Genomic DNA, 143335 nt, shown 5'->3' with positions numbered 1-143335 from the left:
ACCCGTATTTTCTATTAAAGGATCCCAAACTATTTATAGTCACTTGCGTTTTACTTTGAGGTGTGTTTGGGTGGATAAGTAGCAAGGACAAAGCCATACACCTAGGTCACCTTACTGTAAACAAAGATAACTCCAAATCGTATGCAGCACCGAGTGACTGAGGGGGTAGGTACCTGCACATACCTATTTTGTGTTCTGTCCCCATCGGGCAGCCTGGAGAACTGCCGCTTCACAGTGGATATTCCCCTGTGTTCTCACCCAAATGAAAACACACCCAAAGGCAAAACCCTGGGTCAAACAAAATGTTGCCTTCTACTCAGAACAAAACATTCTATTTCTTTGAGCGATTTCTTCATTTCACAAGAACTGAAAAAAACATTTTTTTTTTTTTTGTAAAAATTAAATGATCACTTTTAGAATAAATAAAAGATTTTTGGATTGGAAAGGCTGAAACCCGACCTTCCTGCAACTTTTCTTTCTTCCTGGACTAATTTCACAGATCTGCTAGACAGCCATTCTGATCAGAAGAAAGCAAAGCAGCATGCTCCCTGAAATTCCTCCTACCTGTCATCGTGGTCAGCGATTAGCAGCTAGGCGCTTTACCAACAACCCTGTTTGCTGATCCTAGGGCAGAATTTCCCCTGCAGAGTCTCCCCCTGTGAGATTATATGTTAATCAAAGGGGATGACTTGCAGTATTAAACTGTGTTTCTTTACCTCTAAAACAAACACACAAGCCTTCAGCTCACACCCATTGTTTCGCATACCTGAACCTGCTCACGTGAACTTTAGTATCTCCTGCAGCTGCATGTGTTAACAGCAGGGAGGTCACTCAGGGCCCTCGCTGCTAACCTGTGCGCGGCACACCACATCGGCCGTACTCGCTACAGGGCTCACTGCGGGCAGGTAAGGAAGACCAGCAAAGACCAGAGCAAAGCATCCCATTGACAGGGACGGTTGCCATTCTGCAAACTCCTAAAGAGAGCCCTCGCTCTGAGAAGTTGCCCCCGTCGAAGGGCAGAGGTCAATGAAAAAGCCATGGCAATACGACATACGGTTCATGCAGGTCAGAACAAGTTCCTGACCACGTGGTCTCAGTCAGGCTCGAGTTCCTCACTGCCCAGCCAGAACCTAAGTGCCACATCAGACTAAACTTCCTAATTCTGCTCCGTGTCCCACCAATTAGAAAAGGAGAGAAATCCCAAAGGGTACCTCTAATATCGTACAGCAAAGGGAAAACCAAACGAGAAGCCCCCAAGCCATTCCCTTTCCACCACAGGCTTTCCAAAGCGGTTCTCAACCACCTCTTAGATCCCTCTGCCTTCAACACCCGAACAGCTGCTCTGAAAGCAAAATCCATTCCGAAAGGTGCCCCGGATCTCAGACACGAGACCGTCTCATGAGTGGAGAGCGAGCTTTCATTTTGCTATTTCCACTGAAAGACTACGAAGAACCAGAAGGGCAAAGTCAGCTCCGTGCCTGTTAACTGAGTCCCAGTGACAGCCAGAGCAGCGAGCAGGTCAGATCTCCATGCGGGACACAGTAGGTCCCACAAATTATCAGCGTTTCCCTAGCTCGTTCCTCCTTTTCTGCTGGGAAATGGTGCCCAGGTAGAACGTGAGGCCTCTGGATATTTGCCCCGGATTTCTAGATGTCCTACAGATGAGTCAGGACGTTAGATCGCCAGAAATCACAGCCATGTCTGCAACACACGTACAGACCGCCAGCCAGGCTATCCATTTCTGAGTCACGGTGAGAGACAGCATCTTTTTTATCTATTTGGCTCTCATTTGGGTGCTATGCTCTTTAAAAAAGGCGGACTGCCCAGAGGACTGGCCTCACAGCTAGGCCCCAAAGATAAGAAAGAGAGGTTTTGCTTTTCCCGTGGGGCAGAAGGGACTGCGCAGTTCACTGCAATCCAGAGCCACTGAGCTGGCAGAAAGCAAGCCCCTGCAAGGACAGAAGGTGTCTGTGCGTAGGGGGGAAGTGTTATTGCCAATAACACCTCTTCTTTTCAACCTGCCCTTTGTACTTTTCATTCGACTCAAGAAGTTAATTATTCTAGTTTATGCTCTAATATAACCAGCTTTGGAGTTTTAAAGCCTTGTTGGTCTTCTCTGGAGAGCTGGTGATAGAGAGAAGGCCTAGGCAGAGCCACCTCAAAGCTCTGGTTAACGTGGGATCCTGCCACGGTTGCAGAAAGTCTACGTACGCCCACACAGAGCATTTGGAGACGTCTCGCTCTTGCTGCGCTGCGGAGACCCAGGGTATCCCAGAGGGACACGCAGAGGACGTCACTCCCCGTGCCTGTACGGTATGCGACAAACATGGGAGCTGGTCTCAAACCAGCAGCAATTTCGAGTATTCTGAAATCTCTGTTCCTCCCCTGAAGACGCATTTCAGGCAAATATGGGCTCCCGGGCTTTGGACCGTCTGCTCCAGCGCCGGGGAGGCAACGGAGGGAGCGGGAAGAAGGGCTGGGAATGCAAGGCACAGAGGGGCAGCAGGGGGAAGCGGAGCTTGCTGGAGTTGGCTTTTAACAGCTGTGTGGAGAACGGCTTGGGATGGGAACGGCTGTTGGACCCAAGTACCTCCGGCACAGCCCTGACTAATGGCACTGCACTTCAGCAACGCATGTGGTGGCATTCCTTTTCACGCAGACAGTATTTGCCTAGTGATAACAACTCAACAGCCTCAGTTGCGACTGTTGCTGGATCAATACAGGTAGCTGACCCCTTCCAGCCATCACCCGCAGGACACAGGATATGTCACAGCCCTTCCAAGGCAAACGTCTCCTCCCAGAGAAAGAAAGAAACTTTTGCAGCGCTCCTCTCGGTCTCTTTCCTGCCTCGAGTAAGCTGGGCCCTGCAAAGACTGCAGCTGTTATAACACAACACGCATGGGCGAACGCCCTCTCGCCCCTGCCAGAATTAGCCAACCTGTGAAACACCCTTGACACCCAAAGGACAATAATTTGCTTACAATGATCCAAGCATTGCAAATCATTTGATAGCAGCACCAGCCACTGTTCCTGCATGACTTAATTTTCTGAGGAGCTTGCGATGCAAAAGGAGTCAGGCACTATCTGCCCTGCAGTGCCAGCAACTCAGCGGGCATCGGGCGACTGAACCCTTCCGAGTGCCCGGCGCTGGGTGTGTTGGAAAATTTTACCGCAGTGCTTCCTCTCCATATTTAATTCACTGACGGAAACAAAAGATGGGATTTCTGTCCTTCTCTCTTTGGAGGCAAGCTAGGTACAACACAAGGTCACCCATCCACCTTTTGCATAGGTCTGCTGCCTGGTGTCTCGTCGTGCGTCTGCCTCCCCGGCCGGATGAAGAGGAGTCCCTGGCTGCGCAGCACTTCACTGGGTGCTGGCAGAGTGCAGGGACCAAAAGAAAAGTCCAGGATCCTGCCTCTAACGGTGCCCGAAAGAAAGGGGAGGGGGGCAGCGCAAGTACAGAGCGCTGGGCCACAGAGCCTGTACCGTTCGGTTTCTGCCGCTGTGTGTCTCGGGATCGTCTTCGGAGGGAGGCTGTACTTTTATCTTTGCAGTCAGGAGCTTTCACTGGAGCTCTCCTTTCACTGGCTCTTTGATTTTAAAGCCATTTATATTCCAAGCCAATCCGTACTAAAAATAGGATTCCTTACTAAGAATGGCGCTGGCATTACTCACTTTCTGCTACGTTCTCATCTCACGCTAAGTTGCCACACCTCCGGCTGGAGGAGTGTGCTGCAGTAATCATCCACAACTATGTGCTTCTGTGAGCAGGTTTTGAACCTTTGCCATCCTTTGGAAGCTCCCACTGTTTTGTCTTTCATGTGCTAATACAGTTCGGTGGCTTATCTCCTTTCACATCCTTGGGGCACACCTCTTCGCAGACTGTATACTGAGAACCCAACCAAGTGGGAAAAACACACCGGAGATACAGCCATCCCCCTTCTTCCCCCTTGCAATTCAGGCCAAACTGCAGTTCTCAGCTGAAGGGGATGCTGTTCTTACTTGCATTCAGGAAGAAACAATTTGCTCTCCCTGGAAGCTACTGCATCCTTTGGCTTTGACTGTCAGCTGCTCCACTGAAACTGCTCATCAATTACTAGCGAGGAGGCTTTCGGGCTTTCCTGGTGGGAGGTACACTTTTCCAGCTCACTTTTGCCAGATGCTAAGCATTTCTGCAGGGTATCGCTCCTCCGCAGCGTGTCTGGAAACCGAAGGGTGTGGGAGGCGGGACGTACCTCTGGCCAGGTCTTGCTGCCTAGTTAAATGAATCCCATAGGGGGTTTTGTCTTCTTTTTCAGTATCCTTTTGAGCGTTGCACACCACTTTCAAGTGCAGGAACGTGTTTCCTCCTGCCGTCCATGTCAGAGGAGCAGCCAGTGCCAGAGCTGACTGTCATTTATTTGCTCTGATAAGGGGTTAAATATGCACAGGTAAACCTGGGCGTATGTTCAGAATGCAGGTGGCAGTGATACTTTAAAGGAGGCACCTTTCTTTGTTCCCTTAATGATTCATTCATTGGGAGTGTGGGAATTAACCTATATAAATTTTTGCTACTAAGTAGATACACCTAGATCCTGAAATAGTGGATGGGTGAGAACCAGTTATAGAGACTCTACACATTGTCCTGGTAGCACAGAGAGAAACAAACCCACAACGGCAGGCTGGGAATAAATGACTGCATGGCATTTCTCACGGCAAATTCCCTTTACCTCCTGTTTTCCGGTGACTCACCAAAAATGAGGTGCTGCAGCAGACACCTCTGAGAAAGGCCTGGCTAGACTGAGACCTTCAACCGGGCCCTCTCTTCAGGGGGCTCGGCTCTGACAGCGGGAACATGTGTAACTGATAGGGCTTAGACTCAGCAGCGAGCACAGGCAGCCACGCTTTGGTTCACCAGCACTGGGAGGCAGGTGTGAGACTGCATCAGGAAGCCAACATGAAAAGGGAGGCTGGCTTGCCAAGCCTGGCTCAGTGCCCCCTTTGTAAGCTGCAGCTTACACCTCATCAGCTGGGAGGTGGAGAAGAAACAGATTTGTATTTAGGACACCTCACTAATGGAGAATTTGTCTCCCTCCCACCTCGCCAGAGGAGGAAAGAAACCTTTCTGGGAGGCTGCGCAGAGTGGGCTGAAATCTCCAGACTAACCCTCGTGCTCCCAGTATTTTCTGATTTTGTTGCAAGAACCTTTAAGGCTCAACGAACAAGAGCTGATCAGCCTAACATTCATTACGGAGGCCAGATCAATCCTGGTTTATCCGCTGGAAGTTATAAATCACATTAGCATCTGAGGAGCCGTGCGGGCTGACGGAAGCATGAGGCAATGATCAATGCCCTGCTGCTGGTTTCCTGCAGCTTCGAAAGGAGGTCACATAGCGCTATTGTTGCCAGCGTGATGAGGTCTTGGTTGCCTCATCTCTTCAAGGTAGGCTCCATAGGGTGAGGTAATACCCCAGACACTGCAAAACCTGCCTGCATCTTGCAGCCACCTCCAGCCAACAGCCTCACAGCAACAGCCAAGAGCACGCCGCTTCCGACAAAACGCGGGGAAGAGCTTAGAGAGCGCAAGCCTCAAGGAGACAGCAAAGAGGTCCAGGAGAGGCATCACCATCACGCTGCAGTTGGGCCCGGACATCAGAGCGGGTCTAATACGCTAACGGGGCCCATAATCGTCACAAGTGAATCACAAAAAGGTAGAAACGAGCACGCAGAGCCGAGTCTCACGGGAGATCCGCAACCGTTTGGTCTTTGCCCACGCTGGGGATGAATTCCCCACTTAGCTGTGCTGATTCTCTGAGAAGGCATAGTATATTTCACAGATCTGACAAAGGGTGGTGAGAAAAGGAAGCTTAAAGGTGTGAAGCACCACCAATCTCAGCTGCCTAAAGAAGGGAAAGCAGAGGATTGGGGTTCCTGGGGAAACACACTGCAACTCACAGCTCGGAAGGGCACGTGTATTGGGGGGAACAGCTATTCACAGGCACAGTGGTACCGCACTGCCTACAGGACAGAGACTACAGCAAGGAGGGACAAGAGGTACCAGGAGGCTACACTCCAGGCAGGATGAACCCTTCCTGGCAGGGCGGCGCAGAGAAAAAAACACCTCCAGTGGCTCTCTCCTGCCCAGTGCCCCGTCGTTGCGCTCGGTGGCCCCAATCACACCGGCCAGGCCTCTCAGCTGCAATTAGCCACGTGAGCTACAGCAGCGTATCTGTGGGCTGCGAGTGCGTGTCCTCTGGGAGGCCACGCAGACATGCCACACCAGGTCACGGCGGAAGGCGTGTGGGCACAGCAACCCAATGCAAAGCACTCTCTTGTGTGGCGTATCCTGTTTCTCCCCAAGACGTGTACAAGGTCGCCGGCTTAGCCGCGCTCGTGGGTGATACCATCTGTTTCATCAGTGTTCTCTGTGCTACGAAGTCATCCCAGATGCTTTGCATGGGAGACAGCTTTTCCAATAGTAATTAGCAAGGCAGGGGGGTGAAGAAGCAATTGTCAGGCTTCTTTTTGCATAGGTCGTGGCATTAGTCGCAAACTGCCTCCTCCCCTGGTAACTGTGAGCCTCCCTACATTCCACTTTGGGAGCTACTGCACAGGAATATTTCATAAACAGGCCTGAGGGTTTGTCTGCTGCCTGTCCTATTTCCTTCAGAGCACCTGAGATCAGCTGGGCTGGAATGCCTGCCCATATCACGCTCCCGTGCTGCCTGGACGGGAGATGGAAACTTACCTACTGAGGTCAAAGATGGCTTCTCACTCACGGTCTCGGGCCGGCAGCTTCAGCCGTGTTACAGTTGGCAGAGGGGCCTCCCAAGTCGTGACGCTGACTCTAAAAATCAGAAGAGGAAATAAACTAAGTCTTGCTATTTTCAAAAGTCTTTAGGGTAACATTTACTTCATACACTGAACTGCATCCCTTCTGGCCCTAGGGGCCATAAATGTCCTTGCCCAAAACAGGCATGTGGAACTTTAGGTTCTCAGGCCATGCCTCCACGCCAGGAGCCAGTTCTTTGTGCAATACACCATTTAGCATCTCCAGGGACGGGACCCTGGAAGGGACTGCCTCGTCTACTCCTCCACAGTACCAGGCAATTGTAGATACTTAGATCTGACGTGCGCGCATACGAATACGTGTACAAAATACTTTTAACTCCTCCGAAGCTTCATACTGAAACACTGTTAATATGAAAGACCAAAAACTACAACTGTTTCCTCCTTGAAGCACCACCGCCGACAAAAAGGTTCACAGTGAAGTCACGAGCGCCGATAACCCTGCACAAAGCAGTCGCTCCGAGACACCTCTTCTGAGAGGCTCGAGCGCCTTCCGTAAAGTTATCTGTACCATCAGCTGTTAATCAGCACAGACCAATTGATCTCATCTTCCACTAAACAAGGGCCTGGCTCATCCTTGTTTTGGTAGATGTTTGTCTGCGATAGCTCTGTAGCCGTGACGGTGAAAGATAGTACGGCTTGGTAGCATTTCTGGTGCTGTTCCACTTACCATTTCACTCTGTCACCGGGCTTGGAGCCCAGGGAAGGGTTAATCCCCTCCCGGCTTTTGCCAGGCAACAGCTGTTCTGCTTTCAGGATCCCTGGATCACCCAGGTTTTGGTGCTGCAAGTGGATGTCCTTGCAGGAGCTCCTGTGGGAGGAGCTTTGGGAAAACCAGTCCGGACTGGTCCCGCCAGCCCCAGGAGCATTCCTGCTCCCATGCTGATGCAACTGGATCCAATCTCCCGGCAGACCAGCTGGCTGCTTTCCAAAGAGCTCCCTCCAGACTGGCTTGCAGCTGAGCCGAGACCGGGGACAGCTGTGACGGAATTTGAGCAAGGGGACGAAAGGCCTTTGGCCTTCATCAAAGGTGGGAACGCTCGATGAAGATAATGCTTGTTATGCATTCGCTCCTCCCAAGAAAACACGAGCTGCCTTGTTTTGCTGGGAGTTTACCATGCTGTGGAGCATCTCCCCAGCACCAGCGAGACCGTGGATGTTGAATCACAGTGTTGAACCGTAGCGCAATCGCTTGGGATGTGTGAGTGGGATTCGTTTAGACGCTCTTGTGCAACATCGGTGTGAGACGGTAAAGCGCGGAGTTATTTCAGTGGCAACACTCATCCCACTCCCACTCGGGATTCAGCGTGTAACAGCTTTATGTGACACGCTCTGCAGCAGAGCGTGGACGTGAACGCATCCTGGAGATGCAATAGCTGAACGGTGAGCGTAGCTTAAGTACGCTCCAGAACCAGGTAAAACCAGAAACAGGGTTTTAACAGAGAGAAAGATGCAAATTCAAACCACGTGTTTAAACTATATTCCAGATGCACCAAGAAGGCCTCAGTTACCTACCGTCTTCTGAACGAAAGCAGCTATTAGCACAAGCCAAGATAATCTCGACAAAGAGAATTATGAAATGCTTTAATCATGTCTTAAAGCAGAATTTTTCAGACCCCAGCAAAAGGATGGGATCTTCTCCACACTGCTGTTTCCCTCGAGCTCCCGCTAAATCACTGACGAAACTCAGGCTGATGCTACTGCGACCGAGATTACGCAGCGCTGACGGCTAACGTGCTCCCTGCCCTCACCGTTCACCACTCCTTCCCAACTTTTCTTGCGATATTTTTGCTAACAGACACACGCCGTTGAGTCTTGCGCTGCTTGCTCATTAGCATTGCAGTAAATGATTTCTTATGTAAATCGTGCCAGCCCACAGCAAAACCAGTTCAATTCCAGTCTGCACTGCTGGGATGGACACAGCACAGAGGAGAAGAATTGCTAATGATCCTGTCTTTTTCCTTTTCTTAAAAAATAGAAAACCGAATTACCCTCGCATGCGCAGAGAGGCTACTCCAAATACAAAATTCCCCTGGCTACCTATTCGCAAGTGCCGTCACCAAGCTTGTATGTACAACAGCAGTTTCTGTGCACCTCATCAGAGGTTTGAAACTGGTGAGCGTTTTTGTCTGTGGACCTCATGTCTTCTTTCAAATCTTGACTTTATCTTTTAAAGGCACGGCTATGTAGCTAATGGCAACATATCTTTTCTACGTGGTGTCTCATAAACTTTAAGACTGTAAATGTGACTGAGAAAAATAAGTACGTAGCCATGCTAAGGGGATCTCAAAGGCCTGGAAACGGTTTCTGTTTTTATCCACGTCACAGCGCGCATCGCTGTGTCAGTATCCCATCGAGCCTGCAGACGGGGAAGGGGTGCTTGCTGCTGAGCCTTACAAAAGGCACCGAAACGCTGGCACTGTGGTACGCACTTTACTACACCTTTCCTTAATACCTGCAGCGGTACGAGATATTGGTTAATTTAGCACTTCAAGAGCTCCTTCACAGGTGGTAACAGAGCTCATGGGAATTATCCTAGGTAAGTCTTGAAAACTGAAAGGGAAGTTACTGTTTTTCCATGGCAGGGGTATTTGTTGGGGAGTCACAATGTAAAATCCTGTACTTATTCTGGCCCCTTTTGCTCTACTGTGCTACTCTATCCCTCCACCTCACTCCCCCTTCCAGCTGCAATCCCAGCTGCTACTGCCTGTTTCAGGCAATATGCCGGCACTTGCACAGAACATCTAAACAGGATTAAGACACACAGCTACTGTTCGTGTTCTTGAAAAGCTTCCATCAGAAACGAGAGGGACTAAGACCCGAGAGGACGTTTGTTGCCCTAAGCCCTGGTTTGGTTTTGTTCCATTCTGCTCCACCCAGGAGGTGTCTGCCTTTCATCCCCGACAGTAATCATCTCTGGGCATAAGACAGGAAAGCACCTCTTAACTGGAAGGAGCCAGATCCACAGGAGGCAGATAGGGTACGAAAGTGCTGCAGAGAGATATCAGCGGGAGCCACGCTAACTCTGGGCCTATGGAAATTACATTTGAAAGACTCATTTGCAACTCCTTCTGCCTGCATCTTCTGTGTGCGCCTTTAATCATTTCTGAACATAAATCACACTGCTTAGAAAGGTGAGGGCAAAGGATGCAAGAGGAAGGGAAGCCTTGTGGGTAAAACCTGGGACAGCTACCAGGTTCAGCTCTTGTTCGACCACCACCAATTCACCTTATCATCCCGGCAGTGAAATAAGGAGCGGAGTGCAGGTCTGACAGCACATCATACGGCCTGGATAGTTTCTGAGCTGCTCAGACCCTACACCGACGGGAGCTGCGGACGCTCTACTAGAGACATTTTTACACTCATTGCTTTAGACACCTACAAGTCATTTCTGTTTCCACTGTTTTTTAACTAGCTACCTGCAGGGCTAAAGAGATTTCCTTTCCTAAGCAAAAAAGGACATAACCGATGCTAAAACACATACTTTCTTATCTTCTGGAAAACTAGCACGTTCCAAGCACCACCCGTCAACTAATTCTGTCTGTAAGTGACTGCTGTCTGATACCCAAGTACAAACTCATTGCCAGCTGCGTAAGGAAAATCACACTCAAAGGAGGAAGCTATTTGCCAAGGTCTGGACCAAAGCGTCAGTAGGCGAGAATCCAAAGGCAGCGAGAAGTAATGCTGGTGTTATCTGGCTTAGCGTGCGTGGCGTCGGAATGAGGGTATGGCATCTAGGTTAAGACATATTCGAAATGCTGGATTAGACTCTCAGGCTGTTTACCTTTGCTTTTTGTCCCCGAACGCAAAGAGAACAGGCTGCATTATTCCAGTCAAAAAACGCTGAGCTGAAAAGTGGTTTTTTTTCTGAATTATATGCAAAAAAGATACGTCTTTGTGGCACAGAAAGCGCACGAACGGAAATCTGTTTTTTCTCAAGAAAAACCGCTACTCTCCTTACTAAGAAAATGTATTTTGAAAGCATTTCTTTACCTTGGACTTAAGATGTCCCACCTCACAGGTCTCCTTTGGTTGAAAAAGGCACAAATCCTGCTTCCTTGGCTTTGGGCCTAGACCCACAGCAAGAAAACAATAGCTGTTTCCCTCTGACACTCGCAGGCGCAGCTATCTCAACAAACTCACGAGTCATAGGCAAAGCCAGACCTGCAGCGCATGAGGATTACTCGCTCAGGGAAGGTGTAACCAGCAGAGGAACGATAGGTATGTACAGCTTTCTTCACAAAATGAGAAGCAATCATGGTTTGCTCATTAAAGGCTGTCTGACCCTTCTGTCCACTGATCCATCTCATGTGAACAGACTCCAACACTGACAACCGGCCCTTGCTCCTCCAGCACGCTCACTCACTGCATTCAGCTGTCACCGAGAACACCAAGCCATCGCTTCCTTTAATAGGAAGATCACGCCTCAAGCGCCAAGCGATGGCAGGATCGTTCACCGAAGCGAGACAAACCGTTAGCGCATCGAGAAAACCTCTTCAAAAAGAAGTTTGTCCCTTTTGTCCCAGTGAACAACCCTGCTTTCAGATATGTGCGCTCGGGTAGTTTACTCAAGTATTTGTGGCGCTAACAGGCTAGGTAAGTATATTGATACAAAAAACGCTCAAAGTTATTTTAAGAGCTCAAAACTTTATACCAGTTACTGGAAACGGGATGGAACAACTCAAAGGTGGATTTAGGCACACCACTGCACAACATCTACTGGCGGCCACTGCCAGTACAAACGCCTTCATAGATGTCCGTGTATATCTGGATTTACCGGGGAAAAGAAAACATCTTAAACTCGTACCTTTTCATTGCCGCAGAGTAGAACCGGCCTTCCTCTAATATCCAGCAGGCCAAGACTTAAAGTAACATGTGCTACTGCTCTGAGGGAAAAGCAGCATACTGGGAAGGAGGGACGCGAAGCCCAGAAGCAGACAGGAAGCTACTCTGGTCACAGACAACTGCAAACCACTCAAAAGCTCCATAAATACACAATAAAGAAAACCGCTGTGAGAAGCTATCTTTTTTTCCTACAAAATGCAATAATCATGGAGAACAAAAGATTTGGGAAAAAGGAAGGAATTGTGCTAGCAGACACGACCCTCACGTTACCAGAATTCCTGGATAACGATCTGGATATCGAAAATACCTTGCAAAATCAGCCATGCGTGCAGATAATTGTGCAAGAACATCAGGCTGCTCTTCCAGGTCTCAGCTGAGGCAGCTACCAGCGACAAGGACACAGGAGCTCTCCTGTCTAAGTGGCATCACCACTGAAAGGTCAAGAAAAATCTGGAGGCATAACTTACAAATAAAGATGTGGGACCATAAACCCAGGCACGCTTAGTGGAACTATAGGCAACTCCATGGCGAGGGGAGCAGGTTAAAAGCCAGATGATGTATATATCCTGAAAAGCAGACCTGGCTGTGTAGGATCAACAATAAAAATTATCTTTGGCCTTGCCCTGCAGCAGATCAGATTTGCCTGTCACACAAGCGTAGCACCCTTGGACAGCAAGAGACTTCCAGACATACAGTTCCACCTGTCAGTTGTGGTTTTTGTTTTTTAAGCAACCAACCCACTGGACGCTGTAGGTCTTGACGGTGCTTACGTATCAAATTTACACAAGGAAGCTGGTAGCTAGCTGTTATTAGTCAGGGCCATAGCTCAAGTAGAAAAAAACATTACTGCTTGCTAGCAAGCACTATAGAAATGCTGGATGTGACCGCACAGCAAAAGTCGTCTCTACAAGGGAGTTGCTGGCTGCCCTACCTCTCAGAAAACCCGACTGTAACCTAAATCCTTTGAAAGGAACGAGTCTTCCATGAAGCCTGCCCTCCCCTGCTTCCAAACTTTCCGCTAAGGAGACTCAGCAACAGTTTTCCTTCCAGAATATTGATACGAGTTCAAGACCGAGCCAGGGCAATGCCAGCTGACACACAAACTTTCAAGAGTCCACCATCCCAGAAACAGCTCAGCGGTGCCTCTCCAGTTCCTAACTGCCTATTTTTGGAAAATAAACTCCAGTCCCCTCAGCAATCAGAGTATAAAAAATACATAACAGATGGAATCTACAAGCTACGCTAGCAGCTTCGCTCCTGTTCTGCTTTCAAGCTGGGAAGGGAAGAGGAAGAACAGCTCAGTTTTCCACGCTACCATTGGTTTAGCCTATCAGTTAGAAAACCTGATATCTACTCCCAAAAGAAGACTAGAGATGGAAGAGTTTCTGGGAGAAGAGTCTCATAGCTTTCAAATAGGAGTTGTAATCCATTCCCAGGCTCACTAGGCTATGGCTCGGTTACCACCGAGATTGAGCTTGTTTACTCCAAAGCAAAAAGCTTGGCATGACTTACAGAAACACCTTCTCTTGCCAGAGCCCTAATAGCAAATGTCTGTGGAAAAGCCGCTTGGAGAAGTGCTGTTTACTTTGCTAACGAAGCAAGTTCCCTGGAATGAAGTCTTGCAATCTTCCCAAGAGATGTTGCAATACATTTACCTGTACCTCAGCTACACACCATACAGGCTGCTCTCAGTGTCTGAGAACTACTTGGCTAAGTCGGGAAGCCAAGGCAAAAGCATCTCAGCTACTCGGGACAGGACTACGCTCTACTCCCACACCAGGTACGCAACTTGGGTCCTAACTGAAACCGGCCGTTCTTTTTTTCTTTTGTCTCTGCTTCAAACTAAACGGCAGCCAGCAGCACCTCCGGAAGATGCTTTTGAAAAAAAAGCCTGGAAACAAAGGTCTTGATCATCTTCTTTGTAACTGTGGCTTTACAGCCAAACCCATCCACTTCACGCTAATTTTTTTAGGCAACTGAGAGCTTAGACCCCAGCTCACTGCTGGAAGTGCTTAGAGGGAACACCAGCATACAGTTGGACTCATCACCACCCGGAGAAGACAAGAAATTCAAGGCAGGCAGCGGAAGCCAAGGCTCCCTTTCTGTTTAGGGAGTGACCAGCCTGAGACTAGTCTGCTTTTCCTCCTTTATTTAAGACCAAGTTTCAAGCCGCTGTCCAAATTCTCTCTGAACACACAGAGATGAAAGGCTCTCCCCTCTCTCCTATGCCCAGCTCTCGAGTCCAGTGCAAAGGGCTACTCATCTGCTCTAACTTCAGCTTGAGATTTTGCTTCCAACAAGGTGGCTCACTTAGCCCCTCCCTACCCCAGTAACTAAGGGATTCCTCTGTAGTTGAATTAAATGGACTTCCTACTGAAAGAGGTACTTGCATTTGCACATTTTGTTTACAAACAAGTTGCACTCTTGTGAAAGCACCGAGCTCCTACTTCACACATGGCTGTAGTTCTCCACAGCCCTGCTTTGTGCTCTTAAATGTTGCGATTCCTGCTTTGAGCAGAAACCAAGCTCTAATTTCAAGTGTTTACATGTACTCCCAAGAGCAAAAAAAAAAAAAATCTTACCATGAGTAGGTTATGTAAAAAGTTTAATTATGAAATAAATAAGTTTGTTATGGAAACATTAAATATTAAATACAGTAATAAATATTTACACATTTACAGATATGACTTGACAATTAATGGTGTTTCTCTGCTACCAGAAGAATTCTGCTCTGTTTATACAGAACACATTCACTCTTCCAAGAAGAAACTGAACTCAAATAATACTCCGTGCTCAGGACTGCATGGACAGTTCAAGAAACCAAGGACACAGGGGTCAGAAAACTTTGAGGTAAGTTGAGTTCTTCACACCAGAAGGCAGAGCACAAGAGACAACTGCTTGCAGAGTGTCAGTGCATGAATCGAATTCTTCCAAGGAACAGGTTCTCTGTCAAGTTCAAGTGACGGGATTTCATGTGAAGCATTTTATACTTGACATGCTGCTTTAAGCAGCCTCGAGTATCTGGGTAACCGAAGTAGCTTTGCGTTCATAACAGATGGGTCCCGGCTCATCAGCTCGTTTGAGCATGGATCTTGTCCTTCAGACACAGAGCTTCTGATCTTGCATTTACTGTCTCAGCATCCTGAGGAGATTAATTTTAACTCGGGCTAGCACACACGCAAATGGATAGCTCCACTCACACAACGAGCCCTACTGAATTCAGAGGGATTACTTTCCACGCATACAGTAACAGAACCCAGGTGTGGCTGACAAAGATCTGTCACCAACGCCCTGCAAGTCACAACTAGAGATGAAGTTCTTTGAAGCTGATATCAACAGGGAGCACAGTGACAGCAGAATTAGGTTTTGCATCCACTGAGGTCTAGGGAGAGAAGCCATCCAGAGCTCTTCCCTTTTTAACTTTGGAAGAGGGAAAGGAATTTTCTTCCCTCCATCCATTCCCGAAAGCCACAACAAGCTCTCTCCCTTAGGGTTAGAGCTGCCAAAGGAGACTTGCTAACAGAAGAAAGTCCATCCACACAACAGCAGAGACTGGAGCTCCCGCACCGACACAGCGGGCTCGGTAGCAGTAGTCTCTAGCAGGTCTTGATAGCAGGCCCTCTACCCATAGCGGCAGCTCCTTTCACATCGTTGTGCCAAGATGTAGCGGTAACTGTCCTCCCCAGCAAGCGATTCAGCAGCAAGTGGCATGTTGACATCTCCTTGCAGCAGCCTCTGTCTTGATGAATCAGGGCTTAGTGGCAGCAGCTCCAGCCCACAGTGTCCAGGTGGATGTGTCAGGTAGCCAGAGGTAACCCGCAGCTTGGCAGTGGCCACATCAGAATTGTTCTGTAAGGGGCAGACCAGGCACGTTAATCACCACCCAAGACACGAGCACTCTGTGCTAGAACTGTGTCAAGCCTGCATCCGAGACAGGCAGGTTAAGTATGTGCACACACCTGAGGACACTCTGCTAGATACTCCTCAGCCTCAAGTAAGCTTTGAGCAAAACACTGCAATTGTCACTGGACAAAGCTTGGGCAAGGTCTGCAGCTGACATGTGGCAAAGCAAAACTTGTGAGTTCTGCCAGAACTTCTCAGGACTATCCTTTACAGTCTCCTCCTTGGGCTTGCAGTATAACTCATGTTCAATAAGGGCCCTTGAGTCTGCTGTGAGGTATGCTTTTGCTCCAAAGAGACCAACTTGCTGGCTCATTAAAATCCACTGGATTTCTCCCAGGAGTGATTCACCTAGGCCAGGGAGCTTTAGCACTCAGCTGCTAAGACAGCACGAAACTTGACTGGGAGGCTATCTGTGGCGCTCACAGAATTGGCAGCTTGGTCTTGGTCTACAGCCTCTAAGCACCAGAAACCTCCCGAAGCCTTGCAGAGCAGGCATGAAAACGCTCAGTACTTATCTTACGAGGGGTGACGATCAACTTGGCTGCTGCAGCATCTCCCATGATGGGAGTCTAGCGTGGCTTCTTGCACTAAACCTGCCTCTGCCCAGATATTAGGGTTGGTTTCTTTTTTTTTTTCCCTCCTTTGTAAGTCCACTTATCACAGCACATCGTCCTACCCTCCCTGGTCCTTTAAGACGGCAGCCAGAAAGCTAACAGTGCTGTTAAGGTACTCGCATAACTCGGGTGGTTTCAGGAAACCAGAGAACAGAGCCAGTCGCTCACATGTAACCTACGTGTTTCAAGGCACTTCTTGTGTTAGAAGGAAACACTAGCTTCGCAAAGCACGCGTGCAATTCTCATATGGTATCTCCAGCCTGCAAGGACCGGAAGGCTGACCTTTCCAAGTCAGCTTTCATACCTGCTTTCTCCTCATTTACACACCAACATGGCCATTTCTGTTTTCTTGTCGAAGTTTTTTCCTTTCTTCTTTCTCTTCGTACTGAGGACACTTTTTCCTGACCCTGTGGAATTACGGCATGTTAGAGGTCATTTTGAACCCTGATGTACATCCTGTTGTTACCGGCCCCCACAACTTCTGCAGCATTGAGACTCCTGTCCTTTGAATCCTCAAGCAACTCCTCAGTGCCAGGAAGTTTCAGCAAGACAGCTTTTAGGCCTTCGGCATCAAGCAGTATCTGACCACAACACCAAGAAGCCCCTGAGCTAGGCACTGCCGGTTCTGCCTCACAGCACCAGGGCTTCCTGGCTTAAGCCCAAAGAGGTAGCAAGATGAAGAAGGGTTATTGCGAGAACTGAGCAAAGCACCAGGAGACTTTCCTGGGGGACAGATTTCCCGGTGGCTTTAGCGAACAGCTGCAGAGACCAGGCTGCCTTCCTCCTCCCCACAGCAGAGCCCTGGGGACTTCAAATGCTTCAAGTCCCCTCGATGTGTCCCTTGAACACATGTTAAGCAAGCTGCGTATTCATTTTCTCCCAATTTCTCCAGTCTTTTCTAGTAACTGTTCCTAACAGGCCATCTAGCGTCTCTGGATGAAGGCACAGATTAATGAATGTCAGGCTTCCAGCCTGTGAGGGTTCAGAGCGTGAAACAAACACAATCCTATTCCACGGCTCGCTCCGGGAACTAACAACGATCATTTGCTCTTACAGCACTGCAGAACTGGTTCTCTCTCCTAGCAGCGAGGAATGAGGCAGTGCTCAGAGAACAAGTGTTCATCCCAGCATTCCTCAAGTTCAGATCTAAATATGAAGCAACTGTGACACGACAAATGCACACCTTGTTTCCTGAACTGCAGGAAAGGATACGGCATGTACCCAATTCAGTTCATGTACTTCTTCAAGATCTAAAATTAGACTGAACTTTTGAGTTTCACCTACAATATCCCAAGCCCTACTGTGGTAGAGCTGCAGCGTCAGAACTGGGGGACTGCTCCAATACTCGGGGAACACTGGAGTCAGGCTCCCCATGACGACTACCTAACCTCAGCACAAACTCCTGGCGAACACACTGGCAAGACGCAAAGGCACAGGCAGGCATAAGCTGCTGCGTGCTGCTTGTTAGCAGGTGCAAAGAAGAGTTTGATAGAAGGCCTGAACCATGCACCCAGAAAAGCTTTTTTAATTTACGCACAATAGGACCCCAGGTTCTGACTACCCACCGCACTGAACTGTCAGCAGTTGGTTAGGCTGGAAGGGTCGTTCCCTCCATCTCAACAGAAAGCAGTACGATATTTGGGACTGACAGCGCTTGTTCCCCCATTTGCTTTCCCCTCAGTGTAAGCGTTTTAGTCCAGCAACCTCCATTAATAAACGGACAGCTGGAGCACCGTGTCCTTCCCTCCAGCTGTGTACCCAATTGCTGGACAGTAGCCATGCACGAGGCTGTTACCCTACCACTTGCAGGCTTCTCCACGAGGATTAGGGAAGGCACTGCTGTGTCAGCATTAATGCTCCTCCACCTCCTGCTGATGTTCTGCAGAACTGTAACTATCCTGGTTGTAGCAAGAGCAGAAAGGCTCTCGTTTTAAAATATAAGGGTCACGGGCTGCCCACAGCCAATAGCCAGAGAGGGTAAGTGAACACTTAAGTCACTTACAAACTTCTCAGACCTTGCTTCTGCCCTCAAGACATATCCAAGCTGGGATAAGAACACAGCCCCTTCTGGATGTCTTCCAAACAGGTAATTCTGATGAGGCATGCACGTCTCAGGGCTATGGGACACAAGCCACGCACACGCTTAAGCTAGACAGACACCAAAGAGTACAATACTTACTGCACTATCACAATGATAAGTACAGTAATGAAGCTGATGCTTGAGAGCAGGACAGCTACCACTACCAACACAGTCTTCGAGTAGTCTGCCACATCATTCTTCCTTTGAGTCTTCATGAACTGTTCACCACAGCGCTCCCCAAAAAAATCCTGATGACACCTGCAAGTAAACATTAACACAAGTTCTTATCAGCTCCGGTGCTGTCTGGAGCCAAGGACACCCACGCACATTCAAACCTGACTTAGACATCTTCAGAGTTTCCCATGAATCTCAAGATGCTCCCTTTAGAGCGTGTTCATGAAATGCAGTCACTGCTCTAGCACAAGGTTTGTCAGCATTTCAACAAGTCGAGATTAGTTTGGGCGTGATGTTCCAGGAAGACACGCCTATTCATTCTTTTGGTTTGAGTTTATGACCAACTGATGAGTTCAGTGGCTTGTTATGCATCTCAGATTCCATCATCACTTAATTTACATGGCAGAAAGATTCTCAGTCAAAATACCGCAGGAGATGGGCCTAGGCCAAGTTGACACCGAGTTTTCCTCTGAGCCCTCGTACGCCACCGGCTCACGCCAATCACGCCTAACTCACAAGGTACAAGTGACTTACTTGCAGGTCACCATCTGGAGATGTTCTAGGTATATGCATTCACCATGGATGCAAAAGTTTTTGTATTCCATTTCACAGGGAGTCCCTTTCTTTTTGTTTTTCCCTTTGTTTTTCTTCCTTTTTGATTTGCCGGCATTCTTCTCACCCCCCCTCTTTGTTGGCTTGGGTTTCACCACAGGTTCAACTGAAAAAAGCACAAGATGACTCAGTCCAGCAACGCTAAAAAGCCCGATTCTGTGAAAACTGAATTGCAGAATTCAGCGAGGGGTAGGGGGACGGTCAGTGCAGGAGAAGCTGTGACCAGGAAGCACAGGGTGCCAGCAAGCATGCAGCTGGGCATTTCACACCCAACACAAAGCTTCGAAGCTCATTAAGCGCAACTCTGCCACCATGAAGTCCTGCGCAACGCAGATCGAAAGCGGTACGAGCAGAGGAGCTCAGAGGGCCACCAGAGATGAAGAGCAAAGCTGAAGGACTGCAGCATTTCACAGCATAAGATATTCGAGTGAAACCATAAGGGTCCAAGCAACGACCTGTAAAGAACACGGAGCTCACACTGAGCCAAGCCATCCACTAGTTTTATATCGACTCAGATACAAGGCTAACAGCCTCCATCGCTCTAAAGTCTCCATTTGCATCGGTGATGGAAGGCATAGTAACTCACTAGGTAGTCCTGGGCACTTGCAGAGGCAAGACAGCCTGCTGTCCCAGTCAGCATACTTGTTTCTCCCAAATAACCTGCAGTGCTGTCTTCAGCAGAAGACAGTTCGTTTCCAGTTCTCCTACTCTGAGGGAGATGCCGAGTGCACCGAAGGAGTGAAAGCAGGATAGTCCACAAGAGTCGGGTTATTTGTTCTGCCGCTTACTGTTGCCCCTCATTATCTCAATTAAGACAAACCTCTAGAAGAGTGTGGTTTAAAATCCTGTTGACTTGGTAGCCTTTGGATTTAAGCAAGGGCAATAGTCTTCCTTTCGCTGTGGAGAACAAGCTAGAGCCAGTCCCTGACTAAGGGTCATCAGCTCCGTAGCTGCTCCATGCAGCAGTCAAAGCTCGACAGCATTGTTTTAGTGCAAGTTGGCAGAACGCTGGTTCTCCGAAGAAACCATGCCTTTAACGCTAGCCATAAAGCGGGTCTTCTCAGCGCAACACTGCGCTATTCAGGAGTAACAGTTAACCAGGTGAGTTTGAACAGGTCTCAAGAACAGTAGAGCTATCTACAATACTCTTCCATTTCTCTATAGCGCTCTGCAGAGCTAATGGAAAGAGTTTTTGGAGCATTCATATTTTACCCAAAGCGCTATGCACACAGGCAATCACCACAATAGGACGCAACTTGATCCAACTACTTCACAACCCTGTATTTCTAGTGACGAGAAGAGAGCCTGCACAAAGAAACAAGGTGTAGCTCACTGTTGTCTAGACAGTTGTTCATTTTAACTTCTAGAGCAACAAGCCTGGCTTGAAGTTACTTAAAAGCAAAAACGCCTTCAGCAACCAGAAGTCCGATTCAAATGGTACAAGCTATATTAATATGTAAACGAGGAACACTGCTCCTGCAGCAAGGTTTCCTGTCCCTAGAAGTGTGAGCTTACTGCTGGCAGCTGAGGCCCCTGTTCTGTCCAGTTCGACTTGATATTTAGGTTCACACTTTGATAATTGAGGCTGTTTCCATTCTTCCCTCTTCAAGGCTCAGCTTGTCGGTTTGATCTCTGTGTCCCTGTCTGCAAGCTGCACAGCCAGGAAAGCCACCCGCAGTTGAATCATCACAGCTTGAAGGCTGCACAGATAAACCTCATGCCAAGTAGAAGAGCTGGTCTACAAACCAACCACCTTTGGTAACAATTCTGGTTCCTGTGCAGTTATACAACACTTAAGTCACCGAGCCAGTAGTTCTACAAGCCAAACTGCTCAATAACTCTGACATTCCTGTTTCCCCAGGAGGTCTTCAACTCATGAAAAACTTCAGCAAGGGTCCACAAATTCCCCACCAGACGGAGCATGGGGAGCATGGTCCCCCTTCACCCAAGAGGCCCTTTAGTCTTACTCAAGTCTCGGGGTGTTTCCACAGGTAAAATAGCAGCCAGATCCACCCTAGAGGGCAACAGCACCAGCCTACTAACATCTCCTCAGGTACAAGCTAGGGACCTACGAGTGATTTGTATTACAGTCGCACTTAAGCCAGAACCAACAAAATCCTCCCATCCCCACAGGCAGGTGGGCTATTGAGATCAGCTTACAAGTGAATAAATTACAATCAACTCGCACAATAGCTATTGTCCGTGAAGTATTGGCTGAAAGATGCTTCACAAATTTTCCTGCAGCCACTTAAGGAGTTTAAGCGTTTGCTTTTCCACAAAGTTTTAGTCAACTCCAACCCAAATAAGCCATCGTGAGAAAACACCCAGGAAACCCTTGGAGCAAGAAAGGCAACCAGATGCAACACCCACCTTTGGGGCCAAACAGCACCCATAAGCCCCACTGTGGTAAGTAGGTGGTAGCTGCGCCATCACAGTCTTCTCCTCAGGTTTATCAAACGAGAGCAGTAGAGCAGGCAATCAGCTAACCTGCAGCTTCCACACGCCCTAGTTGCACTCGTGCTAAGTTTTCAACCCTGACAGCCTATATTAATGCAGCACGTTGCAAGCAGAAGCACACTTTTGAGCCGTACTCTACAAGCCAAGCGCAGGCAAGTCAGAAAGAAGTCGGTGCTCACAGCTGGAGAGCCCTCAGGCCAGGCACCACGGAGCTGACGAGATCACCTCACACCTGGCCCCGTCCCCCAGCGGCCTGCCCACTCACCTCGGATCAAGTCGTCCACGATGTACTGGTGTACGGGCAACGCCTCCTCGTACTCCTCATCCTCCTCGTAGTCGGGACCCGAGGCGGCCTCGCCCTCGCGGGCCTCGGGCTCCCGCTGGCCGGGGCCTCCCTGCCGCTCCAGCTCCGTGGCGTTGGGCGAGGACCCGGCGACGGGCCGACAGGCTGTGAGGAAAAATGGCGCCGTGGGCAGGGGGACAAACCAACCGGCGCCGCGCGAGACATCCCCCCCCCCCCCCCCCTCCTTCCAGCCAACGGCCCCAACCGCCGCCCCGCGGGGGTCTCCTCAGCCGCGCCGCCCGCCCCGCTGCGCTCCCCTCCCGCCGGCCCCGCACGCACCTGCCAGCAGGGCCAGCGCGGCGACCAACGCCAAAGCGCGCATTGGCGGTCCCGGGGCGGGCGGCGGCGGCGACAGAGCGAGCGGCGGGAGCGTCAGCGGGCGGCGGCGGTGCGCGGCGCTCCATGAGGAGCCGCCCGCCGCCGCCGCCCGCTTTATAGGCGGCCGCCGCTCGCGCGCCCGGACGTGGCGTGGCGTCAGCGGGGCGGGGCGCGGCGGCAGGTGAGGGCGGGGCGGAGGGGCGCGGCGCAGGCGCAGCTGCCGCCCTCCCGCCGCGGCGCGGGGGGCTGGCGAGCGCCGGCGCGGCGAGGGGTGGCCGCGGGCAGCCCCGTACGCAGCCGTTTATTGCAGGGCCGCGCCTGCCCGGCCTCTCCGCTCTTTGCTCTGCCCCCCCCCCCGTCTGCCTCCGCTCCGGGGAGAGGGAGCGGGTGAGATAGGGCAGAAATATTTTTCAGCAATAAACCCGGTGATGGCCCTGAGCCTCCCTCCGCCTGCCTCTGCCGGAGCCGGCGCATGAGTAACGACTGAGTAACAGCGGAGAGGAGGGTGGGCAGGCGTCCAGGCAGCCGCAAATCTGCTCCTCGGGGGCACTTTGGCTCCTAATTGCCACGGTAGCCCTTAGCGGAGGGCGCCTTACCGCGGGCGCCTCGCCGGAGCGCTGGCGTGAGAAAGCATGAAGCAGACCTACTTTAGGGGACAAAAACTAGGGCAGCGGGTTGTAACGGGCTGTGCGGGGCGGGAGCCCGGCAAAGCCCAGCGGGGGGCAAGGAGGACGAAGGGATCGAGCCCCTCCGCCCCGGTCCCGCAAAGGCGCTGCGCGGCACGGCGGGGCGGGAGGGCAGCGGGCGGCAATGCCGCCGAGCGCTGGGAAAGGAGGATGCGGGCGACCTTCTGACTGAGGGGCTGGAAGGCTACTCACAGCTCAGGAACGAGACGGAGCCTTTGCTCGAGGTGGCTGGGATCCAAGTCGCTCGGTCATTAAACCTTCTCCCCTCTTCCACCCGTGCCGAAGGAGGACACGCGGCTCCTGGTGCCGTCTGCGCCGGGTCACGCCAATGCCGAGGAGCGATGCACAAGAGCTCTGAAAATGAAGTTGCCAAATCGGTTGCTCGGACGTTAACCTGGGACAGACGGCCCTGGCAAACCTCCCTCAGCCTCTTTGTGCATCGTGCAATTAAAACTGATTTTCATTTGCTGACGGCTTTACTGTTGGGTTTTTTTTATCGTTCCGTTTCCCCTCGTTTCCCATGCCTTTTCTCGCAGCGTCTACAGCAGAGAAAAGGCAAATCCTGCTGGGCCGCGGCAGGCCCGGGACAGAGTGCTCGGCCCAGCTGCGGCACCGGCGGGCAGTCGCTGAGCAGCTCCCGGGCTGCACCTCGGTCATCGTTTGGGGGCAGCCGGGGGCCCGATGGGGCCCCTCCTTTCCCCCTCGGACCGGAGTTCCCTTCCCACAAGACCCCCCTAAGTCCCAGGGCCTGGCGTTAGCAGAGACCGAGTGCCTGTGAGTGGAGTTTCTCCAAAGGCAGAGACTTCGGAGTTTGGGGTCTCTTCTGTCAAAACGTGGGGTAGGTTGTGTGAGAACGGCCGAAGGGAGATTTGTAAACTGGGAATTTTCCTTCCCCCCCCAGCCCGCCGCGCTCACGGCCTGCTCCCTCAGCGAGGCACCGCGGCTTCCCTGCTCAATTTTCTTCTTTGCAGGCAATAAAATGAAGCATTTCTCCCATTTTCTTATCAGAGATTCACGGGCAACATTTTCAATTAATTTTTTTAAGTTCAGTCGGAGGAATACACTGAGCACTGAAAACTTCAGCCCCGTGCGCTACGCTTGGCGAACTGCTAAGCACCTGAAAGGAGAAGCTTAGCGGGGGAAAGGTTGAATGACCCGAGTGCAATTGCCCGTGTTACCTGCGCTGTTTGGAGACCAAACACGGCGTATCCAGCGCCTGACTCACTACGTTCCCTCTCTCCTCCGGTCTCCAGCTGATGGCTCCGTCTCACCGGCTGGCAGCAGCGAGGAATTTGGCTCGGCGTGCTTCGAATTTGTCAGGCATTTTGCCGACTTCCTCCTGCCGCTCCTGCTTCCTTGAAGAAGAAGGGGCAGCCTGGCATCAACCAGCACCCCTCCTCGGCATGCAGAAAATGCAGCAAGGTGGTGATGGCCACCGGCTGTGCACGGAGAGGTTCAGGTGCGACGTCAGGGGAGCTCTTCCCAAATGGCGGCGTCCTGGCAAAGCCCCGCTTGGCTGCTGCTCCGAGAGGATACCCTCCACAGGCCGCGTACTGCAGGACATTCAGGGTGGGATCCCGTCGCAAACCTCAGCTCTGCTGTGTGCTGTCGGGGAGGAGGCGCTAAGCTTGGCCCTGGTCTTCTTCCAGGGCTGGAAGGACACTTGGACTCTGCCCCCAGGCCGAGCTGCCAGAGGATGTCCCCAGGAGCGGTGAAAGGAGGAGAAGCCTTGAGGGGGCTGCAAGGCTCACCCCCGTGGGCTGCCCCACTGCGGCTGGGCCGGTGGGGCAGGTTGCCGGGCCGGCAAGGGCAGGGCTCATCTTTGGGAAGGTGCTGGTTCCCCGTGGATGCAGAGTGCCACCTACTGAGCCACCGCTCCCGGCAGCACCCGGGGTTTTCTGGCAGGACACCCAGGCTGGGGCTGCTGCTCCAAGGGCCCTTGCCCGCTCTGGCTGGTCCATCGTGCCACTCCCAGAGGCCAGGGAGCTTCCCCAAAGGCTGGCGAGCCCAAGGGGGTGCACCTTAGAGATCAGCAGGAAGCCTGTGCAGGGAGCTGCGCACGCGGGTGCAGCCAGGCTCTTTCCTTGGTGTCTGCCCTGAGCCAGACCTTGTTTTCCATGGGGCGGCAGCGCAGTGGGAGGAGATGGGCTGGTGGTACGCTGCCCCGTTCTTGCTGGCGGAAATGAATGCCAGGCTGGTCCTTCCTGTGCCTCGACCGCCTTTTTGCTAGCCCCGCAAACCTTCAGCGCAGCCCGGACTCAGCACCCGGTGCGGGTGGCGTTGGGGCCAACTTCTTTCCCCGCTGGTCTCCGGTCGCGTCTGTGGAATACGGCACCGCGGCCACGTCGGAGGGGAGGTTTCTCTCCGTCACTCTGCCTCTCTTCTCCCAGGCTCATCTCCAGAAAACGTCCCGGCGATGAAGACTGTGGCTGTGTTTCCTTCTGTGGAGCGGCGCATCATCTGGCTACCTGCAGCCCCGGGGCCGCAAGGCCACCCTGGCAAGGGCCTGATGTCCTGAGGCAACGGTTCAGCATCTCCCGTTCTGTGGTGAATCCCAGCAAATTTTGCTGACTTGACATTAATGTGCTCTCTCCTTTTGCTTGGCAGCTCCTGGGATCTGCTGTCCCCCTCGCCGACCACGGCCTGTCACCTTGGGATGACTAAAAAGGAAGGATGTGCCCAGGATGCGAAATTGCACGTTGTTGGCTCCGGTTTGTGCTGGGAGCCCCCGGATTGGCAGAGTATTTGGATTCTATTTCCTTCTGCCCTGACCCCAGGGACGAGGGCGAAAAGCCGCCCTGCTCCCACCCCGGACGGGTCCCTTCCCAGCCGTGCCGTGGCAATCAATCAGGGGCGTAGGCAGGGACTGGCGCAGGCGAAGCGACATCGATGCTGACAGCTGCCTGGCCTTGGCGGGGCGCGCTTGGGCATCGTGTCTTCCAGAAGAGTCCGAGTGCCAACTGCGATCTCGTTATTCACTCTCTTTACTTTTGATAAAACCCCTGAGAAATGCGTGAAGGGAAAGGAAGTATCTGAAATAGCTGCCCATTAATTTTCTTCACTGACATCAAATGTTTATTTTGCAAGGGCGGGCACAGCTGACCTGGGTGTTTGAACATGAGTTATCCTTTCTCATCCATCCAGTTGAGAACAGGTGGAAAAGGGTAATGACTCAAGCTGGAGCGGTGTCTGTCTGGGCAGCTCACCAGACTTTCACTTGACTCGCGATCTGCAGACACCAGTATCTTCTGCTATCAGCAGCTCCCTCGTAGGCAGGGAGGGAGCTTTGAAGTGAGGCATGTGTGACTCCGGTTCCTGCTGATGTACATCGGGATTGCTGTAATAAAGAGGATGTAGATGCATAGCCGGGGTGTTGGCGAGGAGGGAAGGGGAAAGGCCTGGATACTGCCCTTCTGGAAATCGGTACGGATCTTGCTAGCCTCTGCGATACACAGGCGTTCAGATGGCCGCGCATCCCTGCCGTGAAAGCCCGCAGCAGATATAATTTTTTCCTAAGATGGTGATGTTCTTCCTGTGCGCCGCTCCTTTCCCCGAGACTGAGGCTGAAGCAGGGATGGCGTGAGCGAAACCTGTCCAGAAAGGGAATAATTTAGGCACGTGTCCTGCATCGGCTGTTCGCCCTGGGGAAGTCTGCCTGGTGGCATCTGTTTTCATTCACTCCGCATTTGACTGCAAAATCTTTCGGAGCGTGTCTAAAGACAAAACCAAAAAGGACAGAATCTGCTGGCCCCCAGGATGATAAGATCTGGATTTTTCTCTCATTTACGTCAATACAAATGAAAAACAGTCCCCCTGAAAATCTAAGGGGTACCTTCTCAGCCGACGGAAACTCCAGCAACCCCGAGCATCCCTGCTTGATCTGATGAAACATGCAGCGGTGCTGAGGAGTTTAATGCTGCCGGATCGCAGCGGTGGGATTTTACACTTGCTTTCCACAGGCTTTCACAAATGGCAGGCAATGGGGAACAAGGCCCGAGAATTTGCAGAATATCGCGGGCCACGTTGTGGCTCCTGTTGTTGCCTGCTCGCTGGCACTAGGTACAGCTGAGCAGGACAGGCTGGGCTCGGTTTTGCATCGGCGGTGGGGAACATGTTGCAAGGCTGTCCGGGACAGCATTCCTGCCACGTGCTAGGAGGTTTTTTGGGAAGCTGCCTGCTGCTAGCACACTGCCCTGGGCTTCGACTGCTCTGTTTTCCACACAGCACGCACCGAGTAGCTCTCGTTTGACCAAACACATCCTCCAGCACTCACCCGCTCGTTTTTGTGCAATGGCTCAATTTGCAAATGCTCAGGGGCAGATCCTGACCCCAGCAGTAATTGTAAGGACCTGAAGCCACAAGCTGGGTGAAGCAATACTGGATTTACACTAGAATGGGGAGCTGTCCCTCAGCTAACCATCTCCTTCTCCAATACCACCTCCTGCCACGCCGCCGGAGAGCACTGAAAATTGCCACCCCTTCTTCCATTTCCTCGGGCGATTCGCAGAAACTTCCCCCAGGACTCCCCGGCGAGGGCTGGCTCGCGGCCCTACCCGTGCCGCCCCAAGGCAGGCTCCCCACGGTACCCCAATGCAAACCACCCTCCCGACGACGCCCGCCTGGCCCCGCGGGACAGAAGGGGGTAGGTGCTTCGGATAGGAATCCCTGCAGAAACCGAAGCCAGAGCTCAGCTGTTGTAGTCAGTGCCATTACACTGATTTACCCAAGCAAAGTTACTGGGGCCCTTTACCTTCAATATGATAGCGTTTCCCCTGCACTGCACATTATTTTATATATTCGGAGTACCACGTCACTGTTAGATGGGCAACGTCATCGGGCGCTCTCTCTTCCCCGTAACGTTTCCAGGACTGCAAGCCAGCACGGTCTCTGCAGAGGAGAACACCCAGCTGACGGCTTACCAAAGGCGCATGCAGCTACTGGATCATTCCGCAAGTGCTCCAAAAGTACTCAATCTAAAAAGAAGAGAAGAAAAATGTTAAAATGTGTTTAAAGGTAGCAAAAGCTGCACGACTGCTGTTCATGAAGTTTTGGTGGTCTCCCGGCTAAATCGCAGAATGTACTCAGCTTTGGGAACGTGTGTCATTATGCGTGCGGCGCGGCTGTTGGAAAAATGATGGAAAAATTACTTGGGAAAATATAGGCTTGTTTCCCTCTAGTGTCTTAGAGATTGAGGCGAAAAAGAGCCAGAGCGCAAACCTTCATATTAAAAAAAAGCCTCCAGAAAACAAAATGCCACTACATGGTTGTTGTAAAAGCTAAAAGACGGTTACGTCTACTACCTGGAACATTAGCTATGAATTTTCTGTTTTCTTCATTCCATGCAACTTCTGGACAACCCCTTTTCTTGCTTACTGTAATAAAGTGACTTTCTGTAAGCACAGGCATTTTTTAATTATCGCATGCTGACCGCAGCCTTCTTTTTAAGGAGCACTGCGTACTACGTTCAGGGCAAATACAACAGCTAGTTTTAACAGCGGAGGAGCAATCTTTTATAGTAGAAGGCAAGGCCAACTTCCTCGTACAGACGGAGCAGCAACAATTTGGGGTTACCTCTGAGGCTCCCCTAAGAGGATCTGGGCCACGTAAGTCTGGCTGACCTACAGCGTGTTGGCACCAATGAAAGTTGCAGTGGGTAGTTTGACTAACTGCGTTTGTTAAGCGGGGTGAATAATATATCCCTTTCCTCACCTTAGTGGCTTGGTATGAAGTCACCTTGGAGATGCGTATCACAACTCATTTGAAAGCACATGGCATGTGAGTAAATTACACGGTGCTGCGCATTTTGAGGGATTGCAGCCTCGCACGAGGACTGGGAACATGTGACAGAAATAGCGTGATGTTTTTCTTCTGTCGCGTGTTATTTCCGATAGCGTCCCGAGTAACAGAGAAATAAAGGACACGCGAGGATTGTTTGGGCATTTTCTCCTGGAAGCGCAGCTAAAGTCTTAGCTTTTTACTTTATAGTCTTCCTCGCGTGATGTTTTTTTCAACCTGGTTCCCAAGTTGAGCAGCTGGGGAGGCAGGTAAACACACAGAGACGAAGAGAGCGTGGACGTCCTCCTGTGTGAAAGGATTTAATCTCACAGGAAGACGCTGTGAACTGCCTGGATCCGTCCCCTGCAGGAACCCGGGCAAATCCCGGGGGTCCTCTCCCATCCAAACTGAACGCTTTTTGTCTCGGCATCTCTACAAAGACACATACGGCCCACGGCGTGAGAGAGGGGCTGCCGCTTTGTCGCTTGATGCCCATTCCTCCTCTCCGCTGCGTTCGTTGGTTTGTTGGTGCCCAAGTCCTATCATCTGACGTGAGAATCGAACGTTGCTGTCACGTCCACCGCGGTCGCTGGGGTCACGCACCCTGTGACAGAAAGCGGATCCAGAGCCCCCGACTCTCTCTGATCTTAGATGAGCAGGGGCAGGATGAGGCAAAGGTCAAATTCAGGCCCGGTGGGGGCAAACTGAGCAGAAATGGTGCACAAAGGAGTTCTGGATTCTTCTCTGAGCCAATACGACTTTTGTGTGGGGCCGGTCACCTGCTCCCCAGAAAAGGCTCTTTGCCCGGCTGCTGGAGGGACCCTTTACTGTCAGTCAAACTGCGCGCAGGTTTGCGTTGCTGAGCGCCGGAGCAGAGCACAGGGGCTTCGGCACAAGCGAGACTCACAGTATTTCCCCTGATGTGAATGGTTTTCCTTCTGATTCACCCCACCATTAGGAAGAGGAGGGCATCTGGTGCCACCATGCCACAGCTGAGTTGTTGCCTAGTGCCCTCTCATCGGTGCATCAGCAGGTGAATTTTCTTTACCTAGTTGCAGTCATTTCGTATGTGAAGAAACAATGAATCACAAAGAGAAGCCTACAGCAATTGGAAACTCCTTTCCTCTCACCTTTGCCAAAGCTAGATGTTTTCCCTAGAACAAAGCCCCGGCAAGCCTTCCTACGCACAACAATGATTACGTAGATCGCTCTGGATCTTGTTTTTTTCGGAGGCCGTGAGCAAGCAAAGAAACTCAGGAGAACGCTCTATTTCACGGGCATGTTTGTTATGCTTCCTTGGAAATCCCATTGTTTGCTGCAGTGCCTGCTTTTGGCTACAAGTGCTGTGCCCTCGTGACGTCGGCTGCCTTAAATTGTGCCAGGGTGCTAGCAAATAAGCATGGAATTTGGCAAACTAAAAAGGTGCCACTGGAATAAGTCAGTCCTGGCAGTTTGGGCATTCATTTCAATCTGCTGAAGTGGGATCGGTTGGTAAGTGCTTCGCCAGGCTGCTTCCAGCCACACGTGTCCATCCGTCAGCGAAACCTGTGCAGGCGGTACCCCTCGTGTCCCCTCTTCCTTGCGTGTGTCCCCGGCAGGCTGGAGCGCGGGGCCAGCGCTTTCCTAGGAGAGGACTGCTGAGACACACCGCATGAGTAAGGTCTTGTTTGCATAAAGATTGCACATTCATGCTGTGAAGGAGGTTTCCTAGGCACAGTCTCATTTCCTTCTGCAGGCAGGTTTGCCTTCATGTAGGAAAAACCCTATTCTTGAAGTCCTTGGACAGAAACCAGTTTACATTGGCACGCCACAACGCCGTCCTCCAGGCATGTTTGGGTCCGCCCAAGTCTGACTGCATGGAGGCGCGTTCTGCCCCTCTGAAGCAAAAGCGAGCCTTCGCTTCGAGTTGGATTCAGGCATCCCGCTCGCACGGGCCGTGCTTTGCTGACAAGAGTCTCATTCCACTCCGAAAAGGCTTTTCATTGTCACCGACGCACCGGCGTCTGCACGGCTCCTCCTCTCCTTGTGGGCTTCACCCAGGAGCTTTCAGCAGGAGCAGAGGTCTGCTTCGAATGGGGAGGGAAGAACCCGGAGGTGGCAAACGCAGGGCTGCGCGCTTTGGTCTCCACCACTCAAGGCTTTCCTCGAAGCGTAGAGCTCAGCTCGGTTCCCTGGCCACGGTGAGAGGTAACTCAGCTACAGCAGGCGAAGTAAACTGGTTTCAGACTGGTGCAGGAGCTAGTGCCGGAGAGCAGATGCTGAGAGGAGATCCTGGTAGGGAGAGGGATTTGTATCAAAATCAGCTGCCTGGCAGGGAAAGAGATCGTTGTCTCTGTTCCCTCTCACCGGGGTCATGCTGTTCTGAGTTACAGAAGCCCAGGATGGATTTATCTGCCCCAGGGACCCCGTTCATGTACAAGCTTTTGGTAACAGGATTTGTGCCCCTCCGCCCCCGCCCAGTGTCTTCTGAAAGCTTTATTCAAGTTTTACCTGCTTCCCTGATAACGAACGATCTCATTCATTCTTCAGTCTGAAAAGTTATTCCCAAGCTTGCTCCAGCTGCCTGGAACTAACGTGCTTCTATGTAAAAAGAGAGAGAAAATTCAAAGGCATTTGACTACACTTAAATTCTTTTAGGATTTAAAGATACATTGTCTTAACATGGCTGAAACGGGTCACTAAGCATTGCAGCCAGAAAGCCTTTTTTCCCCCCGCGTTAGCAGGGTGGTGGCAAATATAATAAAAAACATTCAAAAGAAGGAGCTGAGCTGAAAAAAATGCACGTGACTTTGTACGAAAACTCAGGAATGGCCGTGCAGTCTCAATTCAAGAGTCCCGATTTCCACACAGGCTCTGTCCCATCCCCACTGCTAAACGCAGAGTCAGTATTTTCCCGGCTTGCGCCCACAGAGGCAGAGCCGTCATGCCTGTGCCCTTAGCCCTGCTGGGGTGGTTGCTCTCATCCCCACGGCGCTTCCCCAAAGTCCGACCCCGGATCTCCGCGAGGTTTTTCAGACTGATTGAGCTGTGCCTGTCGGTCTGCTGCCTGCGGCTGCCAGGTGCCACGTACCCATCTTGCCGTCCCTGTGCTCCGCAGCACTGCCGAACCGGCTGTTCCCTCGCCCGGCGATCCCAGGAGCCAGACCTTGGGTGCGGCGAGTTGGGTGTAAAGGCAGCCTCTCCACGACCCCTGAGCTCTGGTGCTGGAAACAGCGACTCCTTGATGCACGGCAGGCGAAAATCTGCAAGGGAGACAGACAGGTAAAGCATCGCTTCATCAGTAAAGAGAGGGGAGTCTGAGCGACAGCTTTCTCCGACACAGCTCCGCACGCCACGCTAGGAGAGCCACAAGCACACCATTTCCGTGCCACCCACGACTGCCAAATTACCGTCGCGGCAACCAGAGCTCTTGCCGTCCTGGGTGTCCGTCGGTGGGCTAAATGCGTCAGGGCTGAGGTCACTGCCAAATCCCTGGGAGGACAGGGTGACACTTGCATTCTCAGGCCATGAGCTTGAGCGGCTTGTTCTGAAGTTGATGAGTTTGCAGGTGGAGCGGCTGTGGGGTGAATAAAACGCGTCCTATCACTTGGCATCGCTTCCAGCCTCTGCCGAAGGCAGGCCGAGATTCAGGGTACCCGCGGCTGCGAGGGACAAGGCTGACAAAGTACTCTCGGTGGCTGCACAGCGCTTTGGCAGCTGATACTAGCCTTCGGTTCGGAAAGAGAGGAAGCCTTTGCTGGCAAATATCAGGAAACTGAGCCTTGCAGTAGCAATTAACCGCTCCGAGGACAGCACGCACAAGGAACGGTGAGAGCCTTCTAGAGATGCCGTGCATTTCAGATCAGGACTGACCAAAGCCACGTGTCTGCCCCTTTGGGGAAGTCTGGCTTTCCAGCTTCCATTTCCATTCCAAAACAGGGCATTACGCGAAAAATGTCATAATTATTTTTTCCACGTTGGGGTGGGCAATGCTCCAAATTTTGCACTAAGAAAATGTCGAAAGCCTTTATTTCCACTCTTTTTGATGCATACAAAGATCCGTTTTTGTAAGCTCAGAACGTTCTCTGCTGTTTTGAGGACGCGCACAAAACGCCGCTTTCCCACAGGGAATTTCCGAGCTCGCTCCCCACGGCAGGACGTGGCAGGGAGGCTGCGCTCCCACCGTCCGTCCGAGCCTGAAACCCGAGGCCCACGCACGCCAGAGTGGGATGACGCTCATGATGCCCCACGCAAAGAAATCGGGATCGGGAAGTGGGGGATGCAGTCTTCCAGGTGACCACTAGGTGGGAACGAAACCAGTGCTAGGAAGGTCATGGCGCATGGAACCACTCAGGAATACAGACTGATGGACGGATTTTTTTCCCCTCTGCTTGATTGGAGCTCGTCACAACAAAACGACTCGGGTGAGTTGAAAAAAAACAACAAGTTTTGTCTAGTGATGAACTGGCGGAAATGAAATATCCCAGTTCAGTTATCCCAGCGGAAAGGAAAACTAAATAAATAGGTGAACATGTTGGGAGAAGAAATAATCCCAAGGCAGATTACTTGCCTGTTTCAGAACCTGTATTTTCCACCAGAAAAATCCTTCGGGTGGAGAAATTCCCAGCGAAACTTCGCTGCGGAAAGAGCGCCCTGCATCTCCACGAGCGGAGCGGCTGACTTGCCTGCCCGTGTCAGGCTATCCGCACGGGGATGTCGTCGTGGAGGCAACGGCTGAGGAGGAATTACATGAGTCAGGACAAAGGAGGGGTAACCACAGCATCGCCCGGGACAGGGACACTGCTCAGAGCGGCGGGAGGCTGGCCGGGGAAGCCAGCAGCGGTGACCGGGGGCGGGTAGCCCTGACAGCCACCTTTCCCCGGCTGAGCCTTGGCAGCCGCTGAGGGTGGGGTTGGGAATACCCTTTTCTGGGGATTCTTCCCATTTCGAAGACAAACGTGTTGCTAGTGAGAAGGAGAGGAGCTGGTTAGAAACCAGGCTGCCTGAAAATGATGGCTTGGACTCACCCTGCTGGGTTTTCCAGCCGTTGTAAATCCAGTCTGATTTCTGATATGTGACCTTCCTCATGTAAATGCTCCTGTCCTCCTGGTGAGCTTTCTAACAGGGGCTGAAACTCACTGTGCCTTCCTCCGCTGTCTCAGCGATGCTTGTTCTTGGCATGGGTGGGCTGAGCAGGTGGACCTCCCGCGTGAGCTCCAAACGTCTGGGCGGCCACGGGCGCACTGATTTTGTGCGGTGCTGGGTTCTCCTGTTTCCTCCTGACTTCAATACTCTGTCCTTTTTACAGTCAGAAGTCTCACCGTCTTTTCTTGCCCTCGTCTAAACCCTATTCTTCCCCGATTTTCCGTCCCCTTATTACAACTCTTCAGTCTGGTTTCCACCGCCCCCCTCTCAGCAGTGACCTGAAGGCTTATTGCCCTGTTGTTGTGTGTATCCAGACAGACACCCGCCTCCCATCGGCCAGTCTTCTCTCCTGACATCAACCCCGATTTCTCTGCTTCTACTGCCTAAATGACAGCAGTTCAGGGAGAGGCAGCTAAACTGGCGTCTCTTCCTCATTCGTGTGGCTTGTACAACTGCCTCGGCTTCCCGTTATGATGAAGGGCATCGACAACCAGCCCGATGAACCGGAACAGAGCGAGCCACCATCACAGGAGCACCGGGGACCCCTGACAAAGCTCCACGGACAAACGGTGGTTCCCAGTTGGGGCTGGTGCCCGTTCACTATTGCATCGCGTCTCCTAAATTCCTCCTGGGTTTTCCTATCGAGAGGCTGATGCCCTCCGGTGACTGGGTCAGAAGGATCAGACCGGCATCCATCAGGATAGGGCAGAGAGATTTCTCAATATTTTTTGATCAGTTGTTCTAATCTCCCAGTTTGCTGGGAAAGCTTTTAATCATACAGGATGGAATTATATGACGGGAGCGTTGGAGTAGTTCAGGTTTGGCACCGGCTTTATTAAAACAATGATGACTATTTGTGCAAGGCCAAACTTCTACATTTACTGATGGAACACCTTCCATCCGTCCTTCCTTCCATCCATCCTTTCTTCCCTCCTTCCATGGGTGCATTGGTCCATCCATCCATCCAACCATCCTTTCTTCATCATAAACGCACGGGATGACCGCTACTGACCCGGCCCAGATTTGCAACGAGTGCGTGATTTGCAAGTCTTTCCGGCCCATTTAACCTCCTCTCCCTCCTCCCTGCGCTCCATACCTGCCCTTCGCAGGAGCAGCCCCGAGACGAGGTGCCAGATGCGCTGTGCAATCCGAGGCTTGCCTCAGCGGGGACTAGGACCAGTTGTCCAAATGTCCTCCGCCTCTGCGATGTAACCCAAGACTGTCACGGAGGCTTCCTCCAGCTCTCAGCAAACTTGTGACGTGACCGGCTGACGCACTCCAAGGAAACCACGGAGGGGGACACATGACTCACAAAGGCTTGAGATTGCCAAAGTGCCTCTAGTGACATTACCGCGAAGCACGCAACAGGCACGACGGCATCTGGAGGGAGAAAGGCTAGCCTCCCGAGTCAAATACATTGCCGTGTCATCCGTTGTGTGGGCCGCAGATGAAGAGCGTACACCAAAGGAGGTTTGGTTTTAACCCCTGCGGTAGCCACGGACATTGTGGTAACGGTAATTCCAGGTTTGGTAACAGTGGGCGCACCACAGACGCTGAAAAAGTGTCTCCCTCGAGAAGCGATAAGGTGATGGATGGCTTCAGTTACTGTGACTACTCCCATTCTGATGTCTTTGCAGCGTTACGGCTGGCTGCTGCTTTTGGAAAGATTTTCCTTCTAACTCCCTCTTAAAAAAAGTCGGATATGTTGTGACCAGGGGAAGTATTAACACCAGTAACATTTGCACAAAAGCATAGCATTTCAGTGACTTTACAGTAAGCCTTACTTCAAAAAAGCACCATCCTTCCCAGAGCGCCAAGGGAGGAGTTGTTGCCGTTGCTTTCTAGGTCAGACAGCCCCAGGCTTGAAAGCAAGCAGCAGTTGTCCCTTGCCTGAATCCCAAGAGGCTGGAATGCGTTTTGGATAAAACAGACGGACTTGTGGGCAAGGACCCCACAGCAGGGTTACTGACAGGGCAGGTCTGGGATGGGGTAAGTTTGAAAATGACAGGGAGATGTCAAACGGAGCACCAGGGCAGCTGATGGGAGCTGGGGTTGCTCAGTCCTCCAGGGAGCTGCCAGCAAAAGCGTCGCAGGCAGAAAAACTGCACGGGGTACGCTGGTGGCCCCGAGGACATGCAGATGGCTGCGGTATCGGGTGGGTCTCCCCAGTACCGGTCTCTAGTCCCTGTCCCCGCCTGTTTCACGCACCTATTCTGCCGTGATGCCGTTTGGCACGGGCTTGGGAGAACCGCCCTGGCCGGAGCCTGTAACACTTGTGCGGGAGGCGAAGCTGTTTGGTAGGTAAGGCCGAGCCAGGGCAACCTGGGAGGCACACCGCAGGCGCTCTCACCGGCGGAAAGAGTTGCAGCCAAAGGTGACTCTGACAGTGGGCGGTGCGGGTGAGGAAGAGCTGCACCAGAGGGATGGAGGTGGTGCCAGCAGAAACCATGGAAAGAATGAGGGAGGTTCACTCGCTCTCCGAGACAAATTATTTGGGGTGTGTCATCAGGACCCGGCTGCGTGGCTGCTGGACTGGCAATCTACGTCCAGCCTGCACAAGCTGTTGAGGTGGCAGGCTGGTATGTGGCCCCAAGCTTTTCAGTTGCTTAATCGTGTGCAGGAGCGAGAAAAACACAGGGTCTGGACGGGCTGTTATGGGCTGGGAGTAAGATGAGCAACAGGATAGGTGGAGAAAGCCCAAGCCAAATCAAGACAGTCAGCTAAAATTTAAGACAGAGAGAAAAAAACAACCAAATCCTGCGCAGGCCTCAAAGTGGACTATTCCTCTTAGCTATGCCTGACCCAAAGAGCTAAAGGCATGATAAACCCCCGGCTGTCGCTGTCACTGCGAGTTAAAACTTCTGCAAGAGCAGGTCACGGACAGGCAGGGAAGCCTGAGGGGGAAACAAAGATGTGTCACCACGTAGCCTGACTGGGTCACAGCAAGAATGGAAGGAGGCCCCGAGAATCGATTTTTGCCCCATCTTCCCACCGGGAAAGGCTGCGCTAACAACAAGGCTGCGGCTGGGGTTGCCATTAGCTGTCACTGGTTACCCGGCAGGACAGGTTCCCGTGTGACAACAGGATTACAGGAGAAGGAGCGAGGAAGTGAAAAGCTGAAGAGCAGCTACTAAGGGCCCTGTGACACCGAGTTAACCCAGTTAACCGGGAATGACCAACGATCCCCTTCTAACTCAGCGCTCAAGGGAGACACAAAGGATCAGGCAGACCAGGGAAAAATTTGTACCGACCAGACCCATCTTAAACATCGGCTGACGCGCACTGAGGGCTGGATAAGGGCTGGTCTGTAGCACCGCCAAAAATGAGCACTTAAGTTACCTCAGAAGATGGCAGAAGGTAGCCACAGGCTACCTGCGCAGACCCAGCGCGTCGAGCGTAAACCCTAGAGGATAACCCTGTGTTTGAAAAAGATGGGCGAGATATCCCACGGTCAGATCAACACAGGCTGTTCTGTGAGGCACCTCAAGCCAAACAGCGAGAACCAGCTTGCCTGCAGCCGAAGGACACGCAGAGGGGGTCCCTTCTACCCCTACATCGCCATACCCGATAGGGAAGGTTTTCTCGTCTTTGGCCAGTGTCGCTTGGACAAGCTTTCCTCCTGAGAGGTGGCGACGAGCAAAGCACCGCTTACTTTGGCTGAGCAGGCCTGGGTCTTGATTGCGCTTTGTCTACCTGCAGGCCTGCGTCAGGCAGAAATGACGTTGCGGCTGCAACGTTCAAAAGCTGGTGGCACATCCGCCAGAGAAAGACCACGAGAGCAGCGTGTGCTAGAGGGTCTGTAGCGAATGCAGCAGGGCGAGCAGCACAAAAAGAAACCCAATCCCAGGCTGTTGCCTTGCAACCAGAGCTCACATGCAGCAGCCTGGAGCATCCGCGCTCTCCTGCTGTGCGCTGCTGGAGCCATCTGTCACGTGTAAGGTCGTCGTTGTTCTGCTAAGTAGACATCCCTTCTCCTCCTCACCTCATGCACTCCGCACCGGGGAAAGAAGGGCAATGAAAACTGGCAGATTCTGGGCAGAGCTATTTCATCACACCCCGGGTCTGCCTGACCACACCTTTGCTGGGGTTGGTGCTCGTCAGAGGAAAGATAGCAGGGAAAGTCAGTCCAAGTCAGGAAGCGAGTATCGGGCTGGGAAAGCAGCAGAGCTATCATTTCACATGACTCATCTTTTCCAAAGAAAGGGGAATAGGCCACACGGCGAGGGCAGAGCACTCAGGCAATCCTTTCCCACCTTGCCTCCCAGCCCCAACTGCAGGGACCCTCCGCGGGTCCTATCCACAGCCGCTGCGTTCTCCGGACAGGAGACCAACAGCTACGTTCCCAAAGACCACTGCTGGCCGAACGACTTGACACAGCCGGCCTCCTTCTGCCGGACTGCTCCGTGCGTGTGCGGACGAGCTCACGGGTTCCCTTTCGCGGTGGCTCACGGACAGGCTTTTTTCTACACGTTGATGCAAAGCAGATTTAAGCCCTGCTACCTACAAGCTCAGCTGAAAATTGTTACTGGACAACATATAGCAGGAAAGCAAGGAAAGTCACTTTTGAGAATAAGATCCCCCCTTTCGTTTGCTTGATCTCAAGACCATCTAATACAGGAGGGCAGTTTCAGGAGAGAGGGAAAGAGCCAGTTTATTCCTCCACGGGGGCCTCTGGCTGACTGACAGCTTCTGAAAGAGCACTCTCGCTTTGTGGTGTCTCAGGTCCCACCACTCTTCCTTACAAAGATCCTGTTGCACCGGTCAAGAGATCACAGGTCTCGTATCCATAAACGCCAAGCAACGCAGGCCGACGCAGCTCGCACGGACCTCTGGCAAAGACCGGGAATGACAGAAAGGTAGTGCTTTTTCTCACATCTTCTCAAAGTATGGGAAGCGATGGGATTAACAGGGATGATTCACACGCTGCAAGAATCCTTCCTGTCCCCAGAGAGCCACGCTCGGGGTGCAGCTAAACCCAGCGGGCTATTCCATCATTATTTCAGGCCAACAAGATATCTAAGCCCAAACTCAAAAACTCTCCTTTCCCCTGCTCCCGGCTGTACAATAGGCACTACGGCAGAAACCCTATGGGGAGGACTCGAGTGCCGGTACTGGTTCTGAGGGAGCTTTCTTCCTGTAGCTACACTCGTACGCTGAGCTGCCACGTGCTACTGTGTTCGGCTGCAGAGATCGATCGACTTGTGCTGCCGCCTCCCTGCCGTAATCCAAAATACACCCAGCACAACCTTCCTGGGGGTATGGATGAGCCGAGATCCGTGCCGCTGTCACGCAGTGCACGTTGGACAGGCTGTGCTAGGAGCCGCGCTCTTTCTTCCTTTAAGTCTTCCTCCAATTACGCCAGCTAACAGCTACGTTCATCGGAACTGAGGTGCGTTTATACATATTATTAGCGATACGATGGTTTCTCCCTCCAAAAGTAGCTGCTGGGGCTTCAAACACCCTGCTCAGCCACGCCATGCCAAGTTTCACTTCAATCAAACCACACAGACATTTTGACTTTGTCTAGAACTTTTATTTCAAGCAGTAGAATTGTTTTCAGCATATTCACAAGAATAAATATAAAATTACTCTTCAGAGTAAGAAGATGAGTTTTTATAAAAATATATCTCTATCCCACAGAACCACTTAGGTAGGGTTCTCGTTAGGAAATATTATTTAATAAAAAAATAAAACACTGAAAATAAAATGCTTGACCTATACTGATTGGATCACCAAACAATTGAAATTTTTACAAGGATATAAATATTGTAAATATCGTTAATAAAAAATAACATTTAAATAGATGGAAAGCCACCGAGTCCATCCAGGTGAACAGAACACTGTAGGAAGCCACCGTTTCTTCTACAGGGCACCAACTTCCTTGTACGCTCTGGCGTTCGTTTGTCTCTTCTTGCTTCGGTACCTGGAAGCAGAGAAGTGAAGAGTGAGTTCTGGAAAGCCCGTAGTTCCAAATGGCTGTTTGGGGAGCGAAGGGAAGGGGCGGGGGGGGGGGGGTGAAGGAAAAAGAAAAAATGCTGTATGACCTCCTCACGTTTGTTTTAGACCTCTAGCAGCTAGGCTCTGTCTGTGCTCACTTCCAGGTCTGAGATAACTTGCACGCAGCGTCTCATTTCTCAACTCTTGACTGAAGATTTCACATCTGCATTAAAGTCTTGCTGCTGGTACTAGGTTTGTCTTTGAGAAATCCTGCTGGATCCTTCCCTGCAATAGGGCTGGATACCCTAACCAACTAGGCCATCTTCTGTTTGAGATGACGCGCCATCGGGTCTTCAGGTAGGCAAGAGGAATTACAGTGGTTACCATCTGGCTATCAGATGTCTGAGGCTGCGCTCTGCCTCTGGGAGTTGTTCCACCTTCTTGGCTCTCTGACAGCTCCTTATGATTAGTTATTAGCCTGAAGAACTATTCCTGCTGCTTGCGGGTCTGTTAATGGAGAAGACTACTGTCCTCCACGGTAAAGCTGATAAGGCAACGCTCATGATATCACAGACACCACAATAACGTGGCAGATAAACAAATTAGCTAGTACTAATCCCGTTGCTCTCCAGTTCCTGATGACTCGGGAAATGGCATTACCAAGAAACGGAACTAGAATTTTCCTGTTCCCTGTTTGCTCTCTCCTTTACTTCAACATGCCCTCTAAGACAGACGTGAACTAACCTACACAGTCCTCCGTCAGGGTTAAAAAGCATCTGAAGGTACTGTTGCCTAGCCTGCAATTTGGGTTATGCTACGCAGTCAGCATACTTCCTTTTCTGACGCCTCACTAAGTGCAGGCTGGCAGGTCTGTATATCAAACCATCTCCATGCAGTCAAGCGAGCGTAGGTACCCGGGTCTACCTGGGGGTACTCAGCTGACATCTTACTACACACACAGCTGACTTGCCTTCCTGAGCCACAAAGAAAACCTTTCTTACCTTCTGCAGATGTAGCAGCTGGCAATAGAGACGGCGACGAGGAAAAGCAGAACTACGATCACTGTCAGTGCCACATACTCCTTACTGAGAGGTTGTCTGACAAGTTCTGAATGCACACATCGGACACCAGAGAAGCCGACGTCACACCTGAGGGTGAGAGACGCAGAATTAGAGACGTCACCGTGGGGTTACACTTTAGCAGTCCACAAAGCGTGCTACACTGCCGGTCTGCTGTTTCCTCAGGGGCAAGCAATTGGAACTGATGTAACTCAAGCCCATGCGGCCCTAGAAACGGTTGCAAATTTTTCAAGTAAACGAGGAATACCCTTAAAAATGCCTAGAGGGTCTTTATTTTGTAGGCTGGATCAAAGCAGAGACCTTGCTGCTTTGCCTGAAGTCTGGATCTCACGTGACTGTAAACACAGATGAACAGGGAAGCATATCAGAAGGAATGTCCCAAGTTTAAGTTGGGTTGGTGACTAATTTCAGGTGCCCAAGACTCTCACCCAGGTATCACGGGAGCCAGCACACGTGCTTAACACTTGCTTAAATGCAGCTGAGATGTATTAGAGATATCCTGCTCCTCTTTAAGTTCTCACGAGCATTTAAATACTTCGCTGGACTGGTGTTCCAGCTAAGCGTCGACAGCAGCGAGACCAAAGGCCACGTACAGTTCGTCTCAAAGCCCACCTCAGGGAGGTCTGCGGGACGCATCGCGCCCTGTCCGTACCTGCAATAGTGCTCATCCAAGTCCACTATGTACACGCACTGTCCATGGAAGCAGTAGTCTTTCATTTCAGGCTTGCATCTAGTTATCCCAACTTGAGCCACACGTGGACTGTTCTCTGTCTGGACTGCAAGGAGATTTTGTTAGCATCTCATCAACCTTATATTCCCTTTGTATTTCCCAAACAGCATACAAGCTTTAGAAGTACGACTAATATTCTCGCTACCAAGAAACCTCCCATGCAGCAGGCATTAAAGCAGGTGAACCTTCTGAACAGGGAGAGGATTTTCCCAGGCCAGAGCTATACTGACTTTTCCTTCGGGAGTTCCGCATAAGCTCTTTCTGCTTTTACAGCAGAGTTCTCACCTCAGACAGAGCGCTTCTGCTGAAGAAACAATACTAAAGGAAATGCAGGCTAAAAAATGGTTCTTGTTCAACAACGCTTTGCAGGACGTTGGCAATGTTGCTCAACCGAAAAATGATTTCCAAGGGCACCTCCGTGAGGCTGCCAGCCCAAGGAAGATGGGAACCACAGACGTGTTATTTACAGAGAGCTGTGCAGTACACTTACTTAGCGCCGTCGTGCAGTTCTCCATTTCACCAGGCTCACATAACGGGATCACTGTTGTGCCCAGGGCTGCCTGCAATAGGTAACCTATAAGAGAATAAAAAGAAGAGTCAGAACTAGGTGCTTTTCAAGTACAGTTAAGTATTTCAGCTGATGCACTCATTAAGTTAATACAAGAACAGCAGAAGCTTTTTATCTTAGTAGGAAAAATCCAGCGCTGTAAGCTGAAAAATATACATGTCCGAGAGATCTGCTGCCTATATTATGTAAGGCAGCCCAAAGAAACATCTCCGAAGTACAAACTTGTAACGTAGAACAGAGATTAAACAGAAACTCGGTGTCCGTGACCGCCTCTCACCCGCACTCGGAGTGAAACCGGGCAGGAACAGGCTTGGAGAGGTTACACAGGAGAGGCAGAAATTAGAGCCAGGCTCAGCGCCCCACCACTGCCTTCACAGGCCACACACTGCTCCTCCAGGTACGCTTAGCGCAAAAGCTGCTCTTGAGCAGCAAAGAGCTTCCCCAGCCGCCTGCTTGCTATAACCAGCCTGGAATGCTGGACAGTTCCTGCACTCATACTCACTCCGGCGGTGGAGTTTTTCAGCTAAAAGCCCACTTGCAAAGACAGCGAACGCGAGATACCGAACCCTCTCCATCTGGTCACCGGGTTGGAGAGGTTGCTGACCACTTTACGGATCCTGGGCCAGTGTTACTCATCTCAGCAGAACCCCAGAAGAAAACGGGTACATTTCTGCCCTTCCTTGACCAGCCCCACTAAAGGAAACTGCAGCTCCGCAGGTTTGATGTGGGGACCTGACAAAACAGGAGACTCCACCACGCAGGCTGAGCAGTTCGGCTACCAGAAGGGTGGCTGTGTTTCCTTGGGGAGCAAGGGCCCTCCTTCCCTCCTCTCAGAGATTCAGCTTATAAAGCATTTTGGCATCTTTCGGGCTGTACAGTGCTGCACAGGCACAGCTTGCAGGTATTGTACTAGATGAACGAACATTTCCAAACAGGATGTGAAGGCCGGCACAAGTGCTTGTAGCTTCATGGCTAGCCCGTGAGGAACAGTCAACATTTGCCCCAGCTGGCCATGAAATCCACTTGGCCAATACTCCTGCTGTGGTCACAAACTAACCTGCTCATGAACTGCTCAGTCATCAGCCCCATTCCACACAAGTCTGTAATTTGTGTCTTTGGGCTGTTTGCCTCTATTAACTTGTCAGGTCATGCATGTCTAATGGAGGGAGTGTACCTTCATAATTTCCTGATCACTCTAATTCCACTCTAGTTATTAGAAAGTTTCATTACATCTCGGAGTTAAATCTAGTCGTAATTTATGGACTTCCTGCAGCGCATCTATTTCTGGGTGACTAGTAGGCTTCCTTTAAGCTTTATTCCAGCTAGATGCAAGAACAGCAGGGGTATCCATCTTAGAGGGACGGGGGGGGGTTGCGTGTTCGTGTTTCTTGAAAACCACCACTCCTTCTTCTTACCTCCCTCTCCACCGCATTCCTCGCAAGGCTAATAAGCCAGGTTTCCACCAAGCTTTAGAAGAAAGGACAAAGACTCGGTCTGCCAAAGCGAGAGCCGCGGTAGCAGACCAATGATGCCGGCATCCTGACTTGTACAGGAAACTAAGCTGGAGACACCTGCACCTGCTAGCATGACTCAGCAGGACCTGCCTTTCCCTCCGATCGGGCAGGACCAGCAAGTTTACTTTCAGGGTGGGATTTTTCTTTTTTTTTCTTTTTTTCTTTTTTTCTGTTTTTTTTGAACAGCACCGTGCTCAGTATAGGTTTCATCAGGAGAAGCAATTTAACACTTCCGTACGGCCGACGCGAGTCGTCACGACAGAAAGTTAAAGTGTTTGAAGGATGAGGCCACCAGCTGACAGATGGTGGCAGCTCAGTTACTGCGAGAAGGGCAGGCTTTGAGCTTCAGCCAGGGACGCGGAGTCCCAACTGATGCTGGGAAAAGAAGATTTACCGAGTCAGTCCTTCTTCCCAGGAACTAGAGGGACATTTCAGGAGCGCCCCGTGGATTAAGCTGCTCCCTTGGCAGGGAGCAGCCGTGGCACAGGACAGCTCTGTCCCACGAAGAATGCACCACATCACTGCAAGAAGGGATGCTGAAATCCTGAGAGCAGTGAGAGTCAGCGGCCCGAGGCTCCCTCCCGTTCCCCACGTACTGCTGCTGTCATCTCTGTGCAACGCGCTATGGCAAGATTTGGTCTGGGGGCCACCTGACAGTAATGAATGTGCTAGAGGTACATGTACCTGTAGTACTCTCTTCTATTGTACTTAATTTAAGTAGATGAATTAAGCCAGCTGACGATCTCTTTTAGCCTATGTATTTCTGTTTCAGCTTGCATACTTCCTTTGCCTGAACGTAATCTGAGCAGTTGCTTTTTAACCTAAAGTTCTCAGTTCACGTGTCACCAGAACCTGGCTTTTTTCATTTGAGAAACTCAAACCGAGGTACATGAAAGAGACGGGTCAGCTCTTCTCTTCGCTCCAGGAGGCACCGCTTTCCAGCTAGAGGAAAGGCCAAAACTCAGACACCTGTGAGGGACAAATTAAAAATAACCTCCTCCTCCAACACCGCACAAAGCCTTGCCACGTACAACAACCGATAGCCTCCTCCGTCTGACTGCAGACACACAGGCCGGAAAGGCTGGAGTGCAGGCGTGGATATTTGCTGACACCCAGCACTATTTTCTGTGTTGGGGCAAAGTTCTTCCTGCCCTGCACTGTTACATTTTGCCCTTTCCCCCATGCACATATTTCTTCTCTGACATCAATGGGAGGGGGATGCTGCGGGAGGATAAGGGATCCACACGCCGCAATGGCAAAGGAGAGCCTTTCCCAGAATAATTATCAGATGATCTATGCCAAACACAGGACCTGGGAGAGGTAGTTACATTTTTATTCCTTCGCCGTTCGCTAAGCAAATATCCTACAGGGTACAAGATAACAGTAATGAGATGGTGGACGTTCACGTGTGCCTGGCAGGAATGCGAGCGCTACGCTTATTGCTACATCATTAGCATGCGCGCGCAGTCCCGTCTGGCGTTGCAGGTATTCCTGCAAGGTTAACACCGACAGCAGCGGCTGTTACTGGAACGGGAGTAGTGCCGCTGCTTACCCGTCCTTCCACGAAGGATGAAAGGAAAACGAGGGACAGAGACTGGCTGCCTTCGCTTCCTGCAGCCTTCATCAGAGATGACACGCAAGGGCTAATTATCAGTTCATCCGCTGACAGCCAGCTATAGTTGCCAGTTACAGGATGACTGCTAAGGATGAAGGATGCACGCACAGGATACAGGCAACTGAGAACTAGTCTCTGCAAGATTTACACCCGTTTTAAAGGGGAATGGTCAGGTTTCTGAGAGGTCAGTCATCATTTGAGTTGGCTCTGCCTGTCACCAAGATCACTAGTCTTGCACTAGTTCATCTGAAGAAGAGCCCATGATGCTCCTTGACATTTGGCACCTCTGTGGTCTCTCTGCCACAGCGGTAGCACCTGCACTTTTCAAGCGGGCTGCACTTTCAAAGCAATGCCAAGCGCAGAGGTGGCCAGGTGACAGGCACCTGGGCCATCTCAGCCCATTTTAACGCTAGAGACAGATCAAGGTGGACCCCCGTCAGCTGATTCTGGACACCCAGAGCGTGTCTGACCATTTAAGGCCTTCTTTGTGTAGAGGGCTTTGTGAGCATCGCCACTGCCACCATTTAACTCTAGTGCATCGCCTTCCGCATCTCTCCGCTGCTAACCTCCCCAGCTAGCCACAGAAGTTTGCAGGCCATCTCGGACAATGCAAGCACCGCTGGCGATAAAGGCTAGGTGGGTGGCTGTGTTTTAGATGAGGATCACAGAAATGTGGAGCTAGCCAGGAAGACCTTGCCAACAGCTCACTCTTATTCAAGATTTGGCTGTGCAACTACATCCCTTGCTCCCATCAACCACAGCATCTCTAGAGTTCAGGTTATCTATCCACGTAGGCTGAGCATTTTTCCTGGGAAAGGGGAAGCGGTCATTTGGGATAATTTTAGCCACCTCAGACAGAGCGCACCTCCGCACCCTTGCACTCAGGATACACCATCTGGCGGCTGCTTGCTGTTTTGGGCAGGACGTACCCGGTGCCTAGTTGCCTGACCGTGCCCATCGAGGCAGGTGCCCAACGCTCCTCTTCCCGAGATGAGACATACAAGATGTACAGGTTGCTCTTCTCACCCATGCGGAAGGAGATGCTATCAGCCCTTTCCACCCCTCACCCCGCTGTGGCCTACGTACATGTGGCTTATTCTCTAAACAGAGGTACCCGATGTGATGGTACTGAAAGAGAGAGAGGCCCAAATAAATTACCCTGAGGGCAACCGCACAGAAGCACCTATACACGTTTCTGGGAAGTAGTGTCCAGGTTTCCCCATCTCACGTTTTGTACCCGTGACTTCAGAACTGCCGACGCCAAGTCATGGATGGCCAGGGCCAGGCCAGAGCAGCTCTCGGGCAGCCCTGGAAACGCCAGCCCGTACGGGAAGACAATCGCTCCAAAATTGCTACAGGCCCACACGATCATCTTCAACACTGTGCCAGGACTTGCCCTTAAGCAGAGATAACGCAGATAATTACGTATTCTGTGCACCCAGCCATCTCAGTGCTGCTTCCAGCCCTGTGGAGACCTACACACCAGTGATGTTATTCACACGCTACCCCTGTGCCTGGGCCGCTCTGCTTCCACCGCACACGCGGGGGCAGAGGTCCCTACACCCCAGAAGAAGCAGAAATCTGTTATTGCTTCCAGGCAGACACATAAGCCGCTGACATCTTCCACATCTCCAGAGTCGGCGACCTTTATGTTCAGCCAACTTGCTGATGGTCAGACAAACGAGATGCAGGAAAACAGGAGGTCAGCAGCTCCTGGAACTGTCTGGTGAATCTGGAGATGCAAGGCCTGCCTTCCCCACTGAGCGGGCATTACAGCGACTGCAAGGAGACCGGTGCCAAGCCTCCTGCAGTAACTCACGGCAGATGCGGTGCCTGGGGCTTGGCTCCATCACCGTCACATCGCCGCGTGGCTGGCGCAGCACCGTGGCTCCGCAGGGGTGAGCGGCGGCTCTCTCCGACCGCCGCCCTTCTGCTGCGCAGTCACCGAGCCCACAAGAGCCGAGATCTGAAGCTAACGCTATCACTTCAGTTAGGCTTCAGCCGTTCCACAGGGAATCTCTTAACAGTCTGCATAATGCCAGCTGCAGACAGTCTTCCCAGCCTCTGCCAGTGCCACGGAGTTGTGCCTACACTACTGACCTGGGGAGGAAAGGCAGTAAAGTGCTCCTACCGCTTGTTATGATGCCACCTAGCTATGACTAACCTATCCCTTACTATTAGATTTTGTGCCTGCCCCAGAAATAAATAAATCCGTATAGAAATCCGTATCAGTTCTTTCCAGCAGCAGCTTTGTGCAAAGCACGGCTGAGTCACAGGCTACAAGATGTTTAGCCTGCTGTCCTGGCAAGTAAGGTGCTGTGCAGCCGCTGAGCCATAAGCTCTGATGGATATACCTAACCAAGATATGGAAATACCTAACCAAGGACAGAACCTCATGCTGCAGTGGGCTTAGCAGATGAGGGAATATCTGCCCCAAAAGAGAATTCTCAGGAACCGAGCTTCCCCATCGGCCAAGACCCCGAGCCCGACATTACGAGCGTGAGAATATGCTTTGCCATTAAAGCAGCGTGCGAGTGGGCCAGGTCTCGCTCCTGCCTCAGACGTTTGCTGCCCACGCAGTTCAAGTCAGCTCTCGGCAGTCACCGCCTGTCACTGCCAGCGCCCAGCGGAGGTGTGGGGCAAGGATCAGCGGCTGCTTCGCAGCACACCCAGGCTCCGGGACTCTCGATGCTGTAAGGATACACGTGTTCGCTTTGGACTTTCAAGTAGCTTATGTCATGCAATAGAGTAACACGCTCCCAGCCAAGAGGTGGAGAAGTGTCAAGCAGAGGGAAGCCACAACCTGTTTTGTTACTATAAGGAAGTCTCCGCTGCTGTGGAGATCCACCTGCTGAGCTCACCCAGAGCATGGCCTGGGTGAAGGCAGCAGGACCAGGCTGTAAACAACGCAGGAGAAGGTGAAAGAGAACAGATCGCATTGCCTTTTTTTAGGGACATGGTTTAGCGGTGGACTTGGCAGTGTCAGGTTTACGGTTGGACTCGATGATCTTAAAGGTCCTTCTCAACCTAAATGATTCTATGCCTTGAGCAGACTGTGCTGCGAGCAGAGTTGGGGAGAAGGAGAATGAACATTCACCTTCATCCCGTCGCAGGGCCCACCCGGGCATCGCGCGAGCAACAAAACGTCCCGTAACTGCAGAGCAAGACCTGCGTCGTGCTCTGCTCCTCAGCTCCCACAGGTACACCCATCCCTGCCCCTGCCTTCATCTCGCAGAAGAAACGCGCCGGCTTCACCCGAAGGCAAGCCGAGCTTTACGCCCCAGCCCCGCAACTCCGCGCCCGGCCCCCTCCCGGCCCCGTGGGAGCGGGGTGGGCAGCGGCTCGCCCCGGCGGCGGCACTCACCGAGGAAGAGCAGCAGGCTGCGGGCCCGCAGACAGCCGGCGTCCATCGCCCTCGCGGCCCCGGGAGCAGAGGAGGAGGAGGAGGAGGAGGAGGAGGAGGAGCAGGAGAGGGAGGAAGAGGAGGCAGCCGGCGGCGGAGCGGCGCTGGGGAGCGCTGTGGGTGCCGGCCGCGCCGCCCCGGACCTTTATGGGCCGGCGGGGGAGGCGGGGCGCCGCTCGCCGGTGATGAAACCCCGGCTCGGCCGGGGGCAGGTGCCCGCCGCCGGCCTCCTCGCTTCCTGCCCCGCCGCCCCCGGGCGGGACGGGCCCCGGCGGGCGGGGGCCAGCGCCCAGCGCCCTCCCCGGCCCCCGGGGCGATGCCCCGCAGGCGCCTGGCTGACCCCTCCAGCCCTTGGCTGCTCTCGGGGTACATCTGATTTTCCTTATTTCAGCAAGCATTATGGCAAAAAGGACGTGGGGTCCTAACACTACCTGTCCCCTCTGAGCAACCCGGCCCAGGCACTGATGCCCGGGACTTCCCGGGGTCCACGGCCCCACCGCCTCCCGCTTGCCCCCCATTTATCGGCGCGAGGCGATGGACCCAGAGCCAGCCGCTGCCCGGCTGGGCTCTGCCTGCCCACAACGGGCCACCGGGCCACCGCGCCGCCAGGAAGGCTGCCCGCGCGTAAACCGAGGTTCGGAAAACACCTCGGGGCGGGCGGCCGGAAAGCTGCTGCCGTCCCTGATCTCCCATCTCCTGGCATTGCTGAAGCGACCCTCGGCACACGCCTGCTGCTGCCAGGGAGCCTCGACGCTAGGGGCAGAAATGGTCTATTAAGTTACAGCACAGGCCACAGGAATGCCAACACCTCACCCAGCGCCTGAACCGGCCACGACGGCCTCGAGGTCAGCGGGTGCTTACGCCGCGTTGCCCCTCCAGCCCTTGGCCTCCTTGCAGCCCGGGCAGTTCGTGGTAGTAACAGATCTTTCAGTTACTGTGACAGCAGTCAACGAGTTACAGCTACTTTTTAAAAAAATTCCTTGCAAGCAGCTTGTTGAAGCCCACGCACTCCGTCGCTAGGTCGGGCAAGGCCGCGTTCGGCACTAATATCCTACCCTCAGAGAGCCGAGCGATACCCCACCCCCAAATCCCTACTGCAGGCATTTGCCTGAAACATAAAGCGTGTTTTACCTAAACAAGCTCCTCGGCAACGGTGGTTCTTTCTTTTCCTTTTAAAGCCAAAACCTTCTTCCTCTGCCTTAGCGTTTTCCATCGTCGAAAAAGGCAAGGTGATACCCCATTTACTGCAGAACTGATAAGCCTATCTCACAGTGGAAGGAATTTGAGTATTGATAGTGAGGTGCAGCTTAATAGTTGATGACTCAAGTATCCATAGTTCCTCCATTTTATAAGCGGTTATTGAAACAAAAAAGTTAATCGTAGAAGATACCGCAGAATACGATACACTACACTTGCACGTTCAGAGTGCAATTACAAGCAATAAACACATTAATTCAGGGAGCCGGAGTAGATCTGGTACTTACAAATCATGCTCCTTATTCTGGGAGCGTTTTCTTAGCTCTACAGAAGCGTGGAGACGCTGAAATGGAAAAAAGCAATGCGTTACTACAGAATTGTATGTCGGCACCATTTGTTAATTATCCAAACGCTATGAGCCTTGTCAAGATAAATGTAATAACAATTTATCAGTGTGAAAGTAGCGTTCAGAAGCTGGTCCTCCACAAGTAAGGGGGACACGATATAGCCAGAATCCTTTTCCGAGTCCCTTTTTTCCCCTCCTCTAGCGTCAGAGTCATGGCTTACCCCTATACAATCAGTATACCGCTTTAAGATTAACAGACAGTAGCTTTTTTTTGATGCCACCTGACTGCTTTGGTTGCTTCTTTAATTCGACCTGATCCCCCTTATTAAGGATTTTATTGTCTGCTCTTTCAGGGCTCAGAATGAGTAAAGGAAGGAATTGCAATGATTAGTAACGCAGTTCTGTGTGTGGGCATAGAGATGCCTTAAAAAGCAGCATCACTGTAGAACTTCCACTTTATAATTAATTTCACCCTTAAATTCCCACATGATTTATCCTCTGAAAGAGAGCATTTAATTATAGTCTTACATCGGTATCCAGATACCAAGTAACGCTGACACGATTGGAGCAATTCATTGGAATTTCCTCTTTGAGATTTGAATATATGGAAAACAAGCATCACACACACATCTTTGTTTCATCTTTCTGTCATGTTCTTCGTCTCGTGGTACGTGACTCCGCATCTGGCATCCCCGCTTGCGGCTTTCACCATCCTCTCCTCCACGTGGAGGCTGCCTCTTCGAATAAGGTCGACGCATGCCTTCACGGTCAATTTTCCACGAGGCCATTCACACTGAGTAGCGCCTTCCTCCGCCGACAGGCTCAGCGTAAGGTAGATTCACTGCATCCCACAGATCCGAGGACGGAGTGACATGTCTGTACGATGCCGAGAGGTAGCACTGACTGGGCGACAGAGCATCACGGGTGCGTGTCAGCTGGCAGCCTCAGCTTCAGCTGGGGCCAACTGGCATGCCCAAGTCAAGTCAATGATGGATTTATGCCACTTGGCATCAGACCAGCGAGTAGTCCCCAGAACGCTTTGACATCTCAGGATTTTCTTCTTTACAAAGTGTAACAAGGATATGAGGAAATACCTTAAGAAGTTGTGCAAAAGACTGACTTGCTTTTATTACCTTGCGATGGCTTAATCACCATCTTTAAAGAAAACCTCTATTTAATAAGTACATAGGCCCAAGTCAAGTCCATGTTGTGCTTAATTCTCTTTCAATGTCACAAGTATTCATCGCTCTTCTTTTTGGACAGAGCAGCAGGTCCATAGCAGTGATTATTTCAAGGGTACGGACTGAGCTTTGTCTATTATAGTTTATCCATCACTGATGACACAGAGGATTTTCTACCAATAACATACCCTTTTCAACTCATAGAGGGAAAACCGCAGGTTAAACGTACATTTTTCTGTGCTTGAAAATACTTCTCCTCACGGTGGTTTGCTGTAGAAGAATACACACGTGTTCATAGCAATGAACTGCCACGCTTTATGTACGTGTTTTTACATAGCTAAAACCATACATGACAATTGACCATACTACTTACTTGAGCTGCTTTCTGTACGACTCGCATCCCCTTTTACGCATTGCCGTTGTGGGGACGGATCTGCATTGTTTTTGACTGTCGAGAACAGGACCTATTTGCAAAATCGACACTTTTTTGTTAGAAAGCAGTTTTGAAACTGGAAGAAAATCATTCCTAGTCTTGCACCAAAGCACTTGGCACTGCTATACGCACACACAAAGTAACAAAAAGCAGCATTTTCATAAATTCTTGGGAAAGTCGGTCAGCATTTTTGAAAATAGCACGAGTGCATGTGTCAGTATGCGCGTAAGACAAATCTTTCTTTTGTCAAACATTTTTTTGTTTGAGAGATCCTCAAGAAATACTCTCAAAAGATCAGAGGGCTAATTGGAGTGCAGCTCACTTGACAGCATTTTCATTTCACCTACAGGAGATCAATATCAAGTATGAAAACCTTAAGTGGTAAAAAGCCTGGGGCTCACATGTGAGCACAAATGCCCCAAGAAGGGAATATATTTAACTGGGATGCATAGATGAGATAGTCTGGAGGAAATGGCATAAGGGAAAACCTTGATCCAAACTTACTCCGCATAAAGGTCAGTGTGAAGTCTGCTATGTATGTGAGGGAGGAATTAGGTCAAATGTTCTTAAACAACCAGGCTTTCCTATAAACTATGAGAGTTCAGAACGCTGCTGCCAAGGCTGAAAGCGACTGATGCCTCTTCCTGTAAATGCAGGGTGAGGTCAAAGGTACCGGACAACACAGATGTTGTGCTGTTCTAAAAAAAACAAACCCCCAAATTCACCGATTTCTTAGCCAACTTCTTGGGTCAGCATTAACTAGCAATTTAAAAAAGAAAGAAAAACCCCCCAAACAGCTTATTCCCATCCATCTCAACGTGTCTCAGAAGATGGAGATGAAAAGGCGGACAGATCATCTGCCGGTTCATGCTGGATTGCTCCCTACAGGGCAGTTTTTAAAGCTTCATTCTTCTGGCTTGTATGACATTTTCATTACTCTCCCCTGGGCAACTCCTGAATGGCTCAACACATCTCACTGGCAGGAAGAGCTTCATAATGCTCAGCTGGTGTTTTCCCTTTCCTAATTACAGCTCAGTGCTCCATGCTAAGTGATTTCTTAGCCTCCAAGGGGTTTGTAGCTTTTTTTCCACGTGAGGAGTCTTTTCATTGCTTCTACCTTCACTTGCTGCTAAACGAACCTGTGCAAGCATTTTATTTGTACCCTTGTAAAGGGTGTTATCAAACTAAGTCACAGAATCATGGAATCACAGAATCCTTTAGGTTGGAAAAGACCTTTGAGATCACCAAGGCCAACCGTTAATGCAGCACCGCCAAGCCCACCACTAAACCGCGTCCCTCAGCACCACATCTCCCCGGCTTTTAAATCCCTCCAGGGATGGGGACTCAGCCCCTGCCCTGGGCAGCCTGGGCCAGGGCCTGACAGCCCTTTCGGGGAAGAAATTTTTCCTAATACCCAACCCAAACCTGCCCTGGCGCAGCTTGAGGCCGTTCCCTCTCGTCCCATCGCTTGTTCCTGGGGAGAAGAGACCGACCCCCCCCCCGGCTCCAGCCTCCTTTCAGGCCGTTGCAGAGCGCGATGAGGGCTCCCCTCAGCCTCCTCTTCTCCAGGCTGAGCCCCCCCAGCTCCCCCAGCCGCTCCTCCCCAGCCTTGGGCTCCAGCCCCTGCCCCAGCCTCGCTGCCCTGCTCTGGCCACGCTCCAGCCCCTCCGTGGCCTTCTTGGGGTGAGGGGCCCAGAGCTGAACACGGGATTCGAGGGGCGGCCTCCCCAGTGCCCAGCACAGGGGGACCATCCCTGCCCTGCTCCTGCTGGCCACACCATTCCTGATACAAGCCAGGATGCCGTTGGCCCTCTTGGCCACCTGGGCACACTGCCGGCTCATGTTCAGGCGGCTGTCGACCAGCACCCCCAGGCCCTTTCCCGCCGGGCAGCTCCCAGCCGCTCCTCCCCACGCCTGCAGCGGTGCCTGGGGTTGTTGTGCCCCAAGTGCAGGACCCGGCCCTGAGCCTTGCTGACCCTCACCCAGTGGCCTGGGCCCATGGACCCAGCCTGGCCAGGGCCCTCTGCAGAGCCTCCCTGCCCTCCAGCAGATCAACGCTTCCACCCGACTTGGTGTCATCTGCAAACTGACTGAGGGTGCGCTCGATCCCCTCGTCCGGGTAATTGATAAAGATGTTGAACAGGACCGGCCCCAGTACTGAGTCCTGGGGAACACCACTCGTGACCGGCCGCCAACTGGATTTAACCCCATTCACCACCACGCTTTGGGCCTGGCCATCCAGCCAGTTTTTTACCCAGCGAAGCGTATGCCCGTCCAAGCCGTGAGCAGCCAGTTTCTCCAGGAGAATGCTGTGGGAAACGGTGTCAAAGGCTTTACTAAAATCTAGGGAGGCAACAGCCACAGCCTTTCCCTCATCCACCAAGCGGGTCACCTTGTCAGTGAGGGAGATCAGGTTAGTCAAGCAGGACCTGCCTTTCATAAACCCATGCTGACTGGGCCTGATCACCTGGTTGTCCCGTACGCGCCACGTGCTGGCACTCAGGATGATGTGCTCCATAACCTTCCCCGCCACCAAGGTCAGGCTGACAGGCCTGTAGTTCCCCAGATTCTCCTTCCAGCCCTTCTTGTAGATGGGCATCACATTTGTTAACCTCCAGTCCACTGGGACCTCCCTGGTTAGCCAGGACTGCTGACAGATGATGAAAAGTGGCTCGGTGAGCACCTCCGCCAGCTCCCTCAGTGCCCTTGAGTAGATCCCACCCGGCCCCACAGACTTGTGTGTGTGTGTCTATGTGGTGCAGCAGGTCGCTGACCATTTCCCCTTGGATTATGGGGGCTTCATCCTGCTCCCTGTCCCTGTCTTCCAGCTCAGGAGAACAACTGGTCTATTAAAGACTGAGGGAAAGAAGGCATTAAGTACCTCAGCCTTTTCCTCATCCTTTGCCACTATGTTTCCCCCTGCATCCAACAAAGGATGGAGATTCTCCTCAGCCCTCCTTTTGTTGCTAATGTATTTACAGAGTCATTTTTTATTGCCTTTTACGGCAGTAGGCAGATTAAGTTCTAGTTGGGCTTTGGCTCTTCTAATTTTCCCCCTGCATAACCTCACGACATCCTTGCAGTCCTCCTGAGTTGCCTGCCCCTTCTTCCAAAGGTCATAAACTCTCCTTTTTTTCCCCCGAGTTCCAGCCGAAGCCCTCTGTTCAGCCAGGCCGGTCTTCTCCCCCGCCAGGTCGTCTTTCGGCACATGGGACGGCCTGCTCCTGCGCCTTTAAGATTTCCTTCTTGAAGAATGTCCAGCCTTCCTGGTCTCCTTTGCCCGTCAGGGCTGCCTCCCAAGGAACACTGTCAACCAGGCTCCCGAACAGGCCAAAGTCTGCCCTCCAGAAGTCCAAGGTAGCACTTCTGCTGACCCCCCTCCTTACTTCTCTGAGAATCGAAAACTCTTACCATTTTGTGATCGCTATGCCCAAGACGGCCTCCAACCATATTACCCACAAGTCCTGCTCTGTTTGCCAGTAACAGGTCCAGCGGGCGCCTTCCCTAGCTGGCTCCCTCACCGGCTGCGTCGGGAAGATATCTTCCACGCGGTCCAGGAACTTCCTAGACTGTCTCCTCTCCGCTGTATTGAATTTCCAGCAGGCATCTGGTAAGTTGAAGTCCCCCATGACAACAAGGGCTAGTGATCGTGGGACTTCTCCCAGCTGCTTACAGCGTATTTTGACTGCCTCTTCATTCCGGTTGGGTGGTCTCTAACAGACTCCCACCATGACATCTGCCTTGTTGCCTTCCCCCTGATTCTCACCCATAAACACTCCCATCATTAAGCTCTAGACAATCACAACGCTCCCTAACGTACAGGGCTACCCCACCGCCTCTCCTTCCTTGCCCGTCCCTTCTGAAGAGTTTATAGCCGTCCATTGCAGCACTCCAGTTGTGCGAGCCATCCCACCCTGTTTCGGTGATGGCAACTATTATCATAGTTTTCCTGCTGCACAAAGGCTTCCAGGTCCTCCTGCTTGCTGCCCACGCTGCGTGCACTGGCGTAGACGCACTTCAGTCGGGCTATTGACCCCGCCACCTTTTTGGGTGGAGAAGCCCGAATTCCTGCGTGACCATTCTCAGGTGCTTCCGCGCTTTCTAACACATCCATAGCCTTTCCCCTTTCAAATCTAGTTTAAAGCACTTTGAATGACTCCTGCTAACTCCTGTGCAAAGATCCTTTTCCCCCCTTTGAGACAGGTGTACCCCGTCTGTCCCTCCCATATGACTGCCCATCTATCTAGTCATTGTTTCTCCTTGCTCCAAGTGATTTGTTAAGAACATGAGAAGGACCGAGGTGGAAGAAGCGTGGTTTTCTCCACAGCACGTAGCAGGCTGCAAACAAGCTGGGAGAAGAACACCAGCCCCTTACCCTTCAGTCCTGCGTGCTGTTCTGTCCGTCGGCACCTCTTCCGAGTTCATAAAGTCATCTCTTCAACAGTATTTTTCATTCTCCGGGAAGATGAGAGTTAACCGCTGAGAGACAGAACACATGCAAATATGAAGACTTCCCTCTCTGATGGTTCACCGTGTGTACACACGGGTGCAGCGTTTCGACCCCTGACCAGCAGCCAATATAACTGAAACAGTTATGTGAAAGTGCGTTCCTGGCAGCTGACCACAGGGCACATCCGCTCGACAGCTGTGCCCCGAGAGCGACATCCACCTCGGGACAGTGAAACGACAGCAAGAACCACCGCTGTGTGGATTGGTGTGACTCAGCAGGCACTCACCGGCTCCTGTCGGGCTTTCACCGCAGCAGTCAGTCCCGGCTATGGGCTCTCCACCGCTACCTTCCATCCCTCTCCCGTATCTTCCATCTGGGCAGGTGGCGCTAGCATGGGGAAGGCAAGAGGAAGACACTCTGTAGACGAGTGCCGCTGTCAGAGGGAAGGAAAGACCTGCCTTGGCTGGAGCAGGGCCAGCCTCTAAGGGCTGTGCTAAAGCCTAAACAATATGTGACACACGCACGTGATCAGCAGAGCCCTCTGCCCCTCACCTGCTCCATTTGGGAACCTTGGCAATCAGCTGAGCGGTTACACAGGCCTCAGCTACGCTGGCTTCAACCCCTTCGGCGGGCACATTTCGCCCCTTTCGCTGCTGCAGGGGGTGAGGGGATAAAAGCAGGGCAAGAGCGGAGGAAAGGCCGACTTGCGGGCTGTTTCCCAGCCTCAAGAGTTCCTGTGCTTGGCCTGCTGGGTCGGAAGAAGCACCACCGAGCTGTGACTCGCCCTGTGCTCCAGGCCCTGCACTGCCCCTGGACTTCAGCCATCCGCAGACTCCGCGTTTTGGCTGCGACTCAGCGGTAACTGTCACCTGCACGCCGGCCATGCGCACGGGCCACCCTCGACATGAAGAATGTGTCATTAAGGATGATGGGGTAAACAGCAATTCACCTGAAACCAGCTTAGCCAGCACATGTTCCAGAAACCAAACCTAGGGAAGAGGCACGGGTCCGCGGTGTATTTGTTTGGCCTGGCAACTAGCGCTAGGCATGGGAGCAGATGCACTTAGTGGAATTCCCCCATCCACTAGCATTATGGGACACTCCCATTACTGTTCTGATAATTACTGTTAATCATTACTATTACTGAAGTCACCAAAAAAAAGGCCGTCAGGATCAGGCCTTTATTGTGCTGGCTGTTGTCATGCAGAGGTGATGAGACAGCCTGCCCCAGGGAACCTATAAACACGGGTGCCCAATTCATCACTAGTCATATTTCAAACTAGGACACTGTGGTCCCCAACGAAGCTCCCCCACCACTCGAGCAAAAATAAGCCACGGCACTCCCTCCGGCTCGCATCAGCTCGGAGCCAGGGTGTTCATATTGCGCTCTCTGGCTCCGGAGATGCAGCCAGAAGGGAAAGAAGCTGATCGGGAATGCTTTGGGGTCGCAACACTCAACCAGATGTTCCCGTTCGGTGTTTTCCCTGTCTGGGCCCTACCTGCTATAAAACTCCATAATGTTCTCTCATCTCCGGTGAATTTAGTACCACCAGCTCCCGAGAGCCAACCGTGAGTCACACGGTATGCGGAAACCTCTGGGGTTTGGTTTGGGAATGACCAGGACTATGTGAAATCATCTTCTAGTCACCTTCTCCTCCCATCCACGGTCTGAACATCACCTCAGGTATCCAAGCCCGCCTAGACACCGTTCCTAAGTCACAGGCTGAAGAAATGGATTAGCCAGCTTAGCCACAGACCGGGTACGAACAGGGAGCCCCGGGGAAAGACTGCAGGCCTCGGTGAGGCTGAGAAGGGCAGAGACAGCTCCAGCACAGGTGGAAACCACCTGCCTGCAACACGGATTTTTCTTCCCACGTATGCAGGTCTGGCTGCTATCAGCCACCGGGAAAGGAGACAGACCCCAGTTTTCTGGTCAGAGCTGCTTGTTCCCCGACCCGTCTTGGGAGCGCAGCCTAGATTCCTCCCTGACTGAAAAGCAAGACAAAATGTGTTCAGACCCTGCCTGTTTCTCTGCTCTCTCAGCACGGGGCTGTGAGTTTGCCCCAGGGGAGGCAAAGGCCTAGGCCCACCCGCCGGGGACTCGCCCCTACCTCTCCCCCCGTGGGTAGGGAGGGTGCTGGTCACCTGCTGCGTGCATGGGAGATGGGACCAGGAGAGGAATCTGCAACTGGATGTCCCGGGGGAGAGGTGCCAGCAGCCCGTCAGCTGACTGTGACACTTCCACGGGTAACTCCTCTGCGTGGTATCGACACATCCACCCCCTCGGCCTCGTTCCTGCAGCTTGATGCTATTTAAGAGATGCAGGAGATTTCCTTTATGACACTCGGAGCGCATGTGTGTAAATCAAGTGGGACAGGACAAAGGCCAGGGCTGGGTTTAATTAGATTGGTGTCGGTTACTAAATTAAGAACAGCATTAAGCTAGAGCCGGCACTTCTTGATCAAGGCTCCTGCAGCCAGGGCCTTTGTCCTTCGTACATGAAAAACAGGGCCATGGATACGGGTCAGCTAGCCAAAGCTGCGAAACCCAAGTTAGGTCTCCAAATCTAGTTAAACTCCTCAATATCAACAGTCCCTCCACAGGACTTAGAAAGAAAATAGGCATCCCTGAAAACTACTTTTTTGTAAGTGTTCAAATAGAGGCTGCACATCAGATGCTCAGGATGAGACACTTTTGGCCGCTGACTTGCAGGGTGCCTACAGCAGAGGTCACCCCTTCACATCTAACGCACCCGCGTTCCAGCTCCGCATCCAGATTAACCCGCCCTGCCCAAACCAAGCACACAAGCAGCCTGACATCAACCCAAACGCAGACCACGAAGTTAGCACAGCAGACGGCCTGTCTTGGCCCAAACAAGGCAGATGCGAGAGCCCATGCAGAACACGGTCCCGCTCTTTTGCCTCCATCCCAGCCTCTCAACCCTTCCCCCTGTTTTGCTCTTGTAACATTCCCCTTTGTGAACCAGGAGAGAGGTTTCCAGGAAGGGCTGCTGTACACAAAGCTAATTATCCATCTTTCCAAATCAACCACTTTGAAGGGCGCGTAGGTTAACTAAACTAAAAAAAAAGAGGTCTCTGCGCAAGTCTCTTTCCCCTCTCTACTGGAGCGCTCTTGGGCAACACGCTGCGCACTGCTGCATGCATTTGATGACATTGGGGCAACCGTGATTACCGTGTCACATAACATCAGAGCTGCTGACTGTATTGCAAACGTTGGAATCGTCTTTTACGCAGATCTAAATAACATCGGAGCCTTTGGGCAATGGCCTTTGCTTGTTTACATGGCTTTCATAAACAGGATATTAACAATCCGTAAGTATCCTGCTGGAAACCCCTCAGCTGTACTTGCAAGCTCAGAATAGAGCAGTTTGATACATGCTCATCTGCAGTAAGTGTCCCTCTACTAAAACCTCACTGGTTACATTGCACAACTGTCACTGACCACAACAATTCCCTCTAATTGCACGTACCAATGTTTGTACTTCACGGCTTCTACAAATTGTTTGTGGAGTTGGTACGTCCTTAGAGCATTTGCTGGGGAACTATAAATCAAAGGAATAATACATTTCTGTTGTCATCATTTTCCACAGGCTTATGCCGTGTCGTTCTCATTCGGGTAGAGAAAGCAAGGGAATTACAGTGCTCTGAATTCTTGTTGCTACACCTCACCTAGAGGTAGGGTTTCTTTTCCTTCATATAAACTTCCACTCCACCTGAATGAAGACTGCGACACGCACGTGTACACATAGAGACAGAAAAAAACTAACATTTTCTTGGGAATTCCTTCGGTGTTGCAAAATAGGGCGTTTTAACGGTCAACAGTTAGATACCTATCCATAATCCTGCAAGTTTTCTGCAGTAAAGCTAAAAATACCTTTCAAAAAGAAGTCGTAACACTAACCTCTCGTGTTTTAGCAGGGCACCTCAGGACATATCCCCTCTGCAGAGTTACAGAGAGGCCAAAAGTTCCTTCTGAGCTAAATACTGTATTAAGAGCAATGCACGCCTACCCCGGCTGGCACATATTTAACTGACTGGGTAGCTCGCCCTGGGGGATGGAGGAGTTGCCTTCGTGCAGAGGGAAGCTCGGAAGCTAACAAGAGGAACAACAGTAAGAACCCTGGGTGCAGGAGAAGTAGAAGCACCGAGTTCTGTCACTCCTAATCCACATGTGAACAACCCACTCCTGGGAGCACACCGATGCGAAGTTGTCTGACAGTCCGTCCTTAGCTCCAAAACAAGTGCCCTGAAGAACTGTAACTCCAGGCTACAACTATGTGCTAGCATAAGGTCAGACGCCAGTAAAGCATTCAAAAAATAATAGCTGACCCAACCTTAAATGCTGTTTGGGCAGGTGAGGGAGTCCTCATAAGAACGTATGTTGTTGCTGTCTCCAAACAAGTTGCATCTAAAAGAGGTCTTGTCTCAGCTACCTGGTGCCCTTAGAAGTTAAGGGCTGTTTCTTACCAAACCCCTGGGGTCTGCACATGACACAGATCCTAATGCTGTCCCCATGGACTTCAATGCTTCTCTGAGTCAAGATGGTTTCCCCCAGCTCCCACATCCCCACGACTGTCGTACCCTTGACCAGAAAACATATACGGTTCTCCCATCCAAGATGCTATCTACCCCACAGAGACACTCAGTCAAGCCATGCACTGCAGTAAAAGCTGTCTATCCAAACCAGCCCAGCTTACTGTCCTCGCTAAAGATAGTTCTGAAGGTAAAGAGGGCACAGCTTACTACCCTGGCCTCTTTAGAAGGGCCACGACAGGCCCCTAGCTACGTCTCTGTCCCTGAATTGTGGCTGCATTGTATTCCCCAGCTTCACGAGCTCTTCTTTCGCAAAGGCGTCCCTTTCCTCTAGCCGCACGTGCGGCATGTAACAATCCTCGCTGGCTACTAGCTGGGCTTGCTCTAAAACCCAGCTTTTCTCTTCCCCTTGCTCCCAGCTGGATGCTGCATAGCTCATCTCCCAGCCACGCCTTCTCCGTCACCAGCACGCTTCCATCCTCTCCCATCTCCCAGCTCCAATCCCCTACAGCCATCACCCTCCTTTGCTGCTTTTATCGTATCGATCCTGAAGAGCAACCGGGTAGAACAGCAGCGCATGAAGCCGAGATTGCCTGGCACAAAATACACACCGGCACCTGGTGGTCTTGCAATGATTTTTCTTCCCAACAGTCCTCAGTATAAACCAGGAAAAGGCAGTGGAGTTGCAAGTCTCGTTCATCCTGCACAGAACTCCAGGGAGTCCGAGGTAAGCTTTCCTACGTTTCACGATCTTCCCATTCTGCATCTCCTCCCCGCTGCACACACACTTCCCCAGACCTTGGTAAAAAGGACATGAGTCATGTGCTGTGTCACAAGCAAGAGAAAACTAGAACATGTCTCATTTCAGTCCGATTCCCAGAAAAACCTCAGTGGGGCCGATGTCACCAAAACCTTCTTACACGGGACCCCCATTTTCTTCTCCTCTCCTCCTATGCCAGTCACTTGGGTGAAAGGAAAGGGAGGGCAGGAGAGACCGCTCCTGACATGCCCTGAGCCACTCAGAGCAGCCTTGGCTCTGGCTGTGAGAGCAGCCTTGGCTGTACCTATGTGGGGCCACAGGCTGCCCTGGTGCCATTCCTGCTGCCACCACAAGTGGGAAATGTTGGGCCTGGTTTTCACACCTCCAACCATCATTAGCACCACCTGAGCACAGACAACCGCACCTGAAAAAGGTGTTCGCTGTAAACGAAATGATCACAACCTTTTTCTTTAATTTAAAGCAATGAGGAAAGGGCAGCGGCGTCAAGTCCTGACGCTACCTGTTCTAAGGTAAATCACTGCGTATTGCACTATGAACCCACCTGGGCTTCAGATTGCTTTGCAGATAAAGCGGGAGGAAACTGTAACTTACACCCACTACAAGTGTATCTACAGCTAAGGAATGAGATAACTAAATGCCCTTGGGGAGATATGAGAGGCATTTAAAGCAGAAAAATTGCTTACCTTTCCCTTACTAGGTAGGCAGATAAATGCAAAAGTCTCTGTTCAATAGTGCCCGAAAGTCTGATGCAAGCCCTCAAAAGCAAAGGAAATTAAGGCTTAGAGGCAACCATGGTGCAAGGATGTGCAACCCCAGTGGCAGAACGTTCCCCACCAGCTCAAAAATCAGCGGCTCCGGAGAACTGCACGAGTTGGCAGAGATCACGGGCAAGGAGAGCGTGGGAGGGCAGAGGCTGGCGCTTCTGTGCCGGACACAGAAGCCTGGGTGTCTCACAAGGGCATTCCCAGATTACCAGGTGCCGCGCTGCATTCAGACTTTCAGTCACGTGCCTGCTGGGATAGACACTGCTTACCGCATGCTAAGAGAGGGTGGGAGCAATTTGCTTTACTGCTCTTGCCAAAAGCCTCTATTAGTATATGTTATGAAAGCTCCAGAGAGGTAAAACATTCCTAAAACCACTTCATTAAATTAGTAACACCCGAAACGCCCCCCAGTTGTTTGTGGATGGCAGGGCTGAAGGAGGCACGCAGCAAAGGCAAAAGAAGAGACAGAGAACCCTCCACTTTCTCTGCAGTGCGATGGGCCAGGGGAGTCTCCACGGAATTTCAGCTGGCTGCTGAAATGCTGCCCGCTTCCCCCACAGCGCACGCTGAGGGCGAGACCGGTTTTCCATCTACGGATGCAAAGTGTTACTTAAGTATTGGTTTACCGTCCCCCAGCACCTATGAACTACCTTCACAGTCTGTAATGGTTCCACCCCTGCGGCATCCCTGTAGCTATTTTGATACTTCTCCGACAGTAGCAGCGAGGCACGCGCAGCATCTGCAACTCACCGAATGCACGTGCAGAGGCCGAGACTTGCACCTGCGTCTCCGGTGATCCCGACTCCTGCCCTGCTCACGGATCGCTTCTTCCGTGGACGGTGAGCCGGAGTAGCACCGGCTGCCTCCCAGACTCCTCTTCCTGATGCTACAGCCCCGAGCCATGCTGTGGGAGAATGACAATTGAAAGCTGAGCAAGGAGAGAGATTTAAGAGCGGCAAAACTGTCAGGTCATTATATTCAAATGTGACGACCACTTTGTCCCTTCGGTCTATTTACTCTGCAAGCTGGGACACGTCAGATCCTCTGCGCGGCGTTCTCTGCGAATCAACCCACGCTTTATTCCCTCTGCTGCTTCCTCACCCTTAGCACAGGCCAAATAAACTTTTAGCTCACGTCTTGTACCCAGGTAGCTTGTCGCTTTACAAAAGAGACAGGAGGTTTAGAAGGGCTACAGTTTGAGACGGACTCATGTTTGAACTCAAGCTCCTGAAATAACAGGCCTCCTGAAGCAGGTGCAAACTGCTTTTGTACCGTATAATTCCTTGTGATACGTGGAAACCTTTGCTTAGATTTCTTTGGCAGTGACTCGCGTTAAATCATATGGAAATGTAATTTTGTGTTATTTTTATTATCATTTTTGCACTCTGCGTAAGACCATAAACCTTGGAGCAGTTTAACGCGTGGGAAGGACCGGACCACAGATTTTGCGCAGAGTACGAAGACCGCGCAGGCCCCGATCTGCGTCTTTTTGCACACAGATCTGCCACCGCGCCACGGCAGAGCCCCCCGCTCCAAACACTCATACGGGGCCCGGGAGGGACACGGCAGCGGGCACGTGGGATCCAACTCTCCCCCACCTTACTGGGTTTTGGGCCTGGGTTTTTTGTTTTCCTAACTGATTTCTTTCAAGGATAATGGGATATTTTCTGCAGGGCTTTCTCCACACGCAATGACCTGTGCGAACTCGAGATCTAAGTTAAAAACGATCTTTGTTACGAGAAATAAAAGACCAAGTTGCTCTTCAACATTACCAAAACACCTGAAATCTAAGTCAGAGCCTCAACTCTGCATCAGCACAAGGGATGGGGTGCACATTAAAGTCAGAGATTTTCTATCGTACACGCAGGGCGCCTTTGTCAACGCTGGACTATACATTTCCACGTCAACTGGACATTGATCACAGAAAATATCGTTTGGCCTAACAGAAATTCTGCGTGTGGCAGCACGCAGCTAAAGCGCTGAAGGAAGAATGAAAAAATAGCAAAGCAATACGCATTCTTAAACAAACGTGTGCAAATGTTTTGAAGGCCAAGGAAATTCGGCTCATATCCGCACCGTGTTTTCTTTGAATACCAATAGGTAAAACTATTTGTTTTGAAGGAGAGAAGCACTCTCGCTTTAATTCACCTAAATGACGGATAACGCACACCGTCTCCAGAAGTCCTGCGGTAGGCATGAACGACTGATGGATGGCTGATATAGAAATCCTACGGAAATACACGAAGTCTAATTCCCGCTGCCGTCAGGTGCTACTTCACAAGTCGCTGCTCAAAACCGACAAGGTTAATTCTGCTACGATTCCATCTGCATGAAGAGGAGAGGCAGGGGCCCAAAGGCGACGGATGCCCCCAGATGCTCCTGCGTCACAGGAACCACGAGCCACTCAGGGTCTGCTCCAAAGCCTCGTGAACCTGATGGAAAAACGCCCAGGATTTCAACAGCCTCTATCCAAACTGTGCCCATATATAGTCAAGTGCCCCCGAGTTTTCTCCTCCACCCAGCATTTTTTAACCTTTTAGTAATATTGGAAGCATGCTTATGTTTACGAGTTGCTGTTACTGGATAGCACGTTGGCTTGTACCTCTTACCTTGCTCTTTTTATCTATCATGGTACTTCTTCCTAAGGAAAACACCACAAAAAAATGGGAGCTTTTAAGAATCCCATGGCTCTCAAAAGACATAAATGCCCAAATACCCAGGACTCAGATGGTGCAAGTAGCCTAAGTCTGCATCCACTGAAGTCAACAGATGTTTTACTATAGCCTGCAGCAGGGCTTGGAGTTAGGCCAGAGCTAACTGGGAAAATCGCAGATCCCTACTTTTCTCTTGAAAAGCCTTCGGTGGAGGCATTCAATTGCTTCATTTCACAAACACTTCATGGTTTAAAAAGCAGTCAAACAACCCTACTGGGAATCACCTTAAATACCCCTTTCTAAAGACCTTCCAGGCTGCAGTTTGAAAATGGCACCTGAATTGCAAGAGGGCACCGGACACGTTTATAGCAGTACCCCGCACAGCGGTGGCTTCCCTCTGCCTAAATAAACTGAGAAGGTCGAACCAGTGCAAACGTGCCCGGAGTAACAGGAGAGGAAAGCAAGGACAGCAGGTTCCACCCTTCCTCCCAGCCCCGTGAGACCTCTCACGGTTTCTTCTCAGTGGGGTGCAGCCCAGCCCTCGGCAGAGCTCAGAACGGGGTTCAACTGCTTCTTGGCAGCTCTCCCCTGCGCCCTGTGCAAGGGAATAGTCTCCGCCCAGAGTAAACCTAGGTGTTTTCCTTCTGCGTGGAGGCACTCGCTCTTGGTGGGAAGCGGGGACACCTGCTTTGGGTAGGCCAGGAAGGACGAACCTGAAAGGAACCACGCCGGACCAGAAGGAAAGGGTGAGGGAGGAACATGAGGGGCCACACGACTCGGTGCGACTACCCCCGTCGGTAGGGGGGGTAAGGAACCCTAAGGAAACTCCTGAGGGTTTCGCTGAGGTCACGGCCGTTTCTGTGCAGGCCTCGGAGCGTGTGTGTTGGTGTAAGGTCATGCCCTTTGCCTGCGTCACTCCCCATTCTTCTCGGGAACAATCGGGAAGAAACTCCTGGTGTTTCTTGGCTCCTGCGCACATTTTTCACGCACAGGGGAGCACCTAGCCCATAGAGAACATTTTTTTGCTGCTGTAATCTTGATGGAAAAAGTAGTTAGCGATGGAGGAAGGAATTCGGGAGATGGCCGAGAAGCGCCTGAGGGAGGAGAACTTTCAGATATATTTGCACATGAGAAGTCGCGAACGTGCCACCAAAAAAGTCAAGAGACGCATTAGCAAGGCAAGGGGAAAGGGCAAGAGAATTTCCCGTCTTTCAGCTCCTCGGGAGTCCTGCCTGCGTTTCGGTGTGCCGGGTCACTTGGTTAACCCGGACAGCCTGAAAGGGCACTGCTCTGAGAGCGGCAGCAGACACCACAGAAGTCATCTCTGGGCAGCTGGAGCTATAAAGTTACTTTTAGCTGGAAAATGAGAAAAAAAACATGCTTTAACCTCTAACCGCTGGACACACACGGGAGCTCGTGCAAGCGCTACCCAGTTACGAGAGGGCAAAGGGAGCCACAGGCACTGCTGGAACAGGGCTAACTTTCTGCCTGCTCGGCGACCGGAGCAAAATCAGACGCGCCTTCGTTCAATCCGATCCTTTACGCCACCAGCCCATGAACTAAAGAAAAGGGGCGTTTGCAACGCAACTACTAAAGCCAGCTCTACCGCCGGTACCTGTGTTCTCTTCACAGGGGTCCGCACATCCAGCGGGGAAAGTTAAGAGCTGTTGTTTCAGGCTACGTAAGCCGAGCCGTGCGTGCTCACGCTCGCATAGGGGCTACGACGGATCTCGAGTTGGACAGAAAGATTAGGCCCCGTAGCCCAATCAAATGGGAATTGTGCATTCAATTATTTCCCTTGCTGGATAAGAAGAAGAATACTATAAAGACAGGCTGGCTATTCTTCTAGACTGGCATTATCCATTGCAAGGGAAATCCTCAGCGCTCACGGATCAACACCAACGCCGCTAACGTCAGTAAGGCTGCATTCCTTGAAAGCAGCCAAGACTGGGACCAACGCATACCTAAGCCCTGTTCACCTGGACAGGGCAGACACAGTGTCCCGCTCAGAAACCCAGCTGCACCATCTCCCTTCCCACCCTTGCCAGAAGCTCCTCTCCCTCCCCTGCCCACGCCTACAACGATGATAAATCCCAGTTTGCCAAGCTTCAGCACTTGCAGTGCTAGAGACGCAAGGCAGATTAGGCTGCCAAAGTCCTCCAAGTGTCGTGCCAGAGCTACAAAGACTTGTACCCAACAAACCAACGCTTCAGATGCTTAGAGTTTCCAAGAATCACACACACAGACAAGGCCAATTGGGGGCCCTCCTTGCGTTTCTCCTCCTGAACAGCACCCCTCTAATAAACGCACACGAACGTGCGGTGCTGTAGCCTTAAAAAAGGGGGAAAGGCCCAAAACTCTTGGCATGTTCTGGCTATGTGGAACAGCCTGGAACTCAAGGTCCCCCCTCGCTGCCCCTGCCTGCCGCCGAGTCACCTCGGCCTGCTTCACCCACCCAACGGGCGGCTGCCGGGCTGCCCGGCTCGCGAAGCAGGGATGCGCCGAAGGGCCCAGGTCCTCCCTGTTACGTAAAGCCGTCACAGCTACCTGCGAGGCCCATCGGTTGCCCCGCAACCTTTAAATTCTGAATTAGTATCTATTAAGACAGCTTCCTGGAACAGTGCTCATATTCAAATCTGCTGCCGGGCTCTATCAAACGGCCGGCAGATGTCAATAAAACGCAGTTCATCATGGGATTTGCCATAACAATGGGACACAAACAGACTTAGTCTTACGTACAGAAATTATGTCAAACAAATTAGCTTTGCCCGAGTTAGTCAGACGCTCTTGCAAAGCACGGCCCTGTCCTCTCATGTCTCAACCCTGCTTGTGCTATTTGTCAGATGGAGGTATGGACAGGCAGCTTTGCACGCCAGTCTTGAACGCGGAAGACAGAAGAAGGGTTCTTGCACTCCCCACGCCTCTCCGCTACCAACAAAAAGACCCAAAAAAAGCAAAGAGCGTAGCCTATTTCACGGAGCAATCCAGGTCTGAGGCAGCAGGTACAGGCACTCAACTCGGGGCTCCCGGACGAACCCCCCTAGGCAGCCTTTCCCCGCTGGCCGCCTCAGCTGGCTTTCCATCAGCCTGTCTCTCATCAGCCAACGGCGATGCTGCCGTGCTGCGTTTTGGTCAGTCACGAGGAGGAAACACAGCTTGACATTTGAATATCAGGTGTTCAAAGTACAGCCAATTGTCTTGCTTATTAAAGGACAAGATACTGTTAAAAAGAAACATCGCTAGGGAATCTGTACAGGGAAACTTGTCTGCCACCATTCACCAGATAAATTCAACACAAAGTTTTCATTGAAAATTAGCGTTTAAGTGACTTGATGGTAGAAATGGAATCACAACTTCGCATTTTGATACCTGTGACCTTTTTATGAGTTGGAAAACTGAGGCCAGAGCTACAGGTCCATTTCACAGGTCGCCTTATTTCCACAGCAAGGCAAAAAACAATCAGATGGAAAACTCCCTCAAAACGGCTATGCACGACATGCCTCGACTCCCAAGTTCAGCTTACCTTGAATTGTTCCACAGAAAGGGTAAAAACTGTTTTAAATGCTCAAACTTGTCTGGGAAATTTTGTCTCACAGACTATTTTTATGTTTATATTTAAAAAAAGAAAAAGAAAATTGTCATTTGACTCACACAACCTAACAATCGGTTTGGAGCAGCTATACGGCAGCCTCTATGTTGTGATGTGAACTGCTGCTTCTACGTGGACTTAATAACAGGACACGGACCATAACTAATCTTTAAAAATCAGACACACGGAAGACTCCATGACAGAAGTCGTCCGAGCGTTCTGCTTATTTTTGTGTGTCACTTACCGCTTACATTTTGACTTCCTTTTCTATGTGAACATTTACCAATTTGAAGCCCCAGCAAGACAGACAAAAAGGTTTACTAGGCTTTGGTGCTACTAATTTCTGTCCTTCCACTAACAAGATGGCCACCAAATCCAGCAAACAGCAACCTGGCTCTCTTTCCAGGCCTTGGGCCTCTGCCTAAGATATAAATCCTCTCTTAAATATAAAGTCAAAGCGTTGGTCTGCAAAGAGGAGAAAAGCAGTCACCTAGATCCTGGATGGGCAGGCCAAAGGCCCAGGGTCTATGCCGATGCCTGGCTTCATGCAGTTTAGAAGGAATGTGCCCTTTTCTGTGCCTCTATTTTGTCTTGTATCTTTTCACCAGGTGTCCCAGAAACGAGGCTTTCACCTCTTCTCCCTGCAGGCATCTAACCTCTCATTGAGGGGCCTGTGCCCCAGCTCCTAACCCCCGCAGCCGCGCGAGAGCGCGCCCTTCCCACCCGCGCAGCAATGAGCAAAAGGGGCCCGGCCTAACTGTGCTCCCAGCTATTGCACAATAAACCTTCTCCTCTCCTGCACAAACCAGTGGTGTCGCCTGCGCTGGGACACCTCCTTCAGCTTACGAAGCGCTGCTTCCGACAGAGCCTGCTCTTGCTCCCATTCAGTTCAGCGAGAGTAGGAGCAGCCCAAAGTCCACTCATAGTACAAGATTTTATGGCTGTCATGATAATTAATGACTACTTACACTGAGCTTTTAATGAGTACCTGCACTTTTTTTTTGTTTGTTGGTTAACTGGGTCGTAAAGAAGGAGTCCCAAACGATTTCCTGGATTTGTAGTACAAGAGGGACCTCTACAGGCGTTTCCCTCTTCAGAGCAAGGCTAACAACATGACGTGCGAGAGCATCGCTGCAGATGCCGTCAGAGCTCTGCAATGCAGAGACCACAGAGCACCCAGCTGTGCAGACAGCGCTATCAGCCCCTCCGTCAGCAGGGCAACTTGCTCACTGGCACCTTGGGGCCACCGCAGCGCCACCCTGAAACGCAAGCAATAACCAGTGCATTTTTCCCAGCTCCTTGTTTTTTGTGCTTCTTTTTCTAGAGGCTGGATCCAGCTACCCCACTGCCATGAAGCTGTTTGGTTTCGTGCCAGGAACTACTGAAACGAGCAGGGCTATTGCAGACCCTACCTAGGACAGGCTGGAGTTGATGGAATACAGCCTTTCAGCTTACTTATCTGCATCAAGCACCTTGTTTTATTTCACACGCTTACATTTTGCTACGATACTTCTCTGACTAGCTCCAGAAGTTAAAGCACAAAAAGAAAAAAATTGCACTCGTGTCATACCAGATGTGGAATTGAAATGAATAATCAAAAAGAAACTTGCTGTTTGCCATCAAACTCCCATTTTACCCAGACTGGTCCCTCTTTGCGCTCTCTCAAGAGTGCTAGTGTGTAACCGATCTACTAGAGAACCATTTCTTAGAAGAACTCAAAGGAGCAGAAGAAGGATCTGCCAGCTGCGGCACTATGAGCATGTTTGAAAACTTCGATGCCTCCCTGTCTCCAGGGCCAACTGTTCTCCACCGCACGTCATCCCCAAAGCACTGCCTTGCTTCGTAGGGATGCTCGTCTAAGGGCAAAGCCATTAAGGGCCGCAAGCTTCAGGAGTCAGAGGAGCTATTCTGAACTTAATTATTAGACCCATTATTTAGCTAAGTTAGCCTTCGTTTTGTGGGATGCTTTTCCAACTACAGTCCATTTCGTGGGCCAGAAATTAAATGAAACATACAATGGGCGTAAAGAATGCCAACGCTATAACATCTTGCTGAGAGCCATATGATTTGTGGGGATTTGATTATTTTTTTTTTGTTTGGTTTGGGTTTTGTTTTATTTGTTTTAGTTTTGGGGTTTTTTTGGTTTGTGTTGTTTTTTGTTGGGGTTTTTTGTGTGTTTTGTTTTTTTGCATCAAGTCCTGAGTCACTAGCAAGTAACCAGTTTCACAGCTAGTTCTTAGGACACAGCCCAGCACTTACACTCAAACCATAGGCTAGTTAGCCTTGCGCTAGCCCCATGAACACAAATCAGTTCTTAACTTTTAATATGCACTAGAAGAAACTGAGTTGCAATAGCAAGGGGGAAGGACCAGAAACCCTGCTGTGTTATTATGTAAAAAAATAACTCTCTGATACTGAGAATAAGAGAAAGCCTTCTCTGAGGGAAAACTGTCTCCTACCTACCTGCCTGCCACCAGACCTCTAAGACCTTCTCCAGGAGCCTCTGGCACTGTCTGCAGTCGCCGGCTGGCTACTGGACCGGATGGGCCAGTGGCCTGGCTGCTGAATCAGCAGTATGCAATCACGGGCACCGCTGTTAATCGACAGCGCACCCTACCAGGCAGGCAGGACAGGGACGCCGCGGACTCTCAACATGAGCCATCAATACACTTCCTCACACACTTCCTTCCAAGACTCAACACAGTATTTGGAAAGGACAGCCATCTTTTCCACAGGCTCGCATCTCGCCCTTTTAGGTAGACCTTGCTGGGATCAGGTAAACTGCAGGCCACCCACTCGCTTCAAGAGAAAATGGGTGTTGAATTCAGGGGAGGGATTCAAGTCGCAGCCAAGCACTAGCAACAAAGTACGCCTGCATGGTGACTGCAGATGCCAGTGAAGCAGGTAGAGGGCTGGGTGGCTTAAGGGCAACTAGGCTCGAGAGATGCGCTGCCGGAAAAGCCAGTGTGGTTCCACCAGCCAGGATGAAACACAGGGCAAGCGCTCTGCCCTTCGAAAAGGCGGGTCCCAGTCTTTAACATCTCCCTCTTGGCCCTGCTGAGCTGGTGCCCTAACCAAGCTGATGCAGGACTGCCGAAAAGCCACACAAACACAGGGTCTCCTCTTGACATGACAGTTTTTGGCACATGCAGCTAATAGGAAGCAGAAGCTTATGACTCTGTTAATTATGCCATTACAGAAGGAGTCTGAGCCTGATACATGAGCCAAGAGAGACGGTCCTGATCCTCTGCCAGGCCAGTTCTGCAGGAAATTCAGCACCGTAAGCAGCAACACACCACACTAGCCCAGTAGCATCTGTCACTTATCAAGGCAGGGCTCAGCACCGCTGACTCCACGAAGCGATCTGAGGCAACGCAGACTTCCTCGGCTGGGTCACTGCACTAAACAGCGGAGTGATTCATTCACGCAGTGATGCCTCAAACACAGCTTGGGCCTGATGAAATCCCTTACAACTGCAATGACAACACTCCTCTCCCACAGGGGCTACAGCCTATAAACGCTGCAGACGGATGGAGAAAGCTGTCATCTGTGTTGGTGCCACCAGCCTTGGATGTCCGAGAAGCTGGGAGCCTGCTCCGAGGTTGTGCTTCAGCACAAAGGGCGTACAGCACCCAGGTGGAGAGCAATCCATTCCCGGAAGCCTCAATACCACTTGGAAAAGGAAAACTAAAATAAAGCAAACCCTTCCTTCTCCTTCCTTCTTCCCATCTTCATCTTTCCCTTTTATTCTCATTCTGCCCTTACACAAGGTCTCATTTTGCACAGCCCAGACTCATCTGGTGTTTCCCCCTTCAGCGTTTCTTCCACTAGCAGAAAAATCTCAGCGAGCTTGTACCGGCAGCCCTTCCACAGCTGCCTTGGAGCAGAACGCAAACTAGAAAAAAACATTTCACTATTTAGTCTCCTGCTATATTGTGGCCTTGAAATAAACCTTCCTTCCCAGTTATGTTAAACCAAACAGGAAAAAAAGGAAGTCAGTGTGTGCTTCTATAGGTACAGAGTGTCTCACTGCAATGAGTCAATACTCTTGAGGAAGCACTTACGCATCCTGCAAGGCACCTGCTTGGCCACTGGTATGTAAAGGGTGTCTAAAAATTCAGTAAGAGGACAGGCAAATGGTTCAAAGCAAACAAAATCCAAAATCCAGCCACCTTTGGACAAGCAGCAGTCCAGTTATTCAAACTCCTGCCCATACAACTCCTGTAACCACCGCAGGTACACCCTGAGCAAGGTGTGTTATTGTGCACGTTTGCTCCAAGACATAGCCTCTGTGACGCAGAAGCGTCGGTCCTCTAGAAGGGAATGCTACACTCGCCCTGGGCACACAGGAAGAGACAAGCCCCTGCGGAGACGGAGATTCATCCACGTGACAAAAGCTTTGAGGCTTTTCATCCTTTGGCCGATCTAGCTCTAAAATTTTCTCCGAGATCGATGAGAAAGATCCCTCACCTGTGTTTTCCTGAGGACATGCATGTTTCTAATCGGCATTTCCATTCGGTCTGCCCAGCACGTGCGAGGGGCGAAGGGTGTTTTTGTGTGTGTCTGTGTGCGGATGCACAGGTTGTAATTCACAGCTACTCGCCCTCTCACTACATACATGTGACACAGAAAACGCTAGGGCAAGTATTGCATGCCGACTTAAAAATCACGAAGAGCAGAAGTTGTCTCAGTGGATGCTAAGAAAAGGTCAGAAGAAAGGAAATACAAAAACAACACAGAGATGTGAAGATTTAACTTGAGATGAGGAAGAAAAAAAAAAAAAAAGGCTGAGAGTTGGAAAATGAGCTCAGTGTCTCTAACGAAACGCCCATGTCAAGGTGTAGAGGAAAGGACTGGTGTCTGTCCCCATCCAGCTCCTCACCAACCATCCTTTCTGTGTACGCACGTGTCACTTGCTCCAGTCTGTTGCACGGGGACTCCAACCAAACAGTGTGTGATGTGTCGATTTATTTATTCGTATCAAACGGAAAGCCAAGGTAACTCAGGTCCTGACCGGGATCCCCCGTGCGAGAACCCCACTGAACTTCAGACCACTTGTGTGCCAAGTGTACATTTACCCTTTCAAAACCCAGCCTTTCATACACATTTCAGCATTATCAGTGTAGTCTCACAAATACACAGTTGTTGGTTTTTTTCCCCAACACATGACATGCATCCTCTTGTGAAAATAAACCCACATAAAGAAATGGAGCCTTCCAGCAAGGCACCTAAATTCAGGAGCCTATATCACCCCATAAAAACCACAAAGTACCTAACTGCCTTTTTCTCGTAGATGACTAAGCACAGCGGATGCGTCTACAACGTGCAACAGCTGAAATAAAAATCTCTTATAGAGCCATCTCCAGTCTCATCGGCACTGGCGAACAGTCCAACCGTCAGCGAGAAGTCACAGTTAGTGCCGCCGTCTTCAGAACCAACTTTCTTCCCTTTTCCTTGAACAAAATCTTTTTACCTTTGTGATTTTTCATAGACAAAGTGAAGAAAAACAAGCATCTGATATGTAATCTGTTTGTGCAGGGTGGAACAAAATCCACGCGGTCATTTCTTTCTTATTTGAGCGGCCCCATCGGGCACAGAAAGCGACAACAGATTAAGGAGAGTCTGTTTCCTGGGCAAAGCTGTACTGAAGTTTCATAACAAAATTCCAGCTTCTCTAGCAACCCAAGCCTTGTGCTGAAATCACGGTGCAGCAAGGTCATGTTCTGCCCCAAGTTCCGTGAATCTGACGAGCTGCTGTATGTCGTCAGGGAAGAGCAGAGTTCTTTGTCACGAGCACAGTCAATAATCCATTTTGAGCAAGATGTCAGATTCCTTTGCTTATGAAAGCAGCAAGAACTTGCCATGCCCAGAGGTGTCATGATCTAACTTTCGAAGAATTGCTTACTCTCTATTCCTAAGTTTAAGTAAGCTTTTGAGAACCATCCATTTTCCTCAGTCCCAAGCATTTTATGATTTTGTCCTTTACGGCAACAGAAGCCTAGGCTTTGCTTAGCACGCTGAACTTAACTGCTGTGTTGGAAGAGGGCTGTTTATCCACACAGATAGGCAGCGGACACTGAAATCAAAACCCAAACGGTTTCTTGTCAGCACGTGATGTTCAGAATACAACTCCATTGAGAGACAGGTTGTGCTTTTCCTCCAGAGGAGAAAAAGAAAAAAAAAAAGAAAAAAAAAAGAACAAAACCAAAAAACCAGAAAAGACCAGGGCAGAACACTGTACTAGGGCTTGAAATGACTGAAAACAGCTAAAACCAACCAGTCCTCCCCTCAGCAAATACCAACCACAGGAGCGCATCGAGAGGGCTGCAAGTACCCTTGGCTGTTTGGACCTGCTCATGTAACCATCTTTACTAAAAAGAGGAAGTCTTTCTTCAAAAGTGAATGGAGCCCGTCCGTTCTGCAGGAGTTCCTTTTATGTACTTGCTCTGTCATTCCCTTTATTTCATCTCATCAGCGAGGCTGGGGTACCTGCCAGATGGCGCGGGGTGGCCTTCCCGGCAGAACTTCCTCTCGTTTACAGGCAAATTGGTAAGCGTCCCAACGCCAGATCTTCACAACGCCGTCTCGCCCGTGCAGACTTTGTAGGGTGATTTCAATTTCCTGCATCTAAAATGGACATCATCATGTCATTTTAATCAGACAAATCTAAAACCACAGCAGTCTGAACAGAACCTAAATCTAATTGCCTAATTCATTTCGGCACCCCAAAGAAACCCATGTTTCAGACAATCGCACCATTTGACCCGACCGGCCGATCGGAAAGCAGAGGTATAGAGCGTCAGCTCCTTTAAGACCACACCGCAGATCAATGGCAGGCAAGAACATGCACCCAGTGCCCTCAAAACTCTGCACACTGTAATTCAGATGAATGTCATCAGAAGGTTACTTATCTCCCGTACCTCTTTCTTACGTAGCAGTAGATGATAGCAAGTATCCCGCTCGTCAGTATTCCTACGCCAATTCCCACAGCAATGTAGCGTTCGTAAGAATTATGCGCGTACGAATTAAGCGTTAGATGTTCACACCTCTCTCCGTTATAACCTGCAAGGCACCTACAAAATAAATGTACACCATCCAAAAGTTATTCAGAACTTCTTATGCTTTATATTTGAGAAACACATGCTAGTTTTAATCAGCTTTAAAGCATTTAGAACAAGTCTAAACGAGGATGGGCTGAATCCGGTGCTCAGTCAGAACCTCTTCGCTCCACCAAGACTACCAGTTGCCCCAGTCTATCTAGTCTAAAGCTAGCTCAAGCACCACAGGCACAGCGGCAAACACCGTCTAAACATACCCTCATGGCAGAGCGTGTGGACAAAGAGCACCGTGCTCTGCTGATGCTTAGCAGTTGTTAAGTTTCCAAAGGCCAAAGGTGCCCAGTATGGACCCTAGAAAATTTTAAGACCACCACAGTCCCGATGGGTGTGTAAGCAGCTGCAGAGTAAGGGAGTTGCAGCTGACATCTTGGAAGATCCTGCCCCCTTCACTGTGCGCACTGTGAAAATCTACTTATTCCTCTACTAGTTACTCTAGCACCAGTTGTGATTTGAGATGTCATCACAGCAGTGACCTGCAAAGCTGTGAATTTTCCCTCTCCCTTCCTTCATATTATGCTAGCTCAGCACTACTGCCTCATTAACAGTCCTGAGCCACCGCAGCACTCGAGCCTGTGCCAAACTTCAAGCCTGCAAATACTTCACTGGCACTTGAAAGCTGCGCTCCGCTGAAAATTAGTCACATTACATTAGTAACATCTAGCAGACAAAGAAACAATGCTACTGTTATTTTCTAAGAAGGATACTTATAAGGAGAATTCTTTACTTGCATATGGGTTTCCTCAGCTCGCTGTGGAAAGCGCAAAGCCCATTGATACAATAGCTGTGGTGTTCTTCGAGACACGTCTGCATAAGCTTCAAGAGCTTTGGCTGCTCTGTGTAGTCTACTATCAAAAGGAAAAAAAGTCATGTTATATTTAGGGAAAAAAAAAATCATTTGAATATATTTTCACAACTCAAGTTGAACAGACATTGCCTGTAGAGGACACTTAATACCTAAGAGTTACTGCAATACGTCTCATGAACAGATTCCAACATTGCTAAGCAGAACAAGCTTCAAAGACATTCCAGCACAGCTTTAGAGAAAAAATAAACTGTAAACACATTACTTGCTCTTGACAAGTGTATATAAAAATGATTACGGACGATTAACTCAGGGTAACATCAGCACTATCCAACCTGCAATCCATCAGAAAAGCCACCCCAGGAATATCAGGGGTTTAGGAAACAATGAGAGCATTGAACTGTTTTCAGTATGCTTCCCAGACTGAACTCAAATTATTAACTCCTATTTTCTTCTCCCCATCACAAGACAGACTATTGCATTTCTAACACTGCGGCCTGTCAGCTCTACAGCTATGAGTGAGTGGTCAACGGTGGGATTGCTCCCTCCATCCATTCTCCACGGTCTCACGTCAGCAGAGCGTCCCATTACGCTTGTAAGCACCCAAGACTGCCCGGATGGTCTTCCTCTGCAAAAGCATGGTCCACGACCGTTAAGTTTCTCAACTCGTGCAAAATTATATGCGTCCAGACCAGTAAGCATGCTTCTGCTTTGAAAGCACAGAAAATGACTACCTTATTCCCAACCACGGCGGCTCAAATGGGAATAAAGGCAAAGCCAAAACTGGTCTTGGGGATCTTAGATCAGTGTTACATCCCGACAGAAGAGCACCTGAGCCCAAGAGCGAGGCGCCCCGCTGCGCAGAAGGAGCGCAGAGGCCGGCACCTATCTGTAACGCGGGAGCAGGGGTGCGGCAAATGAAGAGAAAGCTCAAAAGCTTCCCCTTCCAAGCCAGTATCTGTCTGAAGAGGTCTCTCCATCCAGTTACAGGAATCGCTGGTGGGGTGGGGTGTCCAAGCAATGTCTTGCTATTTCAGGGCACTGTTTTCCTGATGGCTGAAGGCGATTTCCTAACCGAGTACGTCAACAGCAGCTTTCAGTTATGACCACAAGAAAAACAACATCATGTAGGAAGATGACAAGGTCTGCTCAGAGTGACTACACAACGGTAAGGCAAGCAGAAACCTTGCTTTCTGACGAAGTGCTGAATCAAGGTCTGGAGATGTTACGCTGATGGAAGCACCGTCACAGACGTAAGCCTCCAGCCGTCCTGCAGGCAGCTCGAGATCCACGACAAATTTTTGAGCAGTAAGAGCACCAACCCCCCGAATTCCCAATCAAATTCCAGTTTGAGTCATTTAACGGCAGTAATCCCCCCCGTGCACTCAACTAAGCAAATTTTTTTCTTCATCCTTTATGCGGCTCCATCACAGAGATGACAAGCGATGGTAAAGAGCTGCTCTACTCTACGCCCGCACGTTAGAGCGATTCTCAACTTGGGCTGTGAATCATGTAGTTTGGACACCTAAGAGGCACGATGCTATCGCTGCTACTCAGATCAAACAACGCGACTTTGAAAATAGTGCCCTCTCAAACCTGACAGAGTAATCAGACTTCCAGCTTATCAAGAGACTTAGAGAGAACAAGTAACAAGTCAAGTCTGCTTGAAAAAGAACATTTTGGTTGACTACACTTTCTCAGGAAAAGCTACAGAAATGGAAAAAAACAGGTCTTGCTTCAAAATGAACTTCTTTGGGCTGAGAAAAGGGCATCCTTTCCATTCTTGTAAGGAAAAAAAAGGAAAAAAAAAAAAAATCACTTCCCACTGTGGAGATGGCAGACCTAAAGCTAGAAACACAGTGCTAGGAACTACAAACCAAATGCACAGTTTGGGCCTAGCAATCAAGTGACAGCACACACGCACACCGCAGGATGTGCCGAGACCGAGGCCCTACCTCCGTCGCACGCTACGATGCGGCAGGGGAGCACCTGAAGCGGCCTGCAGACCCGACTTGCGTACAGCATCACCTAGCAGCGAGCTCCACGCTTCCACAGCTAGGTCGTCCCCATACACTGAAACCAGAATGGTATCTCTGCTATAGGAAGCCCCGTGTAGGGCAGACACACCCATAGCCTGGACCCACACGCTCTGCAAGGGAAGAAGCTGGCGCTGGCTACGCGCGAGCGCTGCTATCGAGCTCTGGCACTTCTCCGGCTGGCTCCGGGAACGCTGCCGACAGGCTCCGACGACAGGCTTGTTGGCTGAGAGCGCAGTCAGCACAGGACCAGGCCTTGGAGGGACAGATTTAAGGAAGAGAAGAGCAGCTTCAGGAAGGACAGATTTCAGGGAGAAAAGACAGATTTTATGACAAGAGATGGACGATGCTATTTTCTGCACTGGAGGACTGTACGATGCTCACCGCTGGGGAAAGCACAACGGAAAACAAAGCACGTGGTAAACACAGCTGCGGGGCTCAGCATGCCAAGGAGATCTGGGACGCAGGAGACGCGCAAAAGCCCATTTTCACTTAGGCCTAACGTACTTGCAGACCAGCTACCCAAGCTCTGCAGGGGAGAGTTTCGGGCAAGAGGCAACAGCACCTTCATGCTTCCCTCGTGCCTCTCCTCAAACACTTGAACACGAACTGTTTTGAATTACACTTCCAGCATAAAGGCAGTTGAACAGTGCACTACCCAACCGCTAAACGTAACCGCTCAACAGGACTCTGTAATGTGCGTTCCCTGTCGCCCGAAGTACGGCTCTTCTGCCGGGCCCTGAGAAGCTGTCTACTGCACAGATTTAACATTTCACTGCTGTCTCTGCCATGCAGGGGAAAAAAAAAAAACAAAACAAAAACACAACCAAACCAAAACAGCGAGGAAGGTACAAATTTATAAACCAGAGGCACGAAATGCCCAGCCACCTCTACGCAAGCTTCCACCAGATGGATTCATGCGGCCAGAACACCCCTCCTCCTTTGCCCCACCGCTGCCGAGAGGTGGCAGCCTTCCATCTACCCTCCAGTCTTCCATCACGTCTGGAAGAACCCTTCCTTCACGCAGGTTCGTGAAACCTCTTCCCCCGAGTGCCGTGAAAGTTAGCACCTTCGTTAGAAACAAAGCTCAGCCTAGAGCAGAAGCCTGCCTGGAATGCGTTTGAGACCAGCATCTTGCCTTGCAGGTGACAAACGAACAATACGCTCCTCCCTCGTTGTCAGGCGCAAGAGCTTTGTCCACTCTGGGTTGCAAGGCCAGATCTTAAATGTATACACCAAAACTCCAAGCGCTAATTATTTTGACATCGCAAAAGTACAAACTACCTCGGAAAGAATGATGACTCTTGAAAACAAAAAGAATGATTTTCTAACCCATCCCAGAGCATTATGCTAATTCAATCATATTATCCGCCTAGATACTAAATAAGCTGTTGAATAAACACATCCATGTGCCCTTTCATGTCACGTGAGGAAGGAAAAGCATGCTGTGTAAGCACTTGACAGTTGCCTGCAAGTGATTCACTCAAACAGATACACTTGGCAAGATCTGACATGAAATCAGAACTACAGGTACCTGGAAGCCTGGGCATGCCAAAACTGACAGACCGGCAACAAAGAGTCAGCCACTAAGACCACGACAGCTCAGCCTTCAAGTATGGTGCGTCAGGGAGGAACAGGAGAGTCAGAAAGGGGAGGGAGGGAAGGGGTCAGGCCCAGGTTCAGGGCCTCCCTTACAGGCTGCACAGAAGCAGCAGCTCACAGCGACGAAGGGATCTCATTTTTTCCCCCCAGTAAAACCAAGCCCTTCCCTACTCCTGGCTGCCCATTTTGCTACAAAGGCTCCCCTTCGGCCCAAACAGCATCACAAGTTCTTTATCCCTGCCCTGTCAGCTCCCAGCCGGGGATCCTCTCCACTACCATCTTCGCCCCGGCTGATCACCAAGCCTCGTGTTTCCTAGCCCCAGCACTGGTGACAAGTAAAGGCTATGTAACCTCCAATAAGGAAGCAGGACGTGATCTTGTAAATAGGAGGCAAATGGACTGAGCAGAAATTAATGGTTTTCCACAAACTGCGCCTCACTCCCCAGAGAACTCGCGACCCCACAAGAAACTGCCAGTTCCTCCAGTGAAACTTAACCAGGAACTCATTTTCTTAGGACCCGGTATTGCTGAACCTTGCTTCTAAACTATAAACTCAACTCGCACAGGAACAGGAGCCACAAGAAAACTTCAGAGAGATACAGCCAGTTCCTTTGGGACACTTGAAAGATTTGTTTCCCATCTTCTTTCTGTAAATGCTGTTTTCTGACTTGACAGTGGCTTTGTAAAAGGTCCACCGAAATATTTTTTTAGCTACCCGTGTAAACGTGCGCTTGTACGTTTGTGAATTTGCTTCTACCTTCGAGGTGAAGACACCCTCAGCTAAAAGCACGGTTATCTACTTGACTTGCACAGCCACAGCTAGCGTAAAGGTACACGGGACAGTTACAGACACGGCTGTGTCGCTGTAAATAAGCCTCCTATTTGCTAAAACATAACCCATAATTCCTGCTTTCTAGAAATACTACAAGCAAGGTCCTTAACGAGTCACGGCATATTTTACTTCATTATACTCCTGCTTGCTGTATGCAACTCTGGAGGAACGGTGTCCCAGACAAATCCACTAAACCGGACCACAGTGCTGCACTGATACATCAAACTACTTGCAGGCAAACATCAACATCATCTTGACTTCACACACACACACACACATATATATATGTAAAAGACATCTATGAAACCCAGATACATAGTGTATGGATGGATGTATGTATATATATATATATATATATATAAAACACTGTACCACTATGACAAATTAGACAAAAACCCCAATAGTTTAACTTGTATGAGAAAAATAAAAAGCTAATGGATCTACAAAAAAGCTTGTAAGACATCCTGTGATGACTTACAATTAACAGAAGATGATTCGTATGCATGTTTATGTTCTTTTTTAAGTACAAAGACATTAGCAAGTATCACAGTTCAAATCCTTTCCTCCTTTACTGACCTGCCAAAACCTCAGCTCCAGATCGCACAGTTCTCCCAAAGCAATGACATCACTAGCACCTGAAGTAACATCAAGAATGCAGCTTGCAGGATAAACACAGCACTCTGGTCTCAGATGTTGGCAGGTAAATAGCTTGAGTTCACATTTCAGTCAGAAAAGAAGAAAGAAAAGAGAGAGCTAGCACTCTGAAGAGGGCTCTGGAAGCTGCGATAGCCGAAAGCAAAATGGCAACAAAGGAAGAAACTACTGAGTAACAGTCATGAGCGGCATTCACTTGAAATTACGCTTGCTGCATTCTCACTTGTGTGCATCAACATTCATGCCGCAGACAGCGAGAAACCAAGCGCTAATGAAAAGTAACAGAAATGGCCATCAGAAACCCAGATTGTCTATCCCAATTAGCCTTAAAATATCCTTGTCAAATTATAACTGACTTTGGATAAACAACCCTTTAGCTGGTCAACTCTGAGCCTACCCCAGCTGAGTGGCAGCTATTACTTCAGAGAGGTTTTTAAGGCTCCATCAAGAGAGCAGCTCACCTTGCAAATAAAACACACAAAAAACCTCAACAGTGTCCAAGTGACAGGAGCATTATAGCAGCTATCATCGTCATAACAGATTTTGTTGAGGTTTTTTGTTTTGGGTTTGTTTCGGTTTGGGTTTTGTGGGTTTTTACTTTTTTTTTTTTTAGTGACAGATGAATAGAGACAAATAGAACAAAAAAGAAATACCTTCAGCGCTGTTTTTTGTCCAATTACTCCATAAGTCTGTGCTGAGGGATGAAACAGTAATAGCTGACTCTTCACTCAGCGCCCCCATTGCTGTGTAATGCAAATAGATGCTTACTGTAACAGAAAAACTCAGAATATCTATTCAAGGTTCATTTCATCCAGAAAACATGCACCCACTTAACACAATTCTGATAGCATGCAGCAATAGAACAACAATTCATTGAAAACATTCTTGCCTCAAACTTCCTTTTGCCACAGCATAATTACTGTTGCGGGGAAACAAGCTATTGTGCACAAATTTCCCAAACACACATCCCTTCTGTTCTCCAGTCTGTTACCTTACGCAATTTACAACACACGTACCTGTAATATACCACCATGTCACACCTATTTACCCGCCTAAGCAGCTTCTTTTCAAAGAGTTTAAATTATACCCAAATAGTTAAAATTTCACCCGGGTTTAAAATGCTTAAAGTCGTTCTACTTCACAATGTCTTTGCATGCTTCCCACCCCTACCGTTTATTTCGGAAAAAACGAACTACTGTTAACAAAGCCTTGCGTCTACGACATGGAAAAGCCTCCTCCAAACCTACCTTTCAGCAAAATATAGATTAGCATTCCGAATGCCATGGCAAGCAGCTGCTTTAACGCCGTCTCAACTCTTCTTCCCAGGTGGCTCGCTTGCTCTGCTTATCTGTGCTCCCGTGTTTTCTCTTGCACTTATATGCCACGAAGCGTCATCTGCTGTTCTCACCAATCAAAAAAAAGTGCATCTGGCAACAACCTCAACCCCCAGGGCAACCACACATTTATTTAGGAAACTGCTATTATCTAGCAATGGGATCAGGTTTTCTTTTGAAACCCCGGTTTCCTATTACCTGTGGGCATAATTGTGCATGGAAAGACACAGTTTTAAAGAGAGACTTGCTATCTGCCAGAGCAAATCAACGAAATACAGAAGAACAGAGGTGAGCAAAACGAAAAGTGACATATTGTGAAAAACGTGATCTTTCTTTCCCATAGCCATGTAGGTCTCGCGCTACTTCCAGGAGGACAGTCAGGATTCGGGATGCTGCTCTGCAGTCCAGGGATCAGCCCCTGCTTTGCTGGCGTTCCTTCCTTGGTCCTCCCTCTACCTCAGTTGCCTGCTATCCAGAAGGGGCACCGTGAAATCAGCTAGTGCCAAGACTAGGAGGTGATCAGACACAAAGATAATGGACGATGCTCTCAATCAGCGACTGCCAGCAAAAAGCCTTTGATCGCAGGCTCTGGAGAGCCCGAAGGTCACGCTAATCGCATCTCCTTCAGCCTCTCCACGTGCACAACGCTCCAAAGCGAGGCAGGCCACCAGCCCCGCGCGAGAGCTGGGACTGCTGGCTGGCGCTACGCACGGGTGTACAGGGCAGAAGTTGAAAGCTGGCAAAGCACCGGCGCCTGAAAACACAGACTGAAAGAGCGAGTTAACCTGTCGCCACCTATAGCAGGCGACCCCTTCGTTTCTCCTGCCACTACGCTGCCACATAAGCCCATCTCCGCCTTTTCACGGAAGCGGGTATGCGTCACAAGAACAATCACCCTTCTTACATACAGTGTTTGTAGGTCTCACAGACATACCCGTCATACACCTTTCCTACACCAAACCCCTCTCCACAGCCCCAAATGCTGTCCAACTTCCTTGGTCACAGGCAGCTCGCAACAAGCAGGACTGGTCTCTCTGAAGGGTACTGACGTAGCCAAACATAGTCGAAGCCCTCATCGGAAAGGGCCGGTTCAATAACGTACACACACACCAACAACCCGACTCTCACCGAAGGAGAGCTACACGCTTCACCCCAGCAACAACTTCCACTTTCTCAGCTGTGAGCTCCAAGCAACATAACATTTCAGAACTTTTACATTTTAAACCCCAAAGTCCTCTGATAAATGCTCTAACAACTCCGGTCACCTCAAGTTCTCCCTCTATGCTGCACTCTCCTCAGGCACCTGTAGGATTCAATCTAACCACTTCACAGGTTAAGGGAAAAACAGAAGCTAGTTATGCACATTTTAATTACGCTTTCTCCTGCTCACGGAATGCATTCCAGGAGGCTTTTCCCTTCCTTCGCTATCCTGCACGGCTGCATGCCTGCACACCGATCGAGTGCAGCTTGCGCGCTCCCTGGATCGACGGGAGTGTTTATGCCTCCCTGGATACCTCTGCTATCCGTCCCAAGGAGAGCTAAGTCTCACGAGCCTTGCTTTCAACACGCATCTACACAATGGAAGCTTAATCCAGCTTCAATCCGAGAGGTAGCTTCGTCATTAGGCAATACAGCTGGGCGCGGTAGGCCTGTGAGAAGGCTTCGGCGGATAAAGCCGTGCCTCTGTCCGCCACAGGGCGTTCATGCTTGGACCGGACTTGACCGGGTCTGGCACACGAGCCTGCTTTTGGGGTTGGTTAATAGGCCCTTCCCTCTGGATGCTCCATCTCGATTGTTCTCCCAGCGGAGAGTACTCTCACAGATGCGTCCGGCAGCTCTGAAAACAGCATGCCGTTGACCGAAACCTCCGTCTCACCGTCTTTTGCGTAATGCCCACCCATCCACCATAGGTGAAAAGAGAAAAAGCTTCAGATGCACAATAAACTGCTTGTAGGACAGGAAAGAGGCAGACTCAGTCAAGTGACATCAACGCAACACCATGAATTGTTTTTCTTCCAAAAAAACCGCAGAGATTATCATAGTTAAATCAAAGAAAACAAACATGAGTCTACAGCAGCAATGTAAAAAGATGAAAAAAAAGTAACGACTGAACATGCAAAAAACCTCCGTTCGCTCCACTCTTAACACACCGATCAAAGAAAAAACACAACCACCCCCAAAACTTTATTAACATTTTTCACCAAGACTCACGTAACAATGAACAAACTCGATTCCATCTTGGTCAACGATGGGTTGAACAGTCTAAAGTGTATCTCCACAGGCACCTCGATCCTCCTAACACTTCTACTACCGCTTACATTCCAACAGAAAAGCAAGCGTCTGCACTATTGGCACTCTATTTTTCTTAATGATTCTGTCAACCTCTTTGGTGAACACCGCATTAAACAAAACTCTCAGAGTTTTGGTCCATCACAAAAACCATCAGCACAGAAGCGATGCTCCATCTTGTTTCTTTTATTACAGTAAGCGCATTTCTTTTGTTTAACGGTAGTAGTATTTAGCCACATTTTTTTTTTCCTACCCCTCCCAAGTTATCTATAGTCTACTGGCAAACACCCAAGGCTCTAGATAAGACTAAATCAAAGTTATCCCAACTGAGATAAAAACATGGAGAGATAAGTCCAAACTGGCTCCCACTGACTTCAGTGGGAACTGGGGTAGGCTCTTCACGTCAATAGTGCACACACTCAGCTCAACTGGCACCTTAGCAGTAACTCCGCTCCAACTTCTACAATGCATGAAACGATTCTACATCCATCTTGGAAGTACAACTTTTGGGAATAGAAACATACTCATCTTATTACCCCACGTAGTCCTCTCTAAGCAGCAAAACATCGTAGCCAAGAATTCGCAGGGCTGAGCCTTACATCATGGACTAAAAAAAAATCCCCTTCGTGCAGTTTCAGAAAATAAGAAAAAAAAATTAAATGGCTTATAATTCCAACACAAATTTTTCATCAGGGATAAACTTTTGCTTCTCTCTCCGCGCCCCCCCCCCCCCCAATTAAACATAATGTACTTGCATAGTAGCTGTTACTACATTCTACCTAATTCAAGTCCAATCGAGGAGAGCCATCTCTTCAGGTTTTTTTTGTGGCATGACGGTATTATGCACCAAAACGTTTTGTCAAATCCGGACATGGGAAGAAAAATGTTCTGGCCTCAATTCTAGCTTCTTACTCACACATACCTCTTGCATACATTTAAGGTCAGAATTTGACCAGCATTCAAGTTTACTTGACTACTTTAAAACAGGTACTGAGCATTTATGTCAACATTACTGCCTGGCAGCTGCAACAAAAATTTCAGTCTTTCACTCCTTTCAGATTCAAGATTGCTGCTGCTATCTCTCAGTGTTTTAAAACAAACGAGCAAACACACACAAAAAAACGTATTTCAAGACTTGGAACTACACCCAGAGCGCTTCATGATCTCAGAACCCAAACCGTATTTTTAGAAGACATGTAGCATGCTGAAACTTAGTTTTTATACTGTTTGATCAAAACCGAGGGTCCCAAGTGTTTATAAGATACAGGTAGCTGCACCCCATCCCCAGACACACAGGTATATTTGTAATTCTTGCTTCCTTCTTCATTTCCACACACGTAATCGACCGCTGCCAACGCATGTGTATAGGCTGCATACTCCAATTCATTTTTGCTCACAATCAGTCAGTCGGAGGTAAAACGAAGTATTTTGACCTTTTGTAAACCTTCAGGTTTGGCGTACCTGGCATGAAAAAATAAATACCATGTAGAAATAAATATCTTTGTAGCAAAAAATACATGTTTTGTGTATCAATAAATAGAACAACTTGGATTCTTCTTCCAAGGCAGCCTGCGTGCTCTAGTAAATGAGCTTTTTAGCAACTACGAGCGTGTTCTTCAGAAGCATTGCAACAGTCATAGGTCCTACCCCTCCTGGCACTGGAGTGATAAAGCCAGCCTTCTTCTTCACTTCTAAGAGAAAAGAGAAAAAGGTATTGACTAAGAATGTTTCAAAAAACTTTTTTTTTTTTTGTTTTTTCCCTTCAATTGCCCACATACGCCTGGAGGAGCGTAAAGGACTGCGACTTGGCAAGTACTGGAGAACACGGGAAAAGTTAAGGCAGAAGTCTTACTACAGCCATGGTAGGGACAGAATACAGTCAGGACCGGGGCTGCAAGGTAGTTTTCTTCACCTGAATATTATTACCCAGGGGCTAGTTCTGGGGCACGGTTTCACAACCTGTTTGAGCTGATCTACCTGCAGCAAGCTGCCCTTTCCTCATGGGAGCAACGCATACGCACGCAGCCTGTGGTCAGGCAGAGGGAAAGTTAAGCCAACAAATCTTTCTGGCAAGAGGCAGTTTTGAACTGTTTGACCTGGCTGAGCAGCTAGCCCAGGAACATCTGGTGACACGAGGGCAGGACGACCCCAGGAGGGCAGCGTGGGCTTGCATCACCCCCATCTGCCAGCTCTGACACTGCCCCTTCAATACCTAGGAGCGCTATGGAAGCTGGGGGTCTCGTTCTGTAGGTCAAGAGATGACCCCCCAAACTGGGGGCGTTCCTGAGGAGCGGCATGCATAGCAGCAGTCTGCTCTATCAGAATCGCCAGCGGAGCACGGACAGCAGTTAAGCCACCTATTCAGCCTCTTTCCCCCACTCTGGCTTGCGCTTTCTAATAGAGACATTCTACGATCACAAAAGGGAACTTAAAACCGCAGAAGCAAAAAGCACGGTTTCCCGGTTGATTTGTTTTTCTGCTTCACAATATGGACAAAGAATGAAAAACCGAGTTGTCTTCAAGCAAAAACAGATTCTAGTGGCAAAATTCCCGTTGCAACTTCAGCCGTAAACACTCAGCTCCTCCAGAGAAGACTTTTTTTTTTTTTGTAACCAGTGTTACTAGGGTGCCTATATGGAACTAGGATCCGGAGGCGCGGATCTTCCCCAAGTCTCAAACAGAAAGCAAACTCTTACAGCTGAACGAGCTCCAACCACAAACCACGTCAGACGATCCAAAGTTAGTATACAGCTTGAATGCTCGCGTTAAGAGGTAAATACGTAAGGATTAATGTTTTTAAGCATGTAAGTTAACACCTGTCAAGTTAACCTCTTTGCAGGAGGAATTAATATAACGTAGCAATAAATCCTGACTTGGTATTCTTATCTACTGTGCAAAACGCAATCAACTGGAACCGCAGGTTACTTGCCAAAGAATTAGATGCAACTGGCTGGGAATGCATCGCCTAACAAACTGTAATGAGCAGTTATTTGCTAATAATGTTTAGTCCAAATGGCATATTACTAACCTGGTTACTACAGAGGTTTTCTTCTCAAGCGCCACCATGAGACGTTTTTTGCTTGTTAGTTTGGGCTTTTTTTGCTTACTTCCAAATAATTTACTCTAAATTCACACCCCGCTTTCAAAAGCATTGCTTTTAAAAAGGCATACAGACAGACACAGGACAAAAGTGAGCAGGCAGAACTGACACAAGCACATACGTTTCCACTGAAGTCACTACAGGGCAGAACCTACACCCGGCTATGAGAAGGGATCGATGGATGGAGAACTAGGCACCTTGATTTCAGAACCAACAAGATAACTTGCTTCTCCTTTCAGTGTATTCATCTTGAATGCACGTGGTGCTTTACTGTTGAGAATAACAAGGTCTCACGAAAAGAAATACCACGAGAATTTGAAGAGCTGGATATTGTTTCTTTCGGACAGAATATTTACTAGATTTTTAAGGGCGGGGTAAATGAAATAAAAAGAACCACTGTCTGAACTCCCCAAGGCAGGCACCTAACCAAAGCATTCGCAGAAGTTAACGGCGAGTATCTCGCTGAACTGAAGAACAGAAGATGAACCCTCGATGAGGACAGATAGTCATTACAACTGGGAGGGTTTAATTACTCAGTTGACTGGTACCACCAGATATCCTGTTAAAATAGCTGAAAAGGTAAACAAATTGCAATGCGGGCTTTTCTACATGTAAATTGTAACAAATGAATTAACACCTCACATGACCGTTATTCTTAATAGTCTCAAACGCAAATAATTTGTCTTTTTAATAGTTACACTATTTTCAACTCCCTGCCATTTGAGATTGGTGTTTACGGTTAATATAGTTACTACGAATTCCCAAACGAATCTCTTAATTATTGAAACGTACCCACATCTGAAGTAGACATAGTAATTAACATCGAAAATATTTTAGGCATCTTAAATGGAAATAAGTTTGTTTCCATGACAACGTTACATACCTCTTGGTGTGCTATTATTCAAACCGCTCCTGTCTTACTTACGAAGAGGCACGATCCACAACCGGACCATGCCTTACCTAAAGAAAGCCTTCTAACAAACATCATGTACGACAGACATTGCCTCCAGTGTTAGCAAGCATACTCCGCAGTAAACACACAGCACGCTGTTTTCACACGGTGCCGAGGAATTTCTCTACCCATACTCTATCATTATGGAAATCCCTGTGGGTCAGTGTGGCAGAAGACATATTTTGTATCAGTTAGCATAAAACCACCCGGGTAGCTCATTCACAAAAGCCGATCCAGATTTTTAAAGGCACAACAGGTGTCTATGGTGGGGAAAACTACCATCTGATAAGTTTCCATCTGTAAGAGTAAATACAGATACGGTACACGCAATTTACCAAGACGAATGCCAGCGACCGAAGGGGGAAAAATAACCTGGCCCTCAAAAACGTAAAAAGCTTTTCCTTTCCTCAAGAAGCGCAGTAGGCCAAAGGACAGTTCCAAAACAGCACTTCAGCGTGTCCGATCTCACGTCGGCAAGTTAGGTGCTGCACTGTCGGTTCCTTCAGAAGGCCTTGTTTCTGCTTCTCAGCAGTAGTATAACTACGTCCCTAGCTTTAACTCGGCTTTCTCGAGGTGCGCGCTGTTCGCCCAGGCATTTCTCTGCCAATCTGGAAAATGTTGGCATGCAAATTAGGTGCCTATGGGGGAGGAGCTGCTATTTTGCAGCTTCTGTAGAACCTTAAAACCTTCCTTTGATTCTTCAGAAGAAATGAAATGTAGATTGTTTCCTTGAAAAACAGGATCCACTGCTTTGGAAACAGCCCTTCATTCCTAGGTTCCTTTAAAGCTAAGGACATCAGACACCTAATAGGGTTAATCACACAAACCAAGGGCAAGTCTCAACCTGAAGGCACTTCTGGGTCTTGTGCATCTGCATTAAGCGATGCAGAGTAATTCCTGCCTAAGCACTGTTTCCACCAAGCTTTATTAGTCCCTGTAAAGCTACTCTGGATCACTCCGTCCCTGCAGCGCTGCCCAAGAGCGAATCACGTGCTCGGCAATCACAGTAGATATCCCATCATCTGCTCTACACGTTCCGGGATCCTTCTCACTACGCACTGTGGGATACCGACAAGCGAGCATCTACCCCCTTTCTCCTAGGTTCCTCCTTCTTGCTTACTCAACTGTTATCCCTGTTTCTCTTACTGCAGCTATTTTAACAGCAATATGAAAGAACACCAAGGAATTAGGGCCCAGTGCTGTTATTCTAGCAGCGCACGCACCTTTCCTCCTCCGGTACCTCCGAAAGCCAAGCAACAGAGGCACCTCGGACAGAAAAATCCAGCGTGAAATTATGCACAACAGCTTCTCCTTCAGCTCGTGAGCACCAACAGGTGGATGGGGTATCGCTGTAGCCTTGGGATAATAAGCAGTGGCAGCAGAAACACAAGATCTCAAAGATGACTGCCTTCAACCCCTGCACGACCTCTTCTTCTGCAGAGGACCACCTGGACTTGGCCATCCGGCAGCTTACTGCCACCAGTTAGCCATCAGCCAGCCTGCCCTCTTGGCACTCACAGCCTAATGCTACCATTCTTATTTATTTCTTGCGCTAACGGAGCATAACAACAGGCAATGCTTCCTCCGATTTTTGCAGAGCCGCAATACGGTGACAAGATGACACAGACTGCGCTTTGATTAATTGCAAAATGAACGCGAGGTCTTCAAAATCAACTGAGAAATTAACTAGCAAGAGCAGCTCCAACATCCACGTTCCATGTTCACGACCACTGTTTGCAAGAGCCGCAGAGAGCGGTAATTTGGAAAGGATTCAATAATCTCATGAGAAGCCTACAGCCTGGAAGGTAACGCAACGAACGCAAAGCGGCAGCAAACAACCGTCGGAAGCGACCGCGGTCTCAAAGCCTGGGCTCCCCACAACCCGTACCTAAGACGTAACTGCAGGACCACCATTTCCATTAAGAAACTGGATTAGGAGATTACTGTGGTACATCTCTTAAACTACATGAACACGTTTCAAGAAACTTGTCAACTTGCCCGATTACTTTGTAGTCCTTAGTCCTGTAGCTGATGAGGACAGGACACACTTCCCTGGTTTTCTTTCAACCGATTATTTCTTTTTGGTACACTTTGTCTATCCAGAAGCAGTACGTCACCCGGGTTCGTTCTCCACCTTAATAGCATTCGACACACCATTTTCCTGATTTGCCTACATTCCGTACGTACAACTATCCCTCATTCAAAGGAAATTCACGATATAGGCCCATCACCCTTCACCATACCCATCATTTCTCCAGGCACCCTTTTCTGTCATTCAGGACTGGGAATCCCTCCCTGCTCCTGGTGGCACCGGTTTTCCAGAATCTCTTCGACGTTACCCAAGCCGTGCAAAACAGACGAGTCGGGAGAACAGTTCTCCTTTATAAACCCCTCCACTGATATCACAACTCCATCACTTACAAAGGTCTTAAATAACGGATTTCTTTTCTATATAGGCATCCGATAAAGACTCAAAAAACGGCACGACCATCTGCTTGTCAAACATACGGGAAGAATCACAAACAAACATAGGTAGCATTTAAAGCAAATCCCACTCCAGTTCTGTACGCTTTGGTTTCATCGGCATTTCCAGTGCCAGTTCCAAAGATTACTACCCTGCTCTACCAGTCACTCCTGGAAACGGTGCTCCACCCAAAAAAGCCATTCCAGTTAAATGCTCTGTGTAAGTTGTTGCTTTATTCCGTGTTCCTGGGCCTTGTAGCCCTCCTCCCCGCTTCCCATTAGTGCTGCGGCAACAAAAGCCCTATAATACAGGACCAAGTACACCCACACATGCGCTCCCCTGCTCATAGAAAACACGTCTCCCCTTCCGGGACTAAAACTCGCTGCCCAGAAATAACTAAAACGGCACTGGCTATCAGCTAAGGATGCCGCCGCTTCTCCTCCTCCCTGTCCCTTCACCCTCCCGCCGGTGGCTCCCAGAAGCTACAAAACACCCCCTCCCTGGACCCTGCATTTCGGCAAATTTGTAACACGAACAGGGGTACGTTCCAAGGGCTGTGCTGGTTATATACACACAGAGACGCACACGCAGTTTAAGATATCCTAGTAACATCAGGCTAGGTACCTCAGCGCTTCGCAGTCGACCTCCACGTGCACAGTATTTTCCTGTTTTGCTCTTTTAAACACCTTGGAACTGCACAGTAAACTATTCTGAACAAAGAAAATAAAGTCCCTTTTTTGACGTGGACACATTTTGGAGAGTCAAAATGAAGAGGGTATATGGCGATGGGGAAAATCACAAATTCTGTTTGAAGACATTCCAGGAAACAGCCTGGGATTTTTGCCCAAAATAAACAGTTAAGCCTGACAAGCACAGAGGTACCCCGATGGCATCATTACCAAGCCAGCCATTATAGCAGCTTTAAGAGCGCTACACACAAGTCTGATATTGTTAAATTTAAGTAAACTAAACCATCTTGCTGCTCCTCCTCATCTACTGGAGTTTAAAAGGACAGGCAAAGTCTGTTCGTTGGCTTGAGAGCGCGTACACACGTACGCCAGCGTATGCCAGCGGCCGGTCGTCAGCCCGCTGCGGGAAGCGCCCTCAAGGCCAAAGTCTCTGGCTGCGGGTGCCTGCATGCAACTCTGCTGCCTACAGCAGAAGCAGACACGACTCAAACAAATCCAGACTTTAGGACAGATGTCCAAACTTCCAAAGTCATTCTTTGAGCAGCTATCAAATTCTCTCGCCCTGTGGCAGGAATTTTTTCCTCCAGGCATTTCTTAGGGAGAATTTCATAATGAACAACACAGAAAAAAAAATTGAACTGGCATCCTTTCATTGTTGAAGAGGTAAAAAAATCAACTTGAGTGTCTAGCCTACCCTCTAAGGATTAGAGGATGGCATCCAAGTATTGCTACGATACGACAACTGCATCAAAACAGTTTTCACCCATGTAATAAACTTCATTTCCACTACGGGAGATGTTCAGTCAGATGACCTGGTGAAGCCAGTCTATTTCTTATAAATCAAATTTAACCTCCGATGGTCCAGTTCAATCTCTGCTCTCCCCACGGCCACATTTTTTTACTTCAAGTGGTTGATGAGCAGACAGACATTGGTGAGCTACATGACATTAAACAGGTGCTTTATGTCATGCCAGCCATTTATGTACCTGGCCTTAACCTAAAAAAATCATTTTCACTTAGGCTTAAATATAAATTCAGTCAAGTGATCAAATAGAGGAAAAGGATAAAATGATTTACCACATGAACACACTAGCATGTTCCATTTCCTAACTGACAAATCAAATACTTGGCAAGGGTGATTTACTTTTTAGTGTTTAGAACTGTATACACTGGGATGGGGGTTTTTGTTGTTAGAGATTTAGTGAAACTTTCACCGATACCAATGAACCAACAACAATTTCCCTTTGGCAATGCACAGTGAAATGCTACTTGCAACTGTAGTGGCATAATCCAAGTTGAAGTTCCTCCCTCTTTTTTGGATCTTCCCTCCCCCCAGGTAAAATCCTGAGAACAACCCACAGCAGACATGACGAGACATATACAGTGCGTTGCTGAAACTCTGAATCACGGCCTTGCCATTGAATCTACACCTATATATTACATTCAGACCGTCTCGCGTTTAAATAAAACAAACGAAAAGGATACATTTTCATGTTTCTCTAAGTCATAGCTTTTTTTCCCTCCCGTACCTGCTCAAGCAAACAAAAAAATCCTAAAAATTCTCTGTATTTCAGTTCCATTCTGAAAACGGAACATATAACCTTTAACTTGGGATAGTACAAGCAGGATAGCGACACAAAAAATATTTCCAGTCGCACTCTGGAAGTATTTTCCTACTGGAGCTCGATTGTACGCTTACAGTTATACATTTCCAAACGCACGCCGAGACAATCGCTCATCTACACTCGTGCGGGTAATTTCATTGACTTTAACAGACAAGTATCATGTATGATGAGTGAAAGAAGCAGGAACTAAGGGAGCGATGTAATTACAAATACATACAGCTGGCGAGAAACATTTTGAATGTAATTAAGCTTTAAGACATGATGCCAGCCAAGATGTTAATAACTGTGAAAAAAAACCTGTGGGTGATTTTCATACTTATCAAAATAAGGAACTGTTGAGAACCATTAATAATGTGGGTAAATGCTGTCTAAGCTTCCCACACTCAACTCTGCCAATAAGCTTTAATTTTCAACTGCAACAATCCTGCTATTCCAGTCTGGAGCTCCTCCAGAGCAGAGATATTTAATCAAGTTACACTGTGAACTTGCTCTGCAACACATTAAACATAAAAAGATCAATATGTAACCCCAATTTTTATCTGTTGGGCTTGCCTGGCCCCTGATTGTCAACAGCTCAAGACGAACCCACATTAAACCTTCACATGAAGAATCTTTCTAAAGCAGAAATTAACGTTTTCACACACAAGCATAGAGCGACAGCGTAAAAGGAAGCTCGAGAAGCTGTGGTATATAATAATATTTGCTATGAACAGCAGGAGACCCTCTACTTGTGAAAGAGCAGAAACTGTTTTTATTGCTTACCCTTGAAACGCTTCACAGACTCGCATAGGATTAAAGAAACCCAGAGACAAGCATCTTGTGCTACCACACGGCCCTAAGAGCTCATCTGCATCTCTTAAAGGTTGCTGGTATGCGTAATTAAAAGCAACACTTCCTCTCTTAAATAACATACCAGTTCTTAGGAGCAGATATACGAATGTATAGTTTGTTTTCCTATTTAAGCAATTAAATGAGAAAAAAATCCCTGCAAGTGTCATCTCATTTGAGACACTGGCTATTCCAAGTATTTATCACAAATGAATCCCACAACCTTCAATATATTTATCCAACAGGTCCGTACAAAGAGTGTTTCACTGACCTTCAAAGTCCACATCCCCAACTAATTTGATCTTTCCCGTAAGAGGATCGTGGATATGGTTGATGCCTACATCAATCACAGCTGCACCTTCTTTGACCATATCAGTTGTAATCAACTTTGGGATACCTGGAATCATCAAAATATATTTGATTAACACGGCCAGGTAGGCTTAGGACATCAATTTCAAATTATATCAAGGGGTGTGCAAGCACATGTCTGTATGTACAAAGAAAAAAAAGATTATTGTTTCACTTTAATTTTTCTTGATACATCACACACGCACAACGCCATTATTCCTCAGTTTCTCACAGTTTATTATTATGAGAAGAAAAGGTCGTATTTGTTCATTTTGACTAAACGTTTTCAGCCAAACCTGCAGTCACAAACATAGTCAACGTGATCTCCACGAAGGAAGTAGTCGCTGGTTTGTGGCACTAGGTGCCTTCCATAGCCTTCCCAAAGAAAGGCTGAACGATGAAGATGCTCTGCGAGCCACAAGAAACCGTTAGTATCGTCAGAGGTCTGCTGATCCAGAAGCGCTGTCAACTGCTGAAGCAAGCCACGTATGTTGTTACCTCCACCACATTTTCTTTACTCTTGGCTTTTTTTCATATTTGTATCGGATTTGTGTTCCTCTTGACTTGTCCGACTTCTCGTATACTTTACTTGTTCGCTGCACAGTATCTCAAGCAGTTACTTAAATCACGAACACGAACTACATGAAATACCACTGCCACAACAACAAATGCTCACTTGGTGAGAAAGTCTGATCTATCCTAACAACTTATTTTTGATTCCTGTCATTTATAAGCAACAGATAGACAACAAGGAAAACATAAAACAGCCAGCTCAGATTTACCCATAACAAACAGCATCAGTTCAATCTTTTGGAAGGAAGCAACTGCCTTTCAAGTAAAACTTGCTCCACGTGATCTCTTCATAAGCGAGCAAGAAAAACGTACTGGATGGAAAACCAAGTTAGTTAATTGTGCCCAGGGAAGGGGCTCCAATGGCACTTCACGAAAACGAAAGCATGTGCAGAGGGAGCAGCGGAAGGGCCAGGTGTCTATTTATAACGTCACTAGCGTCATGGTGGAGAACACTTATATAGTAGTGGCACAAGGGGCAGATGACACAAAGCTGGAAAGAACTTCAAACAGATGAGCTTAGATTTCAAGTGCCACTGAAAAAAAAGAGCGAAGCATCAAAACCCATTTGACATTCCACAGGGACGAAGGAAAGACACCACATTTACATACAGATCATTACCCCTCACAAAAGCAAGACAGCAAACAACTGGTTAAGGAGTGATTTCTCATAAAAAGAATTTGGGATTAGATCAACTGAACACAGACAGACACAATCATGCTACTTCTAGACACGCACAGAAACCCTAATCTCTTCAACAGATGACATCAGCTGGGATACCATGTTCTCCCTGCGGGTGCTTAACTTCTCCGATCTGTCTGTTCACATCTCTATAAAACACCAAGAACAATGAGGATTATGAAGAAACGTTGCAAAGAATTAACCTTTTACACCTCATGACAGCCCTCAAAGATATTAAAAACTTTTGGCACAAGAGGAAATACGCTTTTCTGCCCATATCCATGACCTATGTGACACCTAACAAGAGACCTAAGTTTGTTTCCTTTGCTGCGCTGCCCAGAACTTTTTAACCGCAAGAACAGAGGAACACTGCGGCAAGTAGTCTGAGGAGAGAACAAGAATGTCTCTATCGCTGGAGATCTGAAAAAGCAGACTGAACTAGTATGTACAAAACATCACTTTTGGTGCACTCGTATGGACTAGATGGACTTTCTAAAGACCGTTCTCACCCTGCTTTTCTACCATTTCCACACAGACATAGCAAAAGGGAACCGGAAAGACCGCCTACGTTCAAATGTTGCCGACGCGCAGAAAACGCTGCTCTGTCTGTTGTACTCCTTAGACAACGAAGCCCCCGACGCTCGACGAACACGTTCACCAAAATTTGTTCAAGGGTGGAGGATGGCAGCCTGAGACTGAATCTGGGACAGCTGAGGCTTTTCTACATTAGTTTCTACTACTACTACAGAAAAGAGAACAGAAAAAACCAAACCAAAAGCTGCACAGCGGGATTAGTTTTGGTTCAAGAAACACACTCGACTAACGAGCAATTTTAACCGTGCTACTGGTAACCCCAGTGCGTGACACTGACCTTTCACAGGGGAGCTTCTACAAAACACCATGTCCTGCTATTGACAGCAAACTGGGTGACCTCCCACTCGACCAAAGAGGGCCTGGCCTCAGCACTACACACCATCATTATCTCTCAGTGGGCTGCATCTGCATAGCGTCCTGGGTACAGTTTTTTTGCCATTAAGAAACTCCAGCTAAAACAGAGCGCTGCAACACGCCACCTCATCTCTTCGATAGGCACCATATTCCTTCAGCACATCTAAACGTAAAGCATCTCGATATCCATCACAAAGACGTTCAACAGTCAGGACCCAGGAAACCTAAAAAGTCACTTCGAATTCCAGATAAAGAGCTGAGCCAAGGGCTATATGTTTCCAGTCAGCACAGCTGAGCTATCTATATACGCAGCAAGAGACACCAAGACAGTTATTTAGGTGTTCAAACAACTTAAGTACCAATGCGACAACTGAATTGCACGCACCTTCTGACCTGGGTCCTACCAAAAGGGGTGGCAAAACATCATTTTCTACAGCAGTAGTCCTGGACAGCCCACGTCTTCCACCTTGTACAGATCACCGCCGCATGGGATTTCAAACTGCGGGTAGCACCACACTTTCATTTTGAGGAGATCAATGTCATGTAGCTTCCCCCATGTGCTGAAGCTAGAGCTAAGACTTCTATGGCATGCCAACAGCTCGACTCACACAGAAAAAAAACCTCCCTTTCAAGACCAGGAGTTCAGAAGGATCCCTCTTTGCAGAGAGCAATTTTAATTACAGGAAAGGCTATCTTAAAACAAAGGTACTCGCACTGCTTGACAAACAGCAGCACGGTGTGCAACCAGACATCGGAAAGTTTATGCCCGGACAGTCACAACAAATGAAGCGTCTCCTGGAATGTTAAGGCAAAGCATTATCTGAGACCACAGTCGCTGCGTGCTGACCGAGAGCCAAGAATATCAAGTCCTTACAAGTCACCTGCATTAGCCTATCATACCTTAATTGCAACAGTGGCAATCTTTTCTCTGTATTCACTTCAAATGACCTCCTACATTTCTTTCCTACCATGCAACCTCCGACTCGGAGCGATGGGAAATTCCAACTTTGAAATTACAATTCACCTTGCTTTTGAGCAATTCCACCAGTTGCATGTTCTGTGAGGAACGTTCATCTAGTAATAGAGTATCTCCAAAGGGGGACTGTAACCTCCCCTCTCACCACCAAAGCAGCTTTCTCTCAGGCAGAGATGAGAATAAAAAGGAAAAGAAAGCAAATCCGTGTGTATTGACCGGGGTTTTATTGAGGCAAGTGCTGGTATACAAGGGCTTCATTTACAAAGTGCTGGATCACAGCCAATTACTCATTTAGATACAGGCAATACAAGAACCTTCTTGGCTCTCCATTTCTCACTCCCCCACAGGACACAAGCTTGAAACTCTGCTTCTGATGTTGAGCAAGCCAAGACCTCAAATTCTTTCCTATGCCATTCGATAACATCTGGCTGCGTCTACTTCATCGTGCTCTTACGCAACCATCCGTTGCAAGCTGGCTGCTAACTGGATAATGCCTCAGCCTTATGGGGGTAAGTGATCTGTCTGCGATAGGGATGGAAGCATATTAACGGAAGCTGCACAGTTACACCCTTTGTAAAATGGCTTGATAATAGGCCAAATACTTAGTAGCAACACATAAACTAACCCCTAAACCAAATGAGCAGATCTATTTACTTAAGCCTACTTTACATACCAAGTAGGAAGAGGTAAGTGTTAGAGCAGCTATTCCTAAAATACCCTGACCGAAGACTGGGGGAAAATCTCTCATCAGTAAATCACGGTTTAAACAAAAGAGAAACAAAGCGCTACCTAATTCCAGCTTAGGTACAAAGACTACGAAACAGCCAACTCCCGGGAAGCTAACCAGCCACTATCTGAATAAAAGGGTCTGACAAATCAGCAATTTCTACACAAGAGGACCGCAGATCGTGTCCCAAGGGACAGCACAAGTAGTGCCAGAAGAATTTCATCTGGTATTTGGCATCCCCATTCCTTCTCCCCATTGCCCCCCTCTGCAAACCTCGCAGGCAGACGAGCCTTCTCTCTCAAGGCAGACTGGAAAGCCAAGACAGGAGAAGCAGCAGGCTGACTCGTCAAACACTGTCTCCTGCCTCCCTCACTGCCCTGGAAATACCGTGGTGGCTATGTAAGCACCACAAGTAAAGCTGCGCTTATTCTTCTACTACGCGCCTGGGCCAATAGCAAAAAGAACAGACTCCGTGGGATGTCTGTATAGGCAGGGATAGCGGGCAAAGATCGGAAAAGCTACGGTGGGATACGAAATGCTGGGTGTGCTTAGGAGTAATTATTATGCTTTGGCTAGAAATGCAGAAGTCGCATCGTATTGGAAGAGTTTAGGAAGCTCCACCTGGAAGCAGAGACACAGCTTTTAGGGAGGGGTAGGCCGGACAAGAGCAGCATTGTTAGAACTTATGATGCAAGGAGTTGGGAGGCAACGAGAGGGAAGTAGTAAACTTAATGGATAGTTACAATCAAACTAAGCAGGAAAACAGGGGTGCCAAGGCTGGGGGCGAATGAGAGACACCATATGAAAACGGGTGTTCTCAAACTCAAGAGTAAAAACAGAAGCATGTGATTCGAAGCGTTACGAAAGCCGCGAATGCAAGCCAACAGAAAACTCCTCGGAGATAGAGCACCGTGTCAGAACGAACAGACTCACTGCAGCAAGTCACCAAACTGGGAGCCAGAACGCACATGGCTCTTCCATGGGAAGACGAGAATGAGAATAGCAATCTTACACTTATATGCACACACCAACAGCCGTTTTCCATTTGCACACCTTGCACAGTGGCCTGTAACAGCAGCTGTTTCTACCTGGCAGGGTAGAAGCTACCTTTTTTGAAACGCTCACCGAACAGGTCACGCATTTCCGGAGAGCGCACGAAAGGTACGATGTGCGCGGTTCCCAAGTAACAAGAGCGACCTCGGAGGGATTCCACCTTTCTAAAGCGTAGTCTTCCCCAGAGCATCCGCTGGGGCAGGGCTGCATGCTGTTTGCACAATCTAGCCCTGGGTTTTTTTCATCACTCCAAGTTTATCTCATGTTGCGTAATGGATGTTGCATCGTGCTCCTGTTAAAAATGACACGAGGAAAACAACGCAAAGAACAAACACGGCTGAATTGCTACCGAACCGTTTAACTACAAGCATAACCGAAGACAACCTATGTTCAGCGTGAAAGTCAGAAGCGACGATTAAATTGGAAGCAGTGAATTTGGACGCAAAGTTAAACTAGTTTATTTCCAGTTAGCACACACATTATTATCCTTCATTCGCAGTGCGTGAATTCCCGTCAGGCCCACAGCTGAGTAATCACATGCGGGACTACTGAGCTGTTTCTTGTTCCTGACCTGGCCTGAAAAAAGAGAACGCAGTTACGCCCTGAAGCAAAGGACATCTCACTTCAATAGGAAGTGATGAGCTTTAGACAGGTACCTATCTGTCTTCACCTAGAAAATAAGTAAGTAAGTAAAACTTTGGTCTTGAGGATGATGAAGAGGGAGGAAGGGAGGAGAACAGAGGGAAGACACAACCCTCCTGTATTCCTCTCAAACAGTACGAGAGAAGGAGGATATCCTGAGCTGCGAGGAGGGCACAGACTTTTACCACGGTTCTTACGGAGTTGGATTGTCTGGGTTTGGGGGTTTCTTCATTAATTTATTTTTCTATTTATAATCCCCTTAAACAAAAACCAGAGCTTGCTCAGAAGCACAGTTCTGCTTTTTTCTTCTAGATTCGTCAAACTGCAAGTATTTCACTCTACATTGCTTTAAGAATACAGACGCTGATCTTTCGGACCCCTTCCTCTAGGCAATTACCATTCTCTTCCACTTTACATGGCAATTGTAAAAGAAAAAGAAAAATTAGAAATTCAGCCATTAATAACATAGGTTACCAAAACTAGCAGTTAATTTGGCAAGGTTGCCCTTAATTCTAACAGCAAGGGAATGATACCACTGTTTAATGAATGCAGCCTCCAGCTGATTTAAAGAAACCCTCCTGTCAAAATTTAAATGACTCATGATTTTTGCACTGCACAGAGAATGTTTTAATTTACATAATTATACCTGTATAAACTATGCACTGACTGGTTCCCAATCTTGAGTTCACTCTGAAGTCTCCCTAAGGGAAAGGTGTCACATGTGACGAGAAACAGTTTATGAGTCTGCAAATGTGAAGGGCAAGAACAAAGAGCGAAATCACTTGCCCTTCTTAAAACAAGACATCCTCCTTACTGCAACACCCTCCGCAAGCACAAGCCCCAGTTATTTGGTAAAATGTGAAATAACCCGTAGTGCCACCAACACAGACACCAAAGGCTGCTTTTTACGTTTTAAACATTGCGATTCGAGTATTAACAACAACTAGTATTACCTGCAGCTACTATTACAATGTCAGCGAGTTGTGTATGGATCTTGAGCTGCTCTTTTGGTGTGTGTCTGTGAGCAATGGTCACCGTAGCATCACCTGAAACGTAAAAGATCATCAATTAATTGTCACATATAAAATGCCTGTAAACCATTCGCTTTCAGGTGCGAATGACTACCTTTGGTACGTTAACACCACCACCCGTGATCATCAGATTTGCCTTGGGTTGCATGATTTATTTCAGCATCGCCAGAACGCTCACAACGCTTGCTGTTCACGCATATTAAAAAACATTGATTCTTCAAAATTCTCACAGGATGAATTCATTTATACGCTGCGGACTAGCTTATTGCTTCATCAGCCTCATTACATTTAGTGGAATTACACAGAGCAAACCCAGCACGGAATCCGGTGTCTACCTTATTAAGCGCAGTTTCTGTAGCGTGCCGTAAGACTCGGTTGTCTGTCACAAACTAAAGCTTCAACTACGAGGTCACCAGCTCCGATCTCTGTCCTCAACCACATTTGTCATCCATGTCCTGAAGCTCCCTAGGTGCTTCCCTTGCCATTCTGTTGTCTAGACAGGAAGGAGGACCAGAGTCTTCCCTGCACCTGTGACTTAACTTCGTAACTGCTTTTCCCTCGAGTCAAAGTTTAGTCTTTGGCCCGTGTTTTCGGCAGATTTTGAGTGCTCAAGGAATAATTGGTAATGCAAGTTCAGTGAAGTGGCACTATTTCTTACTGATATTCCCTCTCTCAAGAATAACACGGCTGATAATCCGGCCAACAACAGGCGATGACAACTGAGGCTCTCGTCTTTGTAGGGCCCGATTGCATAGGGACAGAGCCTAGCAGCTATGACAACAAGGACACTCCTGGGCCTTGGTCCTTCTGGTCCTTCTCAGAAACGCCGCCGACCAATAACTGCGTGCAAGGGCCAGACAGCAAAATCCCTCCGACTGGAACGCTACCAGATTTCATCAAGGAGAGGCGTTCTTGAACATACATGCGGAGCACAATCAAGAGCAGCACCGGCATTTACAAAATTCCACCTAGATGCAACTGAGAAGGTTTATCACCATGACCACTGACGAAATCAATACATCCAGTGCATGTATTTTTCCACACCCTCAAAGCATTCCCAGTCACCATTTTATGTAGCTCAAGTGCAACAACAGGAATGGAAAAGACCGGACAAAAAGGTGCTCAGATTTTTGCAGGTGTCCTTCCATCTCTTGTACCTCCTGATAAAACACTAACAGCTGAACCCTTACCTCACACCAGAGTAAGAAGTGTTTGAAGTTATCACAAATAGAAGCACACCTCCTTTTGGGCAAACTCTCAAGACCTGGGGCCTGCTCCCGCATGTATCCGTTTTTCTTGGCAAGAAGCTACAAATAGCTACCCTCCTAGTAAGACATGAAAAACTTTGTGCCGTTCGATGGAGATCCTAAGGAGAGGCTACTACACGTGAAACACGTGGTCACGGGGATAGGGACTGAAGCCTCACACAGCATCCGACAGCAAGCGTGGCGATCCCTCAAGGACTGTCCGAGAAAACAGCAAAGATAGCAGCTATCAAAGGAGACTCCTCCCAGCGCTCTCCCTGTCCACTGTTTGTACCGCACAGCGTTCAGGTGTCGCATCCCCCCGTCTCCACCTTCCGCTCATCGCAAACTCCTAAGCCACGTGATTAACCATTACACTAGAAGCTTTTGCCATCTCAGACATTACCGCCACATCTGCTTCCTCTGGAATGTGTCTGACTGATCTAATCTGTGTCTCTCATCTCATTAACTCTCTTACATCTTCAACCTGTCTGTGCGCTGGCTTCTGTGCTTTTTCCCCTCATCTTTGATCGCTCTTCTCCTTCAGCCTCTGTATTGCATATCGTCTCCTCCAAGAGAAGCAGACTGAGACATTTTCAGATAATGAGAACAGAGAAGTACAGATAGGCATAAGCAATTCCATTAAATAAGGGGAATTGCCAGCAGTTTAAAGTCTCTCACCAACTTCCTATAACTTCCCACGAATTTAAGTGCATCGAGGGCTCAGACAGCTAATAGTCTTAGAAACACCTCCGCAGGAACCCTTCTTGCGATAGCAAGATCCCAGCCGGTACGTAATGCCTGCGTGTCAAGATTCCTTCAGCTTTCTTCCTTGAATACCTTTGGGATCATGAAATAACAACTCATACAGACAAAACAATTGGAACAGGACCGAAGTATTACTCACTCATACTCCTCATTTTGCTCGTCTAAAGCAGCATGTCTGCGGCTGCCGATTCATTCGTACGTAGGCCACGCACACACTCTTTTGAGCGAGCAGCATACACGCTGTACAGATGGTTGGAGTTTTCCTTCTTCGGAGGTCTCATTCTCCGGAGATATTAATAACAAATCACTTACCCCCGGCAGAAGAACCGTGCCTATTCTTTGACGTGACACATTTCCCTATTCTTGGCTAACGCTCTATCAATCACACTAAAACGTACGGATTCTCTGAAGGGTCATCCTTCACACAAGAAAGGCAAATAGACTTATTAGTGGATTCTAGACAGGAAGGCTTGAATAAAATAGAGGAGTCTCTTGATATCTATTTTAAGCAAAAGAAGGATGGCTTGTCCAAAATCACAACCATTACTTCCGAAAAATACATACATAATGAGATTATTTTGACCTCTTATCCTGTACTCAGCAGAGAGGCTGAGAAAAACCAATGGATAAAATCCAAGTTACAAAAATATTCACACCTTCTCAAAAGTAAAATCAGCGCTATTTTCCCATTAAGGTTTTAGCGAGGAATGTGTTTGTAGTCAGCTCCTGAAACCAAGTAATTGCTCTAACTACCAAAAAGGAAAGGAGAAAAAAGAAGGGGGCGGGGGGAACAAAACCACCCCTACCTTCAGAATAACAGTCCAGAAGCTTACAGACACCTCAGAAAAGGCACGTTTTCCATTTATTCGTGATCGGGCCAGAACAGAAAATAAAGGACTACTTTTACCCTGCTGCTTCTGCTAAAGAACAGGCATATATTAAGCAATTAAGATTCCACATGATACTGCTGAGTCAATTCACTACCTTATAAAACAGAGATAGTCTGTTGACCGGCTTACACAAAAGACGATTTGTTTTCTAAGGGTTCAGATAGTTTGCCCGCCTGATCAGATATTGCCACCTGCAGGACATGACGGTTTCTACATAGAAAACATGACAGATGAAGACAGACCCCAGCTTTTCAGTTTTGTTCATTATCTGTAAACAAACAACAACCGAAACTTACAAAAAAAAAGAAAAACCACTATCACACACACACACCTTGCATCTCTTCTCAATAAAAAGTTATTTAACCCAGTCAGTCCAATGGCTGATACAACTCTGTCTTGACTGATAACCCGAGAAAGTTCTTTTTCGGCACTTAACTGGTCCCCAACCCCCTGAATAAAAAAAAAAAAAAAAAGAATAAAAAACCTTCCACTTCATTTATATCAAACAGGTTAAAATTGTTCTAAACATGTGCTGAAAAAGAGAGCCTGCCTTCGTTCCGTAAAAAAATAAAATGAGCAACTCCAACATGTCATTTTCAGCTCTAAAACACACTTCGGCAAGAAACTTAACACACTTGCTAAAGCTCCCTGATGTTGTATCCTGACAGGTATCTCTGAACGAATTTTGCCCTGCTATTAGCCGCTAAGAGAACGGGCGGAAAGGATTATCCCGTTCAAGCTCTTTTCATTACATTCACCTTTCCCGTCTTTCCTTTAGCTCCACCTCCTTCATCTCATTATACTTCAGCTTTATACATTCTCTTTCACTGTCTATCTCAGCTTGATCTCAACTGCTTTCAGTGTCTTCTCTGTCAGGATAGATCCAAAAGTTCTCCCAGCCATTGAGGTAAAGCCGAAATCTCCGCCTAGCCTGCCTTCCCTTCTACACGCCGTCCAGGCTGGCCTCTTGTTGCTCAGAGCAGAAGCAGAGAAGAAAGCTAACTGGAGAAGACCAACCACATCTTCAAGGACAGCCCAATCTGTGCGTCAGGAACGAAAACTACACTAGACTACCCCAACCACGAAAGCCTTTATCTCCACGTACACAACAAATACATACTTAATGCTAAGTTATTGTGGAAGAAGTACAAACGTTCCTTTGTTTTCTCATTGCCAGCTGCTTTATACTGTATACTGCCACTTGGCAGGTCGGAAAACAAGGAAAACTACCTTAAAAGTAAATCCATTTCTTCAGAATAAGCAGAGATAACTTCAACGAGTTAACTCTTTCTACATCTAGATTCCAGTGTCATTGTCGGTAAAGGAATATCGGAATGTTTTTCTGTCCCTACACAGAGTACTTGACATAGATAGCATCAATGACAATGCCAGTAAATAGGGCTGCCAGTGAAGTAACGTGTAGTATGTCAGGAGTCAGAACGTAGGCAAGTGACCGTGAAACACAAAGTTCATTCATAGGCCACACGCACGGACTAGTCCCCCAAAGCAAGTCATACTATCAGGCAGTCAAATAAGAACTACAAACCCAGGACACAAGCGAACAAAGCTGAGCCTCGGATCCAACCACCTCAAAAGCTGACAGCTACAAACCAGCATTTCGTTACAGCTAAAAAGCATCCAGGCAACTACTGTGGGTTTTGTAACAAGTTGCTGAAAGAATCACAGGTCACCGAGTCTCCTCATTTCCAAATGAGAAACATGCAAGCGGTTTGCAACATAACTCTGTGTTGTATAAAGCTTATTTCAAGCACCGAACTGCACTGCCAGTAATATATATGTACACCAGTATTTGCAGCAAATGGCAAAAACGCTACTAATTTTCATGGGAACGAGGATGAGATCAGAACTATGCGCCGATGGTAATTACAATCCCAACACTGAGAGAAGTTTCAAATAGCAACTTTCCCACAGAGGCCGAATGGGAAAAACCAACTCTATGATTAGTAAGAAGCTTTTAGTGTTTTATTATATTAATAACAGATCTCACTCCACTCCTATTAAATAGGCCTGGGATTAAACATCCACGTTTACCTCACATGCGCACACCACCGTGGCAGTTTCTAACATCAAAATGAAGCTGCAGAAGGACAGTATTCTATTGAAATCATATTTGTTTTTCTTTCTACCGCACAATTATACCAGCACACGCATGCTTCTGTAATTAGAATTACCCAAAACTATTTCCATTACAACCCCCAATTTCCAGAGGGATATAACCTGCACTGCAGAAAAATCCCCCAGGCCAACGTGTAATATCATAGAGCTCACACTGAAAAGTTACTTTATTGGTCATTTGGGTATTTTCATAATCACCATGTAACTAACGTAGCACAACACAGAAATCATATCTTTTTTTATATATATATATATACACACACACGTATATGCATGTATGTGTATATACGTGTGGTTATGAAAAACTCGAAATTAATATTACATAAGCATGAGGATAAGGCATGTAGCTCTATTACTTTGTATAAACATGACACGAACCTCTGTAGCTCTTTAAGGCCACACCACCAGGTATTATGGCATTCAGCACTAACCGTGTTTCAACAGTAGCCGTTTCAAATGGAAGACAAAATGATGACGTAACACCACAAAAAGTCGAGTCCAGAAACTTCTCTCCTGAGAACGTCTCTGGAAATATATTAGCAAATTTCTTTTCTTGATCAGGTTGCAAGTATTGTACAAGAGACAACAGCTTTCTCTTTTTATCCAAATCCTCTGTTCAGCTTTATTTTAATCATTTCACAAATGGAAACATTAAAACAACATTCAGGGACTTACCTCCAGGCCTCTCGTGCTCTCCATCAGTATGTAAAAGCATTGAAATAGGCATTCCAACATTCTTCGATCTTCCAGCTACAACAACATTTTTTCCAAATGTTCGTATTCCTTATTCGGGGGGGGGGGGGGGGGGGGAAAAGGAATTACCAAAAAATTGTATTCCACTACTTTGATATACCTAAACCCTTCTCCTCAATACCCAAAATATAATTATTCGCTGTTGTGGACTGCTGACATCAACGTGACTTGAAAATCCATGAAAGGCTGAACCTGAGGGATGAGTCCACAAAACAGCTTGCGGCTTTAACCTGGATAGGTTGCCAGTTTCCTTTTTCTAAGGGCATCTGAATCCCCCTTTGGAGGGACTTAATTTCTCTTCTCTGACCACAAAGGGAAATGGAAGCTCTTATGTCTACCCATGAGAAAATGTATACTATACTTATAAAATGACAACTATCGTATACATAGGCAAGAAACAAGAACTTAGGCATTCAAATCTTCTATGCGATAAATAATCAGGATGTCAGCAATATCAGACAAAGTTCCTCGCAACATTATAAAACGCAGAAAATAAATTACCAAAGTGTTTCACCGAGTATTCTACATGGACTACTGTCTACACTTAATTAATAGTTATGCTACTAGCAAAAGATCTCATCTATTTGGCACCTCCTCATTATTCAGATGAATCCTCCAAACGTTTGTTCTTCAATCAGCCCAATGCATTTAGATAACCTACACCTTTTAACTCACTCCTGACTCGATCCTTCATTCATCTTCCGAGATAAAAAGAGTTTCAATACAGTTCAGTTTCTTACCTGTCCGTTTTATAATTTCCCACACGGCAGCAGCAGTGGCGGGTATTATAGAAGGCTGATCAAGACACAGACGTCCAATATTCATAACGTGAAATCCATCCACATCCTTTTCAGGCGCAATAGCGTTACAAACTGTTCGTTCATCTATGTGATCTAGGAAACACATAGCTTTCGAATTACAGGTCTTTCACTTGTCAGGTGTCATCAATACTATCTGAATCATTACACAGAGAAACACACCAGTTTGGTCTAGCTAGGGTAATTATTATTACTCATCATGAATAAACTACACTCGCCTTCTAAAGGCAGCAGTTCCAACTTCACCTTTTAAAGTCATCTACTGAAAATTAAAAGATTCAGTTTGTGACACTGCTCATACAACAGATTCAGTCAAAATATGAGAGGCCAATAGTCAGCTGACAAAGACGACTTCGTAACTATCAAAATACATGTTTAAGGAAAACGCTTCAGAGTCACTTCTGCATTCTGGAAGTATGAATTAACAAGCGGCTCAAAAAAAAAAACCCAACATAGAAGAAAAGTTATTGTGCACGTTACCTGTCTCTAGGATCACGAAGAATACACGACCTAAGTTTCAACAAATGTTTGGAAACCCTAAGCTGAAATAACTTGGCAGGTCTAGCTTGCATTTTCCATTTTACAACAATGCAACTGTTTTTAGTAATTTGCCTATCAGCAGGACCAAAACATACCCTACTACATGGGAAAACTGTGAAAACGCATGAAATTATTCAATATTCTTGAGCTCAAAACACTAAGCATGGCTTAAATAACAATACCCACACACAGTTTATTACTCCAATCTCTTCATAACGAACATCGTTCACGTGCACTATTGATATGGGATAGGTCTCCAAAAGCTTAAAGCTTATACTGCTTAAACATTGGTACTGATTATCAAAATATGCGTTAGCCAGTCCTACCTTTGCAAAGTTACGAACCCAAGCATGCAAGCTTGCATATGTAAAGACGCTCCAGAGCGACAGCTCTACAAAACGTCCTCATACAGACCCAGAAAGCAAACTTTGTTTAATAAATCTTTTTACCCAGTGGTACTTCAGTCACAATTTTGCAATCATAGAATAATTTGGGTTAGAAGGGACCTTTAAAGGTCATCTAGTCGAACCCCCCTGCAATAAACACGTACATTTTAGTTTATTGCTTCATTGTTTAATAACGTCCCAAACAGCTTCCAGGATTACACTTACAGCTTTATTTCCATCTCAAAATGATTATTTTTTCGATCTCTTACACACTGGTACAATACCCATTCTAGGCTAGATACCTAACAGAACTCTGCCGTTGAGAGGCGATACATCCCAATGTCCAATTCGGGGAGCACAATGGGATGTTTAAAAAAGCCAAATAAAGGGAAATGAGTGCTGATTACTAAATTCAGACATAGCCAGTAAAAATATTTTATAGACGTATACACTATGTTTGGATTTAGGAGTTAATTAGCTCTACTTAGGTATTTTGTGATTTTGCCTTAAAAGGAGCTAGCTAATTAAAAGGTATCACGCGTGTTATAAAACTTAAAATGTGGTAATCTCTTGTTAAAAGATTTCCAATTGAAAAAAACCCTAGAGTTAAACCAAACTGTTACAATTTTAAATTTAATTATCCATTTTCTGATGGGAGGAAGTTTCCTTCTGAATCCTAATGAGAAAGATCTGCAGAAATTAAGATGTCAAGTACAGTGATGAAAGAGCCTCGGAGAAATCAAACTAGCCTGATCCAGACTGAAGCTAACCATAACCTTGTTTTTATGTCAACTTCGGGAATAAAGAAAAACCCAAGAAAGAAATTTGGAGTAACCTATCAGTTTTTGCAAAAGAAAACTTGTTAACCTTGGGCAATTTAGTTGTTCATCAAACCAAAACTTGGCAGCCGTACTTTTCCTTGCACCTGGGATAGGACAGAAGACTGCTCTGACAAACACCTCCTCATTGCTGCCTGTCTTCAGCTTCCCAGAAACACACAGATAATAGATACATTCATTTAAAAGGGAAAGAACACATGCTTTACACAGAATTTTTTCCCCCCCTACTCAAAACTGATTTGCAGATTTTCAGAAGAGGGCACATAGTACTGGGAAGAAATGCAGCTGCACGGCTGGGGAGGCTGACGTGGGCCTGAGCAGAAAGGATGCGAACACCTTCCCTTCCTCATCAGTGACACTTTTAAAACGCTCTCTTGGGTAAGCCATCCCCAAACAAACCAACCAAACCAATTCAAACTGTATAGACGGTTACTATATTACTTAACGAGTAGATTTTATTTGCCTCAAGAAATGTATTTTCCTGGTTTGGTTCCACTTCACTGCAGATAGCCTCATTTATTTCCAGAGGAACAAGATCATTCCTTAAGTATGTTGCTGTCGGTCCCATAGAACACTCTTAGCCTCCTCTCAACTGATACTCGCACAAACTCACTTGCTGTCATTCCAAACTACTCTCCATGCCAAGTTCCTCTCTTGCACTCACCTTTCACTTGTTAACCACCCTTGCATCATGACACTGGGCATCGCTGCCTAGCTGCTCCAACATACACACTGAGAAACTCTTTGAATAAAATCATAGAATCCTTTAGGTTGGAAAAGACCCTTAAGATCATCAAGTCCAACCGTTAACCCAGCACTGCCAAGTCCACCACTAAACCACGTCCCGAAGCACCGTACCTACTCGGCTTTTAAATCCCTCCAGGGATGGGGACTCAGCCCCTGCCCTGGGCAGCCTGGGCCAGGGCCTGACAGCCCTTTCAGGGAAGAAGTTTTTCCTAATATCCGACCTAAACCTGCCCTGGCACAGCTTGAGGCCGTTCCCTCTCGTCCTATCGCTTGTTACCTGGGAGAAGAGACTGACTCCCACTTGGCTCCAGCCTCCTTTCAAGCAGTTGTAGAGAGCTATCAGGTCTCTCCTGAGCCTCCTCTTCTCCCAACTCAACAACCCCAGCTCTCTCAGCCCCTCTTGGTAAGACTTTTTCTGTAAACCAGTGTCTTATTTACACAGTACTTACAAAATTATTGTGTCTTATCTACACAGTGAACAACATGTGCCTCCAATGTTGACAGACGAAAAATAAAGACTAGTTTTCAAAGGGGAAGACTGATGAAAATAAAAACACAGCAGAAAAGAGACCCAGAAACATACCATATGGCTCAAGAAACACAGACACAGAGCAAGGAGGAAGCTGTTCAGCAGCAGCAATGAGCTCCCTGGAAATAATTGGAAAAGCTATACTGAGACACTGCTATGCTTTTAACAGTCAGTTCCACCAGAGCAGGCGACACTTAGGGTAGCACAGTCTTCCACAACAGAGCGACATCACGTTTACACTCATTTGTCTCATACTTCTTCGCTGCTTACAACTATGAAAGTTTTGAGTTTTCCATATTCTATCTCAAATGAGTATCTAACAGTTCACAGCCATCTTCCAGGCAATTTTGAAAAGATACAGGAAACTCGCCAGAAAGCCATTACCGCATCAGTAGTAATGCACTCAAAAGGTGCACAGACTGGCAGTTTTCCTCGGGCAAAGATGACAATCCTCAAAGTTAAGTTGCTCCGGCTCACTACAGTCAAAGAGAACAAAGCTATTTTCTGCTTCTATTTTTATCCCAATGTTGATCAAAAGCCACACCCGCGTGTGGTTTACTGCAAAAAAACCCAAAACCCCACACAGCAACCTCAACTCTGGAATAAGCAGCCTCCACTGATAAAGTTTTCTCTACTTCTAGGCTTTCTCTCCTTCCATACGAATGCAAAATCAAGAGACTTTTGGAAAACGAGCTAACCTAACTTTCTGCTCTTCTGTTTCTGAAGTTCCTTGGGGAGAAAAAAATAATTCATTAATCGGAGTTATATCTGACATCTATTACGGAAAGAATTTCCTGAACATTTTCAGTTCATGGTAACTTGCATATTTACTATACAGACAATGCAATATTGAAAAAGTTCTGCTATTGATTAAATCACTCAAAAGTTTTTACTAAGGCAGGTAACAGCCAGGCCTCAAACTAGCATGTTTTATAGGTCAGACGAAGGTTAATTAGTCTTCATGTAGTTACTGTGACAGACTTACTGTAGTTCTTGAGAGGGATCTTCAACCAATTACTTCAGGGTTAAACATTTAAGTGTACTAGCATCAGACATTTGAATTGACACAGAATTATCTTCAGGTTTTTTTCTTTTCAAACGTTGAACGGGTTTAAATTCAGTAAGTTTCAAGACTTAAGTCTGCCGTTGAGCCATGACGGCAGACAACGGTATCTCTCTATCTTCCTCAGAGAAAAATGCATTTCTGCAAGCAGTACCTAACAATTTCACCGAGTACCCACACAAGTAAGACAAGTGACACATGATACCGCTCATTTCTGGGAAACACAACAGCGGATTGGGAGTCCAGTGGACGACAGTTTCCTTTGCTACACACTGCAGACAAAGATTTCCATCCCTAGGCTGTCAGCGCTCCATCTTTTGCATAAGTTCTTCCTACTGAAATGATAATCTGTTACATGACCCGTTTCCCCTCATCTGTTCTCAGGGGGAGAGACGTTTGTTCAAAGTAAACCTACCACATGCCATCACCTCCCAGAGTTCCTCACTTGGTGTCTAAGATGACATCTCCTTAATTGTGTTATACTTCCACCTTGTGGCCAACTTCTTGCAACAACTGGTTCATTTCAGTTAGCTTTCATCTAATACCAAGCCTCAAACTTCCTCATCACAGACACTGATGTTTACTACCAATACAAACAAAGCATCTCTTCCTCTGTAACACTCACTACCTGTCCCAATTTTTCCTGTTTTGTAGATATGAAATAAAGGCAGCGAGAACTGTCTGAAAGCGAAGACCGAGGCTAGGAGTAAGAGTGGAAATAAAGAGCTTATCTAGAAACAAAGCTTCCACTTCACCAGAGATACTCACAAAGAATAATCCCTGGGGTCCCGCCTAGTGCTAGAAATCATGCCTACACATGCCAGAAAGACGGCTCCTGCCCTTCAGAGCATACAGTATAAACGTACAATAAAAGACAACACTTGGAAACACAGAGACAGGGGAAACGCAACATGGCAATCAATTTATTGCAATGACGCTACTAATTTAAGTACCTCTCCGCTAGGAAGCGTACAGTGGTTTAAGTGAATTGACTTAGGTAGATTTAGATCAAAAATGCTGGTTTTATCGCTGCCTAAATACCATTTTGCCAGCTACTGCCAAGTGATATTTTAGTGAGATTTTATTACAAATTAGGAAAAGGGAAATTGAAAAGGAAGAATATCGTAGAGGCTTTCAGGATCTTAGCACAAAACTCACCTGGAACATGAGGGACAGCATAGACAACAATAACAAATGTTTAAGGGAAAATCTGGCATCACTGTGAGAAAGGACGGAGCATCATCTCCTAGGCAGCATAACTTGGCATAATATACGGGCTGAAAATACGGCAAAGGCCTTGGAGTTCAAGGCAAAACAGCGCAACACGTTAAAAAACAAAAAAAGAAAAACAAAAAAAAGTAATAAACCAAATGAACCGTGTGTGTGTGTGTGTGTGTGTGTACAGGAAAATTGCTGAAATAGCATTCTGACCGAACTTCAAAAAAAAGGCAAGGCTGATAACATGAAATAACTCTCTCAATTTCATTTGCTTTTTTGTTTATAATGAACTGCAGTCTAGTATACAACAAGAGACTTAACACCTCAACTAAGCCTTCATTATGCATGTCCCCTTTCAAGAGCTTATTAGGTCACTAAGATACACCTGCAACCCAAAACCGTCCAACTCTTTCCTCTTACATTGACAGTATACGAGGAATGGGACAGAAGATGTCACCTACCTGGGAGAGGTAGCTGAACTAATACACCACTAACCGCTGAATCCTTGTTGAGTTTTACCGTCAGATCTAAGAGTGCTTCCTGAGAAATGTCTTTAGGCCTCAGTATGATCTCGCTAGAAATGCCTGATAAAAACCAAAACCAGAAGACACGTTAGTGTGGAAATTTATCTACAGACGGCTTAGTCATTTTGTCTAAAAGTCTGTCCAGTGCTTAACAACTGTCTTCAATAACCACGGACGACTTGCTAAAAACGCTGCTTTCGATGTCTGCTCTTCAATGCTGTATTTCCAGATGTCCGGTTCTATCGTAAAACTAAACATATGGTGCGAGGAGGGCAGTTAGGATCTACAGTTGGACGCAGTAACCCCAAAATTCAACAAGAGTTTAGAAATATTTGGAAACTAAAGTATTTAACTTTCCTACAAATGCGCTCTTGAGAATTACAAGTAAAACTGAACAAATAAAGCTACACTAGCATGACTGGCATTTTATCTCATAGCTTTTCTACTTCTGTGGGACAAAACTCATTATTAGAAAAGAAAACTTAAGTTACTTCAAAAGATCGCAGTTGCCCCGATAGCAACAGCACTCAAGTTCCCGGTTTAGGCTACGATACTTTTTCATTTGGAGATGAGATGTTGTGGTGACTGGGCTTTCTCACAGGTAACAAAATCAAACAGTAAAGCTAAGTGACTGATTAAGTCTGTAATTTTGCCCTTCACATTCAGAGCTGTGAAGCCTTGGTTTTAGATTGGATTGCCTGGCTCTACTGTGGACCTAAAGCACTCAACAGGACAGATATTCCATGAGATACAGCAGATGCACGTGAAGTTTGACATTACGAAGAAATTAACAACATCATGAAGAAAAAAAAAAAAAGCTCCTCTCTGTATCTTCCTGTGAAACTGATTACTTGAGCACTGTTCCCATGAATTCCGGGGTAGCAGGGTTTGCTACCACAGTCAGAGGTAGGCTGAAAAATCCACATATAAAAGAAGGCATCTAACAGGTACTAAGAAGGCAGGCTCTTAAGCAAATATTTCACATACAAAAATAATTCTAGCGTCTTGCAGAAACAACTAAGAACTGACATGATTTCTCTCTCATTATCTTTATTCACCAAGCCTCTCAAAGCCAGTTAAGACATTGAACTGTCAAAAAACTTCGCCAGTATTGTCCTTCAGTTTCCAGTTTCTAACGGTAAGTGCTCAAACTGTTTCCTAACAGCATTTTAAGATACGGAATTGAACTTGCGGCTACCACTCATGTGCCGCTATAATTACTTTCTTCACATGTCAATGCAAATTCTTTTCTTTAGGTTCATCAGAGAAGATGAGGAAGAATACAATGCAAAATTAAATTAAGATACAAAGATGGTGTGTCCTCCCCCCCCCCCCTTTTTTTTTTTTTCTTTTTTTAAAAACAGCATCTTGTGCTTACCAAAGGATCATTTATGTTACATACCACATACCTACAGCTGCGGCTGCTTTTGTCTTGTTTCTGACATAGATATGACTAGCCGGATTGTCTCCTACTAATATGACAGTGAGATGAGGTCTCTTGTTTCCGAAGGATATCCACGATTCTACATCCCTTTGAACTTCCTTCAAAACTTGTTTCGCAAGCTTTGTCCCTGAGATAACAGTTGCTTCATCACTATAAAGACAAAAAGATAGACAACATTTAGGTCTAATATTTCATAAACAAGACACTTGAAAGTACAGCAATCTAACGCGTTAAATACCTGCAAATGCTTTGATGAGTTCATTTGCTAGGATTTCAAATATTATTTGGAAAACACCAACGCGCTACAAATCCACCCAGGCAAAGAAGTGTTCCCTCGCTCTCTTCTTTGAAAAGCAGCAATGTGCCATCAGTGCATACAGAAGAGGACTTCAGCTGCCACACCCCACCTTCCCAACACACACACAGCCAGCCAGGTTGAATAGATCTATCCACTCCTGCATTTGAGAACAGAACACGAGAACCTTGTTATGCCCTTAAGTTTTTCTGTTTTAGGGAATTTTACCCACCTCCCTTCCCAAATTTCCTTCCCAAATCAATTTGACATGAGATTATTCACATTATTCTTTTGTCCCAGCCTCGATGATAGTATTTCTCAGCTTTCTTACGATTTAACTCCCATAAGCCAGTGGTGACTACCTCCGGATCTTCTGTCACACCCTCCCCACTTTTGTCCTTTCAACTCCCTGTCCTTCTAGTAACCTCCCTCTGCCCCTCAACCAGCGCTGCAGCAGACAAACATGCTCCTTGGGTGAAGGGCCCACAACCATTGCCCCAGCCACGTAGAAAAGCAGAGGAAAACTGATCGAGTCTTCTGCCTTGAACTTGTCCCAGAGCTCCTCAGCCTCCCTCTTTCCTTCTATTATTGCTGCGATCATCGCCCCAACCAAAGATGTGGAACCCACACACACACCCCCCCCCCACCAACCCGCAACAAACAAGAAGCCTCCAGCACTTGTAACTTTCAGATGTTAAGATGTTAATTCCTTTTGTATCAAATCAGCAGTCTTTAAGTACTAACTTCATTGCTTGGTGGTGGTGTGACAGAGAGCTACAGAACAAGAAATTCTATCACTCATTTGGTTTAAAACATGGTATTCTTTAAGATTCCAAACCATAACTTTAAGCGGCCAAAAAGAGTAAGTTGCATTGCACTTATTTCAGAAATTTGTGCAGTTTCAAACACGGTTAATAAATCGTCGTGACCAAAGAAGCTAAATGCACAAGGGTGTGGAAGAAAGAAGGTTGGCGGGCAACAGCAGCCGTGACAATGACACCACACAGGACAGGACAACCACAAGACTATCCAAAGTCACAGACTATCTATGGTCTTATAGAAAGACATCATCCAAACTTAACTTCTAAATCTGACTGATAAAGAAATCCAGTCTACATTTTAGGTTACTGACGAACGGTTCTATGAGCACTCTGCTACATAGGGAAGAGCAAGACACCCAAAACCATATTTTTCTGGATTGGAAATAACAGCATCCAACTCCCTTTTACTACTACTCAACCCTTTCAAATAAATGACCAGCTTCTAAGCAGTAACACGACAACGGCCAAAATGGATTTTAAAATAAAGTTTATTTCAAATGGCACGCGAGGTTAACCTTAACAGCACTCCAAAGGCACCGCAGAATACCACGCAAGTCAAATTCCTTGCTTAATCTTACAAGCTCTACCCTCACCCTTCAATAACAGTTTGGTGACTATAATATTAGAGACTTGGCCTTTGGTAAACCTCTTCATGTCTTTTGTCAGCTTCCCATGCTCCCCTCACCAGGTAACTGCTCAGAGATCAATTGCCTCTCCACTGAACAGCACTGAAGTACTATTTCATTCACATCTTCCCAGTGCCAGCTTGACCTTACCCTGGCTGTTCCCCTGGCCTCTGGAGTCGTCTCCATCTTCCTGCCTGCCTGCTCACTGTGAGCAACCGTAGCTGCACCTCACCTTGTACATGCCCACGGAACATATTCCACCACAGTTCAAGCTTTCGTCTACACCATCTCCTTCACTAATTGAATCTCTCGTCTTCTCAAAGAAACTCCAAGAATTCTAACGTGATACATACACGTAGTTAACAGTGTTTCTTGGTACAATTGCATATTATAATCAGAAATTAAATACTATTCTACCTGTAAAAATGCAGTAAAATATCAGCAGCTTCCCAGAAGCAGAACTACCGAGACCGACAAAGTTCAAGTTACTAGTCGACAAGTTCACTCCTCTCCCCGTGAGCGCAACTGTGCGGCACCGTAAGAAAAAACACGCTGCTGGTTCATCAGCTCCTAACCAGAGACCATCGGCTGATTACTTGATCTTACTTCCTAGGAAGTAAGCCTGAGTAGGAGAGGGTTTCCCCTCTCCAAACATCCTTCACTTCGTTCTTTGAGATGAACAGCTTTACATGCACACACACATAGGCACACAGATTGTAACCCCTGCTATGAATTGAAGTAATTAATTCAACATGACTACCATTTGTAACTGACATAGTTTAGCAATGACTCCAGGTGAGTCAGAATGACACCAATGTCAGGAAAGCAAAGTACTAGAAACATACTAAGCACATAAAGAACATAAATAGCTTGTTTCCTTCAATTTTACACCAGCCTCAGCTACTTCCCAAACACAAGTTCCTATACTGTTTAACTTAAATATATATATATATATATATTTATATATAAAAAGAAAAATAATTAAGCCAACAGATTAGTTTCATTCTTTTCCTGTATGGCCTGCTCTATATGTGCTGATTTTCATAGATGTCTCTCTCTCATCTTCATTATTTATGTTCTAGCTACACTTGCCTTTGGCACAAGACACTTCTTTCCATGTACTCCTTATGCCAAGTAAGTTATTAATGCTCACCTGTGTAGCAATGCCATATACATTTAAGAACAAAAGGACTTAACCATATTTTAGTACCAAAAACTATTTTCAGTCCGTATGTGTACCTCATTGCTATGCTATTTTTACCCTAAATGCATTGCCAAAGGATAAATTTTCCTAATCTTTAAGCAAACAATTCTAAATGCATGCCTCTTACTTAAAATCTAGCCAGAGACTCATTAAGCTTTCAAGATCTGTCCTCACTTAAATCTGACCCTGCTCACCCCATTATATTCCATCTTCTCAGTCGTCCAAGGATCAAACCCAAATCAAATGAACAGAAAAACAGTGCTAGAAACGCAAAAACCATATACACACGCACACAAATATACAAGTAAAACACCCTCGCACACATACACATTGTAAGCTAGGACAAAATGCCTGTGATGTATCCTAGCCAGGAAGCCCTGTGGTAAGGCTCTTCAACACCTGGATCTTTCTGAAGACAACAAACAGTATGTTAAAAGCCTCAGCAAAATTCAATCGCAAGAGACAAAAATTTGCCTGAAAACAGAAATGTTTTGAGTTACGACTACTCAGAAAAATTACTGCGCTGGGGCCACCCAGGTAAAGATTATCAAAATGATTCCAGGTTAGTTCGCACGTGCAGAAGAAAACAAGTACAATTATACCTCAGCAAGAAGGCTTTTGCTTTGGAGACCGACCATGAACCACAGAGCAACTGAAATGACCAACTAATCAGAAAATGGACTGTGTGAAACATCAGCTTTGTATCTTACAGAGTTACAGATAAAGAGCCTGTCAAGTTACAGACACACAGTTCTCTCCTATAAGCAAGGAAAGAACAGCCAATCTCGGGACTTTTTTTTTTCCCTTCTGTAAATTTTACTCTTTGTTTAAGCCAAGGGAGCTCCCCCCCGTCATCTGCTCATAGCTGATGATCATACACCTGTATTGAGCCACATGGGCTCAACCACCCCTAGTTTACCAGTATCACTGCAATGTCACTAACGCAAATCTTACTTGGAACACAGCTCACAATTTTTATAATGGTTTAGAGACAAAGTGTCCCAGTTGTCACGAGTCCCAAGCTATTAAAAGCACTCCGCATATCCACGAGGTTAACTGTATTAAAAAGGCCACTGCTGTAACCAAGCTGTAAATATCGCTACTGCAAGAACCACCACTTAGGTTGAAGCGTTCATCATTTGTTACATATTTCCTAGCAGAAGTGTTCAAATAGATATGAAAGCTCATGTCACCTTCATATATAACAAACAGCTTTGCCCTAAATCAGCCAGCACCTAAATTTTTACAAGTCCAAGGCCAAAACCAAGGGTAAAACAAACATTACATTACTTAAAAAATAAAGATTATTATGTTCTTCTTTTACATGGTTGGATATTCCACAACTAGCAGCTATTCATACATTACTATTCTGCCGGTCCACTTTATTAAATTAAATTAAAAAACAACACAAATACTTAGTGTTTGCACTTAACTACACACATTTCAGTCACACCAATTTTAACCTCAACACTTCAACAGGTGGTACAATAGGTGGTACAAGTGGAGACTATCCAGAAATGTCCAAAAATGAATTATTTCAGTCTCAATGATGATTTATCTCAGCTGGTCATCATTACAGCAAGACAACATACTGTTCTTCCTATGAAAGATTCTAATAAATTAAATTTTATCACCATAATTAATTACTTTATTCTTATACCTACTGTTCGGCTACAAGCCCTAGTAGATTAAAAAATGTTTGATTAGGTACGAAGAGAATAAAAGCTTGACATCCTTCAGCAGTAATCTTGTTCTTTGCCCGACTACCCTGTACATCCAGAACTAAAACATTTCAACACTCTCTGCAGATACGTATGCTTGAAGCTTTAATGTATATCTGCACACAAGCACGTTTAACATTCATGTTTAATATATGCTGAGTTACTTTGCCATGATATAAGTAGGTCAAAGTCATTTGCAAAAACAAAAAAGCATTTGGTTTTATATTAAAATTGGACTGGTTTTCAAGGTGCTGCAAGTCTGATCAGCTGGGGTTTTTTTGCTGTACCGTATTCTGGGGGATGAACAAGTCAGCACCTAGAACAACATTCAGGGGAAAAAAAACCAAAAAAACCACAAAAACCCACCATGCTTTCTGAGATGGTCTAAAACCAGTTGTGCACTTGGTCTCTACTATAAGAAACTACACAACTGGACTAAAATAACATGATTAATGTTTCCTTATTAATTTAATAAGATGCATATAAGTCTGTTTATCGGCATACTCAAACATGAGAACTGTTTAACAATTCAGCACATGGGGAAAACATGAGAAAGCCAGCAGACACCCTATTTATTCTGAGACACTTGTTTAAACTTTATAGGCACATGGATGGTACAACATTAAGGATTTTAAAATACTACCCTAACATCATATGGAAGAAATGCAGAGTGTTGAGTTCTGAAACAACTTCTTTCCTCTGCTAGTCTTCAAGATGGGGAAAAAAACTCAAAAAAAAAAAAAACCCTAGAAGAACAAACTGCCAGGAGCAGCATCCCACTCATGACATAGCTCATCCATTCCTTGCAAAGAACTCTTGGCTTAAGTAAGATAATATTTGGAAACAGACAGCTGCTGCCAGCACTTTTGGAAAAAAAACCCCAACTGTCTACACATTTTAACTGCACCCAAAACACCACCACAGTCTTCTTGCTACCACCTACCGAGTTACTGAAAGAAGCTTGTATAAATGCCAGTGGCTAAAAAGCAGAAACCATCACTGGGTTCAGATGCAAATACTAAAAAGGAAACAGATGGCAATGCGTTGTCATTTATCATTCCAAATGGAGAAGTTTTTAGTTCTCTTCTTTCCAAGATTATTCTCTATCCTTCATGACTCCAGAAATTACCTTCCCGAAAGTAAAAAAACACAGTTGCACTAACATAACTTTTGATGTAACATAGCTGATTCGTTTTCTATGAAGTAAATTTCATCAAGAACCTACTTTCTGCTACATAGTCACCATTTATTCAACATCACATTATTAAAGTCTCTGGATATTTTCAACAGCCATTAAAGCTTTGAGCCTTTCTCCAGGTGTGATACGTAAGGTGCTCAGACTGCATCAGGGACAGATGAAGTACCAGCATACACATACACACCTGCATATATTTAAAATCAGCTCACCTTCCAATTGTAGCAACCTGCAGAGCACCCGGTTTAATTAAAACAAAGGTCACCTTGAAAACACCTGTGATGTCCTGGATTCAACTGCCATTTGCCTTCTATGCATTAACTAGTATTTTCATACACAAAAATAAATATCAAGAAGAATACTTTACTACAACTCAGTAAGTACTATCACATTTGTCATTTGGACCTTCAGAACTCTGTCTCAGCAAAACCACCCAGTTATAAAATGAACTCTCACGGGACAAAAAAAAAAAAAAATGCAAGCTCTAAATACATAGCTAAGGAGTAACTTTCAATACCTTGCCATTTTCCTTAGTTGCACTGTAACGCTCTTCAAAGTTTTTTATTTACTTGTTAAAAAGACTGTGTATACAACATTCTCAAGTAAATAAAAAGTTTTTCACAACTGTGAAATATAAAAGTAGAAAATATAATATATTGATGCTTCTTAGGTTTAGAATCTAGATTGTTTAAGTCCTTGGATAGAAATATTATACAAGAACTACATGAAAAGTAAAGCGTCAGCTGTACAGGAAGATTACACTGCAGCAAGCTATTCAAGACACAGACATTAAGAAGGGAATTAAGATTTTAAATTTTATCCAGATGAAAAACTCGACCGGGTACAACAACAGATTTAAGGCCTGTTACTATGTGATCCTGTCCTGCTATCATCCTACCCGCTCACAGATGGTCTTGTTCTGAACCCTGTGTGAGTTTACAGCAGAAGAATTCACTTACTGAATCTTCGTTAGTGCATGCAGTAACTCGCAGGACATTACAGAAAGAAAGATGTCAGTTGCTATTTTCGATCAACCTATACACTAGAAGCCCCAAATCATATGGGGCATCACCATGCCATCTTCTCAGTCCCATACATACCACAGGACAACCTTGGTAAAATAATTATTACAGAAGCATCTTCTTTTTGCAGAAATGGAAAAAACAGTTAGTAGCAGCAAAGAACGGAAGTAAGCACGCACTGTTCCAGAAAAACAGCTATCTGTGCCAAAACCGGCGGAATCGAATCCTCCGTTACACAGGATATACCAAATATCTAGGAAGTCAAGCGCCTCTTTTAATTGTCACCGTAGCGCTTACTAATCTTTTCATGTTTGAAAACACAAGGGAAAGACAATGCTTTCAGCATAGGCTACCTGTGACCTGGTGAAGTGAGCAAGCTTTCCGGTCAGTATTTAGGACAACTCCAGTAAAAATAAAAAGGCTGACAAGCAAGAGCTCAGCTGGAAACATCCCATCCGTACCCAGACGGGCACTCGTAGTTGCCGTGCCGCAACACCAACACAGAGGCTCAGTCCAGCCAGGACATTAAACAAAAGAGGGGGTAAGAGGGTCAGCAGACTGGTCCTCACTGCCTTACCGGGGCGCCCTGCTCACCCCAGGGATCCGGGCTTCAGCTAACCCTGGCAGACCCCTGCCTGCTGCAATGCTACGTGAGATACAGCATCACCACGCGGGTTTTGTTTATTTTTATTATTTAAATTTATTTTTCTTTTAATTTTTTTTCTAGAACAACAGTATCACACCACCTGCCTTGCTGAGGAGAGCAAGATGCAATGGGACGGGCTGTCACTATCACACGTCCCTTCATACAGACTAATTTTCTTTGGCAAAGATTAAAATACTCGACTACAAGCCACCAGCAAAGATAACCAGAGATGCAAAAAAATTAATACATATAGTAACTCCGTGCAAATCGACTACGAGGCTCTTTAAGGTACCAGGAGCAAACGTTTAACAGCCAGATTCCCGTCGGGGAGGAGGCGGGAAGGCCACATCGCAAGGTCTCCCCCATTTCAGCGCACCACTGGATCCACAACGCCAGTGCCGCAGCCCGTCCGTCCGTCCGTCCGTCCCGGTACCTCTGCCCGCTAGCACAGACCCCGCAGAGCCCCATTTTCCCGGGGAGAACCGCAACGCAGCCGGGGTGCAGGGGCGGCCGCCCCGCCGGCGACCGAGGCGGGAGGCTCTGCCCTCAGGCGCTTGGCGCCCGCTCTGCCCGCCGCGCGCTCGCGGGCTGCCAGCGCGACCGTTAAACGGCGGCGGCGCGCGGCGGCCGCCCGGCCCGCCGTGCCTCAGAACGCCCCCCGCCGCACCGGGAGGAGGAGGAAGAGGAGGGAGAATAAAGATGAAGATGCCCCGAGGGGTGCGGCGTACCTGGCGGCGCTACGAGGGGAGCTGCTGGTGCTGCTGGCGGCCCGGGGCGCCGGGCGCGAGAGGGTTCGCCAACTCCTCAGCGGCGCCAAGCCCGGGCGTAGCACGGAGGAGGAGAGGAAGGCGGCCGCCGCCGCCGCCATGGCGCTCCCGACGGACGGAAACACCGCCGCAGCCAAGCGACGAGGGGAGGAGCCAGGGTAAGTAGCGGGCCCGGGGCCGCGGCGGGGCGGGGCGCGTTGCTGAGGGCCGGGCGGAGCTGCCGGTGGCCCTGACAGGAACAGCGGGCGTGAGGGGCGCAGCGAATGCAGCGCCCGGCACTATGGAAACGGCGGCGGCAGCGCCTCCGGTGAAGGCAGCCCTGTGGGCGGGCCATCACCCGTGTGATGGCGGGGGGCCGGCAAACCGTGCCCGGGGCTGGGAAAGCCTGCGGGTTTGTGTGCTGCGAGACCTCCCCAGCCCATGCCACCCTGCCGTGCCTCGGGGGCTTGCGGCGGGAACCTCTGCAGGCGGTGGTGCAAAAGGCGGCCTTCAGCGCGTCCTTCGATTCGTGTCAACTTCTGTGCCCGCCGAAATGCGGTACGGGGAAAGCCGACAGCGAGTCAGAGCTACACCGACAAGCATCGATGCCCCCCGTAATTCTCAGCTGCAGCCTCGTGTTTTCCCGGGGAGGTCTTGTGGACTCTCTTCCGATTCACATATTAGTGCTTTCTGTCATGTTTTATGGCAGATTTTTCAGTAAAAAGTGTGGAAAAATTCCTCGGTGCAGAGGGGAAAAAGAAAACCTGAGGTCTGAAATGCCATATGCAAAGCATGCCAAAATCATAACGGCAACCTTACCTGCAGTCCTGAGCCTACTGACAGTTGGCAAATTCTTTTATGAAGCTGGCGAAAGCTTTGAAAAGATGCAACAGAGTACTGAGGCTGCAGCTTCTGCTACGGTACTGGAAAATTCTTTAATCAGTTAGGTGCTTGCGTAAGGAACGTGGCTCAGGTGCTTCCACACACAATGTGCGTACTGATTTTTAACGACTTGTCCTCCTAGAATCTTATTCTCTTCCAGTATTGTAGATACTATGTAAATCTTCCCCTCTAGGTTGCCATCTCTTATTTTACAAACCGTACTGACACCGAACTTTACACACCATCTAGCATGTATGTACCGCATTAATTATAAAGCTTTTTTAAAAAAGGACACGTGTCCAAGATTCATTGACACAGTTACATACACTTACCCCCATGATTATTTCTTGTTACTGTCCTGTTTGGAGAAAAATGAACATGTGAGGATATAGGGAGTCGTGTGAAAAATTACGGTCCTGAACAGATAGTAGATCTTTAAGATAGAACAAAGATCTTCTAATGCTTCTAATGCTAATCTATCCAGCTTCTAAAGAACTGAAGATTACGAAGGTAAATTGAATATTTAAGCTCATTTATATAAAATCTAGCCATTTCTGGAATGCTGGTTTTTTTAGGACTGTCATATCGATGGTTCCATAAAAACAGAGAGGTTCGACTACGGATAGACCGACGCTTTACGTGGTGGTGGGAAAAGGAATTGCAAGTAATCCTAAAAAAGGGAGTAGGTTACTTGAAGGAGGTGTAGATATATCTCAAAGAATAGGCGAGATATTAAAAGAAAGAAAAGCTGAAGAGGATAACAAAAAACACGATGGGGAAATGAAAAAAAATATCAGTAGTCCTAAAAATTCGTATTACAGAGAAGAGAATTCTGTTAAAAGTTTCTTTTTGTCTAGGATGAAAAAGGTTGTCCACTCTTTTTTTTTTTTTTATGCAAGGTTTGTATACTTGACTACAAAACTTTGAATTGCTGTTGTTAAAATTTTCCACAAATGGAAGGTCCACCACATATTTTTCTACCAAGTTAGTACACTAGAAAAGAGTAGTCGTATTATAAATGTTGTTGATAAAATTTGCCATGCAAATTGTAACTGAAAAATTGTTTTACTTCAAAAGTACATCGGTTACAAAATCTTTGACAAAGGTAGGCGAGCATATTCTTCCACTCAGTGATGCTGAACGCAACAACAAAAAAAAAAAGTTACCCGTTATCTTTTATGCAAACTCACCTTTTGTACCAATTGGAATCCTGCTATTCATACTCACCCCTACAGACAAATAAAAGTAGATTTTCAGTAATATGAGGATGAAACCTTTTTTCTTGACCTGAGTTACCTGCTTACGTTTTAGATCCCATTCGAGTTTGGAACTTAAATACCACAAATTTTTAAAAAAGCAAAACGCCACAACATTTTAAATTAACTTTCACACCAATCAAATTGCGCCACGCTGGCAACCTCAGGTTTGACCTTGAAGCCGTGTGTTGTAATGCACATATAAAAAAACGCTACCAGTATCAGTCGTTCACACCAAAATAATATACTGCCTTTTCGTATCATTCCTGGGGGAAAAAAATCTGAAAGCTCCCTACTGCTACAATGACAATATTTATAATTAACAGTTTACGGTGCATAGCCTACAAAAAGTGAGCACATGACTATTGCTGAAGATCTGCTGGATAGATTATAGAGAAAATCTTTTGAAAATGCTCCAATAATAAATAACAGGATGCATATGATCCACAAAAATGCACTGATGAAATCGGTACAAAGGATAAAGCTGAAAAGATGCAATTTGGTTTGCGTAACAGTTGAGGCAGAGTTAGGCATCGACAGCTGTGAGGAAGGTGGGTGTTCTTCACAGGTTGTTTCAGAGTCTGTTACACTTGGAGTATTTTTATGTGCATATGATTAAGGACTATGGTTATAATATACGGTCTTGGGCATTAACAATCCCATCCATTTAAAGTTATCTCTTAATAATTATTTGTGTGTGAAGAGGAAGTCACACGTGGTCGTTCGGTAAGAAGCATTGTTCTCTCATCGTGTGAAAACCTGTATCGGGAAATGTTGCTTGACAAAAAATTGTGTGAGCAGTTTCTTTTTATATCCTGGGAGACTGTTATGTCTTTCTGTCCACTTCTCCACTTTTTTCCTCTCTGTTTTTCCTTCCCCGTTGCTGGAAGGTGTAGACTTGTATGAGACAAAGAGGTTGAGAAGAGAATTGAACCACCTCGTATTTTGCAGTCTTAGTTTAAGGAAAAAATGAATCTTAGTTTAGGAAAAAAATAATTTGAGAAAAATTTAGTTTAAGAAAAAAACTTGTTACCCTTGGGAAGCTTTGTATTTCAAGAAAATTTAGTTGCTGGCCTTTTTTTACTTTCTAGCAGTCCTATCCCCACCCCACCCGCAGCCTCTCTTTTCGAAGGACACCAGTATTGGGGATGAACATAGTATTCGGGATTAACGTGTTACTGTCTTTTAAGAAACCCTGCTTAAGATCCCATGATCTGGCACTTTCCGCACCTGCTGCAGACTCTACTTTCTGCAGCAAGAAACTGTGTATAAAACCTGGGCCCCGGCAGCAGAATACCGGGAATTTTTGGAATGTGAGCAAAAGCGAGAGTCTCGGCTATTGCTGGAGCCGGAAGAGATACTCAAGGAAAAAGATGCGCGACCGATTTATTTAACAGATACGTATTTTTCACCTTGCTCCAACATCACTCGACTCCAGTTCGGAAGCGCTGGTTCGCAAGGGGAAAAGGCGGCAGTGCAGAACATTGCTCGGGGCCGGACGGGTTCTCCTTCGTCCGTACGTTCTGGGTCGGGTCGTGTGCGTGCATGTGTGTTACTGTGTGCCGTGACTGACTTAAGGTGCGCATCAGTAACGCGGACTGTGCCTTCACCTTGCGTTTATAGGGAAAGCCTGTGACTGTATCAGGATAACTCCAAGGCAAGCGTTTGCCTTCCCTGGTTGGCGATGCCCTATGGGAAGCTGGCCACCAGGAGGCACTCATCCCACGCGCTAGTCGCGCCTTCCACTGATCCCTCCGACTACTCGGGAAGCCAAAGGTGGTTTGAACGTCTCGACGATCCTTAGTAATGGCCTTAACTACATCTATTGCTATGTAGCCATTATTCTGAAACGTAAAATAAGAGCCTCCAGTCACTTCACTTGTTTCAATATCTTATTTTCCCTTAGGACCAGCTCCCGGATGATGGTGGCAGGGAAACAAACAGGAGCACTGATTCTGTTCACCATAGCTGTCAGCTGAAATAGAAAACACGTACTAAATTGTTCTGTAGGAAATGAAAGAGAACTAGATTCAAGACGGAAATTCACATTTAGCATCTTGAAGTGAAATATAGCTATCAAAGCACAGGCAATCTTTTAAAAACTCTTTTCCTATGCTTTTCATGCAACTATTAGGAGTCCTCAGGCTACCAGTCAACACTGTCGGTTTAGAAAAATCTTGGCTCAAATACTCAGTTTTAAGGCACGAACTGAAGAAGTAAATACCCAGCCAAGTCTGTTTTAATGAGAGTTTTTAATCTTAGTTATTTTGGCATCCCTTTCTACAGATGTCAAGGCAGTAAATGAATGCTCTCAGAGTGCTACGGTTTACGGGTAGATGCATTTTTGATTAATAACTAGCATTTCTTGTCTGGCACGGTCTGACTCTGAACTGCCTTCTTAAGCGAGCACAGTATTGGAAGCACTGATGCGAGTTAGGTAGATTGTGTCATCCTGTAACAGCGCATTGTATTTCTACATAGGTCCTAAATATTGAACGTGGTTTTTTTCTCGGCTTTCTCTAACACGATTAAAATAAATTAAGGTTTTTCTTTTCTCTGCACCCTGTGTTACTATTGCACTCTAAAGAACCTTACAGTGGAAACAATAGAAAAGTACCTTTCTTTGTGAAAAAGGAAAATCCTAGCATTTGGTGCGGGATCAAATTTGGAGCAAAGGTTCTGGTATTATTTTTAAAAAGTAAATAAAATAGGAATCATTAACCACAGACAGCAACATTTATAACGCCTTTCACAAATATTATTGGATCCTTTAAGTGCACGTTTCCATGCAGAAACAAGGAAATGATTTTGATTTGATTTTAAATGAAACAACAGTTTGTGTCGTTACAAAATCATTGGTAGACAGTAATGGCTATTACTATTATTAATAGTAACAGCTATTCCTAAATAGTAACAAGCTCCAAATTCTGTAATATATTTGCGTAAGTATGTAATATTTTCACTGTTTCATTGTTTTTCATTATTAGTCAGACAAACCAAGTAGCCTATTTGAATTGCAAGGAATGTAAAATGTGCTGTGAGTCGAAGCAGCTTCTACTCAAACTGTGTCATTTCCCAGTCGAGTTTAGATAAGTTAAATTTGTAACAGTCAGGTATATTTGCTCTGCCACAACTCTTTTTCAATACTGTGACTCGTGCTAGAACTCTGCGCAAACGAAAACGAGGTATCCAGTTGGTGTTTGAGCTCTCTGCTACGAGTACCACAGCAGGGAACGTGGATTTTCAGCCTTGGGAAGCTTCTCTTAAGCTTGATTGACATATCTTAATTGCATTTATATTCCCTTTTCGGTTATTCTAAAGTAATCATTAAGAATTATAAGCATTGCCAATACGTTTAACATGCCATTTAACCACACGCTACAAATTATGTCTGATAAAGGGATCTTCCTGTGGATCTTACGTTAAAGCTTATTCTATTACAAAAAGAAAACCACAAATGAAAAGTGTTTGTCTGATAACATACATCAGCAAAATATAAAACCAGCATTTTATGTTGCTTTTCCTTTGGTATGCAGATACAATTAGCGCTGCTACTGAAGTCAGAAGATGTCTTTATGCGATTAAAGCAAAGCACATCCACACTGAAGTTCCCAACAAACCCATGCTAGTTATCTTCGTTCTTGTCGTTTGCCAAACCGTTCTTCGGCTGTCTTTGTTTTTGATAGATCTACTCACTAGATGAGTAAAATTTTTGGTAAAACACTCCTTTGTAGACAATCCCAGAAAGTAACTTCTCTCCAGTTCAGTCACATAACTAAAAAACCTGGGAATTATATAAAGTCAGGTCACAATTCTCAATGTGGTTTTCATGTTAAAAATTCAGAAAAGATGTTGTATTGCTAGTGTTATCTATGTGAGACTCCCTAAGCTCGTGGCATTTTCTCCATTGAAAACATGTGCGTTGCCCCAAATCTTCCTGAAAATTATGTCGACTCCAAAATAGCTGTCATCTACATATTACAGTTGCTGTTCCCTTATATATCTTCACAATTTCACCATTCTTCTTTGCGGGGAATTAGAGACATAGCAGCAGTAATGTGCCACCGGTGCAAAGTTCCCAACTCCTCCTATCTGTTCGTTTGGGGTTGTTTTTTTTTTATGGCACAAAGCTTCTGCCCAATAGAGAGCTGAAATTCTCTACCTTTCCGTCGCTGACTTTTTGTTCCGTGGTTTTTCTTTCAGGCAGGGACAGATGGTTCCTACCCAAATTTTTCATCTGGGCCTGAAGAGGTGTTTCGTTCCGAGTGAACAGTGGAATGCTGGCGTTTATGGCTGAGGTGAGCAGCTGATTGAATGTTACGAGCAGAGCTGTAAAGGGCTGAAAATCACCTGGGGAGAAGCTACAAATACCGTGATGGGCTGGGCTTGGCGAAAGACAGAGGTAGGTTTGCGTGAGGTTGCTCTGAGCACTCTTCTTTTTCGAAGACACCTTTATGTGCTGATGAGGGTTGGTAAATTGGTATCCAGGGTCTAAGGGATTTGGGTGTGTCACTGTTGGAGAGCCTGTGTGCTGGCAGCTGTCTAGGATCAGCAGGAGAATTACAGAAAAAACGCTTAAATGAATCTATGAAAATGCGTAGTTGATTTTGGGTCTTGTCCCTTGGAGAGGAGGGCGTGGAGGAAAACTTACACAGAAATGTCTCAAAATGTTCGAAGTGTAGAAAGAAAAAGGGTCCATTTTACATGATGGTGTAGTAGTAAAAATCTAGTTTAATGCCCTTATGATGAGGAGTGCAGTGTTCCTGGAAAGCAGAAGATGCTGGTCAAAATGAAAGTGCAAGTGCAAGTTAGAAAAATCTGGTATGTTGAATGAATACGGTTTGACAAAGAATAAATAGGCCTTTTAAAAGCAAGCTCATGTTCATTGCATTTCTCTGAAGCTGAATTTTTTGCTTTCCCTGTAGTTTTTAAAAACTTCATTACCATAATTATATTTTCCTTGCTGTGCAAACCGGACACTTTCTGACTTTAATTTGGATTTAATTAGAGATGGAATTTAAAGGTCATATTGAATGAGGAAGAGAGGACTTGCAAGCTTGTTGAAATAAAAATAATTGCTATGGGGTGTATTCTATTTATTGTCTGCATAGTACAGAAACAGTGTCGTTCTGGAAACTGACAGGAAATCAGCACTTTATTGAAAGGTCACTCATATAACAAAAGTTACAGAAGTATATATGCAAGACATCCTAAAAACAGATGTTGGAGATATCGACAATCCATTGGAGAGAGGCATCAAATGTAGGTACGAGGTACAGCATCTTAACTGAGACTACATATTTAGTGTGGGTATCAGAAGCGAAGCCGTGCTGTTAGCAGGTAAGAGTACGAAGGAAATTCTGGGCTGAGGTGAAAAGTCAGATTTATGCTGACGCGCAAGTCAGGAATGATAAGGACAAATTTATCCTCGGGATAAATCTCTTAAGTCAGTAGGTGAGCTTTATTTATGATACCAGATGTTTCACGTAGAAAACCTGAATGCTGTTTCTTTTCTGCGCAAAGCCTTTCTGCTCAGGGCGTAAGAACCTGCTTTTTATTTAGCCTGACTGTGGAAACCCCTTGAAATACAGCGCCTTCACTGACAATGTGTTCGGCTACTTCATTCAAATACTACTGGCAAAAAAAACCCCAAACCCTGTAATAATTGTTGCTAGCTTGGCAAGTGAATTTCTGAGTGCGCTCTTTCTGTGTGGAAGAAGACAGTGAATTCGTATCCATGGAGCGAGACGCTTGGCTGTGTCTTTGCTGAAGTATAGGTGTTCCTCTATTTTTAATGCTAAATAGAGTACACTTTTCAAGAAATTTTCCTGGCTTCCCACAGAGGTTATTGCAAACGACTGACATGTTATTCAGATGGTAATAGTCATCATCTTTGAGTACTCTCGTAGAATAAGCAATTTCTAATTTCTTCGTGAAAGCATTCCGCTTCCTGTTCATCGAGTTTATTACAATGCGGCGCAAAGGCTATTATGCTAATCGCTCGAAGCTGGAACTTTGCACGGAAACCCTCTTTCCGGTTCCGCTTTTTACACCAAGACAAACAGTTGCAAGGGTTACATCCAGTTTTAAGTTGCAACTACAGGCTTAAAGTGACTGTGTACATTTGACTATCTATAGGCACTTATCTGAAGCTCTTAGGGTACTGTCAAGCTTAGCTTTCTTCACGCTTAGTATTTTGCAAATTTCAAAGAACCGATGACAAAAAGTCCTAAGTCCCTCCCGTGAGGACTTTAAAAAAATGAGAGGCTTTTGATGTGTCTTGTTTTACTAGCATTTCTTGTTGGGCAATATACTTCCATGCTGGAAATTGGGTGGGAGGCAAAAATCCAGAGTTGCACAAGAAGATATTTCCATTGCTGTTTTAGTAGATTAACTTGCATCTGAAGAAAAACATATGACATGGAGCGGGAGGGAAGAATTGTGCAGTCTTCACTGATCCGCAGTTTTCAAAAATAACATAAAAGATAAGCATCTGTTCCCGGCGGTAAATTAAGTCTTTCGGCTCTTGAGGGCAACTGGTTGTTGTCCGTCTTTTAGTCCCAGTGCTTGGTGTGCACCGGCAAATGAAAGTGAAAATTCTGCCTTGGACCCTTGGGATTTTGCAAATATCTGCTGCTGTGGTCAAGTGAAGCCAGATGTAGCTCTCTCTGGAATCCATGCTATTCCCGGGACGGACGTGTTGCAACAGAACTATGTGCTGACAGTGGTTTCTGAGAGACACCATCCCCTGGAGGAAAACTGTCGTGTGTGCAGATGCACTGAAGTCCCTTGAGTGGTGGCCAGTGCAGGCAGGACCTTCTCAAGGTTGTGGAGAGGAAGCAGTAATTTCAGGTCACCTGTAAATGGCAGGAAGGGAAGAACACGTTTCATACTATCTATCCGTGGGTGTGTTTTGGCACTGCCAAGGTCGGGGACAGAGGTTGCTTACCTACAGCAATTCCCTAGTGCTGGTGAAGGAGACGGTTTTCCGTACACCTTAGTTTGCTCTGTCCTGGTTCATCAAAATGCAGGGTGCTTTGTCATTGCAGCGCAGTAAGGCACCGCCTATCCACGTGCGTGTTTTCCACAGGACAGATGAGGAAGGTAAGGGATAAATCCAACCTCTCCTAATAGTGGTAGACTGCAGAGTGAAGTACACGTGGTCTTCGTAAGAGCAGCTGTCCCGGATGAGACTGAAGATCCATCTAGCCCAGCTTTCTGTCCCGGACGGTAGCCAAAAACGTACTTGTAGGAAAGAAGACAGGAACAGACTCGGGATGTGGCAGTGTTTCCCAGAATTGCTCCTGTACTGCCAATGATTTGTGTTTCATGGGCTGCCTGAGCGAGGCAGCGGTCTTGGGATTTTTTTGCCCTATGTCTGCACGTTATCCATAGGAAATTCTTGTAAGCTCCTAATATTGACAACATCCTTTGCTATGACTTAGTTACAAGTTATGTGATTAACCGTCTTCCTCTGGTGTCCAGTCCGTTCGCTGCAGTCAGGCAGTTGACTATGTCTGTGCAATCCTGAAGCGTTAACACACAAGAGATTAAATGTGGGTCGCTTGGTATAGTGGCTTTTCAGTATAAATATCTTCACGTAGCATTGCTCTAAATAGGATGCACTTCCTTCTCCGGTCTCTTAGGAGTGTCCCAATGCTCTCTTAGGAGAGCCTTATTTGTAACTCTAACCTAAAGTGCTGGATTTTGGGCCTTTCTGCCCCTCACGCGATAAACCAAGAGGACATTCATCCCTCTGGCATGCCCTGTGGAGCCCCTATCATAGCGTATCCATGCGGAAAAACTTCTCTGTATTACACCCCAAATACTTTCAAGCAAACCAGTCAAGGGCAAACCAAATGAGAAATAAGTAAATAGCAAGATACGCGAAGAATAGGAGCATATATTTCATTTCGTAATTGTTTCTGTATGGCTGTATTTGTCAGGAACTTTCCTTAATGCTCATCCAGTCCCGATTTTCTCTCTGAAGTAGGTTCAAAATGCAGAGGGCCTGTTAAACTTTCAAGAGGGTTTGTCACTTCAGCCAGGCTTTGAAGTGACATGCCTGAATGTTAGCTCTCGCGTGATTCTTACGACTTTGGAAAGAACTGATGGGTGCTCAGCTCTTTGGAAAACATTGGTGTTATTCATAGGACCCGATTTTGTACTCTAGGACTGTACCTCCATCCTCACCTCGGTGTCGTAGGTGCAGCTGGAGCAGAAAGGGTAATAAAGCTGTAGTTCTGAATATATACTGTCATGCTTTTATTTAAAGAATGATTTCCTAATCAATGGCAGCCTGTAATCTGACAATGTTATTTATTATTAGATGCCATTCAATAGGCAGCTGATCCTGAAATATGGGAACTGTACGTTGCTATTCACTTAACTACTGCCTGTGTACGAAGAAAGATTTGTGGGATGATGCATAAAACTTATGCCAGGATACTTTGTCGCTGCTACAAACTTAGGAAGTATGAATGTCAAGGATAAAGATGGTTGTTGAGGCAAAAGCTGGGAACATAAGTCGTGTTAGCGTATTCTGTTTTCTAAGTTTGAGTCTCGGTGTGAGGTGGAAAATAGAATTTTGGATTTTTTTTTTTTTTTATTACAAGGAATATCGACAAATTATTTGACCGTATTTGGATGTAAGCAGTTATGTGAATCTTTTATTTTGCTGCACGTGGTTACTGGCTTGTGTGAGTGGGAATAAACCATGAAACACAGCGGGGAATTTGCTGTGGAGACTGGCTGAGCTCCTTAAAGACTGTCCTGCCATACGGGGAAAGAGTTATCTTTACTATTAAGGTCAACCATGTGATTTGGTGCCATTTGTGGGCTTAAACACAAAGTGCTCGGCTTTGCAGAATTGAGGCCCGTCGACACTACGAAATATAAGCTGGAATGGTAAATTTGGGGCAAGGTTGCATGTTGGGGTCGATTAACTAAGCTCAGTGGAATTCATATTCATCAAGGCTAATAAGTTTGCATAAAAAATAATGAACAGGCACATTGACATGGGCGTGCGTTGTCTGTGTGGTTTAAAAATATCACTTGTGGAGAGAACTGTTTATAACATGAGATATTTATTTTAAATCCCTTCTGAGAATGAATTAGAAACATTCTGAAATTACTGACCACAGTCTGACCATAGTGGGTATTTCCAAAAAACACAGGTATCGATCACCTAAACCATATTCAGCTCCAGCCAGCTGTGCTATAACTGGGTGCACTTTTCTTAACGTTCGAAAACTTGTTTGTTTTTTTATTCGTGACTTTGACCCTGAACATCTGTGTTCTCCGTTCAGTGCGTGCGTCTGATACGGGTTTAAACCGTTAACATGCAACAGCAAACTTGGGCTTATTTAGAATAGCTACCCTACAAGCTAGTTAGATAAGAATTCGCCATTCGATTTTATTTCTAATTTCCTGACAGATTGCAGAAAAAAAATGTTCAGGTCACACTGATTAAGCTGTTTAAGAATATCAATAACAGTTGACCTCTGTCCCTAGACACTCATGAAGGTGGCTCCAGCCGTGTCATTGCCTGGGGGGTTAGATGGCATATCCGTGTTAGCCAGGGGGGCAACAGCATTGCCGTGCCTGTTCTCGTTCCTACCTCAGCCTTCCTTCCAACCTGTGCCGGCGTTCTGGGTCTCAAAGAGCAGCTGAGAATGTCATCGCCCAATAGCTCTGCCAGCAGACGGTATGGTAGCTCTTTTAATCTACTTCAGGTTACGCTACCAGTATTATTTTAAATCACCTTTAAATCACCTTAAATCGGTTTTTTGGTAGTGGCACAGCTTTGAGGAATGGGCTGTCGAAGCTACTTGCAAAATCCTTTCGTTTTCCTTTTGAGAAGGCAAGGGCAGACACAACTGCACCGCGAGTCAGTTCTAGCAGGATAATTATGGGGGGCATAAGCTCTAACATGCAGACAAGCTTTTAACTAGAGGGCTTCCAGTAAGTGAGATAGATGTGCTGGCAGAAAAAAAAATGCTCCTTGCGGATCTGTGTTCTTTGCTGCGGCTTGCTCCGGTGAACCCTTCATCAAAGCTGCAACTTTCCCTGACGATGCAGGGTTCCTTGTCTTAAATAGTTCCCAGTATAAAATAAGCTGTCTTGGGAGAAAGAATGCTTTTTAAAAAATCTGCTTTCACGTTACAATTTGGGTTGCACGATGACTTAACATTTTTTTACCGTTCTGAGTATAGATAAAACTTAATGTTTGCTGTTATGGGGAAAAAGTCTTTTCCCCTTCCTTACATGGTTAAAACCTTAAGATTTTTTATGCCACTCTTTTATCTATGTTTTAGCAGTATGAAGGAAATCAATCTGAATTGCAGCTGCTTCAGCTGACCTGCATGTCAGGCAAAGGGTTTTAGGCAGCTGTAAAGATAAGACTAATATTGGTGTGATTTATTCTGCTCTACATGAACTTAGCCAGACAGGAAACACATTCTTAATGTCTGAAACCACAAGATATTTACAACATGATGTTTTTTTCCTGAATTTGAAGCATACGTGCTGTGTCAGTACAGCAGGCTTGTGCATCGTTACGTCACGTCCCCAGTCTTGTTCCTGGCCCTGTCTTTAGTGCACGGGGTGCCCTGGTCCCCTCTGCGAGGGAATAAAAAAATTGGTTTCATTTATTGTTTGTACTTGAGTTCTAAAAATGTATTTCTAGGTTTTAATTTCCCTGTAGGTGCTCAGGCATAAGATGATAACTATTTCTCTAAGCTGTTAGCCATTATGTAGAATTTTAATTGATCTGGCCCTCTTTGAAGGGTACCCTTCGAGAGGATTATCTAAAGCTTCAGGCAGCAGCACCCTCAAATGCTGAGCCAACCTAAGATTTTGATGGTGCAGTTAGTAAATCTCCGTAAGTGCCAAAAAGATGCTAAACTTTCATGTCCACATCTAATAGTCCTGTAAAAACATTACTTTTTTGAAAGTGACGCTTTGCTTGTCTGAACAGGGAAACGTGAAGCCAAACTAGAATGATATGACTGTAATATTAATAATTGTACCGGTGTTACAAGAGATGTGAACGCTGGCCTTTTCTCACTTGCAAAGTGGTAAGGATGAGCTGGAACAAGTCATTCGTATTTCAGAATAAATGCCCTCGGCAAGTTTTACCACCAAATACTACTCATATCTTAAATTCATAACCTATGAACTCTCTTAGCCACATAGATTCTACTGGCTTCCAGTCAGACTTAGACATTTACATGCTTCAATCATTTGGCATTTACTCTAGGAAACGTTTCAGGATATTTGGAACCTTTTATCTCAAATCGCAATTATTTTTCATCTTCGTTTCCTCGATCCAGCTCCTCGCTAAGCTGTTTTTTTCCTAAGTAGGTTTTTAAGGTGTGCCACCTCTGATATTGTTCATTTCAATCCTTCTCATTTTTCATCTAACCACAGCATTATGGGGTGGGTGTGGGTGTGTGTGTGTGTGTGTGTGTGTACTTGTACTTTCAGATAAAACAGCTCATCTGTCACTGAAAAGATGTGACTAAAACATTCTGTACATAAAAATCTTCCAGAATGAGCATGGGGGCAATTTAATCTGAAAAATAATTTGTCTAAGAGCACTCCCACAGAAAAGTAGAATTTAAGGAAAGATGACAGTCAAGCTTGATCACAATGTGCTACCCAGTTCCTGCCCAGTCGTGAGTTTAAGGTATATAATGCCTTCCTACCATTGCGATATGCTATTATTCATGTGCCATGGAAGGAAAATGTTGCTAATAGTTAAGAGATGATGACTAGTAAATAGGGTGTGTCTTTGGAAAAACCCTGAAATGAAAAATTGCTATTGCACAGAAGTAGAGAGAACTGGTATTTTCCATAGTTCAGTAAGCTATTCATAGTAAATACTAATGAGTTAATCCACAGGACAAGTACTTCGATACATGGCAGTCACGAGGCGAAAGCATCTGCAGGCTACGTTCACCCGTGGTGTAATTCTACCGGCGGCAGTGGAGCGACTTCTAGGTCGAACGTTTCTGTTTAATATATGTAATATATTCTGTAAATATGAAGTTGGAGACTATTTTCTAATGATGCCGGTGTAACGTGTGGCTGCGATATGTAATATGTCAGGTGGGGCGGGACAGAAAGTCATTGGAAAGGTAGACAAATAATTCAGATCATGGGAAAAATCCCATGGGAGTTAAGGAACCTCAAATTGCAATCTTTGCCATAGCACACCTACTGAAGAGCAGCTCTAGGGGAGTCTTTCTCGTTAGCACCAGACACCCACCCTTTAACTACCCAACTTTCCTTCACAGGGGTTGAAAACAGGCTGGTAATGTAGAAAAGATTGTTCAAACAGCAGAGGCCCATTGCTATTTTTGTACGGAAAAGAGCGCTAAGCTACCGTTGTGGCGCAAAACGAAAAGGGCGAGACTTTGCTATAGTGCAACCCAGAGGCAGTCCTTCTGCTAGAAAAGCTTGCGTGTCAAACAGAATAAGAATAAATGAGAACATGAGTTTCCTCTTCCATTTAAGCTGAATGAATTGGTAAAGAGCACATGTAAGAGCACATGTTTGCCTCTAAAATTTTCTGATCGTATTACCACGATGTTCTATTTTGTTGACAAGAGAAGATTTCTGCGTCTGTAGGAAAGATTCCTGAATGTGGTAATTTGCTGATTTAAAGAACCGGGAGGACGATCCTTCAGTGGTGTATGGCTTTAGAAGGGAGGAGACCTTGGTCACAGCTCTGGGATATTTATGGCTTCAGTTTCCCCGTCGTTAAGCTGCGGGTGATAATAGATCATTACCTCCTGTAGAGCGGAGACTCGGTTCCTCACTGAAGAAGGCTCTCAAGTTAAGAAAAGTATTTTTTTGCTCTCATACAGCCACATGGAACTCCGTCATCGTCCTAATGTGACAGAGTGACACGTGGCCTTGCAGTACACGGTGGTTCGAGAGTTTTTCTTGAAGTGCATCCTGAGCTTTCTGTCAAAAAAATACAAAACTCTACCGGACAGTTAAATAACCTAGGTATTTTCACGATGTAAGGAAATAGAAAAGTGGCATGGTGAAGGCTTTGTGGTCCGTATGTTATTTCTCCCACATAAAGTAGCTGGTCTAATAAAGGTATTAATTATCATTACAAATAAGTCTAATAAAGGTATTACCGTTACCAAGAAATCTTGTCTCGCTGACCAACGGACATTTGCTCCCTTGCGGCTTAGAATGAAGCACTGGGCAGAAGTGGCCGTTTCAAACCCCAAGTGCTGGTACTCAAAATATCAAAATGGCTAAAAAAAATTTACATTTCTTTTCTGATTTTGACTCCGCGTATGATTGAAGAATTACACACGTATTCACCGTTTTCATTCAATACTGAAAGTAGAGCGTTTTTATTTAGCGTGCGACAAGCCTCACAGGTGAGTTTTTATGAATATACTATTTTCCTTGCAGTGAACCAGTATTTCCCACACCATGTCCAACATCTGGCATCAGAATGGCACATTTCCTTCTGACATACGATAACACGGGTAATAATTTAGAGTGCCAAAACTAATGCTGTAATGAGTCAGGCCAGCGCAGACAGGAGCAGGAAGATTCCACACCCTCTAAGGAATCTTTACTATTTCATTGTTTACCAGATTTCCTTTTTGTTTCCTCATCCTTCTTTCTCTTCCGTTTCGTCTGGACTTGTCCAGCTCCTTTCCCCTTTGGATCAGTTTTTCTCATTCATCTCCTCTTCAGCTCTTCTAAGAAACTATTCATATCGGCCCCTTCTGTGGAACCTGTATTAGCTGAGCTGGGAAGTAACATGTAGCTGGGAAGTAGAGCACCCTAGAATTAGAGGCCTCACGTGAAGCCTGTGGAAGGAGGTAAGAGAAGGCTACAAATTAACTTTGTTGAGGTTTTGATCTAAAGACTTACGCAAGGGCTTTTAATGCAGAGTTATTGGTGCTTCCATTCTCATTTCAGAATGCTGACTCGATTCCCTCACAGATGATAACTCACAAACTTTGCGGTGACCACACTAAGCGTTTTGAATGCAGACGTCTTCTAGTGACCACTTCTGTTTTTCATGGAACAATTTCTCATGTAATTCTCTGAGAAAGACTCCAAAAGCACGTTTCAGCTGGTCCGGCCTGAATGTGATCTCACCCTGGTGCTATGCGCTCGTTGGCACGCTCCCGCAGCGGCGCTTGGTGTGGTGGCCAGTCTTACATAAACTTGGCATTAGGAACGAGAAGAAGAACGTTGGGACAAGGAGTGCAGAACTCAGACTCTGCGGCTACCTTCCCATGAAAAAGGGTGGCAGTACACGAACGAGGCTATCTTTCAGGCTCCTAAATAGCCCCGTTGGCAGTGTGGTGTAATGTGCGTTTTCACGTTGGCACCATTTAGTGTCCGTGCGAGCAAGCGTGCGAGGAGCTGTGGCTAATTGTTTTCATTCACCACACCGATTTACTCAACACCAATATTATGTCATAACTTGGCCTTGGGTTTTGGTGGTTTCAGCTCAGTGACAACATTACTACATTCCTCAGAACGTGCGGATGGAAAAGATGCACTGAGATGGTGACTGTCTGAACGAGGACAATTTGTTTCATATTTGTCATTGGCTTTTTATAACCCTGGATCAAGAAAATGCTTCACGAGAGGTTAAAATTGTGCAGACACTCGTGTCAAGATGGGCAAAGCTTCCCAGGAAAGACTGACTATAGCAGTGCTATACCATGTTGGAATTCATAACGATGAGCAATTTTTTATTGCAATTGCCAATTGATGACTTTGGGAAATCACAGTGATGAAGAATTCTCTTTATTTTATTTGAAAATTCTCGTTTGCTGTTATTGAAAAAAACAAACAATCCAAAACAAAACAAAATACGACCAGACACCGTGTTCTGCTTGAAAAGATTTGTCCTTAGGAAAGATTTTTATTTCCTCCCCACCCAAGATGGAGAAGAATGTTTTTAAATGTCAGTGAAAATATTGCATACAGAGACAAAACTATTTTTTCAAATCACTTCAAAATTGACTAAAAAGAGAGAAAAGTCTACCTGGGATGCTTTTAACACCTGAACTTTTTTTGTGTTTAAAGGGGCTGACCTCTAATTAGGTGTCTCCTCTCTTTTGCTACTGCAAGCTCAGTATAACTGCCCGGGGAAAGCCCTCTTCGCTGATGCCTAGGAACAGAGGACAAAGCAACAGGCCATCAAGTGCTGAGTCCTCATTCACCGATAAATTAACACTGATAAATGCACATATTAATCAGATAAATCATATTAAATTGCGTGGTGGTTCCAGGAACAAGGAAACCCAATTCAAATCAGTGCAAGAAGTTTCTGAAAGCCTATGTTTTCTGCAGTTTACTGGACGTGATTAATTCAAGCAGAATTTATGCATCAGTTCTAACACGGTTCTGATAAGCAGAAATGGTGTAATATTATTTCAAGACGATAGTTACTCTTCCTCGTCACGCTGTGAAGTTTCTAAATCATCCTTCCACAGTGGAAATTATAGTTGCCTTTTTTTCTTGCTGACATTGCTATTCCTGTGGCCAATCTAGGATGTGAAATCAGCAGCGTGAGGATCGGAAGATTGACTCAGCATATTTTGTGAAACAAACTGCTCTGTTTTATTGCCTCCTTCGTTTCATTTGGTGTATAGGGGAGATTTCTCCAGCTGCTCGCAAAACGCAAGCCCACAGAGGCCTTATTTTGTATCGTGGAGACGCCATGACTTTTCAGGGCCTTAGGACAAAAGAGCAGAACAACAGCTGCGTCACGTCTCAGTACAGGTTCATCTGGAACAGTATCTTGACACTCGGAGCGACCAATAATGCTTGTGAAAGCGTACGCAAGACGCATAAAGATACTTTACACTATTACTTTTCCTCTGTATTTTTCCAGATGCCAGGAATTTCAAGTTCAGGAGCGTCTTGAGCCAAAGACAGCATCTTTGTGTTGAACAGGCCTTACGGGATTTTCCCTCATTAATTTCTCTACTCACTGCCTGAACCCCTGGAAGCATTTAATATCCACCGACAGGTGTAGCAAAGAATCCCACAGCTTAAGGATTTTGTTGTAAGAAGAATACATTCCTTTAGTTTCTGCTGAACGTGCCGCCTGCCACCTTCCTTTTTGGCCCTGTTTTTGTTTTAGATTCGAAGCGGTGATCGATCATTCCTTGTTCTTAAGCGTGCCATTTACGGCATTACAGAATTTTCTCATGTTCCCTCTGTCATCTCTTTTCCAGGCTAAAAAGACCCATTCTGCTTACTTGTTTCTTACCCTATAACTCTTCTTATCTTTGCTGTTTTCCTCTGAACATTAATCTTGTTCTACTGTACAGATGTCCTTCCCCCTCCCATAGTTACCCCGATAACCTTCCATGTCCTTTGAAACTTGGATACTTCAAAACTGTTCGGGTGCTTCGGCTTGTGTGTTTTCTCATGTGTAATACCATACCTGCGTGATGATAAAAGGGCCATCGGTACTGCCTCTGCTGAAATCCACTCTTAAGTTGGGACAACCGTCTATGGTGCAATTAAACTGCCACCCAAGTCACCGTAACAATCCGTGGTTTTGAAATGAGGTATCACTGGTTCATGGTAAGATCAATATTTTACCTGAAAGGTTATTATTATTTACGTTTGAGAAAGATTAGCTTGAATCAAAGAAGACAACAACTATGTAAGTGATTAGGAGACTGAAGTATTTATATTCTGCAAAGAGATAAAGGGTTTACGCTGTCAAAGAAGAACTGTAGGGGCTTTTTACAGAGACATTATTGGGGAAGGAAGAAAAGACCTATTTATGCAGGGTGGCTGCAGTGCAAAAACATCGAGAGAGTTGAATTAATTCTGGGCAAAAGTAGATTGGAAGTTAGAAGAACTTTTGAAGTATTTCAGGAGTAATGTTCCTGCAAGAATTTTTGCAATGGCAGATGTGAGGGCAGGAAGCTTTTAAGATGATGCCCCACCGAGGGGCAGTGACGTTTGGCTAGCAGGGGCATTTTTGTTTCCTAGAGGCTCGGAAGGAGATTCATTTGCTGTTTCTCTGCACCGTATTTGTGTTGTATTAATCCTCTGTATCAGTGCAGTCACTGGCTGTTTGCAGAGACAAAAGCTGGAATCCGAGATGACAGAAATTTTGGGTTTAGCATAGAGAGGAAAACTGCGT

General features: G+C 47.2%; 3 protein-coding genes across 17 annotated transcripts; all 3 read right to left on the bottom strand.

The window, feature by feature from the left end:
• Nucleotides 1-14261: 14261 nt before the first annotated feature.
• AREG (amphiregulin) lies at nt 14262-22271 on the bottom strand. Of its 2 annotated transcripts, XM_087737925.1 has the most exons (6): nt 22136-22271; nt 21779-21961; nt 18979-19162; nt 18370-18528; nt 16495-16597; nt 14262-15522 (listed from the first exon to the last, which is right to left on the bottom strand). In XM_087737925.1, exons 1-5 carry the CDS (start codon nt 22176-22178, stop codon nt 16510-16512), a joined length of 657 nt encoding a protein of 218 aa, XP_087594051.1. In that variant the 5' UTR covers nt 22179-22271; the 3' UTR covers nt 14262-15522; nt 16495-16509. The 2 variants fall into 2 exon arrangements, with proteins under 2 accessions (XP_087594051.1, XP_087594052.1); XM_087737926.1 differs by lacking the exon at nt 16495-16597.
• A 17007-nt stretch (nt 22272-39278) lies between these two features.
• Nucleotides 39279-51719, bottom strand: EREG (epiregulin). Of its 2 annotated transcripts, XM_087736590.1 has the most exons (6): nt 51703-51719; nt 50090-50145; nt 41996-42079; nt 41428-41551; nt 40698-40844; nt 39279-39682 (listed from the first exon to the last, which is right to left on the bottom strand). In XM_087736590.1, exons 2-6 carry the CDS (start codon nt 50094-50096, stop codon nt 39622-39624), a joined length of 423 nt encoding a protein of 140 aa, XP_087592716.1. In that variant the 5' UTR covers nt 50097-50145; nt 51703-51719; the 3' UTR covers nt 39279-39621. The 2 variants fall into 2 exon arrangements, with proteins under 2 accessions (XP_087592716.1, XP_087592715.1); XM_087736589.1 differs by lacking the exons at nt 50090-50145; nt 51703-51719 and adding an exon at nt 48567-48730.
• LOC104015875 (methylenetetrahydrofolate dehydrogenase (NADP+ dependent) 2 like) lies at nt 50405-124295 on the bottom strand. 13 transcript variants are annotated; one of them, XR_015699687.1, is made up of 15 exons: nt 124013-124294; nt 115720-115904; nt 114248-114370; nt 108387-108539; nt 107569-107676; nt 101778-101870; nt 95150-95275; nt 82251-82364; nt 76396-76516; nt 75474-75626; nt 75043-75180; nt 63061-63214; nt 56499-56599; nt 56138-56241; nt 51770-51793 (listed from the first exon to the last, which is right to left on the bottom strand). XR_015699687.1 is itself a non-coding variant. In XM_087736578.1 (11 exons), exons 1-11 carry the CDS (start codon nt 124150-124152, stop codon nt 75126-75128), a joined length of 1371 nt encoding a protein of 456 aa, XP_087592704.1. In that variant the 5' UTR covers nt 124153-124293; the 3' UTR covers nt 73507-75125. The 13 variants fall into 13 exon arrangements, 10 of the variants coding, with proteins under 10 accessions (XP_087592704.1, XP_087592705.1, XP_087592706.1 ...); XR_015699685.1 differs by having other exon boundaries at nt 73826-75180; nt 124013-124293; XR_015699686.1 differs by lacking the exons at nt 56138-56241; nt 56499-56599 and adding an exon at nt 50405-51599 and having other exon boundaries at nt 51703-51793; nt 73826-75180; nt 124013-124293.
• Between the last annotated feature and the right edge of the window lie 19040 nt (nt 124296-143335).

The sequence above is a fragment of the Nipponia nippon genome, unplaced genomic scaffold (assembly GCF_047370975.1).
Source record: "Nipponia nippon isolate SJK-2023a ecotype South Korea unplaced genomic scaffold, ASM4737097v1 scaffold_6, whole genome shotgun sequence".
In the NCBI taxonomy this organism is placed as follows: Eukaryota; Metazoa; Chordata; class Aves; order Pelecaniformes; family Threskiornithidae; genus Nipponia; species Nipponia nippon.
Note: the sequence above shows the minus strand (reverse complement) of the source record. Positions and strands in the feature narration are given on the sequence as shown.

Coding starts and splice junctions, on each gene's coding strand:
- AREG (XM_087737925.1), bottom strand. CDS start 22,178: ATGCGCGCTTTGGCGTTGGTCGCCGCGCTGGCCCTGCTGGCAG. Junction 21,962..22,135: donor CGCGCTGGCCCTGCTGGCAG/GTGCGTGCGGGG, acceptor TTTTCCTCACAG/CCTGTCGGCCCGTCGCCGGG. Junction 18,529..18,978: donor CTCCAGATGGTGACCTGCAA/GTAAGTCACTTG, acceptor GTTTACTTGCAG/GTGTCATCAGGATTTTTTTG.
- EREG (XM_087736589.1), bottom strand. CDS start 48,612: ATGGACGCCGGCTGTCTGCGGGCCCGCAGCCTGCTGCTCTTCCTCG. Junction 42,080..48,566: donor CAGCCTGCTGCTCTTCCTCG/GTGAGTGCCGCC, acceptor ATTCTCTTATAG/GTTACCTATTGCAGGCAGCC. Junction 40,845..41,427: donor TTGGATGAGCACTATTGCAG/GTACGGACAGGG, acceptor TCTCACCCTCAG/GTGTGACGTCGGCTTCTCTG.
- LOC104015875 (XM_087736578.1), bottom strand. CDS start 124,152: ATGGCGGCGGCGGCGGCCGCCTTCCTCTCCTCCTCCGTGCTACGCCCG. Junction 95,276..101,777: donor CATTGTAATAGTAGCTGCAG/GTAATACTAGTT, acceptor TGATGATTCCAG/GTATCCCAAAGTTGATTACA. Junction 75,181..75,473: donor TACTGCTACGTAAGAAAGAG/GTACGGGAGATA, acceptor TGTCCATTTTAG/ATGCAGGAAATTGAAATCAC.